This window comes from Coregonus clupeaformis, chromosome 16, assembly GCF_020615455.1.
Source record: "Coregonus clupeaformis isolate EN_2021a chromosome 16, ASM2061545v1, whole genome shotgun sequence".
NCBI classification, from domain to species: Eukaryota; Metazoa; Chordata; class Actinopteri; order Salmoniformes; family Salmonidae; genus Coregonus; species Coregonus clupeaformis.
In genome coordinates this window covers 10,542,733-10,686,911 of record NC_059207.1, presented here as the reverse complement: position 1 = coordinate 10,686,911, position 144,179 = coordinate 10,542,733, and the positions used below count along the sequence as shown (strand labels likewise).

The 144,179-nt window shown below is 43.7% G+C and overlaps 3 protein-coding genes across 13 annotated transcripts; 1 reads left to right on the top strand and 2 right to left on the bottom strand.

Annotated features, from left to right (window-relative positions):
- Window positions 1–12,650: 12,650 nt before the first annotated feature.
- LOC121584416 (MAP kinase-activated protein kinase 5) lies at window positions 12,651–41,103 on the bottom strand. Of its 2 annotated transcripts, none has more exons than XM_041900278.2 (15): window positions 41,023–41,103; window positions 38,748–38,821; window positions 35,512–35,587; window positions 32,105–32,202; window positions 24,773–24,881; window positions 24,470–24,559; window positions 24,135–24,230; window positions 23,951–24,031; window positions 22,184–22,371; window positions 21,878–21,998; window positions 21,241–21,371; window positions 17,386–17,501; window positions 17,153–17,257; window positions 16,746–16,810; window positions 12,651–14,360 (listed from the first exon to the last, which is right to left on the bottom strand). In XM_041900278.2, the coding sequence occupies exons 1-15, from the start codon at window positions 41,056–41,058 to the stop codon at window positions 14,298–14,300; spliced, it is 1,449 nt and encodes a 482-aa protein (XP_041756212.2). In that variant the 5' UTR covers window positions 41,059–41,103; the 3' UTR covers window positions 12,651–14,297. The 2 variants fall into 2 exon arrangements, with proteins under 2 accessions (XP_041756212.2, XP_041756213.2); XM_041900279.2 differs by having other exon boundaries at window positions 17,386–17,498.
- Window positions 41,104–41,337: 234 nt separating this feature from the next.
- LOC121584414 (ataxin-2) lies at window positions 41,338–70,701 on the top strand. 9 transcript variants are annotated; one of them, XM_041900273.2, is made up of 24 exons: window positions 41,338–41,419; window positions 50,518–50,551; window positions 50,843–50,902; window positions 51,433–51,504; window positions 52,054–52,204; window positions 53,021–53,035; window positions 56,686–56,816; window positions 57,436–57,527; window positions 57,682–57,870; window positions 58,131–58,297; window positions 60,001–60,192; window positions 60,769–60,948; window positions 64,004–64,168; window positions 64,353–64,460; window positions 64,574–64,644; window positions 64,766–65,055; window positions 65,262–65,328; window positions 65,475–65,621; window positions 67,733–67,805; window positions 68,292–68,470; window positions 68,644–68,770; window positions 69,091–69,485; window positions 69,604–69,778; window positions 70,077–70,701. In XM_041900273.2, exons 3-24 carry the CDS (start codon window positions 50,870–50,872, stop codon window positions 70,103–70,105), a joined length of 3,048 nt encoding a protein of 1,015 aa, XP_041756207.2. In that variant the 5' UTR covers window positions 41,338–41,419; window positions 50,518–50,551; window positions 50,843–50,869; the 3' UTR covers window positions 70,106–70,701. The 9 variants fall into 9 exon arrangements, with proteins under 9 accessions (XP_041756207.2, XP_041756204.2, XP_041756203.2 ...); XM_041900270.2 differs by lacking the exon at window positions 41,338–41,419 and adding an exon at window positions 48,398–48,980 and having other exon boundaries at window positions 67,733–67,799; XM_041900269.2 differs by lacking the exon at window positions 41,338–41,419 and adding an exon at window positions 48,398–48,980.
- Window positions 70,702–80,021: 9,320 nt separating this feature from the next.
- sh2b3 (SH2B adaptor protein 3) lies at window positions 80,022–143,045 on the bottom strand. 2 transcript variants are annotated; one of them, XM_041900268.2, is made up of 8 exons: window positions 142,972–143,045; window positions 126,998–128,028; window positions 90,944–91,045; window positions 90,612–90,706; window positions 85,453–85,544; window positions 84,935–85,149; window positions 84,579–84,750; window positions 80,022–81,128 (listed from the first exon to the last, which is right to left on the bottom strand). In XM_041900268.2, exons 2-8 carry the CDS (start codon window positions 127,973–127,975, stop codon window positions 80,806–80,808), a joined length of 1,977 nt encoding a protein of 658 aa, XP_041756202.2. In that variant the 5' UTR covers window positions 127,976–128,028; window positions 142,972–143,045; the 3' UTR covers window positions 80,022–80,805. The 2 variants fall into 2 exon arrangements, with proteins under 2 accessions (XP_041756202.2, XP_041756201.2); XM_041900267.2 differs by having other exon boundaries at window positions 142,831–143,032.
- Between the last annotated feature and the right edge of the window lie 1,134 nt (window positions 143,046–144,179).

The window sequence follows — 144,179 nt, the reverse complement described above, 5'->3', positions numbered from 1 at the left end:
GTTGTACTACATACGGAAAGTATTCAGACCCCTTGACTTTTTCCACATTTTGTTACATCAGACCCTTTACTCAGTACTTTGTTGAAGCACCTTTGGCAGCGATTACTGCCTCAAAGTCTTATTGGGTATGACGCTACAAGCTTGGCACACCTGTATTTGGGGAGTTTCTCCCATTCTTCTCTGCAGATCCTCTCAAGCTCTGTCAGGTTGGATGGGGAGCGTCGCTGCACAGCTATTTTCAGGTCACTCCAGCAATGTTAGATCGGGTTCAAGTCCGTGCCACTCAAGGACATTCACTCCTGCGTTGTCTTGGCTGTGTGCTTAGGGTTGTTGTCCTGTTGGAAGTTGAACCTTCACCCCAGTCTGAAGTCTTGAGCACTCTGGAGCAGGTTTTCATCAAGTATTTCTGTACTTTGCTCTGTTCATCTTTCCCTCGATCCTGACTAGTCTCTCAGTCCCTGCCACTGCAAAACATTACATTTACATTTTACATTTTAGTCATTTAGCAGACGCTCTTATCAAGAGCGACTTACAGTTAGTGAGTGCATACATTTTTATACTGGCCCCCCGTGGGAAACTAACCCACAACCCTGGCGTTGCAAGCACCATGCTCTACCAACTGAGCTACAGGGGACTACGGCATGATGCTACCACCACCATGCTTTACCGTAGGGATAGTGCCAAGTTTCCTCCAGACTTGACGCCTGGCATTCAGCCCAAAGAGTTCAATCTTGGTTTCATCAGACCAGAGAATCTTGTTTCTCATGGTCTGAGAGTCCTTTAGGTATTTCTGTTTTAATTTTTTATAAATTTGCAAAGATTTCTAAAACCTGTTTTCGCTTTGTCATTATGGGGTATTGTGTGTAGATTGATGAGGAAAAATGTTGATTTAATCAATTTCAGAACAAGGCTGTAACATAACAAAATGTAGAAAAGGTCAAGGGGTCTGAAAACTTTCCCGAATGCACTGTATCAGTGAAAAGTGTTCCATGACTCTGAGTGCCATAGAGCAGTAGGAGGTCGAAGGGAATTGTGATGCTCTGGCATGTCTGTTTGTGAGTGCTTACCAAGCTCTCCATACACAAATGGGAGTTATCCTAATAGGTCATGACTGGTAGTTAAGGCCATAGAAATAGAATGAATAGAACGGACTTGGAACCTCTAACCCTGGCAATTTGACTGGTAAACGCATGGGTACACTCGCAATGGCTGCCTGGTATTGTGATGCAATAATTTCCATGGTAATGTAGAATGTTCATTCAAATTATGCTAATTGATGTTGCTCATGCAATTGAATATATTTTTTGTAATGTCAGTTGAGTTGATTCAACAAATCACAGCACAGATTGATGGGTACACTTCCTGCTTTGCTCCTATGGGTACACTCGCAATGGCCACCAGTCCACCCATTATGCCATCATTGGGAGGCCCATTCTATTCATTCTATTTCTATGGTTAAGGCATTCTGTGGTGAAGATTATCCAGTTAGGTATTACAGTTTAGTTTCTGTTAGTTTTCAGACCTGATTTGCTAGTTTTTATTTAGTTTTAGTTGTATAAAAATATTTATATTTCGTTTTTATATTATTTTGTGTTAGGGGCAGAAAGCATGTGTTGGAGACATTTGTGTTGCATAGTTTTTTGGGGGATGTCTTCTTGCAACTGTGGGGCAGTAATATATAATGTTTATTTATTTTTATTTAACCTTTATTTAACCAGGTAAGCCAGTTGAGAACAAGTTCTCATTTACAACTGCGACCTGGCCAAGATAAAGCAAAGCAGTGCGATAAAAACAACACAGAGTTACATATGGGGTAAAAAACATAAAGTCAAAAATACCACAGAAAATATATATACAGTGTGTGCAAATGTAGCAAGTTATGGAGGTAAGGCAATAAATAGGCTATAGTGCAAAATAATTACAATAGTATTAACACTGGAATGATAGATGTGCAAGAGATGATGTGCAAATAGAGATACTGGGGGCAAAAGAGCAAAATAAATAACAATATAGGGATGAGGTAGTTGGGTGGGCTAATTTCAGATGGGCTGTGTACAGGTGCAGTGATCGGTAAGGTGCTCTGACAACTGATGCTTAAAGTTAGTGAGGGAGATAAGAGTCTCCAGCTTCAGAGATTTTTGCAGTTCGTTCCAGTCATTGGCAGCAGAGAACTGGAAGGAATGGCGGCCAAAGGAGGTGTTGGCTTTGGGAATGACCAGTGAGATATACCTGCTGGAGCGCAGACTACGGGTGGGTGCTGCTATGGTGACCAATGAGCTAAGATAAGGCGGGGATTTGCCTAGCAGTGATTTATAGATGGCCTGGAGCCAGTGGGTTTGACGACGAACATGTAGTGAGGACCAGCCAACAAGAGCGTACAGGTCACAGTGGTGGGTAGCGTATGGGGCTTTGGAGACAAAACGGATGGCACTGTGATAGACTACATCCAATTTGCTGAGTAGAGTGTTGGAGGCTATTTTGTAAATGACATCGCCGAAGTCAAGGATCGGTAGGATAGTCAGTTTTACGAGGGCATGTTTGGCAGCATGAGTGAAGGAGGCTTTGTTGCGAAATAGGAAGCCGATTCTAGATTTAACTTTGGATTGGAGATTCTTTATGTGAGTCTGGAAGGAGAGTTTACAGTCTAACCAGACACCTAGGTATTTGTAGTTGTCCACATACTCTAGGTCAGACCCGTCAAGAGTGGTGATTCTAGTCGGGTGGGCGGGTGCCAGCAGCGTTCGATTGAAAAGCCATGCATTTAGTTTTACTAGTGTTTAAGAGCAGTTGGAGGCTACTGAAGGAGTGTTGTATGGCATTGAAGCTCGTTTGGAGGTTTGTTAACACAGTGTCCAATGAAGGGCCAGATGTATACAAAATGGTGTCGTCTGCGTAGAGGTGGATCTGAGAGTCACCAGCAGCAAGAGCGACATCATTGATATACACGGAGAAAAGTGTCGGCCCAAGAATTGAACCCTGTGGCACCCCCATAGAGACTGCCATAGGTCCAGACAACAGGCCCTCCGATTTGACACACTGAACTCTATCTGAGAAGTAGTTGGTGAACCAGGCGAGGCAGTCATTTGAGAAACCAAGGCTATTTAGTCTGCCAATAAGAATGCGGTGGTTGACAGAGTCGAAAGCCTTGGCCAGGTCGATGAAGACGGCTGCACAGTACTGTCTATTATCAATCGCGGTTATAATATCGTTTAGGACCTTGAGCGTGGCTGAAGTGCACCCATGACCAGCTCGGAAACCGGATTGCATAGCGGAGAAGGTACGGTGGTATTCGAAATGGTCGGTGATCTGTTTGTTAACTTGGCTTTCAAATACTTTCGAAAGGCAGGGCAGGATGGATATAGGTCTGTAGCAGTTTGGATCTAGAGTGTCACCCCCCTTTGAAGAGGGGGATGACCGCGGCAGCTTTCCAATCTCTGGGGATCTCAGACGTTATGAAAGAGAGGTTGAACAGACTAGTAATAGGGGTTGCGACAATTTCGTGGCTAGTTTTAGAAAGAAAGGGTCCAGATTGTCTAGCCCAGCTGATTTGTAGGGGTCCAGATTTTGCAGCTCTTTCAAAACGTCAGCTGTCTGAATTTGTGTGAAGGAGAAGCGGGGGGGCATGGGCAAGTTTCAGCGGAGGGTGCAGAGTTGGTGGCCGGGGTAGTGGTAGCCAGATGGAAAGCATGGCCAGCTGTAGCAAAATGCTTGTTGAAATTCTCGATTATTGTAGATTTATCGGTGTTGATAGTGTTTCCTAGCCTCAGTGCAGTGGGCAACTGGGAGGAAGTGCTCTTATTCTCCATGGACTTTACAGTGTCCATGGATTTGTCAGGTCATAGGTTAGGTTTAAATGATTAAGTCAATCTCAATGTGACTTGGATTTAAAAGGAATAGCGCTAAGACTGGTGCAAAAAATATGGTGGAAGCCAGGAAACTTTATCTTGTGTACGTTTACTCCAATCCAATGCTTTTTAAGTTTAGTAGTACATGTAAGAAGAATTAAGTTAGCTACCTAACCGATTTTTCCCTATTCCCTATTAGTGATCAATGATTATCTATATACTGACAAGATACTGGACTGACCGCTCTAACAATGGGAATAAATGTCTGCAAAGGCGATGAGGAGGCGGGATCCGGCGGGGGCAGATACGTGTGAACAACAGGCACAATGCTGATAAAAAATTGTTTTTCTCAAAGTTACCGGAATGTCACATGCTTCCACTTATATCAGTACATTCATAACAACCTAAACATTATGGCTATTTGATCAAATAAGCCTCACGTATCAAATTAGCAATACAATGTTGTGTTGACCAAATACAACACTAATTGACCTCCATACAAAAATCCCCACTTCCTCTGCTCCTCATTGAATTTTCGCGCTGACAGATTTTGGGGCAGAGTCGAGCCTCTCCCTTCGCCTGTTCCTCTCTGTAGTGATTCACAAGCTAGGCATATTTACCTGGCTGCATTTATCCACTAACTTCAGTAGCTTGAACACCCCCCAAAAGCTTGAAACCTTCATTAAAAACCCCATCTGATTTTTGCCCAAAGTTTAAAAAAAGTAAAATAACATTCATGATGGTTTTTATTTTAGTTCGTTTTGGAGTCCAAGATTAATAGTTACAGTGTAGTTTTCATTTTTCAAACGGGTTTGTTCATTATTTTATTTCAGTTTACTAAATTGTTTTTTCATTAGTTTTGGTTTCAGTTTTATTTTACTATAATAACCTTGCTGTGTAGATTGTATTTTCAACCAGCAACTCAAATCAAATTTTTTGTCACATGCGTTGAACGGCACCTCCTTACCTTCAGGCTCTGATCAGACCCTACACCCAAACGAGGGCACTACGTTCATCCACCTCTGGCCTGCTAGCTCCCCTACCTCTACAGAAGCACAGTTCCCGCTCAGCCCAGTCAAAGCTATTAGCTGCTCTGGCACCCCAATGGTGGAACAAGCTCCTCCACGATGCCAGGACAGCGGAGTCACTGACCACCTTCCGGAGACACTTGAAACCCTACCTCTTTAAGGAATACCTGGAATAGTATAAAGCAATCCTTCTACCCTCCCCCTCCCTCCCCCCCATAAAAAATCAAATAAAAAGGTGGTTGTCCCACTGGCTATCATAAATTGAATGCACCAATTTGTAAGTCGCTCTGGATAAGAGCGTCTGCTAAATGACTTAAATGTAAATGTGTAGACCTTACAGTGATATGCTTACTTACAAGCCCTTAACCAACAATGCAGTTAAGAAAAATAAGTGTTAAGTAAAAAAATAGATAAGTAAAAAATTAAAAGAATGAAAGAGCAGCAGTAAAATAACACTATCAATTAAAATATAATTTTGCAGTGTTAGTTTCATCAGTTGTGGTACAATAGGATACAAAACACAGGAAAAACAGACTTGAGTGCATTGGGCCTTTAATATAATTAGAAATGGCAATGGGTACATCAGGAATGGCCATGGCCTTGCAGTTTGTGTATATACACATCGAGAAAGACAAATACACACAAAGCAATCTTGTTTGTCCATTTTACTTTAACCTGCACACAAACTTCGGATTAAAAACCCAAAAGATGCACAATATGAGTTTTCCCAAGGCAGTTGCTAGCAATGCGCTAAGAAATAGTGACTTCAGCAATTGCTTGATAACCACTCATGGTTCTATTCTATCCCTGCTCCAGATTCACATGTAGTTAGTTCAACTGCTCCTGAATGTTCTATTTTCTCCAGAGATCTGTATATCATGACGAGATGCTCATGTCTCCGACCTAACAATGGGAGTCGTTGGCGGGAAGGCAGGCGATACATTTAGGTCCAAATTAAACCCATAGAAACGCTTTGGGCTTATTTTACATAGATTTTTTGGCGAGAGTGAAACCTCTCGCTTCGCCTCTTCCGCTCTGTTTTCTCTCAAGAGGTAGAAGAGTTTATACTTTACAGTCAACAGTGCCCTCCAGTGGTGGACAGAGCACTGTTTTTTGTCATAGTTTCAGTGGCGCAGTAGCCTACAATTAAGTCGAAATCTCAATTCATCTTGAAGAACTGGAAGATATGAAACATTCATAAACCCTCTTCACTGGCTTGGGACGCATTGACTGACCAAATAATGATTGTGTCTAACCAGGTTTCCATCCAACCTTTGTATGCGAGCTATTTTTATTTTTATTTTTGACAGGCCTGATGGAAACAAATATTTTCGGTAGACGTTCTAAATGTCAACACAACTAAATACGCTAGACCAGGTGGGATCTTTTTGTTGGTAAAATGAATTCTGCAATACATTTCGGTGGAAACGCTTTTATGCGCAAATATTTATATAATAACCATCATATCGGAGTACATTTGGAGCACGTGATGACATGTGTGGTCTTCCCACTACGCCTCGTCGGGAAAGCATGCAGTGGATTAGGCTACAGATGAAATAAATTATGTACTTCACAGGGTGGTGAAAGTGCAAGGTGATAAACTTGATGCTCCTTTCCAATACATATCATCGATGATTGGCAGCCGTTTGACAATTAAAAATAATCTTGCTCTTTTGTCCATAATAATGTAATTAGGCTATACGTGCGCTTGCACGTACCAATACCAGAGTGGGCACACTCCCTCTATAACGCATTTTTTTTTTTTGCGAGAAAACCATCAGTAGTGTTGAAAATGCGATGGAAACCCATTTAACCTTTTGCGATGGAAACCCATTTTTTATTCTGTGCGTGGGAATTTAACCGCAAAAAGTATTTTGTCCTCTACGTCATCACGCACAGCGTTTTATCTGCAACAAGTCAATTTGATGGAAACATCGCTGGAGGGAAAATGGGTCTATAGTTTTTATGAGGATTTTAGAATATTCGCATGAAATTCTGTTGCCAATTGGATGGAAACATAGCTACTGACGTTAATGTAACCATGCATTTATCAGCTGTGTTCGGTTTTGATACTTGAAGTTGATATTCATAAAAAGGAATTCCCCTCGACCACGCCCACAAATTGGGGAAAACAAACATTCTTTCCCACGGACCCCCGTAAAAGAGCAAACTTCGTCGGCGATTTTTAGTTATACAGAAATAACAAAACATGCTGCTGTGTTGTTCAACTGAGTGTACAAAACATGAACACCTGGTCTTTCCATGACAGACAGACCAGGTGAATGCTGTTATCCCTTATTGATGTCACTTGCTAACTCCACTTCAAAGCAGTGTAGATGAATGGGAGGAGACAGGTTAAAGAAGGATTTTTAAACCTTGAGATAATTGAGACATGGATTGTGTATGTGTGCCATTCAGAGGGTGAATGGGTGCAACTCAATATTAGGAAGGTGTTCTTAATGTTTTGTCTCAAAGCTACACTGATTGAAGTGGATTTAACAGGTGACATCAATAAGGGATCATAGCTTTCACCTGGATTCACCTGGTCAGTCTATGTCATGGAAAGTGTTTGTACAATCCGTGTATGTGATCGTATACAAATCTAGGCAAGGCTTGATATTATGTTTTTAGTCTAATATCTGTTTGGGCTTCTTGCAGTCTACAAATTTGTAATTATGTTTCGGCCCCTTGACCATCCGCTCAAGAAAATATTGTTTTAAAAATCGGCCTGTGGCTGAATCTAGTTGATGATCCCAAATACTGACTGGGACTATAGATTTACTTTGCTGAGCGTCAAGCACCGGTAGCCTAAATGTACTTTTAGCCTACTTTTTAAGATTTTATATTCTGAATAATCAAAACCACTAACATGGTGAATTTTAAGTGACTTACATTTGGCCATACACCACGGGAAAATAAAGGTTGTAATGACTAGCTACCTATTTGGCTCATCCTGACCATTGGTAGCTCATCTCATAGGCCTCCTCCAAAATAGAATTGAGCAGTCAGTCCATCTCCCAAGCACTGAGATGAAGCTGACAGATAATTAATTTAGCCTAAAACTAAACTTAGGTTCCACATGTACAGTGTTGCATGGACATCTAAAGGTAATTAACATGGGCATTTGGTGTAGAGGCATGAGTTTATTCATTTTGATTGTATAGGGTAATTGCCACATGGGTATTAGTTTAGGTATAGACCTACTAAGCCAGCGTTACTGTAGATCTAGTAGGGAAGACCTACTGGGGAATTGAAGCCACTGTGCCTCCATCTTGGCATTCCCCCACCATTGTAAAAAATATTTTTCAAGCTATAGAAATGCATTTATTAAATGTCTACACTCGTTTTTGGCAAGTTTATTCTATTACAGACACCTTAAAATCCTTAAGAGCCTATTGCCGCACCCATGCGTCAATCTAAGTAACATTTTTTTTAAATCCCCATCAAAATCTATCAGTTTAAGATAGAGATACCAGGTTTTTTGCATTGGCTGCATCTCAATCCACAGCGTTGAAGTCGGTAACGCAAATGTGCCAACTTCTGTCTGTAGCGTCTTAACTGTTTGATCTACAAACTAATATGACCCCACTATGGAAAGGGGAGACTCTCACACACACCATGGTGTAAATTATGTCTGAGTGTTGGAGTGTGCCCCTTGTTATCTGTAAATAAATAAAAACTACAAAATTATGCCATCTGGTGTGCTTTATAAGGAATTTGAAATTATTTATACTTTTACTTTTGATACTTAAGTATATTTAAAACCAAATACTTAGACTTTTACTCAAGTAGTATTTTACTGGGTGACTTTCACTTTTACTTGAGTCATTTTATATTAAGGTATCATTACTTTTACTCAAGTATGACAATTTGGCACTTTTCCCACCACTGGCATTCGGAAAGTATTCAGACCCCTTCCCTTTTTCCATTTTTTTTTTACATTACAGCCTTATTCTAAAATGTATTCAATGTTTTTCCTCATCAATCTACACAATGACAAAGCGAAAACAGGTTTTTAGAAATGTTTGCAAATTTATTAAAAATAAAAAAACAGACCCTTTGCTATGAGACTCGAAATTGACCTCCGGTGCATCCTGTTTTCATTGATCATCCTTGAGATGTTTCTACAACTTGATTGGAGTCCACCTGTGGTAAATTCAATTGATTGGACATGATTTGGAAAGGCACACACCTGTCTATATAAAGCTCCCACAGTTGACAGTGCATGTCAGAGCAAAAACCAAGCCATGAGGTCGAAGGAATTGTCCGTTGAGCTCCGAAACAAGATTGTGTTGAGGCACAGATCTGGGGAAGGGTACCAAAACATTTCTGCAGCATTGAAGGTCCCCAAGAACACAGTGGCCTACATCATTCTTAAATGGAAGAAGTTTGGAACCACCAAGACTCTTCCTAAAGCTGGCCGCCCGGCCAAACTGAGCAATCGGGGGAGAAGGGCCTTGGTCAGGGAGGTGACTAAGAGCCCGATGGTCACTCTGACAGAGCTCCAGAGTTCCTGTGGAGATGGGAGAACCTTCCAGAAGGACAACCATCTCTGCAGCACCACCAAATCAGGCCTTTATGGTAGTGTGGCCAGACGGAAACCACTCCTCATTAAAAGGCACATGACAGCCCACTTGGAGTTTGCCAAAAAGCACCTAAAAGGACTCTGACCATGAGAAACAACATTCTCTGGTCTGATGAAACCAAGATTAAACTATTTGGCCTGAATGCCAAGCGTCACGTCTGGAGGAAACCTGGCACCATCCCTACGGTGAAGCATGGTGGTGGCAGCATCATGCTGTGAGTATATTTTTCAGCAGCAGGGACTGGGAGACTAGTCAGGATCGAGGGAAAGATGAACGGAGCAAAGTACAGAGAGATCCTTGATGAAAACCTGCTCCAGAGCGCTCAGGACCTTAGACTGGGGCGAAGGTTCAACTTCCAACAGGACAATGACCTTAAGCACGCAGCCAAGACAACGCAGGAGTGGCTTCGGGACAATGTCCTTGAGTGGCCCAGCCAGAGCCCGGACTTGAACCCGATCGAACATCTCTGTAGAGACCTAAAAATAGCTGTGCAGCGACGCTTCCCATCCAACCTGACAGAGCTTGAGAGGATCTGCAGAGAAGAATGGGAGAAACTCCCCAAATACAGGTGTGCCAAGCTTGTAGCGTCATACCCAAGAAGACTCGAGGCTGTAATCGCTGCCAAAGATGCTTCAACAAAGTACTGAGTAAAGGGTCTGAATACTTATGCAAATGTGATCTGGTTTTTTTTGCAAACATTTCTAAAAACCTGTTTTTGCTTTGTCATTATGGGGTATTGTGTGTAGATTGATAAGGGAAAAAACTGTATTTTAGATTCATTGACTATATTGAGTAAGTGTATACTGTACTGGCTACGGCGTCTCAAAATGGACAAACAGTGCAAAGGTCTTAAGGGAGTATGCAATGCACACTCGTTCGGTTCGGCTAGTCGAGTATATCTCTGAGCCCCTCTCTGCACCTGGCATCCACCAAATGTTGCACTATGTTCCCCCCACAATTACAGCACTTAACCTTCACATTGCTCCCACATACACTGTAATTATGTGCCCCTCCACACTTATCACATATTTTCCTTCCTTTACATTGAACAGCTACATGTCCCATTCTTTGGCATTTAAAACACCACAATGGGCATGGGACAAATTCTCTGACATTGAAACTAAGGAATCCTATCTGTACTTTTCCAGGCAAAACCTTCTCAAACCTCAGCAGCACTGATAGGCTTTCACTTTGACCTGCTTTCCTACTGATCAACCTTTTGGCCTCAATCACTCTTCCTCCCTTCACATTGTCTTTAATATCATCTATGGACAGGGGCGCAACTTTGGTTTTAGAAGTGGGGGGACATAATACTTTTTTTATATTATTTTTTATCCAGTTGGATAAACACTCCAAACAGCCTACCCGACCGCTCAGAGGCGTCCGCATGGTCCTAAAGCACACCGTGGCCTTTAAAAAAAAAAAAATCACATTCCAATGATAAAACTTGGGGGGACAAAAATGCCATTTCAGAATGTGGTGAGGACATGTCCCCCCCGACCCCAGGGAAAGTTGCGCCCCTTTCTATGGACATAGATATTGGGACCCCAGTGATGACTCCCCTCAATCTAGCATAAACACCAAGAACATGGCTTTTCATCTTCTTCCCATTAAACTATTCCATTTTCAGAATCTTCTCTTGCTGAGCCTGGCTACCACAAAATATTAACAATTACCATTTCCAATGAACCAAGCTAATTTGACTCCACCTACCTCTTTCTCTATAGCATTAGTTAGTCGGATAGGGCGTAAATGAGGCCCTGTGGTCTCATCAAACACCATCACCACTTTCCACTCCAACACATTACTTGTTTCCTACCTTGGCCCTCTAAGCTTTTACTAAACGCTCCACTGCTTTCTGTATCATGATCTCTCTTCTTGTCTTTCCACTACCGACCATTCCGGTCCTTGGCCCTCATCCTCCTGCTCCATACCATCACAACTGACACCCATATTGTTCGCATTCCAGCACAGTTGTTGCTTCAACTTATTCTCCATTTCGTCCGCACCACTGGTGGAAAAAGTACCCAAATTGTCATACTTGAGTAAATGACTCAAGTAAAAGTCACCCAGTAAAATGCTACTTGAGTAAAAGTCTAAAAGTATTTGGTTTTAAATATACTTAAGTATCAAATGTAATTGCTAAAATATACTGAAGTATCAAAAGTTAAAATCATTTCAAATTCCATAAGCAAACCAGACGGCACAATTTATTTATTTATTTTTATTTACAGATAGCCAGGGGCACACTCAAACACTGACATCATTTACAAAATGAAGCATGTGTGTTTAGTGAGTCCGCCAGATCAGCGGCAGTAGGGATGACCAGGAATGTTCTCTTGATAAGTGCGTGAATTGGACCTAACCAAAAATCTCCTTAATAGAACTTTTCTTAAAAAGAGGCTATAAGCCACTAGGCCATATCATTTGGCTTCATATCTATTTATTTAAACTGGAGTATTTCAAGTGTGTGTGTGTGTCTAACCATTCTGCTGTACATGCGGATAGGGATCAGTAGGTGGCATGATGTGGTGAGCACATAATGGGAGCCTACATTGAGAGAATCACAGAAGGATTGATGGAAAACGTGAGACGCGGTATACACTGCACGTAGTAGAGCAAATAATTGCCCCTCTTGTCAACAGTTTATTATTTACACAGCAAATTGTCCATTACAAAACAACCCAATGTTTGCCCATTCATCTCCATTAGGAATGGTAATATTAGCCGACAATGAGCTGAAAGAACACGAGCAGTGGAGCGCGATTAAATGGCAGCGTTGGTAATTAGTGTTGGGCATGCACCAAGGATTGACTAATTGTCTGTATTAGCGTTCTACCTACTCCAGAGAGTCATTAACAATGTAGATCAGGGAGAAATGATCTGCCGCTCCCCTCATCTCTGTGAAGAGTGCCTCGCTAATGACAGACATGTGGATAGTTTCCTGCAGAGTGCTACCACCGACACAGTAGGCTGTGTGTGGAAATCAAACAGAATACACATCAGAAATGGTTAGAGAAACAGCCATCGCAGAGCAAGACATGAGCCTTGATGTGTGACAAATGTGGACTAACAATATTTTAAGTGGGTTGTTGAGGTCGTGATTAAAACGGATGTGTTGCGCGCTGCTCTGAAATGATGAACGCATATATGCACTATAGCAACACCGAGACATGAATAACACACGCTTCTTACTGTTGCAAAGAATTCATTTAATACAAATAGTCAACATGTTCATGACATTCCCAAGAGGGCAGAGGACAAAATAAGGAAAATCTGAATACCGATTGAGGTACGGGTCCTACATGATGGAGTCAGCAGGTAGCCTAGAGGTTAAGAGAGGTTGGGCTAGTAACCGAAAGGTTGCTAGTTCGAATCCCCGAGTCGACATGGTGAAAAATCTGTTCTGCCCTTGAGCAAGGTAGTTAAACCCCACCACCCCCCACAACAGCACCTCCCTGGACGCCCAACGTGGCAGCCCCCCCCTGGACCTCTCCAATTCAGAGGGGTTGGGTTAATAGCAGAAGTCATGTTTCGGTTGGACCTTGTGTGCAATTGATGATAAAAATACATTTATGTATGTACATAGGAGACAACCGGAGAAAACGTCGAACAGAGAAGGCAGGATTAGTAATAAATAGCACACGCAAGGTTTTGAAGTGGCCAAAAGTAGGGCACTATATAGGGTGCCATTTGAGATGCAGACATGGCTACAGGTCAACATGTATAGGTGCTGCCTGGATCTATTGCAGATATGGACTTAGGATCATGTGTACTAGGAACTATTTCAACAGTCTCTGACAAGGCATGCTCTCCAGCTACCTAATAGGAGCTATTCAAGTTCTCACTTCCAGGTGACTATATGCTCATGTACAAAATGTAAATGAAAGGAGAATTGTACCTTTTCTCAATCTCACTATTGATCTTCTTCTCAAGCAGCGGAGAATATAAAAGCAGTCTAGACATCAGGGCCTGTATTCATAAAGCGTAGGAGGGCTGATCAGGATCAGATTAGACATCAGGGCCTGTATTCATAAAGCGTAGGAGGGCTGATCAGGATCAGATTAGACATCAGGGCCTGTATTCATAAAGCGTAGGAGGGCTGATCAGGATCAGATTAGACATCAGGGCCTGTATTCATAAAGCGTAGGAGGGCTGATCAGGATCAGATTAGACATCAGGGCCTGTATTCATAAAGTGTAGGAGGGCTGATCAGGATCGGATTAGCCTATCAGATTATAATGAAAGATTATAAGGGCAGAGGAAACTGATGCTTTATGAATACAGGCCCTGATCTTGTGTGGTGAAGACACTTTGTATCATTGGGTATTTTCACACGAAGATGAGCAAGTGTTATTTCTATTGTGGTTGTGATTATGGATGCATTGTTATCCTGAGTTAGGAGGCTATGCATTGCCATGAAACAGTTAACAGCCATGACACGTTCAAGTTGCAGCAGTTTGGGGGACAACTTCAGCATTGATTCATGATAGGCCTCCAAACAGACAGACACAGGCGTGCAGTCATTGCTTTGACCAAATAAGAATTTAGGAAAACAGTCTTACAATGGGAAAAGATGCATTTACATTTCACCAACCCTTGCTCAATACACTTGAATGTGAGAGGACATGCTATCTTGGACAAACAGTGAGTCGATGCATTCATCACATCGATTTAGAAGAAAATCTAAACAATTAGGAAATAAATGTTATTCGCCTCATGTGCAAGCAAGGCTAATAAGGCTTTAGTCCATGGTAAGGTTAGAATGTAGTATACATTTGAGAATGTTTAAATAAGAAAACATATAATTTCATAAATACAAATAATCAAGTACTGTATTAGAGAACCTGCATTGCCTCTTTTTTGATCAGTCTTGTTTGGTGATCTCTAAGCTCTGGACTCTTTACCACAGGAAGAAACAGGGAGGGTCCATGTTAGTCATAAATAATACTTTACATACATACATATACATATTATAGAACATGTACAGTACCAGTCAAAAGTTTGGACACACCTACTCATTCCAGGGTTTTTCTTTGTTTTTACTATTTTCTACATTGTAGAATAATAGTGAAGACATCAGAACTATGAAATAACACATGGAATCATGTAGTAACCAAAAAAAAGTGTTAAACAAATCAAAATATATTTTAGATTATTCAAATAGCCACCCTTTGCCTTTGACAGCTTTGCACACTCTTGGCATTCTCTCAACCAGCTGCATGAGGTAGTCACCTGGAATGCATTCCATTAACAGGTGTGCCTTATTAAAAGTTAATTTGTGGAATTTCTTTCCATCTTAATGCATTTGAGCCAATCAGTTGTGTTGTGACAAGGTAGGGGGGGTTATACAGAAGATAGCCCTATTTGGTAAAAGACCAAGTCCATATTATGGAAAGAACAGCTCAAATAAGCAAAGAGAAATGACAGTCCATCATAATTTTAAGACATGAAGGACAGTCAATACGGAACATTAAGAACTTTTAAAGTTTCTTCAAGTGCAGTCGCAAAAAACAACAAGCGCTATGAAACTGGCTCTCATGAGGACCGCCACAGGAATGGAAGACCTAGAGTTACCTCTGCTGCAGAGGATAAGTTCATTAGAGTTACCAGCCTCAGAAATTGCAGCCCAAATAAATGCTTCACAGAGTTCAAGTAACAGACAATTGCTGCAAAGAAACCACTACTAAAGGACACCAATAAGAAGAAGTGGAAATCTGTCCTTTGGTCTGGAGTCCAAATGTGAGATTTTTGGTTCAAACCGCCGTGTCTTTGTGAGACGCGGTGCGGGTGAACGGATGATCTCCGCATGTGTTGTTCCCACTGTGAAGCATGGAGGAGGAGGTGTGATGGTGCTTTGCTGGTGACACTCTCTGTGATTCATTTAGAATTGAAGGCACACTTAACCAGCATGGCTACCACAGCATTCTGTAGCGATACGCCATCCCATCTGGTTTGGGCTTAGTGGGACTATCATTTGTTTTTCAACAGGACAATGACCCAACACACCTCCAGACTGAGTAAGGGCTATTTGACCAAGAAGGAGAGTGATAAATGCTCCATCAGATGACCTCCACAATGTCCCGACCTCAACCCAATTGAGATGGTTTGGGATGAGTCGGACAGCAGAGTTAAGGAAAAGCAGCCAACAAGTGCTCAGCATATGTGGGAACTCCTTCAAGACTGTTGGAAAAGCATTCAAGGTGAAGCTGGTTGAGAGTGCCAAGAGTGTGCAAAGCTGTCATCAAGGCAAAGGGTGGCTACTTTGAAGAATCTCAAATATAAAATATATTTTGATTTGTGTAACACTTTTTTGGTTACTACAGGATTCCATATGTGTTATTTCATAGTTTTGATGTCTTCACTATTATTTTACAATGTAGAAAATAGTCAAAATAAAGAAAAACCCTAGAATGAGTAGGTGTGTCCAAACTTTTGACTGGTACTATATATGTATGCATATGAATGTAAATACAACATATGTACAAATTATGCACATGCCCTAAATGACTATTGCACTTTATGTAATAAAGTTGACTGTTGCTGATATCCAGTAGATTGAATAGCTTGTTTCGATATTTTCTCAGTGATTGGAGAGCAGAGCAGCTTTAAAGTTACAACCGCAGTAATCTCAGTGAATCATTGGGAGCTAAACAAGAGCCCCCTGCCCACAGGAGACTATCACCGAGGGCCCAACTCCCTACCCCTCTCTGGGACACTAACCACCCACCCAGTGGGTGGAGAAACGGAGCTTAGACCTAGTTCCTCGGTCTGCTTTAGAGCCTCTATTGTTCAACTGACAGACTCAAACGTCTGGCTTCATGGTCAAAAATAAGGATTTCTTTGTTAAATAAATACAGTTCTTAGCTTTGTTAAAAAATGTAAAGAAATAAGAATCAAATGAAATAAAAACAAGTGAGATTAAAACACATCACTGTGGACATCCTGGTCAAGCAGCTTGGAAACATTCCCTCCCAGTTGGTACAGACAAAAAATAAATATCTAGATCTTTCTTTCTTTTTTGCAAAAACTAAAATATATATAAGGATTGTATGTTCTTTGCAGTTGTTCATAAAAAAAACAGTATAGTACCAACAAGTCCTCTTTTGAATATCTACAGTCGTACAATAGTCTTGCAAGTGAGTTCATGAAAAAATGCTATCGTTTTAGCATGTCAATTCGCATAAAAATGCCTCTTTACAGTCATTGGCTAAAAACTGTTATAATAAACAATACAAAAGGAAAGACAGCACTTGCTACTGACAGTCTTGTAAATGTGTCTTTACCTCTATGGCCTGTTTCACTATTTCAGCCAACTTCAAGCGATCCACTTTGTCAGTAAAGGCCCGTCCTACAATGAAGACCAAATAATTAAATGTTGGCCAAAACCAGATTTAAAATGAAAATGCCACCCTTTTTCAATCAAATTCATAATCTCCAACACCACCACAACATGTGAAAAACGGAGGGTTTCTATGTGTTGTAGTTATAAAATAATAATAATAATAATGTTTCCGATGACATAATCCGGAGACAGATTTTAACCAACTATGAGCAAGCAAAGGTTACTAACTGATGAATTTGAATTTCCCTTTAATTAGGGGATTTTCCCCACAGTAATTAGTGTTGATGTATGTGCTAGCTGCCATTGCTCTGCATTGAATGCTGTATTTATACAGTATGTTATGCCTACCGTCCCAGCTGAGGCCCTGCAGCCCGTCTCGCAGTAGTTTGCAGTCCCGGTTGAAACGCCACGCCTCATGCATCACCTCATTCAGCTTCTCATCCTCATTCTCTCCTGACACACACAACCAAACACACACAGTTACACCATGCCCACTGTGTGCCTGCATGTATGCCTGTTAAATGGGAGTTGTACATCTGTGTTGGTTGATGTGAAGTGTGTGTGTTTGTGTGTGGACTGACCAGCCTGTGGGAGGATACACTGAGCGATGACGTCTCGTAGTTTCTCCAGGGCCACGTTGGAGTCCTCGCCGCCGTTCTCTGGGTCGTGGATGAAGAAGCCGTCACTCTGCTTGCTGCTGTAGCACACACACAGGAGATACATACAGTTGAAGTCGGAAGTTTACATACACTTAGGTTGGAGTCATTAAAACTAGTTTTTCAACCACTCCACAAATTTCTTGTTAACAAACTATAGTTTTGGCAAGTCGGTTAGGACATCTACTTTGTGCATGACAAGTAATTTTTCCTACAATTGTTTACAGAGATTATTTCACTTATAATTCACTGTATCACAATTCCAATGGGTCAGAAGTTTACATGTGTTGACTGTGCCTTTAAACAGCTTGGAAAATTCCAGAAAATGATGTCATGGCTTTAGAAGCTTCTGATAGGCTAATTGACATCATTTGAGTCAATTGGAGGTGTACCTGTGGATGTATTTCAAGGCCTACCTTCAAACTCAGTGCCTCTTTGCTTGACATCATGGGAAAATCAAAAGAAATCAGCCAAGAACAAAAACATTGTAGACCTCCACAAGTATGGTTCATCCTTGGGAGCAATTTCCAAACGCCTGAAGGTACCACGTTCATCTGTACAAACAATAGTACTCAAGTATAAACACCATGGGACCACGCAGCCGTCATACCGCTCAGGAAGGAGACATGTTCTGTCTCCTAGAGATTAACGTACTTTGGTGCGAAAAGTGCAAATCAATCCCAGAACAACTGCAAAGCACCTTGTGAAGATGCTGGAGGAAACAGGTACAAAAGTTCCTATATCCACAGTAAAACAAGTCCTATATCGACATAACCTGAAAGGCCGCTCAGCAAGGAAGAAGCCACTGCTCCAAAACCGCCTTTAAAAAACCCAGAGTACGGGTTTGCAACTGCAGATGGGACAAAGATCGTACTTTTTGGAGAAATGTCCTCTGGTCTGATGAAACAAAAATAGAACCGTTTAGCCATAATGACCATTGCTATGTTTGGAGGAAAAAGGGGGTCGCTTGCAAGCCGAAGAACACCATCCCAACCGTGAAGCACGGGGGTGGCAGCATCATGCTGTGGGGGTGCTTGGCTGCAGGAGGGACTGGTGCACTTCACAAAATAGATGGCGTCATGAGGAAGGAAAATTATGTGGATATATTGAAGCAACATCTCAAGACATCAGTCAGGAAGTTAAAGCTTGGTCGCAAATGGGTCTTCCAAATGGACAATGACCCCAAGCATACTTCCAAAGTTGTGGCAAAATGGCTTAAGGACAACAAAGTCAAGGTATTGGAGTGGCCATCACAAAGCCCTGACCTCAATCCTATAGAAAATGTGTGGGCAGAACTGAAAAAGCGTGTGCGAGCAAGGAGGCCTACAAACCTGACTCAGTTACACCAGCTCTGTCAGGAGGAATGGGCCAAAATTCACCCAACTTATTGTGGGAAGCTTGTGGAAGGCTACCCGAAATGTTTGACCCAAGTTAAACAATGTAAAGGCAATGCTACCAAATACTAATTGAGTGTATGTAAACTTCTGACCCACTGGGAATAAATCATTCTCTCTACTATTATTCTGACATTTCACATTCTTAAAATAAAGTGGTGATCCTAACTGACCTAAGACAGGGCATTTTTACTAGGATTAAATGTCAGGAATTGTGAAAAACTGAGTTTAAATGTATTTGGCTATGGTGTATGTAAACTTCCGACTTCAACTGTATAACAGACACCAACCCACAGGTGATACATTTACCAGACACCAACCCACACACACAGGAGATACATATACCAGACACCAACCCACACACACAGGAGATACATATACCAGACACCAACCCACACACACAGGAGATACATATACAGCGAGGGGAAAAAATATTTGAACCCCTGCTGATTTTGTACGTTTGCCCACTGACAAAGAAATGATCAGTCTATAATTTTAATGGTAGGTTTATTTGAACAGTTAGAGACAGAATAACAACAAAAAAATCCAGAAAAATGCATGTCAAAAATTTTATAAATTGATTTGCATTTTAATGAGGGAAATAAGTATTTGACCCCCTCTCAATCAGAAAGATTTCTGGCTCCCAGGTGTCTTTTATACAGGTAACAAACTGAGATTAGGAGCACACTCTTAATGGGAGTGCTCCTAATCTCAGCTTGTTACCTGTATAAAAGACACCTGTCCACAGAAGCAATCAATCAATCAGATTCCAAACTCTCCACCATGGCCAAGACCAAAGAGCTCTCCAAGGATATCAAGGACAAGATTGTAGACCTACACAAGGCTGTAATGGGCTACAAGACCATCGCCAAGCAGCTTGGTGAGAAGGTGACAACAGTTGGTGCGATTATTCGCAAATGGAAGAAACACAAAATAACTGTAAATCTCCCTCGGCCTGGGGCTCCATGCAAGATCTCACCTCGTGGAGTTGCAATGATCATGAGAACGGTGAGGAATCAGCCCAGAACTACACGGGAGGATCTTGTCAATGATCTCAAGGCAGCTAGGACCATAGTCACCAAGAAAACAATTGGTAACACACTACGCCGTGAAGGACTGAAATCCTGCAGCGCCCGCAAGGTCCCCCTGCTCAAGAAAGCACATATACATGCCCGTCTGAAGTTTGCCAATGAACATCTGAATGATTCAGAGGAGAACTGGGTGAAAGTCTTGTGGTCAGATGAGACCAAAATGGAGCACTTTGACTCAACTCGCCGTGTTTGGAGGAGGAGGAATGCTGCCTATGACCCCAAGAACACCATCCCCACCGTCAAACATGGAGGTGGAAACATTATGCTTTGGGGGTGTTTTTCTGCTAAGGGGACAGGACAACTTCACCGCATCAAAGGGACGATGGACGGGGCCATGTACCATCAAATCTTGGGTGAGAACCTCCTTCCCTCAGCCAGGGCATTGAAAATGGGTCGTGGATGGGTATTCCAGCATGACAATGACCCAAAACACACAGCCAAGGCAACAAAGGAGTGGCTCAAGAAGAAGCACATTAAGGTCCTGGAGTGGCCTAGCCAGTCTCCAGACCTTAATCCCATAGAAAATCTGGGGAGGAAGCTGAAGGTTCGAGTTGCCAAACGTCAGCCTCGAAACCTTAATGACTCGGAGAAGATCTGCAAAGAGGAGTGGGACAAAATCCATCCTGAGATGTGTGCAAACCTGGTGGCCAACTACAAGAAACATCTGACCTCTGATTGCCAACAAGGGTTTTGCCACCAAGTACTAAGTCATGTTTTGCAGAGGGGTCAAATACTTATTTCCCTCATTAAAATGCAAATCAATTTATAACATTTTTGACATGCGTTATTCTGGATTTTTTTGTTGTTATTCTGTCGCTCACTGTTCAAATAAACCTACCATTAAAATCATAGACTGATCATTTCTTTGTCTGTGGGCAAACGTACAAAATCAGCAGGGGATCAAATACTTTTTCCCCCCCTCACTGTACATATATCACACCCCAACACACACAGAAGATACATATACCAGACACCAACACAGGAAAAACAATAACCAGACACCAACACACACAGGACACACAGACACCAACACACAAAGGAGATACATAGACCAGACACCAACACACAGGAGAAACATATACCAGACACCAACACACAGGAGAAACATATACCAGACACCAACACACAGGAGAAACATATACCAGACACCAACACACATTCGGTTTAGCAGTGCTGTTCTCAGCAGAAAGTCCCTCTCCACTATAGAGCTATAGAGGTGACAGCCAGACAATGTAAAGCAGATTCTAACCAACTACAAAATAGAGAGACCGAGACATTTAACAAGACAGACAGACCCTAGGAGCTTCCTTTTCCTCAGGATGGGGTTATTGACGGAGTTGAGTGGCTTGAGGCTGACGGTAAGGTCCTGTATCCTCATGTTAGCCAACTGTTCAGCATGGGCCTGCTGGATCCCTGCTACCACCGCCTGGCAGAGGGAGGGAGAGAGGGAAGGAGGAAGGGTCACATGGCAAAATGTTACACCCTGAACATTGCTATTAAAGGGTTACCTCAGGATTTTGGCAATGATCCTACTACTTCCCCAGAGTCAGATGAACTTGTGGACACCATTTTAATGTCTGCGTCCAGTATGAACAAAGTTAGAGGTAGTTTCGCGAGTCAATGCTAACTAGTGTTAGCGCAATGACTCGAAGTCTATGGTATCTGCTAGCGCTAGTTAGCAATTGCGCTAGTTAGCAACTTCCTTCAAACTGCACGCAGAGACAAAAATGGTATCCACGAGTTCATCTGACTCTGGGGAAGTAGATAAAGGGCCTCATTGCTAAAATCCTGAAGTATCCCTTTAAGGCAGCAAAGGTTTTGTCTGCAGTCCTGTAGTAAGTATGACTGGGTCTATCTAAAGCGCTTTGAGACTGACGGAAAAGAAAGTATTACATAAATGCTATCCATCCCAGTCTATCCATCCAGGCCCACCTTGTCCATCATCATCTGGGCGGAGGGCAGCACGTTGTCCAGCGCCTCTGTGCAGTTCAGCCAGGGGTGCTCCAGAACCCCCTCGATGGTCAGCCTCTCCTCAGGCTTCACCTTCAGCAGCCTACAGAGGGAGGGAGTAATGTTAGTGAAACAGATTCTTCTAACAATCCTCACTCAATCCAAAAGAATACAGCATGACTAAAGCACCGGTTTGGCAGTCCAAATTGATTTTGCCTGACAAACATCACTCGTGAACCATGCCATCGTGTTAGCACACACACAGTAAGGCCTGCTGTAGGGACGTACTTGCGGACAATGTCCTTGGCCATCTCAGAGATCTGGCTCCATTCGTCTTCGGGGAAGTCGAAGCTGGCAGTCATGATCTTCTTGCGCATGTCCTTGGGGATGGTGCGGCTGTGGTGCTTGGAGTAGAAGGGAGGGTAGCCACACAGCATCACGTAGATGATCACCCCAATGGACCACAGGTCACAGCTCTGCACGCACAGCAAGGGACAGTGAACGAGCCAGGTCATAGGGAGGGAGAGGGAGAGAAAGGATAGGAGTTAGTGCGACACAACCCTACAAACACAGATGTCCTTAGTGGAAATATGTTGCATAATGTGGAAAGATGCTGGCAAGATATTTTTGGCAATCCATGGAATGGGGGGGTAGTAGTGGGTCTCCTTGTTATAATCTACACACAATACCCCATAATGTCAAAGCCAAAACAGGTTTTTAGAAATCTTTGCAAATGTATATATATATATATAAAAAAAAGGAAATATCTTATTTACATAAGTATTCAGACTCGTTGCTATGCGACTTGTAATTGAGCTCAGATGCATCCTGTTTCCATCGATCATCCTTGAGATGTTTCTACAACTTGGAGTCCACCTGTGGTAAATTCAATTAATTGGACATGATTTGGAAAGGCGCATACACCTGTCTATATAAGGTCCCACAGTTGACAGTGCATGTCAGAGCAAAAACCAAGCCATGAGGTCGAAGGAATTATCCGTAGAGCTCCGAGACAGGATTGTGTCGAGGCACAGATCTGGGGAAGGGTACCAAAACATTTCTGCAGCATTGAACGTCCCCAAGAACACAGTGGCCTCCATCATTCTTAAATGGAAGACGTTTGGAACCATCAAGACCATTCCTAGAGCTGGCCACCCGGCCAATCTGAGCAATCAGGGAAGAAGGGCCTTGGTCTGGGAGGTGACTAAGAACCCAATGGCCACTCTGACAGAGCTCCAGAGTTCCTCTGTGGAGATGGGAGAACCTTCCAGAAGGACAACCATCTCTGCAGCACTCCACCAATCAGGCCTTTATGGTAGAGTGGCCAGATGGAAGCCACTCCTCAGTAAAAGGCACATGACAGCCCACTTGGAGTTTAACCCAAGGCACCTAAAGGACTCTCAGACCATGATAAAACAAGATTCTCTGGTCTGATGAAACCAAGACTGAACTCTTTGGCCTGAATGCCAAGCGTGACGTCTGGAGGAAACCTGGCAACATCCCTACGGTGAAGCATGGTGGTGGCAGCATCATGCTGTGGGGATGTTTTTTAGTGGCAGGGACTGGGAGACTAGTCAAGAGCGAGGGAATGATGAACGGTACAAGGTACAGAGAGATCCTTGATGAAAACCTGCTCAGGACCTCAGACTGGGGCGAAGGTTCACCTTCCAACAGGACAACGACCCTTAGCACACAGCCAAGAAAATGCAGGAGTGGCTTCGGGACAAGTCTCTGAATGTCCTTGAGTGACCCAGCCAGAGCCCGGACTTGAACCCGGTCAAACATCTCTGGAGACACCTGAAAATAGCTGTGCAGCCTGACAGAGCTTGAGGGGATCTGCAGAGAAGAATGGGAGAAACTCCCCAAATACAGGTGTGCCAAGCTTGTAGCGTCATACCCAAGAAGACTCGAGGCTGTAATCGCTGCCAAAGGTGCGTCAACAAAGTACTGAGTAAAGGGTCTGAATACTTATGCAAATGTGATATTTTCAGGTTTCTTTAAAAATTAATTTGCTAAAATGTGTGTGTGTGTGTGTGTGGGGGGGTAGTGGCTCACCTTGTTATAAGTGTAGGGGGTGGGTGAGGTAGGTATTATTCCAGACTTTTCCTTCTGGTGTCGCCTTTGAGCCTCAAGTACCTAGAGTGAGAGGAGAAGAAGACTGATTGAACTATTTCATCAAAAATGTCTATAGAACACTCCCCAACCTGCTTTCAGATCTGAGGAGAGCACCCATCCTTACCTGAGGTGCAACGTAGTAAGGTGTGAACTGTGGGGTCATCAAGTCCCCCTGGTCGATTTTGGCAAATCCAAAATCGCACAACTTCACCGGTGCATCCTTGAACGAGATAACAGACCAGAAAGAGGGATGAGCACATGATCAATCTCAAATAGGAATTTTCGTAGCAGGTTAAGGGATTCTCCTCTTGCAACATGCTCATTTCAGCCTATTACTAGACACCTGTAGTAAGAGCAGTGTGTGAGAGTGTGTGTGTGTGTGTATGTGAGAGTGTGTGTGTGTGTGTGTGTGTGTGCAGGTCCGTGTGTGTGCTTCAGTCAGCCCATCCATTTCCTCACCAGGGAGTTATCCTTGAAGAGCAGGTTCTCTGGTTTCAGGTCTCGGTGTGCAATATTCAGTGAGTGACAGTGTTCCAGCGCCCGGCCGATCTGACGGATGATAAAAGAAAACACAGACAGAGAGGCTCAACTACATCAGAAAGTAATGTTATTAAAGTATGTGTTCATTAGGAAACCTGGGAGGAGGAGCAGCAATCTGGAGGAATTTGCCCTGTTTGAAACTAGTTCAGTATGTACTGTAGGGAATATGGTGCCATTTGGGATGCAGCACTTGTGTTTTCACTAGGCAGGCAGAAGGTGTACCTGTTTAGTGACCTGGCTGGCCATCTTCTCTGTGAAGTGTTTGTGCTGACTGATCCTGTGGAACAGCTCGCCTCCCTCCATCATCTCCATGACGATCAGCAACCTCGCTCTGACACAGAGGGAAAGACCAAAAGAGATGTAGACAAGAAAGGAATGATTGAGGTAAACAGTTTTCATCTACTCAAATCCGGGGTAAAGCTTTAGTTTGTTTGTTACATTAGTTAGTAGTATTTTATTAGGATCCCCAATTAGCTGCTGCCAAGGCAGCGGCTCCTCTTCCTGGGGCCCCACAGGAAACAAAACACAAATACATAAAAAACATAACACTACGTAAAACAATACTTCTGTGCCACTAGAGATCCTGGTTCGAGTCCAGGCTCTGTCGCAGCCGGCCGCGACCGGGAGACCCATGGGGCGGCGCACAATTGGCCCAGCGTCATCCAGGTTAGGGGAGGGTTTGGCCGGCAGGGATGTTCTTGTCCCATCGCGCACCAGCGACTCCTGTGGCGGGCCGGGCACAGTGCACGCTGACACGGTCGCCAGGTGTACGATGTTTCCTCCAACACATTGGTACGGCTGGCTTCCGGGTTAAGGGGGCATTGTGTCAAGAAGCAGTGCCGCTCGGTTGGGTTGTGTTTCGGAGGACACACGGCTCTCAACCTTCGCCTCTCCCGTGTCCGTACGGGAGTTGCAGCGATGGGACAATTGGATACCACGTAATTGGGGAGATAAAGGGGTAATTTTTTAAAACTAAAACATACATGCATACAAAAATATAGAAATACGTGTAATACATTTTAAAAAATACAATACTTAATGCAAAATACAATACATAAATGTCTGTCTCTGCACAGTCTCCGTCGTGCCGTAAGGTGTTCCTTTATCTGGTTTTTGAATCCGTTTTTATTGCTAGCTTGAGTTACCTGGGGTGGCAGAGAGTTCCATGTAGTCAGGGCTCTATTTAATACTGTGCGTTTTCCAACCTCTGTTCTGGACCTGGGGACTGTGAAGAGACCTCTGGTTGCATGTCTTGTGTGGTATCGATTAGTGTCCGAACTGTGTGCCAACTGCTTGAACAGACAGTTCGGTACCTTCAACACAACACCTCGCACGAAGACCAATAGCGATGCAGTCAATCTCTCCTCAACTTTGAGCCAGGAGAGATTGACATGCATGTCATTGACATTGGCCCTCCGTGTACATCCAAGTGCAATATGTCGGTCCTTCGTTGCCGCACATGACCACACAACTGGGCAGTAGTCCAGGTGAGACAAAACTAGGGTCTGTAGGTCCTGTCTGGTTGATTGGGATGTCAAGAAAGCAAAGCAACGCCATATCATGGACAGACCTCTTCCCATTTTAGCAACCATTGAGTCTATCTATATGTTTTGAACATGACAGCTTGCCATCAGGGGTTGCACCCAGCAGTTTAATCTCCTCAACTTGCTCAAATCGCCACATCATTCAATAATAGGTCTAGATGAGGTTTAGGGATAGCTGGACTAGTGCTCGTCTTCCATTATTTGGTCCAATATGCATGAATAAGGCTCAGCGTTTGTGATTGGTATGTCATGCCTATTTTTGCAAATTTTGTCAACAATAAAATGTATTAAAGTGGTTGGCAATAAAGGGTTTTGTCATGAACAAGCCAAGTTCGCATAGAATTTCATTTAAGGTACTCCAGAGATGTTTTACCATCACTCTTTATATCATTGTGTTCCATAATTTAGTTTATTTTTGTTTAGTTACGTGTTCTCAATTTACTGTATGTTTGCCAATTTGCTGTGTTGTCAGACATTTGCTATACCCTTTGCCTCATCCCCTCAGCCATACAGTTTTTCAATTAATTATCTATCATGGGGATTTGGCACTTCTAACAAGTTTCTTGATGGGCGCACGCCTATCAGCAACCGGAAGAAGCAATTTCATAAATGCTTCAAGTGCGGCATCAGGTTGTACCCAATTTTAGGTCCAGTCTTTGGAACTTTGGTTTTTCTAGATATGGCTATTATATTCTGATCATTACATCCGATGGGTGTGGATACTGCTTTAGAGCAGATTTCTGCAGCATTAGTAAAGACGTGGTCATTACACGTGGATGATTTAGTTTATTTTCGGTTTGTAAATACCCTGGTAGGTTGACTGATAACCGATGCCTGCAATCTGGTTCAGGTTACAGCTTGAAGCTTCTTTTTGAGTGGAGAGCTTGATGACAACCAGTCAATACTTAGGTCACCCAGAAAACATACCTCTGTTGATATCACATTCATTAAATCAAGCATTTCACAATCAGTCCAAATACTGACTTTTAGCACTCAGTGGTCTATAGCAACTTCCTTTGAGAATAGGCTTTAGGTGAGGCAGATGAACCTGTAGCCATATTACTTCCACATCATCTCTCAGCCTAACAGGAATAGAGCCCCACAGTGGAGGTGTCATAATACCCATAAAACCAAGCGGTCAAACAGGGAAATGGTTCCAATCTTTTTTCCGCAATTCATTTTTCCCATAGGGGATTTTAGAAACACTTAAAATAAGGGCTGTGTTTCGTATAGGCTTACCCTGGCATGACATTTTGATAACCATGTAAATCTCTCTCAGACAAGGTGACATCAATATAGTTGGCTATATTTACTCTCAGATTTTAAAAAAATACTAGTTTTATGGGTATTATGCTCATACAGTGGTACTCTGACTCTGTACCTACAGACACACACTACCAGTCAAAAGTTGACACCTACTCATTCCAGGGTTTTTCTTTATTTTTAATATTTTCTACATTGTAGAATAATAGTGAAGACATCAGAACTATGAAATAACACATATGGAATCATGTAGTGACAAAAAAAGTGTTACACAAATCAAAATATATTTTATATTTGAGATTGTTCAAATAGCCACCCTTTGCCTTGATGACAGCTTTGCACACTCTTGGCATTCTCTCAACCAGCTTCACCTGGAATACTTTTCCAACAGTCTTGAAGGAGTTCCCACATATGCTGAGCACTTGTTGGCTGCTTTTCCTTCACTCTGCCGTCCAACTCATCCCAAACCATCTCAATTGGGTTGAGGTCGGGGGATTGTGGAGGCCAGGTCATCTGATGCAGCACTCCATCACTCTCCTTTTTGGTCAAATAGCCCTTACACAGCCTGGAGGTGTGTTGGGTCATTGTCCTGTTGAAAAACAAATAATAGTCCCACTAAGCCCAAACCAGATGGGATGGCGTATCGCTGCAGAATGCAGTGGTAGCCATGCTGGTTAAGTGTGCCTTGAATTCTAAATAAATCACAAACAGTGTCACCAGCAAAGCACCCCCAAACCATAACACCTCCTCCTCCATGCTTTACGGTGGGAACTACACATGCAGAGATCATCCGTTCACCCACACCGCGTCTCACAAAGACACGGCGGTTGGAACCAAAAATCTCAAATTTGGACTCCAGACCAAAAGGACAAATTTCCACCGGTCTAATGTCCATTGCTAGTGTTTCTTGGCCCAAGCAGGTCTCTTCTTATTGGGGTCCTTTAGTAGTGGTTTCTTTGCAGCAATTCGACCATGAAGGCCTGATTCACACAGTCCCCTCGGAACAGTTGATGTTGAGATGTGTCTGTTACTTGAACTCTGAAGCATTTATTTGGACTGTAATTTCTGAGGCTGGTAACTCTAATGAACTTATCCTCTGCGGCAGAGGTAACTCTCGATCTTCCATTCCTGTGGTGGTTCTCATGAGAGCCAGTTTCATCATAGCGCTTGGTTTTTGCGACTGCACTTGAAGAAACTTTAAAAGTTCTTAATGTTCCGTATTGACTGACCTTCAAGTCTTAAAGTAATGATGGACTGTTGTTTCTCTTTGATTATTTATTTGAGCTGTTCTTGCCATATTATGGACTTGGTCTTTTACCAAATAGGGCTATCTTCTGTATACCACCATTACTTGTCACAACACAACTGATTGGCTCAAATGCATTAAGAAGTAAAGAAATTTAACAAATTAACTTTTAAGAAGGCACACCTGTTAATTGAAATGCATTCCAGGTGACTACCGAATGAAGCTAGTTGAGAGAATGCCAAGACTATGCAAAGCTGTCAAGGCAAATGGTGGCTATTTGAAGAATCTGAAATATAAAATAGTTTGATTTGTTTAACACTTTTTTGGTTACTACATGATTCCATGTGTTATTTCATAGTTTTGATGTCTTCACTGTTATTCAACAATGTAAAAAAAAAAGTAATAATAAAGAAAAACCCTTGAATGAGTAGGTGTGTCCAAAGACTTTTGACTAGTAGTGTACATACAGTGGCTTGCAAAAGTATTCACCCCCCTTGGCATTTTTCCTATTTTGTTGCCTTACAACCTGGAATTAAAATTGATTTTTGGGGGGTTTGTATCATTTGATTTACACAACATGCCTACCACTTTGAAGATGCAAAATATTTTTTTATTGTGAAACAAACAAGAAATAAAGACAAAAAACGGAACTTGAGCGTGCATAACTATTCACCCCCCCCAAAGTCAATACTTTGTAGAGCCACCTTTTGCAGCAATTACAGCTGCAAGTCTCTTGGGGTGTCTATAAGCTTGGCACATCTAGCCACTGGGATTTTTGCCCATTCTTCAAGGCAAAACTGCTCCAGCTCCTTCAAGTTGGATGGGTTCCGCTGGTGTATAGCAATCTTTCAGTCATACCACAGATTCTCAATTGGATTGAGGTCTGGGCTTTGACTTGGCTATTCCAAGACATTTAAACATTTCCCCTTAAACCACTCAAGTGTTGCTTTAGCAGTATGCTTAGTGTCATTGTCCTGCTGGAAGGTGAATCTCCGTCCCAGTCTCAAATCTCTGGAAGACTGAAACAGGTTTCCCTCAAGAATTTACATTTAACATTTAAGTCATTTAGCAGACGCTCTTATCCAGAGCGACTTACAAATTGGTGCATTCAACTTAGGATAGCCAGTGGGACAAGCACATCTTGATCACAGTAAGTACACTTATTCAAACAAGCAGCTGTGAGCAAAGTCAGTGCAATCAGGGACAACTACATATCGATCACAATTTCCCTGTATTTAGCACCATCCATCATTCCTTCAATTCTGACCAGTTACCCAGTCCCTGCCGATGAAAAACATCCCTACAGCATGATGCTGCCACCACCACCACTTTATTTAACTAATTATGTGACTTCTGAAGGTAATTGGTTGCACCAGATCTTATTTAGGGGCTTCATAGCAAAGGGGGTGAATACATATGCACGCACCACTTCTCCGTTATTTATTTTTTAGAACTTTTTTAAAACAAGTTATTTTTTTCATTTCACTTCACTAAATTTGGACTATTTTGTGTATGTCCATTACATGAAATCCAAATAAAAATCTATTTAAATTACAGGTTGTAATGCAACAAAATAGGAAAAACGCCAAGGGGGATGAATATATAGACAGTGGGGAGAACAAGTATTTGATACACTGCCGATTTTGCAGGTTTTCCTACTTACAAAGTATGTAGAGGTCTGTAATTTTTATCATAGGTACACTTCAACTGTGAGAGACGGAATCTAAAACAAAAATCCAGAAAATCACATTGTATGATTTATGTAATTAATTTGCATTTTATTGCATGACATAAGTATTTGATCACCTACCAACCAGTAAGAATTCCGGCTCTCACAGACCTGTTAGTTTTTCTTTAAGAAGCCCTCCTGTTCACCACTCATTACCTGTATTAACTGCACCCGTTTGAACTCTTTACCTGTATAAAAGACACCTGTCCACACACTCAATCAAACAGACTCCAACCTCTCTACAATGGCCAAGACCAGAGAGCTGTGTAAGGACATCAGGGATACAATTGTAGACCTGCACAAGGCTGGGATGGGCTACAGGACAATAGGCAAGCAGCTTGGTGAGAAGGCAACAACTGTTGGCGCAATTATTAGAAAATGGAAGAAGTTCAAGATGACAGTCAATCACCCTCAGTCTGGGGCTCCATGCAAGATCTCACCTCGTGGGGCATCAATGATCATGAGGAAGGTGAGGGATCAGCCCAGAACTACATGGCAGGACCTGGTCAATGACCTGAAGAGAGCTGGGACCACAGTCTCAAAGAAAACCATTAGTAACACACTACACCATCATGGATAAAAATCCTGCAGCGCACGCAAGGTCCCCCTGCTCAAGCCAGCGCATGTCCAGGCCCGTCTGAAGTTTAACAATGACCATCTGGATGATCCAGAGGAGGAATGGGAGAAGGTCATGTGGTCTGATGAGAAAAATAGAGCTTTTTGGTCTAAACTCCACTCGCCATGTTTGGAGGAAGAAGAAGGATGAGTACAACCCCAAGAACACCATCCCAACCGTGAAGCATGGAGGTGGAAACATCATTCTTTGGGGATGCTTTTCTGCAAAGGGGACAGGACGACTGCACCGTATTGAGGGGAGGATGGATGGGGCCATGTATCGCGAGATCTTGGCCAACAACCTCCTTCCCTCAGTAAGAGCATTGAAGATGGGTCGTGGCTGGGTCTTCCAGCATGACAATGACCCGAAACACACAGCCAGGGCAACTAAGGAGTGGCTCCGTAAGAGGCATCTCAAGGTCCTGGAGTGGCCTAGCCAGTCTCCAGACCTGAACCCAATAAAAAAATCTTTGGAGGGAGCTGAAAGTCCGTATTGCCCAGCGACAGCCCCGAAACCTGAAGGATCTGGAGAAGGTCTGTATGGAGGAGTGGGCCAAAATCCCTGCTGCAGTGTGTGCAAACCTGGTCAAGACCTACAGGAAACGTATGATCTCTGTAATTGCAAACAAAGGTTTCTGTACCAAATATTAAGTTCTGCTTTTCTGATGTATCAAATACTTATGTCATGCAATAAAATGCAAATTAATTACTTAAAAATCATACAATGTGATTTTCTGGATTTCTGTTTTAGATTCCGTCTCTCACAGTTGAAGTGTACCTATGATAAAAATTACAGACCTCTACATGCTTTGTAAGTAGGAAAACCAGCACAATCTGCAGTGTATCAAATACTTGTTCTCCCCACTGTATATAATAGCCATGGGGTTGGCTTGAAATGGTATACATACAGTACAAGATCGCTTAGAACTGTGCCATTTGGTCTATGCCTCGAACAAGGATGTGGATTAATAAGGGTTGACTGTTGCGGGCAAGAACTGATATCCCATCACTTTTTTAGTACCTAAAAAAAGTACACTAGGTGCATAAGCATTAATATGTGTTAATACTGTATGTAGCAATATGACAGTGGCATTCACATGTTTCTAAGTGATCCCGTCAATGACGTGTTGTATGTGCTGGTACTTGCTCCTCCTCACCTTGGAGTGGATTCGTGAGGAAACTGCACACTGTTGGCGTACACCTCCATAATCTGCACGATGTTGGGTTGTGTGGCACACATCATGTGAAGCCGCACCTAAATCATCACGGACAGAACAAAGAGTTAAAACATGCCTGGTGACACTGACCATGTCTGGCTAGGCAGAGGCAGACCGTCTTGTCTTTAACGATTGATACACACAAACAGTGCAGATAACCAATCGGCAAAACTACAGAGACATACTTTTATTTTTCAGTGTTCCTTGCAGAAACAAACAGGCCTTGAGAGCTGATAAGGGCATGTTGCACTGATGGGACACTGTGCTGCTGTGGGGGGCTGCTCCTTTGGACTGCACATCACACAGCTGAACAACTGCAGGTAGCCGAGTGGCAGTGTTGGGGAAGCTACTCTGAAAATATAGTTTACCAAGCTACCATTTACTTCACACTGGAAGAAGTTAAGCTACCCTTAAACATATTTTACTTAATTAAGTTACTTTGGAAAAGTAGTTCACTAAAATTATCATAACTAAAATCGGATATGTCAGACTGCAAATTGCAAGAACAGTTCACTCTGGAGTCAGATGTTAACAAAATGTGTAATTTAGTCTATTAAAACACAACAACTATGTTTAAAGTAGGGATGGGCGGTATTCAGATTTTCATATAGTCATACCATTTCTGTACCATACCGGGGTATACGGTATTATCGAATGTAAGGGGCGCTTAATTTTTTTAAAATACATCTAATGACATTTTGTAATGGGGGACGGAGAGTGGGGTGGGACGACGACGCACAAAACAGGGATCTTGATCCAGGAGAGGATTGAATGTCTCTGCTGTAACCAAGAATCTTGACATCTAGCCACTTGGCTAGCAAGTTAGCAAACCAAATGCATAGCTGGAGCCCTGAGCTGGATTTAAATGTACACATGCTAGATTTCATATAGTTCTACCCCTGCAGCGGTGTCCCCTACCCCAAAAATACCCAGGTATTTCGAAATACCCTGGTATACGGTATATCGCCCAAGCCTAGTTTCAAGTGAGAATTAGGCCGGTCTGATGGAGGAAAACAAAGTATATTCTTGCCTACTTCACCCATATTTTATTTTTGCAAAAAGAGTAGTGTGTAGTTCCAGTAGTTAGCTACACCACTACATGGCAAATAAGTAATTAACTACTGAAAACACTACCAACATTTGAATTTAGTTAAACTACCACCAAGCTACAGCAGAATTTAATTCAATGACTAGCTGAACCACATGCAGTTCACTACTCTGCCAAGGTGCTTTATCTAATAGTAAGTAGTGGGCTGGGTGGCTGAGTGACTTTCCAATTGAGTGCAAGGGAGCAGAATGTTCTTTTTTTTCTCTTTTTTTTTTAACTACACTGTGTGCACAATTATTAGGCAAGTTGTATGTTTGAGGATTAATTTTATTATTGAACAACTACAGTGCTCTCGGTCAATCCAAAATGTTAATAAACCTCAAACTTGAATATCTAAGAAAGTAAAAGTGAGGTTTTGGCTTTCTTTGGAGAATATCTGTGTGCACAATTATTGGGCAACTATTTGTGTGCAGAATTATTATGCAACTAAATGAAAAACGAAAAGTTCCCCATCTCACCTGTTTATTTTCATCTGTTAAAGTGAGAATAACAAACAAACTCAAACTTATAAATAAACATTTGACATTACAACAAAAAATATCAGTGACCAATATAGCCACCCTTCTTTTCAATAACAGTCATAAGCCTTCCATCCATGGAGTCTGTCAGTTCCTTGATCTGTTGACTACCAACTTTTTGTGCAGCAGCAACCATAGCCTCCCAGACACTGGTCAGAGAGGTGTACTGTTTTCCTTCCCCGTAAATCGACCGTTTAAGAAGGGACCACAAGTTCTCAATAGGGTTTAGGTCAGGTGAGGAAGGGGGCCATGTCATTATTCTTTCATCTTTAAGGCCTTTACTGGCTAGCCACGCAGCGGAGTACTTCGATGCATGCGATGGAGCATTGTCCTGCATAAAAATCATGGTCTTCTTGAAAGATGCAGACTTCTTCCTGTACCACTGCTTGAGGAAAGTGTCTTCTAAAAACTGGCAGTAGGTTTGGGAGTTGAGTTTGAGTCCATCTTCAACCCGAAAAGGTCCAACTAGCTCATCTTTAATAATACCAGCCCATACCAGTACCCCACCTCCACCTTGCTGGCGTCTGAGTCGAAGTGGAGCTCCGTGCCCGTTACTGATCCAGCCACGTGCCCATCCATCTGGTCCGTCAAGAGTCACTCATCTCATCAGTCCATAAAACCTTTGAAAAATCTGTCTTCAGATATTTCTTGGCCCAGTCTTGACGTTTCAACTTGTGTCTTGTTCAGTGGTGGTCAGAATTCAGCCTTCCTTACCTTGGCCATGTCTCTGAGCACTGAACACCATGTACTTCTGGGCACTCCAGGTAGTTTGCTGTTCTGGAATATGACAGCACTGGAGGATAATGGGTTCCTGGTAGCTTCACGTTTGATTCTTCTCAAATCTTTGGCAGTTAATTTGCGTCTTTTTTTCTCAACACAGTTCTTGTGACCATGTTGACTATTTGCAACAAAACATTTGATGGTTCTGTGATCACGCCCCAATATCTTAGCAATTTCAAGAGTGCTGCATCCCTCTGAAATACTTTTTACAATTTTTCACTTTTCAGTCAGTTAAAATCTCTCTTTTTGCCTGAGGAAAAGAAGCTGCCTAATAATTATACACACCTTGACATAGGGTGTTGATTTCCTTAGGCCACACCCTCCCTCATTACACAAATACACATCACCTGATATGCTTAAATCCAATAAGCATTCCAGTTTATACAGCTTGGAGTTAAGAAATATGCATAATAATGATGATATGGTCAAAATACTGACTTGCCTAATAATTGTGCACACAGTGTAGTTGAATGGCCATTTTTACCATGTATGCACCTGCAACTTACCATGTGAGAAATTATACAGTAAACAATCATTTTTAATAACTTAGTCAAGGCCATTTTTTACTTTGAAGTGAAAAATCTTAATTTCAGTTTCAATTATTATTTTTGGTCCTGTACAGTTGTAAAATGTAATGTATTATTTTTAAAGAAATTGTGTTTCATGCAAGGGTGCCAATATATTTGACTGCATATTATGTCCTAAATGAAACCGTATTCCCTATATAGTGCACTATATTTGAGCAGAGCCCTATGGATCCTGGTCGAAATCAGTGCACTTTATAGGGAATAGGACGCCATTTGGGACGTACACAAAGACAACACAGCAGACTCAACACTGACAAAACAGACCAAACACAAGACACATAAAGTGCAGATGACACACAGACAAGGACGACACGAACAAAAGACAATCAGAAAACCAAAACAATGGTTCAAAACCTCATTTCGGGCCTTGGGACGATCAATGAGGATCTTCAAGGCCAATCGTTCCTGAGTCGACTTCTTAACACAAACTCTATGGAGAGGAAGAGAAATATGTAAAGAAGAAAATCAGACAATATAACAATAGTGAGCCAGCTTTTCATGGCGCTAATTAGGGCTGCACATTGCATCTAATTTTAATATCGCAAGAGGCGGCAAAAAAAAACATTCAACCAACACTTTGGTTCCTACCCTGTCACAACTTTTACTGTACCTGGCTTTTTCATTAGTTGTCATGCCAAACACCACCAATCATAGAATTGGAATACACACTTTATTTCTATGATTCGAACACAGTTCACCCAAGTGTTTTGATCTAAAATCAAAAGTAATATTGCAATTGCAAGATTGAGAAAACTATCATAAAAACATTTTTTTTAATTCACCATTACATAATTTGCCCATATCGTGCAGCCCAAGAGCTAATTAGTGATGGAGGATTTTTTTTTTTTTATCGATCGTTACATATCGGGATATAATTTGACGATATATCATATCGTTTTGACAATCTCGTATTAAAATCCTGCATTTTTCCTTCATAGCTTGTTCTCCATCTTGTTCTTAAATTAGAGCGCCAATTTCTTTTCACCACTTTTATTTCCATGACTGATCCAAACTCATTTTCCCATGGCTCTCTCGTCCCTCTGCAGCAGCAATATGTTTAGAACAACACATCACAGTATCGAATCGCAATACATATCGTATCAGCACCGATGTACCGTGATAATATCGTATTGTGAGGTCCCTGGCAATTCCCAGCCCTAGAGCTAATGCTGGTCCACACCGTTATTAGGTTAACTAAGAGTAGGCTTAATACCAGTACCAGCCTCTCACTGAGGACACAAACATTCAATCCAAACCATAACCTCTGCTCCTAAACTCAGATTACACTAAGAATAAAACCTAGCCTATCCTGGAGGAACATTCTGCTCGACCAAAGTTCAACAGGGGGAGTGAAATTCCTGAAGCATCAGAAAGAGTATGAGGGGAACAAGGAAGGAGAGAGCAAAGATATAGGCCAGTAATGCCTACAGCATCTAGCTATAGATAGGCCAAGAAATCAGCCTAGACAGAAAGCAACGAGTCTCCATTCTGAATCAATGAGTAAAGTGGTGCGGCATGCAGTGGAATGGAAGAGCTTGTGTTCGCTGTGTGTCAGAAGACCATGAGGAACGGTGAGCCGCTAAGGACTTACAGCTCAGGCACACCAGGACTGTTTGCTGGCAGAGAGTACTTAGCACCTCTGAACGTAAATCTGCAAACAGAGTGCGCACCAATTTTACATGTAGAATCGCATGAAAATTGTCCCTAAAACATACACGCTGAATGTTCGGCAGACGAACACTAGATCCACATTACGTACGATGTGTGCGAGCCTTAAGACTATGACAAATGCTAACCTTAACCCAGGACTTTGAACTCTGTTGGAGTCTGAGTCACATATCAGCTGTTCCAGGTGTTTCAGAGAGAAGGCCAAATCATATCAACAAGGCCTATCGTCCAGATAACAATTGACTCTCAGCAAGAACTGAGGGGTGTACTATGAAGCTGGAGGAGTTAGCAAGCTAACTTTGGTCAATTCTATGTTCAACTCGGGATAACAGTAGACACGAAGGTGGTTCACCTTTTAGCCAGGTACATTTCTATGGCAACGCCATCAGCTCTAACCTACTCCAGGGCAGGCTAGCTCCACTTTATCCTGAATGAAGTTTTTCAGCAGCAAGTTGAGGACCAATCAAATTACATTCCCTCACTCTCCGGACCATATTTGAGGAGGATGACTGATTAAATGTTTTATTAAATCAAAATGTTAGTGTTAAAAATAATAATATTGAAATATATATCACTAGTGATTGGGGGGCGGTGGGTGGGGGTAAATCAATAGTTCCATATCAAGATATTCTTTGACGCTATATCGCAATATAATTTTTTGCAATAATATTTTTGCGCTAGCCGGCTGTACCTGCACCAAAACGCCAGTATTTTTCCTTCATAGTTTGTTCTCCATATTCTTTTTAAATAGTGAGCCAATTATTATTCAGGACTTTTATTTCCATGACTGATCAAAAGTCGTTCTCTCATGGCTCTCTCGTCCCTCTGCAGCAGACATACAGTATGGTGGAGTAATAGGTTTGGGAAAAAACCGCAATGCATATAGAATCGTGAAAATCACAATACATTTCGTAACGGCACCTAAGTATGGTGATATCGTATTGTGAGGTCCCTGGCAATTCCCAGCCCAATACATCACACTACACATTAAGTAATGACAGGATGCATTTGAAACGTCACACGTGGTAAAACTTTACTTTTGTATGTCTTAATAGGATTATTTCATCCATAGGAGTGGAGAAAAAGGGGCGTGTGCATTGATAAGCACACCAAGACTACATTAACAATATGATTAATAAAATAATAACGGCATTTGTAGTAGCCTATATCCCACCATAGCCCGCTGAATTTGCAAGATAACCTTTCTTTCATTTTCAGCAAAAATGAAAGTGTGACAGTGACTCGCCCATGGATTGCAGTTTCAGCATTGTCTCAATGAAGAGTTTGGCGTTCGACTACCCACATTCAACACGAACGCGCAGTTACAAGCTGGCTCGAGTTAACAGCGGGTGCATGCTAAATACCCACATTCGTAACATGGATGAAGCCTGAGGTGAAATTTGAAGCCAACTGAAGCTGGCTAGCTTTAGAAAATCCTGAAAATATCTAGCTAGCGTCGTAGTATACCCCTCTGATCCGCGCAGCCTGGCCAAAGATGAATCAGGAAAGTGTAAGGCAGCCTTTGAGGTGAAGGTAATTCAACGCAAGTCTAATTCCCTAAGCATGAGAATGTTGGAACAACCCTCCATAGCTGACGAGGTGAATCCCAAACACATTGACACTAATGCCCTATCCAGAGACGACCCGGTCAGTGTGGTAATGTGTCAATGGGTTGAGAGGCTGCTGGTGCTGCCAGGGCAGGCGCCACTGTAAACACACTGAGTAATACCACCTTTAACAGGTGTGAGTGACACCACCTTCTCCAATCCAGTGTAAGAGCACTGGACTCCTCTGGAGGACAACTCTTGAACCTCATCTGGGTTTATGCAATAATATTTATGGATCTCCTACATTGCACAAATGCTACGGCTACGGCAAAGGGAACCCTTCAATAGGGCAACCTATGCGAGAACAATGTTCACCTAACAGGTCCACTGATCCCAGCCCCGAGCTTCTGTGTCCAGTTGATGTTGTACTCCTCCAAGATTGAGGTTTCCTAAGAGAGGAGGACAAAATCAAGAATGCATCTGGGTCAATTACATGTACCTTTAAAATGATAAATAGCTGTAAGTAGAAATAAGTATTTTTTTCCTTTCAAGTCCTCCAACCACTCCTGCATCTGGGAACATTTCACACAGAAAACATGTGTAGGCAGCAGCATCCCTGTTCACAGTTAATATTGTCCAATTCCTCTCTTTTGCTAAGTCAAGCTCCTGTTGTGTATACACTCGCTGGCCATTATCGTAATGCATACCAATTACTCAGAGGCTTTTCTTGGACCAGAGATGACCCCTATCCAGTACCTCTGGGCTCTGCTCCAACCATTTTTATCCTATGACTAGCAAGGGCGTATTTGGCAAGTAGCTAGGAAGAGTTGTTTACAAAAACTCTAAATGCTTATCGTGAACTCCTTATTTGCCACTTAAAACATTTCCTTTTTCTGTTCACTCTAGTGGGCCATTCTGGCCTTTGGAGCTTTTTGCCCCAGGCGGTGTTCCAATTCTCAGCGCTAGGCTATTCCAAAAAGCCAGCACCTCTCGTCGTCACTAGTAAACATTTGTAGCATTTCTACAATTTCTCTTAAAATCAGATTTTAAACCTAACCTTAAATTACACTGCTAACCTTATGCCTAACCTTAAATTAACACCAAAATGCACATTTTTGTTTTCATGAATTTTTACGATATAGACAATTTTGACTTTGTGGCTGTGCCATCTTGTGGAAACCGATCCCCCCCCCGGGCCTCCTCCCATCCTTAGCACATTCTGAACCAGCTGTGTGAGCAGCAGGGGACACTTGGATCACATTTTATGTTTAATATGGATGCCCACTGACACACTAAGAGTAGCAGCCAAGAGCAGGAGAGACAAGGCCAGGCATCTGAGGGGTCGATTAGAGGTCCAGACTGAGAGGCTGGCTGGATAAAATGTAAGACAGACCTGGAGAGAGGGGAAAGGGTTCACAAGGAGGTATCTATCCTTAATACATAGGAGTGTTTCCTGCTAAAAGCATCTAGTACGCTAATTATAGTCTTGAATACCCTACTCACTTGAGCTTCAGGGTGCTTGGAAGTTAGTTACACCTGATTCTGACCATGACACACCATGACTAGAGGTTGAATGTTTATTCATCTATAAAAGTAAATAGAGCCAACTATATTGATAAGTCACCTTGTCCGTCATGCCAGGGTAAGCCTATATGAAACACAGCCCTTATTTTAAGTGTTTCTAAAATCCCTTTGGGGAAAAATGTAAGTGGAAAAACGATTGGAACCATTTCCCTGTTTGACCGCTAGGTTATGGGTATTATGCCACTGCCATAGAGTTCAGTTTACTTGGGGGCACTAAATTGTGTTGAGGGGAAAACAAAACCAGGCTGTTTCATGTAACTAATACACATGGAAAGTGAACTCTGTTCACAACGTTGACGTCAGTAAACTGCTCGCCCACACGACGCCATACACATGGTCTGCGGTTGTGAGGCTGATTGGACGTACTGCCAGTTTCTCTAAAACGACGTTGGAGGCAGCTTATGGTAGAGAAATGAACATTTAATTCTCTGGACACAGCTCTGGTGGTCATTCCTGCAGTCAGCATGGCAATTGCACGCTCCCTCAAAACTTGAGACATCTGTGGCATTGTGTTGTGTGACAAAACTGCACATTTTAGAGTGACCTTTTATTGTCCCCAGCACAAGGTGCACCTGTGTAATTATGCTGTTTAATCAGCTTATTGATATACCACACCTGTCAGGTGGATGGATTATATTGGCAAATGAGAAATGCTCACTAACAGGGATGTAAACAAATTTGTGCACAACATTTGAGAGAAAAAAGCTTTTTGTGCATATGGAAAATTTCTGAGATCTTATTTCAGCTCATGAAACATGGGACCAACACTTTACATGTTGCGTTTATATCTTTGTTCAGTGTTGTTGAACTACATGTACTTCACTACTCCCAACACTGCTAAAATACTACAGTAACGTACCAAGAGGAACAAAATGTGTTTGCACTAGATCTAAGCAACTGACTTGTCTATGAAATACAATCGGACATTTATCACATTTACGTCATTTAGCAGACGCTCTTATCCAGAGCGACTTACAGTTAGTAACACTTATTTCAATGCATTATTATAACATTAGCAGAACATCCAGCATGCAAAAAGTTGCTCTGTATTAAAATGCAACCTTACCTTGATGGATTTGTCTGCGTTGTTATCCTCCGACATGATGTTCCACTGTGATAGAAGAGTCCTAACTTTTGTTTTGGGAGTTCTTTCAGTTTACAATCAAAACAAAGGGGGTTGACCTTTGACAGCTATTGTCAATGTTAAATAGCTAACGTTTTCCCTACCGGGTACAAGCTACTGGTGACAGGCCATGGTTGACGCTTGATATTCGGCCAAAAAGCCACAGTTGAATGCGTTTACTTCGGTAACCCGACTTGAAGACATCCAGCCGGGGCGAGATGCCTCATTCCAGCTCGTTTCACAAACTACAGTCCCTCCAACTTCTTCCGATCGTCTTGACTTGGCTGTGGCGACCATGTAGAGCGACAAAGTCCCAACGGGTTGTCTGAAAAGTCGAAAGGTGAACGGGCTCCAATAGGCAAACTCACCGCTTTTGGTAGGACGCTGAGTGGGGGACAAAGAGTGGTGTATTTTTAGCCATTGAGGGATATGATTGAGCACTTGGCTAGCTAGCTAGGAAGATAGCTACAGGACACGCATCAAGCACCGGTCAAATGAGCGGCTACTAGCTAATGTGGCTCTTCGTCACGGGTTTCGTTGTGTTGTAAAAGCCTGCAAACTTGCTAAATAAAAAGTCAAAACAAACGTTGTTGAGAGACCAGGGGTTTCGGGTGAAAATAAAGCGGCGGGGAGGAGAAAAAGGTACACCGAGTACCAAAACTCGTCGACGCTTGCTTAGCTAGCAAAATAACTAGCTAAAAGAGCCTGCTAGCTAGCAACCCAACCATCATTTAAAAAGTAAATAGCCCTCCAGGTTAGATATCGTTAAACACAATAGATGATAGATATTTTTTTTTTTTTGCCGACCAGTTTGTGACTTAAATACATCGAGTGCTAACTAAACAAGAACGGTGTATAACGAAAGCCTGATGAAAATGATACACATTTTAAGACATTGCAATTCCAAATATTTCAGGAATGTCACCACTACAACTTTCAATATGAAAGTCAAGTATAATAGTTGCATTGAGTCCGGTTCACTTGTAATCCATTTCCCGTCGTTATTATTAAATTGGGCAGGAAAAGCCAGCCATTTATTGGGCCTTGGGGTCCTTTTTGCTCAATGCGGGCACAAAGCAAAGAGGAAGAGGCCAAGCGAGAGGTTTTACTCCTCCCAAAATCTGTCCACGAAATGAGGAATTTGTGTATATTAACAAAAAATATATTGCTAATTTGCTTCGTGGAGATTTATTGATCGAATAGAAGTTTCGTAATGGTTAAGTTGTTACGAATGCACTGTTATAAGTGGACACACGTGGCATTTCGGCAACTTGTGCCTGTTTTCATAGAGTACTCATCATGGATATAACCCTAACTGGACATTGCCATTAAGGGCTTCCACCATTTTAAAGTAGTCAATTGGGTGTGGATTTCTATGAGTTGGGAGCAATCAGCCAATGAAGAAGAAGATGGACTACTTTAAAATTGAGATAGCCTCAATGGCGCTGCCCATGCTGTCATAGACACTATAATGTAGTCCCGTGTAGCTCAGTTGGTAGAGCATGGCGCATGCAACGCCAGGGTTGTGGGTTCGATTCCCACGGGGGACCAGTATGAAAATGTATGTACTCACTAACTGTAAGTCGCTCTGGATAAGAGCGTCTGCTAAATGACTAAAATGTAAATAAAGATGAGTACTCTTATCTATCTCTATGTCACGTTTACACGTGTATCTGCCCTCTCATTGGCTAGAATGGTCCCACCTGATCTCACCTGCCTTCCGTCTTTGAGGACATGTATTTCCATTGTTAGAGCTGTCACTTGACTATCTTGTCAATATAATAGACAATCTTTGCACAAATATACACCGCATGACCAAAAGTATGTGGACATTGCTCGTTGAACATCTCATTCCTAAATCATGGGCATTAATATGGAGTTGGTCCCCATTTCGCTGCTATAACAGCCTCCACTTCTGGGAAGGCTTTCCACTAGATGTTGGAACATTGCAGCGGGGACTTGCTTTCATTCAGCCACAAGAGCATCAGTGAGGTCGGGCACTGATGTTGGGCGATAAGGCCTGGCTCGCAGTTCTTCCACACCGATCTCGACAAACCATTTCTGTATGGACCTCGCTTTGTTGTCATGCTGAAACAGGAAAGGGCCTTCCCCAAACTGTTAACACAAAGTTGGAAGCATAGAATCGTCTAGAATGTAATTGTACGCTGTAACATTAAGATTTCCCTTCACTGGAACTAAGGGGCCTAGTCCGAACCATCAAAAACAGCCCCAGACCATTATTCCTCCTCCACCAAACTTTACAGTTGGCACTATGCATTCGGGACTATGTATCCGGGCAGGTAGCGTTCTCCTGGCATCCGCAAAAACCCAGATTCGTCCGTCGGACTGCCAGATGGTGAAGCATGATTCATCACTCCAGAGAACGCGTTTCCCCTGCTCCAGAGTCCAATGATGGCGAGCTTTACACCACTCTAGCCGACAATTGCCTTTGCTCATGGTGATCTTATGCATGTGTGCGGCTGCTCGGTCATGGAAACCCATTTCATGAAGCTCCCTACGAACAGTTATTGTACTGACGTTGCTTCCAGAGGCAGTTTGGAGCTCGGTAGTGAGTGTTGCAACTGAGGACAGACGATTTTTACGCACTACGCACTTCAGCAAACAACGGTCCCGTTCTGTGAGCTTGTGTGGCCTACCACTTCGCGGCTAAGCCGTTGTTGCTCCTAGATGTTTCTACTTCACAATAACAGCGCTTACAGTTGACCGGGGCAGCTCTAGCAGGGCAGAAATTTGAAGAACTAACTTGTTGGAATGGTGGCATCCTATGAGGGTGCCACGTTGAAAGTCACTGAGCGCTTCAGTAAGGCCTTTCTACTGCCAATATTTGTTTATGGAGATTGCATGGCTGTGTGCTCGATTTTATACACCTGTCAGCAACAGGTGTGGCTGAAATAGCCGAATTCACAAATTTGAAGGGGTGTCCACATACTTTTGTATATATAGTGTATTTTTAAAGCAAGAGGGTCAACCAGAGACGGAAGAGGAAGCGAGACACCCCACTCCCTAACGCACTGGTGTCTATGGGAGAGTCACCCATTAAGCAGACCAGAAGTTACACATTTTTTCATTGGTAAATGACCTGAGTGAACTATCTTCATATATCCACCATCTTTGGGTAAACTATTGCATTATTTCCGTCTGCCGGAAAGTAGTTGAATGTTTAGTTGTTTAGTCAAATTTCAGCTTGAATGTTGGCTGCATGTATGGAGAATACTGTAGCCAATGGCAACAGTGCAACTTACTTTGTGGGATTCAAACCTGAGTCTTCCAGCCAGCCCTGGGCAAACTCGCTAACCACTGCTCCAATACTAGGATTAAATCACTTGGGGGAGATCCCAAAAGCAAGGGTTGTTACTCGATATACTATCCCCTCCCTTTCGGGAGAGCATGTCCCTACCAAGACCCTCACATACACACCTCTCAGATGGTCTCAAGGGCACCATCCCACTTTTGACACCAACGTAGCAAATGGGAGCAGTGCAAGCTCCCTTGTGACATTTTGTGACATGTTGTTTGTTCTAAACAGCATGTTTTCTCACAACGGTGTGCACCTAGCACTTTCATAGACGCTAACTACCTTTAGCGCCTATTGACGATAGTATCTTCTGGCTGGGGGAGTTTTGTTAAGAGCCCCGACGCTTGCTCTAAAAGTTAACATGCATTGCTTGTGTTACGGTTTTGGAAACAATAAGGAATATATCTTTCATATCAGCGAGAAATAGAAAAAAAAGGTTAAATTACTACACTTTTAGAATGTAAATGGTAGACGGACCCCACAAACATGTTGTCACTAAAAACTACTGTCGGCTGCAACTGTGTTAAAACCAGTTAAATCAGTGTACAGTAATTGTATATTTTGCATTTGTGAAATTATTTTGATGTGATATGAAAGTAGAAGGCTTTATGTTTCTAGAACTGTACAGCAATTGAGAATCGATTCACATTTAGATATAGTATTTGACCATTTTGGCTGCCAGTGCCAATTTTCTTCTAAACAGAACATGTACAGTGAGGGAAAAAAGTATTTGATCCCCTGCTGATTTTGTACGTTTGCCCATTGACAAATAAATGATCAGTCTATAATTTTAATGGTAGGTTTATTTGAACAGTGAGAGACAGAATAACAAACAAAAAATCCAGAAAAACGCATGTCAAAAATGTTATAAATTGATTTGCATTTTAATGAGGGAAATAAGTATTTGACCCCCTCTCAATCAGAAAGATTTCTGGCTCCCAGGTGTCTTTTATACAGGTAACGAGCTGAGATTAGGAGCACACTCTTAAAGGGAGTGCTCCTAATCTCAGCTTGTTACCTGTATAAAAGACACCTGTCCACAGAAGCAATCAATCAATCAGATTCCAAACTCTCCACCATGGCCAAGACCAAAGAGCTCTCCAAGGATGTCAGGGACAAGATTGTAGACGTACACAAGGCTGGAATGGGCTACAAGACCATCGCCAAGCAGCTTGGTGAGAAGGTGACAACAGTTGGTGCGATTATTCGCAAATGGAAGAAACACAAAATAACTGTCAATCACCCTCTGCCTGGGGCTCCATGCAAGATCTCACCTCGTGGAGTTGCATTGATCATGAGAATGGTGAGGAATTAGCCCAGAACTACACAGGAGGATCTTGTTAATGATCTCAAGGCAGCTGGGACCATAGTCACCAAGAAAACAATTGATAACACACTACGCCGTGAAGGACTGAAATCCTGCAGCGCCCGCAAGGTCCCCCTGCTCAAGAAAGCACATATACAGGGCCGTCTGAAGTTTGCCAATTAACATCTGAATGATTCAGAGGAGAACTGGGTGAAAGTGTTGTGGTCAGATGAGACCAAAATCGAGCTCTTTGGCATCAACTCAACTCGCCGTGTTTGGAGGAGGAGGAATGCTGCCTATGACCCCAAGAACACCCCATCCCCACTGTCAAACATGGAGGTGGAAACATTATGCTTTGGGGGTGTTTTTCTGCTAAGGGGACAGGACAACTTCACCGCATCAAAGGGACGATGGACAGGGCCATGTACCGTCAAATCTTGGGTGAGAACCTCCTTCCCTCCGCCAGGGCATTGAAAATGGGTCGTGGATGGGTATTCCAGCATGACAATGACCCAAAACACACGGCCAAGGAAACAAAGGAGTGGCTCAAGAAGAAGCACATTAAGGTCCTGGAGTGGCCTAGCCAGTTTCCAGACCTTAATCCCATAGAAAATCTGTGGAGGGAGTTGAAGGTTCGAGTTGCCAAACATCAGCCTCGAAACCATAATGACTTGGAGAAGATCTGCAAAGAGGAGTGGAAAAAAATCCCTCCTGAGATGTGTGCAAACCTGTTGGCCAACTACAAGAAACGTCTGACCTCTGTGATTGCCAACAAGGGTTTTGCCACCAAATACTAAGTCATGTTTTGCAGAGGGGTCAAATACTTATTTCCCTCATTAAAATGCAAATCAATTTATAACATTTTTGACATGCGTTTTTCTGGATTTTTTTGTTGTTATTCTGTCTCTCACTGTTAAAATAAACCTACCATTCAAATTATAGACTGATCATGTCTTTGTCAGTGGGCAAACGTACAAAATCAGCAGGGGATCAAATACTTTTTTCCCTCACTGTAAGTCCCTAGACTATAAGAAGTAACATTAGGCTCCTTTAGTCCATTATTGGGCTAGTGCGAAACATTCTTCAACAGTTTTCAAAGTATGTTTGCTTGGTGAGTATGGCAGGGTGTGACCTGATCAATAAGGGTGTGACCTGATAAATATGGGTGGGACCTGATCAATATCGGTGTGACCTGATCAATATGGGTGTGACCATTTTAAATAGTGAAACTGGTGCAGCAGCACTCCACACACAATTACTGTCCGAGCCACCATAATCATAACCATAAACATATAATTGTTCGTTCAGATCTATAAATGTTGCACTTTGTGCCTTCCTGAACGTGACCCTGGTCTCCCAACCCATAGGCAAACTCAGAGGTTGAGTTCCTGCCCAACAAGATGTGCAGGCATTGCATTGCATCAACCAGTGGTTACAACTACGTCATCGACTGTGCAGTCTGGCATCAGATTGCTATATCATATGATGTGGTTAGCTGATATGTTAAATACCTATCCAGGCATTGTAAGATATGGCATTCATCTACAATGTAGTCAGACCAGAACTCGACCAAAAACCATCGCTCCAATAGGGTAGATCTTAACGAGCATTCCTAGGCAACAGTTGTTACAATACTATTAATCAATTTCTTATCTCATGATGCCACACAAATTAGGCAAGCATAATATGATTTTGCTCATGTGCCAAGGTGTGCCCCTTTCTGTCCAATTAAGTATTTTTTTGAAAATATAGCTATGTCCATTTAGAGGACCCCGTTTGACAACAACAACAAAAAACCTGAGGCAAAAGTTCTATATAGGCTCTTTAATCTGTGTCAGTGAAACTGTCACTAAATGATTTGGAGATTATCTGTAGTCAGATTACAAAAAAAATAGATCAAATATATTGGTAAAATCTATTTATTTTACATGTGAGAGATACAAATGGTCCCTATACCAAGCTATAGAAATATAAATACTGCTACTTCCCTACCAATAAGCAGTTATGCTCCGTTTGAAATTGATAGATTTCAGGAATCTGCCCTGGGACAGCACTGTTCTGGGATTCTGGCACTACCACATTCGATCAAACAGAGGTCCAACTCCAATCATCATCTCATTGATTTATGCATAAAAAGAGTGAAAGTGGAACCAAAGAGTTTAGATGTAAAGTGTATATATATATATTTTTTACCTTTTCACCAAGATGGATGTTTTTTTCATATAAATAAATAATACAATTTACCATTGCTTACAGCTAGCTGCTACACTGCCATCTATCTCACTTTCACCTCACAACTTCTCAACCCATAGAGATACAATTATATCTCTGACTGTGGTTCAACCCACTGACAGTCAATACTAAATGGAAATTGAAAGATTTATTGATGCAATTTTTTAATTATTCAAGATGTAGCTGTATATATTTAACACGAACGTAGTTGTTTATTTTATGAATGAGTGTCATCATGATCAAAGATATTCTAGCACCCGCCTCACGTGGATGCCATGGTACCGCCAAATCTTTGGTATGGCTGCGGATGATCTCTTGACTTCCTGTAAATAGTGCAATTTGTAGGTCTTATATCTCCGAAAAAGATACTTGACAGTTAGACTGTGACTGACTGTCAGTCACTCAGTTGGGTTTATCATTATTATTTTATTCGAAACATGAACATTTTAAGGTTGTCAAAAGATAAGGGACAGTTTATTTAGGTGGGATCATAGCGTGACGGATATCGGTATATCCCTCCGCTGTTTTGTCTTCTTTCAAGACTGGTTTTGGTCTTTTCGCTGTTCGCAACGAAGAGAGAACCCGACATAGCTGAAAATCTCGTTTGAGAGAATATAAATACATTATTAGAATCGAAAAACAAATTGACAGGAGCTTTAATTCACACATTTATTGCAAGTATAATCGGCGCATATTGTATTTTTTTTAAGAGCGTTAGTTTTCTGTTTTAATAAGCATTAACTTACACAGCAAGCTAAGTTAGCTAGCTAGCTAACTTTTCATAGGTTTTGAATCACATGCGCGAGTAGCTGAGCTACGTTATCAAGTAGACGTTCGTTTTTTTTTTAAATAGCTAGCTATCTCTAAATATTATCCAGTCGTCATTTGGTTGCAGTGTATATTATTTTTGAGATTTTAGGAATACACCACACACGTCGTTTATGGGATCATCATGTCAATGAAGCAGGCCGGTGGTAATCGCAAACCCGGCAGTGGTGCTGGCTCCTCTGGTGCCGGGGGAAGTGGCGGACGACAGAATTTGGGCAGGTCGGTGATTTATTCAGTCGACATTTTAACTAACAAATATTATCATTATGATGCCAACGTTCTGAAATTATCATTCGCTAACTACGCTCTTAATTACAGAAGTTGACATTTCCACGATAAGTGTCAAAACGTGTGTGGTGTTGGCCTGACTGCTAAACTAACCATACGTCGTTGGTGGTGGGGCAAGTTTCAGGCCAGCTAGTTAGCAAATTGGTCCATACTATTCGGGATCCTTGTGATGTCCCTACCCTAACCGTAACCCTTACTGTAACCTTTTTACATTTCAACGGGTAAGGGACGTCTCAAGGATCCCGGATAGCACGGACCCTAGCAAATTAGGCCTAAGAATGATGCTGGACACGGTCTCGTAGTACTGAATGTTCGAGCAGTAATGCGGTACTTAGCTAGCTAGCTAGTTTTCGTTTGGTAGTTCCATCTCTGTTTATGTTAGTAGTTAGTATTGAGAGCATAGCTAGCTAGCAGTGGTTTGTATCATGTGCCACTGACTTTGATGGATTATCCTGTCAAGAGGATGCATAAGCAACTAGAAATCAAACGTGTAGCTAGCTAGATATACCTTCTTCACTAGAATTAGCTAGGTTACTACTCTGTTAACTAGTTAACGCTTTCTATCGTTAATTCATTTAATTAATGCCATCATTGCATCAGCGTCAAATGGATAAGTCAGTATAGTAAAGGTGGGCAGGACGTCACCACTCAGCGTTTTGCCTTTAATTCTTGTTGCGAGATGGAAGTTATGACACTGACGATTGCAAGTCAATATTGCCAAACTAGTTTGTTACCTTCTTGTTTTGAAGTCACTGAGTCACAGCAACAATGTTGCAATCATTTTAAAGTTGTACGTGTGTGCAAGTCTGTAAAAGAAAATGGGGTTTGTGGTGAAGATATAATTTAGAGACCGACGGGCTTTCAACCTTGACGTTTTAGTTGCTGCATGTGTAAAATTGTGCCCTTGAAACATGACTTCTGTAAGTACTACCGTTAACTTGATGGGCTGTATTTCAGCAACATTTCAGTCTATTGATAGCAAACTATTTGAAGGTAGGGACAGTACGTACTAGCGTTACATATGTGTTTTTTGTCTAACAACAATAGTCATATTCCACACGTCGGAATCCTGAGCCATGCATTATAGACATTAAAACCAGCCATGCAGATATAAACTCTGTCATCATATGGGCCAGGGGGGCAAACTGAAATTATTTCAATAATGTATTTCCTAATCCAGAAGTAAATTATTGTGTGGGGAAAGTGAAGTATCCACTGCACAGCTAGTGAAAATATCTAGCCGGTCATATTTCTAGTGAAATTTACCCATATGATTCTTTATCGCTACAGGGCATGCGAGGTAAAACTCATTAAAGATGCTTAGTGTTTATTTGACTGTGGAAAGACTCATCATATACTGCATTTATATATTTCGTTTGCTTCACAGAATCAGCAATGAGTAGGTGTTATTGCTGTCATTTTGAGGATTGTAATGCTGATATTGACTATGATTTTTTTTGTCTTTAAGGGGAAGGCTTAGTGTCAAAGGACCTTCAGCAGCGGTAAGTTAATGGTTTCATTATTTATCATTGTTTGATTTAGATTTTTCAGTCCCATTATTTGAATTAGGCTTGTGATGTTGGCAGCTAATTATGTTTTGTGTCACTATCTAGGCTATCATATCTACTATTGTTTTTTTTTTATTTATGGGAGAAAACCTCCAGAATACTGGTACACAGTTGTCTGTTTGTCACAGGCTTCTTTGTCCACAATATTTTAACTTTTTATTTGATGGCGTTATTTTGCCATGGGCTCTCAGGTTTGAATTGCATTATCAATATTTTGTCTTTCAGGTTGTCTGTAATGGTGTATATGCAAACATGAGGATGGTCCATGTCTTGACATCAGTAGTGGTATGTGCCCACCTCCTGTTATTATCCTTAGTTCCCTGATCACTTGATGCATTAAGGCTTGCAACAGCAATTTGTTTTTGAATTGAAACTAATTGAGAACTGATCTCTAGACTGAGGTAGCAGAGCAAGGTACTGTGTATGTTGGTTGTGTCCCCACTCCCCAAAGCAGGGGAAATACTGGACAAAGCTTTTTTTGGTTAACGTCACTGGAAAGCTGATGACGGCACACTACAAAGAGCTGTCGACTTGTTGAAGCATATCAAGCAAGCAACTGTGACCTGTACCTCATGTTGTTTTCCCAAAAACCTTCACTTGTGATAATTAAGCCATGTGTGATTGACAGATTATGTTTTAATTAAGAGGCATATGTTTTTAGGAGTGAACTCTTTGTTTAAATGTGTTGTTCAGTCTGCCAATGGAGATACTTCCTAGCAGCAAGTCAATGGTCTTAGTTGAGTGAAACATAACCGCACAACTCGTGTGTATGACGATGATGACTGAGTGAAATATTTTTTCCCCCTCATTTGCAGGGAACCAATTGTGAACTGAAAGTAAAAAGTGGAATCGTTTATGACGGAGTGTTTAAAACATACAGCCCAGAGGTAAGGACAAGGATCATGTAAAGCAATGTCAAAGCCACGTTTTTCCGATTGGGTGACAATAAGTAAATTAATTGTTGTGGCTAGAGCTGTGTTGTATGACCTGGTCGTTTGTAGCTCAGTTGGTAGAGCATGGTGCTTGTAGCTCCAGGGTAGTGGGTTCGATTCCCAGGACCACCCATATGTAAAATGTAAGCACGCATGACTGTACGTTGCTTTTGGTAAAAGCGTCTGCTAAATTATTATTATTATATTACCTGAGGCCCAGCATATTCAATCTTCCTTGGTAACATAATAGGAGGGTTACACAAAAAAGTGTGCCTTGCATGCAACATACGGTTCAAGTTTAACAGCCTTGTTGTCCATTTATTTAAGGTAAATGCATTGCATGGCTCAGTTAATGACGCAGTGTTCATAATCTCACATCGCACACATAAAACCCAAATAAATATAAAATAGAACCATGTATTCCCATCAGGGAGTAGGCTAACCTAAGCGTTTACAGCAAGAGTTGATGGAGCTCTCTACTTCACCACTCTTTGTCCCCCCCAGTGTGACCTGGTTCTGGATGCGGCCCACAGAAAGAGTCCTGGGTCCAGCGTAGGCCTGCGACAGGAAGACCTCGTGGAGAGCATCATCTTCAAGGCTTCCGACGTGGTGGTGGTGCATTTCAGAGACGTGGACTTCAATTTTGCCAGAAAAGGTACAGCCTACTGTTAAATATAGGTTAAATAAAAATGCAATCAAATACTGTCAAGACCTATACACTCCAGATTGTAACTGGCCCCTTAAAGACATAGCTACACCTACTAAGTTTACTTTAGTTGGCTGGATGCACAAGTAAATGCTTATTTATTGGCCAATACAAAGATTGCCCATCCCTCCTATGTGAATTGTTGTCATGTCATAGAAGCAGAGCCAAGGACTAGATCATGTGCTTGAATGCTCCCTCTGTGGCCAGTCATTGAGTAATAATGTGAAATATTGATTGCTCCGAATGTCTCCCAGGCACTGCAGGGGTACTCAATAAGGCTGAGTAAATCCAATACATCTATATTCCCTCTAAACCTGTCAGGACCCATACGCTCCACAGTGAGCTACAATAGACTTTCTAGGAGTTAGTATTGTAATCAAATCAACTAGTGAAGTGGCACTGTGTGAAGTAGAGATGGGTTAGATCAGGGCTTCCCCACAGCCAATCCTGAAGCATCCCTGGGTGTCCAGGTTCTTGTTGTAGCCAACCCAGTTTCTAGCTGACAAATAGGGAAGGCCATGTGTAAAATGCATACAGTATCTCCAAAATGTCATTGCCATATATTGCACTGGGCTAAGTCTCAGGTAGTGCATCGGCAACCCATTTGTGTTGTAGAGGAAAGAAATGTAGCTGTGTGGTTGGCATGGAAACATAAATATATACACAGTGGTGCTTCAGGAAAGAGGTTGGGAACCCCAGAGTTAGGCTACCTGTCTTCTCTCAACTGACTCTCTCTTCCATGTGTTTCTCTTCAAATGGGTGTAGTCTCTACTGACACAGGTAATATACTGTTTTCTGCTCTTGCACTTTTTTTTTTTTGGTTGACACATACACATGTTGATTTTGATGGTAAGGGACTAAACAGTAAGACCTCAAAATATTTGAGGAAATTCAGTGTAAGGGTCCTCTGTAGAGCATGGCTCTTGCAACGGCCAGGAGAGTGGGTTCGATTCCCAGGACCACCCATACACAATGTTCCCTCTAAGCTGCGCGCAGCTCCCCGGGACTGCCGCACAGAAGAAATATCAGCCCGCGCAGAGAAGCACAAGATTGAACGTCACTCAACTTTCTAGAGTTTTAGTTAACACTATCAACATTTCCCTTTACTGTGGGAATTGTGATCGAATCAATGCAATATTAGCCGCTTTCAATGCAACATACCGAAACACAACAAACTATGTGAGACTTGGTATGCAAAACTAACTATGCAAGAGATTTTGTTGTAGGCAGAACACATCGGAGTAGGATTCTATTGCATTGACACGCACGACTCAGCCTGTACTCTACACAGACCGTTGCGGCATAACCAATCGGAGCTGCAGTAGGCCTATATGCAAATAGACCATTGCTATATGGATCTGTGCAATTCACTTTGAACTGGACTGTGTTTACAGCATGAGCGGTCATGAGTAGATGTGCTTGTTTTGAGATCAAAGCGAGGGCTGCATGTCGCCACGTGTGCACATTTGTTCATATCCTTTGCTAGTTAGTGAGGTATTACCCCAGTTATAGATCATTTGTAGTCAGAAATGGAGTGATTGCTTCCTACAAGAGCACAACACGTGTACATTTCTAGACATCTTTGAAAAGCAAGTTGGCTGAAGAGCATTTTTTTTTTGTCTTAAAGGGGCAGTGTTGTACACTGCTCAAAAAAATAAAGGGAACACTTAAATAACACAATGTAACTCCAAGTCAATCACACTTCTGTGAAATCAAACTGTCCACTTAGGAAGCAACACTGATTGACAATACATTTCACATGCTGTTGTGCAAATGGAATAGACAACAGGTGGAAATTATAGGCAATTAGCAAGACACCCCCAATAAAGGACTGGTTTTGCAGGTGGTGACCACAGACCACTTCTCAGTTCCTATGCTTCCTGGCTGATGTTTTGGTCACTTTTGAATGCTGGCGGTGCTTTCACTCTAGTGGTAGCATGAGACGGAGTCTACAACCCACACAAGTGGCTCAGGTAGTGCAGCTCATCCAGGATGGCACATCAATGCGAGCTGTGGCAAGAAGGTTTGCTGTGTCTGTCAGCATAGTGTCCAGAGCATGGAGGCGCTACCAGGAGACAGGCCAGTACATCAGGAGACATGAAGGAGGCCGTAGGAGGGCAACAACCCAGCAGCAGGACTGCTACCTCCGCCTTTGTGCAAGGAGGAGCAGGAGGAGCACTGCCAGAGCCCTGCAAAATGACCTCCAGCAGGCCACAAAATGTGCATGTGTCTGCTCAAACGGTCAGAAACAGACTCCATGAGGGTGGTATGAGGGCCCGACATCCACAGGTGGGGGTTGTGGTTACAGCCCAACACCGTGCAGGACGTTTGGCATTTGCCAGAGAACACCAAGATTGGCAAATTCACCACTGGCGCCCTGTGCTCTTCACAGATGAAAGCAGGTTCACACTGAGCACATGTGACAGATGTGACAGAGTCTGGAGACGCCGTGGAGAACGTTCTGCTGCCTGCAACATCCTCCAGCATGACCGGTTTGGCGGTGGGTCAGTCATGGTGTGGGGTGGCATTTCTTTGGGGAGCCGCACAGCCCTCATGTGCTCGCCAGAGGTAGCCTGACTGCCATTAGGTACCGAGATGAGATCCTCAGACCCCTTGTGAGACCATATGCTGGTGCGGTTGGCCCTGGGTTCCTCCTAATGCAAGACAATGCTAGACCTCATGTGGCTGGAGTGTGTCAGCAGTTCCTGCAAGAGGAAGGCATTGATGCTATGGACTGGCCCGCCCGTTCCCCAGACCTGAATCCAATTGAGCACACCTGGGACATCATGTCTCGCTCCATCCACCAACGCCACGTTGCACCACGGACTGTCCAGGAGTTGGCGGATGCTTTAGTCCAGGTCTGGGAGGAGATCCCTCAGGAGACCATCCACCACCTCATCAGGAGCATGCCCAGGCGTTGTAGGGAGGTCATACAGGCACGTGGAGGCCACACACACTACTGAGCCTCATTTTGGCTTGTTTTAAGGACATTACATCAAAGTTGGATCAGCCTGTAGTGTGGTTTTCCACTTTAAATTTGAGGGTGACTCCAAATCCAGACCTCCATGGGTTGATACATTTGATTTCCATTGATAATTTTTGTGATTTTGTTGTCCGCACATTCAACTATGGAAAGAAAAAAGTATTTAATAAGATTATTTCATTCATTCAGATCTAGGATGTGTTATTTTAGTGTTCCCTTAATTTTTTTGAGCAGTGTATTTTGAGACGTCTTGAATAAGCTAAGTAGCCAATAGGCAGAGGGCAGCATCATTTGTCTGATTCTCTATAATAATGGTATGGGAACAATAATGCATTTTATTTTGTAAAGTGGTTTCTTGCATCAAACAACACATTTTCAGTCAACTTGTCTGAAGGACAAGTGGATAAGCAGGTTAATGTCAAGCTCTGCATGTTTTTTTCAAAAGTCTCATGGAATGTAGGCCTACATTGAACACCACACATTGGCTTCTACTGTAGGCTGAATGATAGAACAGCTATTTCAATGTTAAAATGTTATGGGATGCATTCTCTCCACTCTGGTAGGCCTACATTATGATCAAATAGCCACAGTAGCCTACTTGAACACTGTCTGAAACTAACTCACAGTTCACAGTAAACTCGCACTGGAAGTTGCACAGAATTTTCACAACATTCAAGTTTGCGCTCTGCAGACCTGAAATGTGTCAATTTTTTAAAAACTAAGTTTCTTTGGATAAAAGCGTCTGCTAGATGGCATATATTATAAGGGTCAATCCTCATATAGGGCTTGTTTCAACCAGACCCCTTGTCAGAAGCATGTATTTTAATGGAGGACCCATCCAAATGTCTTGATTCTCTAAAGAGCTTTATTGTCTAAGAAAAGCGAGAGGGGTGATTTCAGAAACTAAGTGATGTGGTTGAATCTATTGAATAAATGCAACTGAAACACATAAGTAATTACACAGCTCTGCAACACAAAGATTATGTATTGTGCTGAAATGACATTCTCATCTGATCTCACGTATAAAAAGGACTTGTGCAGTCTCAAATATTCCTTTTTATAATTAAATAGATTCTGCCTGATCACATTTCCAGGCAGGCCAGAAGTCATATTTTTCATGTTATGACTGCAATCTAAGTGCATGTTATTTATATATATATATTTGCTTACCATAATGATTTCTGTACTCATTCTCCCTAATGTCAACCCTATGATTCTGCTACTTCTGTGTTGTGACTGTCTCTAATGGTTAGCCTGACATGATCACTGCCAAAGCAAAGAGTGCACCTGGCTCTTAGAACGTCAGGTCATGTGCTGTGTCTGTGTTACCTCGACACCTGCACAGTCAACATTTACCTGTGCGTGTGCCTGCTCTCGTGTCTGTGTGACCCCCACAGTGTTTGCATGCATGTCTGCTAAATATTAATGTGTGTGTTATAATGTGTAGATAACTTCACGGACACTGCAGTGGGCGGCAGAATCAACGGGGAACACAAGGAGAAGGACCTGGAGCCGTGGGATGGAGGGTGGCAGCAGCACGTGGTCTCAGGAAGCCTGGAGTCTCTGGACACAGACGTGGTATTGCTTTCAATTTAGTGCTCTGCATGGACTGTATCTGCTGCTGTGGGTGAAGTTGCCCCTAGATGCTGATCTGGGAATCAATTTGGTATTTTACACACTAATGGTTAAAGGGATACTTTGGGATTTTGGCAATGAGGTCCTTTGTCTACTTCCCCAGAGTTAGATGAACTCCTTATGTCTGTGTCGAGTATGAAGGAAATTTGAGGTAGTTTTGCCAGCCAATGCTAACTAGCGTTAGCGCAATGACTGGAAGTCTATGGTAGCATCTGACTCTGGGGAAGTAGATCAATCCTGAAGTTTCCCTTTAAGGTTAGGATTGAGGGAGGGGAAGCTGATCCTAGATCTGGAGCTAGGCAAAACTTCACCCGGAGCATCTGCTGCTCTTCCACTCAGTTTATATAATCTGACCAAAAACCTCTCTCTCTCTCTCTCGCTCTCGCTCTCTGCTCTCTGCTTCTCTCGCTCTCTGCTTCTCTCGCTCTCTGCCTCTCTCTCGCTCTCTGCCTCTCTCTCGCTCTCTGCCTCTCTCTCGCTCTCTGCCTCTCTCTCGCTCGCTCTCTCTCGCTCTCTGCCTCTCTCTCGCTCTCTGCCTCTCTCTCTCTTTCTTTCTCTCTAGTCAAATGGCTGGGACCCGAGTGACATGTTCAAGTACAACGAAGAGCAGTATGGCATCAAGTCGACCTACGACAGCAGCCTGTCCACCTACACGTAAGTAGCTCCCACCTCTCTTCCTACAGGCACGGCCAGGTTTATCAAGGAGGAACTCTCCTCAGCCACTACCAATGTGTAGCACCCACCTTGCTTTGGGGACAGGGATGTGTGTGTGTCTAAGGTTTGCCCTATGCTGTGCTCCACCATGCAGGGTTGCCCTGGAGCGGGATAACTCTGAGGAGTTTCTGAAGCGGGAGGCGCGGGCAGCCCAACTGGCGGAGGAGATCGAGGCCAGCTCCACCTACAAGTCCCGCGTGGCCCTGGAGAATGAGGAGCGCAGCGAGGAGGAGAAGTACACCGCTGTGGTGCGCGGAGAGAGGGAGCAGCACACACTCAACAGGTGGGTCTCTGAGGGGATGATTAGTTGATGCTAGCGTCGATAAATCGAATGTTCGTCTGTCACTCACATCCATGTTCAGCTGCGACTCGCCTCTCTCATCACGCATGGCCAACATACGGGCATACTGCAGTGTCTTCATGCTCTCGTTCAATTGTGGACATTGCAGAGGCAGGCTGTTTGCAGGATTCCAATTCAAACGTCTGGTTTGACATTGTGGTAGTTGCATTCGTATTTAACTTGTTCTCCTGATCTCTCCATAGAGAAAACAAGTACATTCCCCCGGGTCAGAGGAACAGAGAGGGGATGTCTTGGGGAGCGGGTCGTCAGAACTCCCCCAGGTTGGCCCAGAGCAGCAGCGGGCCTCCCCGGCCAGGTCTCCACGACTACAGCCCCAGCTCTGGAGCCGACCAGCGGGTTGTCAACGGCGGTAAGGACCCCCGGCACCCTGGTTCATCCTGGAGCATGGAACAATATCAAATCAAATTGTATTTGTCACATGCCCTATTCATACGGGACTAGTATTACTAGAGAACGTTGGTTATGTAATTATTACCCCAGAATGTCTGTTATTCCAGAGAACAATTCGTACGGGATTAGTGTTTTCCAAACTGCCCGCTGTAATTCTTATGACTGAAGGCTGGAGTTTTTTTTTTTCTAGGCGTGAAGATATTTCAAGAAGTCCAGGCGACAACAGGCTACACTGATAACTTGAGTTTGGTTTCTAAACCATACTAAACGATCTTTGGTATAGTGTCACCATAATATTTGAATTGAGGAAGTGTGATCATAAGGATTAGGATATTTCACGTCCTAAATGACCCCAGCCTTCAGGTGGGAGCTAAACAATGCACTTGCACTTGAGATGCGTTTTAAGGCTATGGATGAGAAAGTGAACTTGTCATTTCAAAACGTTTAGGTCCGTTGTATGCTGCTTTGCCATCTATTAACAGCAAGGGTTGCATTAAATAGGCTATATGTTTTATTACTGATGCATTTGGCAATATTCAATTCATACACACAACATATAAAGAAAAGCAATCACTGTGGAAGTTGATAAATGTAGGCCATTCATATATATCTTATGCGCAGCACTTAGTTCAAATTATCCAATCAGTTATTGTTTTCTTGCTCAAACCGCGAGCAACACCTGTCAAACTCTGACATTTCTCTGAATACACAGCGGTGTCGATTCGCACGGGACTAGTATTATCAGAGGACCTTGGAGTTCGCCAAAAAACTGTAGGATATTCTGGCTGGAATTGTTACTGTCCTGCCATGTCAGATTCGGACGGGACTAAAATGACGGTGTTTTGTGCTTGTGCACATAATTCCATTACCCAACTTCCCCCCAGTAAAACTAGGGCTTAACAGTGAAACGCTTACACTGCACAATGACTGAATGAGAAGGCACTATTGTCAAACCCAGAGGATGTCTCCGTGTCAGATCACCCTAAATGGGTTGTTACAGGCATCCTGTAGAGATCCGTTGTGTGGACATCGCTTTGGCTGTTTTTTATCCTGAATTGACCCAATCCCTAGTTTTGTTTTCAACCTCCTTCTTTTTAGTTAAGCTGTATGCTCATGGAGTAGTTTTGTATTGTAACTTCCAACTGGTCTTTAGACTACAACTGTAGGATCACCTGTAGGATTTGTTAGTCTGACACAGATTAAGGCTATGCCTAGTCCTGGATTATCTCCATGGATTGTGTTTTTTAGTCCAGGCCAATGTTTGAAACTGGCCGTAGTGAGTTTGGGCTTGAGTTTCAGACACTAGTACTCTGTAAGGATCATGTAATCATTCTCATCCCCAAAACATCATTGCGTGTTTCTCTCTCTACATTAACAATTTGAATGTCAATTCAGTTTAATTTCCTGAGTTGTCATCTTGTTCTGCGTCTTAACTTTCTTTTACCCTTTTCAAGTTTATTCTTCACTATGCTGTTTATATCCCTCTCAAGCTGCTGACCCCCTCTCCTCCTCCTGCCTTTCTTTGAATCACCCTCCTTTTCCTCGTGTACCCATTCCTCCTCTTTACCCCTCTCACCTTATTATTAGTCCTCTTTCTGTCCTTGCTCCCTCTTGTTTCCCCTTATTTCTCCTCCTCTGTTCATTCTCATTTGTCCTTATCAGGTGCCACCTCCTGCCCATCGCCCTCCTCCCGCTACCAGTCAGGCCCCTCCCCTCTCCCACCCAGGGCGGCCACGCCCACCCGGCCTCCCTCCAGACCCCCCTCGCGGCCCTCCCGGCCCCCGTCTCACCCCTCTGCTCACGGCTCTTCAGCTCCCATCTCCACTATGCCCAGTAGACGCATGTCCTCCGAAGGTAGCTACCTCCCTCGTAACAGAGTGGTGAACACACAGAGCCAAGTGCACCGCTGGGCTCGCTGTGCTGCTGATGTCTCACTAATGTCCTGCTACAAGACGCTGCTTTTGAATTGAGTAGCAGCTTTGGACTTTCTTCGTTGCCCTACCTCCACTTTCCTCCTCTCTCTCGCTCCTGCTCTCTCGATCTCTCTCTTTTCTCCCCACCCCCTCTCTCTCTCTCGCGCTCCTCAACTTGCACACATTGCATTGTGGTGTGTATTGTGTGGTGTTGGTCACTCTCTCCAGTAACACTCCCATGGTGTTGCATTGAAACCAGGAGGCACTGGTCAAAGGCTTGTCACAGACTTGAGTGCCTATGTCCACTGGGTGCATGGATGTATATTGGTGAAGGAAAGATGGTGTATGTATTCATGCCGTTTTTCATCGACATTCCTCAATCATTTTGTAGTGTCTTCTGTGGTAAGTAGCTGTTAGTGTAGTCCACCTAGCAGCATCTAGTTTGTGGTACTAGTGGCTGATAACAGTCCCTACCTGGGCTCCTTCTAGATAAATGATGTGATCTCTCTCCCTCCAGGCCCTCCCAGGATGTCCCCAAAGACACAGCGTACCCCCCGCACCCACAGAGTTCCCCCCGGGAGTAGAGTTCCCCCGGGAGGTGACTTCATGTCCCATAATGCTCCAGGAGAGGTACCGGTGCCCCCGGCTACCCGCAGCAGCTCATCTGGTGGCACATGGTCTTCGGTGGTCAGCGGAGGTAAGAAACTCCAATCTGTCCTGCAGGACTGGGATGGAAATGACACCTGGCAAAATAGCTTGGATTGTTACTCAAATAGCCACTGTGTGGTCGTATTACATAGACAGATGGTATGCCTAGGGTTGTGGTGGTCATAAAATTGTCAGCCGTTAATTGTCACGCAAATGACTGCCGGTCTCAAGGCAACATGTTTAGCATCTCAGCTTCCATGCATAAAAGCTCCTGATGCGCGCCTTTGGAACATCCACATTTTATAAATTAATTTAATATAGCCTACATCGTCACAATAACATGAATTATTTAGTTGTGATAGGCCTATTAAACCTGGGAATGTCTTTGAAATCAAAACATAAGGGTTGCATGATGAGACTGTTGATGATTTGGAAACATACGCAAAAAAACGTCATGCCCTCTCATCCTTCCCTCGGAGAGACAATTGCTTTGCTGATCTGCTTGTGTGACTAGCAAGTTAGGGGATATCTAATCAATGGAAGATGGCATTAAAATGACAGAATTAAAAGTGAAATGAGAAAGGTTACAATGACTAAAAGCCAACAGGTAGGCTGCTATTTAGGCTATAATCTGAATGGAGTTGTGATGTGGAGGCTAAATGTAGGATGGTGAGAAGCAAAGTAACGTTATGGCTAGCCTCAATTGGCCAAGTTGGCTATCTTCTCTCGGTTTGATGTTATCGGATTGGATGATAACTAGCAAGAAGTTAGTTTAGGGCGAGATAACAGTAGTTACGGTCTCCCTCCGTGCCAGTCTCCTGAGTCCCGTGTCTTACTCGCACATTCCCCCACACACCGCGCGGCAGGTAGCCTAGCTGTTAAGAGCGTTGGGCCAGTAACCGAAAGGTCGCTGGTTCGAATCCTCGAGCCGGCAAGGTAGACAAATCTGCCGTTCTGCCCTTGAGCAAGGCAATTAACCCCCGACAACAACTGCTCCCCAGGCATCGATGACGTCGATTTAAAGGAAAGGTTCACCCATTTTTTGAATGTTATTTTGTTTTTGTGCATCTGAGTGATGTTCTATCGATATCCTGGGTCATTTCATGTTTTCATGTGTATCTGCGTTATTGGGGTTCAAGCAGGCAGAAATCCTGCCGGTTTGACGTAGCACCAGGATAAAGTCGCTCTCACTACACTAGAAGTTAATAGGAATATGACTTTTAGATTGTGAAAACGTCTATCATGCATGTCAGATTTCAATACGATGTCATAACTCTGATGCCTTCTCTCGAGTGAGCCATTGATCATATTTTTTGCAATATTCCTACCTCGAGAAATGTGTAATTTAATGGAGGGCATTGCACATTTTTCCTATGTGTCTGCCTCTTTAGTCCAGGGTGCATTGCATGGTGCTGTTGCCAGAGATATTATAGAAAGGAGATAGGAATCCAATGAAGGAATGTATAACACCCACCCAGCAGACTGTCAACTAATTGTGTTCACGTTGTCATGCAGCGTCACGCGGTTGCTAAGCTAATTGTCACGCAATCCCTTAATATAATATATAATATGCCATTTAGCAGACGCTTTTATCCAAAGCGACTTACAGTCCCTTCTCAAAGTCAGTGTATATGTCAAAGAACGTGCCTATTTTCCTCGAAGGTACGTAATTCACGATTCCAAAGCTATATGATACTACAGATAGCACGATAATTATCTCACATCTTGTAAAAGATTTGTAATGTTGTACTTCTTGATGAAATTCGTGCTTATGTTGGGTTTTTGAGCTAGCGCCCAATAGACTCCCATTCATTCCTTGAAGGAGAATGCTCCTTGCCCCTGAATTGCCCAGAATGCACTGCGCGGTCCATTGATGTAGCATGGGCAACATTTCCCCATCTCCTCAAAAGTATATCTGCTATTGCGAATGTTAGACTCCACTCTGAGGCACATTGATCTGCAGGTTGAACATGGTAAGAGTGCAGTTTGTTTAGGCAATTTTAAAGCTAACTAGCTACGTTATATGCTGATATTGTCTTTGGTATTAATGTGTGTAGCTACGTTTGCTAGCTAGCTAGCCAGCCAGCCCATAGAGAGAGCAATGCATTGTGGGATTTTGTAGTTGACTTGAGCTGCAACAGATTTCAACAATGATTTTCCATGTTGCTACCAACCTTATAACGCCAAAATGAAAAATGTGTTCACCAAAAATAAAGGAATTAGTGGTTTGGGGTGGATTTTTCCTTTAAGGCAGCCCCTGCACCTCTCTGATTCAGAGGGGTTGGGTTAAATGCGTGAGACACATTTCGGTTGAATGCATTCAGTTGTGCAACTGACTAGGTATCCCCCTTTCCTTTCCTTAATATCCCTGTGCCTCACATTTTAGAGCTGCGTTGATGCTGCAGTCCTTTAGAGTGGTCTGCTGATACTAGGGGGGCTCTCCCTGACCTTGCTCAAGGGCAGAACGGCAGATCTTGCCGGCTCGGGGATTCAAACCAGCGACCTTTCGCTTACTGGCCCAACACTCGCTCTGTGATTTTCTCTTTGACTCTCCCTTTCTGTAATGGTTCCGGTTTAATAAAATAGCAAAACAATTGGCTTTTCTGCTGGTTCCCTCATTCGCATTGGACCGGTTGTCCTTTAGATTCTTTCGGGCTTTAAAAATGTATTTATGCATATTGGGTCCGGGGCTTTCTCGTGTCTATTTCGGAACGGGAGCTCTAACTCTCATCACAATTGTCCTCATCATTCAGATTATTCAAATTAAATTGTGAAGTGTTAGAGGGGCAATGGAGCGCTGAGTACAAGGCCATTAGAGGGGTGGTAGGCTACCCATCAGGGCCATTCATTTGCACAGTTTTGGATGGGATTACCATGACCAACGGTTACAGGGAATTTGACTGCGGTTATGACTGGTGACTGCCGGTGTGGTGGTAATACAGTCACCGCGACAGCCCTAGGTAGACCAAAGACACATTTCCATTCTGTGTAAACTTAATGGACAATAGAATGTTCTCATCTTAGCTGTGAAGCCTATGTAGTGTAAGGGATGTAGCTCTTTGGGACTTGTGTAGGTTAACGGTGTTTGTTGCTCTCGTCTGTAGCACACAGACCTCGCTCCCCTCGGCAGAACAGCATGGGCGGGGCCTCCCCTGGTCCCTCGCCCCAGACTGGGTCCGCTTCCGTGGAACCTGTTACCACGCCAATGTCAGCTTCCTCACCCGCTGCTGCTAGCCCCGCCCCCAATATGGCTGCCACCTCAGTAGAGGGTAAGTCTGTTTGCCACCAACATCCATACTCCTATTTTTTTTTCTGGCTGTATGCTCTGAAGCAGCGTCAAACTTAAGAATCTGTCACTTTTTCATATTAAAAGCAGGCAATAGAGCACCGTCTGAAACAAGGCACTTGACGATACAAATGACTTCTTTCCCCTTCTTTCTTCCCTTAATATAGTGAAAGATTCTCGGATCCAGGAGACGAGACAGAACTCTCCTACGGCCAACAAGGAGAACGTGAAACCCCTGGAGAGCTCCCCTAGTATCAGCAGACCACTCTCTAAAGGTCTGCAGCATGGATGCAGCTCACATTTTAGGCGGATTCAATTGTATTGTCTCAAATGCAACTACATTTCTGTATTGGTGAAATGATCGATGTCTCTCACTCTCTCTCTGTAGGACCCCCCTCCATGGCACCAGACCACAGAAAACAAATAGACAACTTAAAGAAATTTAGTGTAGATTTTAGGGTAAGTTAGGTGTCCTCACTGTCATGCATTTATGTAAGTCACAGAAATTGTCAAAGTATCTTCGTGTTAGTACAGCCATCTAAAACTCTGTCATCTCGTTCTCGCTCGGTCTCTCTCACAGTTGCAGTCCAGCTCTAACCCAGACCCACAGTTTCAGCAGATGATGACTAAGCCTCCGCGGGACGCAGGAGAGAAGTCCAAGGAGCTTCCTCTGGACAAGGGGTCGGAGGAGGGCCCAGTGGTCCCCGCCGGGGGCAACAAGCCAGACAGCCCTGGCACACCATCCTCTACCCTCTGTCCCGCCCCGGAGCAGAACAGGGGGCCTGACGTGACCTCGCAGGGCGTCCAGACGTCTGCACCCACCTTCAGCGGAGGAGCCAAGCTTGAAGACAAGGAAGAGGATGATCCAGAGTGAGTGTCATGGCCATGCATCTGTTCCATTTGAGTTGGTGTTTGAGAGTTGGTGTTTGGGCCTTTTTGAGGGCAGTTACAAATGAAGGAGTGCAGCTTTAAACAACAGCCGACCTGAGAAAAATTGATCATCCTGGAACTCTAGCGTTGCAGAATAAATGATTTTCTGTCTTATGTTAATGTGTTCTTTTTTTTGCGCTCCGCAGTCAAATCAGAAAGTCGACTCTCAATCCTAATGCCCACGAGTTCAAACCCAGGGTCTACACTCCTCAGGTCAGTTTGACTCCCCTCATAGGCTACCTCATCTGTTTCTGCTATTTGACATCTCTGCTTGAGACCAATATTCCTTTTGAAGACGTAAAGACTTTGTTTGTAATTGAGAAGACCTTGTAATAAAGTTTGTGTGTGCGGATGTGCAGCCCAAGCCGGCCACCACCCCGACCCCCCCTCGGCCCCAAGGCCAGCCCAGCCCCTCCATCATGGTGCAGCAGCCTCAACAGGTCTACAGCCAGACGGTCTGCTTCCCCCAGATGTACCCTCTGACCCCTGTCAGCCCTGGAGTCCAGGTGAGACCACACCCCTGCATGCCCCCACAACTCTGGCAACTCAGAAGAATAATACTTGTGGAAGCTGAGACATCCCCATGAAATTATATAATTGGTGTATGATTGGCATGCAGAGTTGCTAAGCAGCATGGAAGATGGTCCTAAACTATTTAGTTGACCCTCCTTTCACCTCATCCCTCACTTATCTCCTGCGCTCTGTCTCTCTCTGTGTGTGTGGTACAACAAGAAGGAACACAGGGTTTTTTCTGCGTAGGAAAGCCTTGGGCGGGCTGACTAAGTGTTTTTTTTCGGGCCACTTATGTCCAAACAGTGTAAAAAAAATAAAAAATACAGGAAAACGTTTTCAATGTAAACTTAAACAACTAAAACCAGATATAAAGTACAGTATGTAGAAACAATAATGGACCTCCTATATATATTTAAAAAATAAGTCTGACAGTCGGGGAGAAATTCCCCAAATGATGCATTCAGGAGTATCTTTGTCATGGCATCGGGCCCACATTGATTTTGTTACGTTTGAGTCACTCAAATACCATAAGCCATGGCAAGATGTGTAGACTGCAGTAAATTAGCTATATAACAGCTACATTTTGTCATTGCGGCCAATGGGACCAGTGACACGCCCACGCCCACCACCTAAGCTCCATTTTTGACCCAGAAAAAACCCTGGAATGTATCATTCTCAACCAAAGGAATCACCTTTTGGTCTTTTGCTTCACTACTATCAGTGTTTTGTAGTTTGGGGGTATTTGTGATCCATCTGTCCTTGGATATGCAGTTGTGGCATGCACATGTTAGAGGACCCCTCTTCTTACTATGGCCTGACTGGTCACTGTTGCACCATTCCACAGCTGTTTACTCACTGTCTAAAGTCACCTAGAGTAGCCTACTGCTTCTTTGTATTGGTTTGTGACATTTCGGGAGACTTCAGGTGGGTTTGAGTCGAGCTTGAATTGTTTTTTTTCTGAGTATCTTCTCTTTAAACATTTTTTAAAAAATTACTTCGGTGTACAGTAGCATTGTCTTGATGCTAGTACTGTTTTGGTATAGGCCAGTTGGTAGTAATGTAGATTGTGAGACTAGTGAATCCGTTGTGAACGATGTAATTGTGTGATGGAGATCTCTGAAGTCTGTACTTGCGCAGTCTCCAAAAGCACAATCTGCCAAATAGTGATTTATTGTAATAAAATCTATTTTGGTCTTGAAGTTGCTATAGGAAGTTGTTGGTGATCCAACAGTCACTTGAGAGAGAAACATTTCTAGTTAAAGACTAAAGAATGGTGGTTTTTGTTTTTTTCTCCTTTTCCTCTCCATTAGAAAAGCGTTATCTGGAAGGTTTGTGCATTTCTTAAGCTTTCTACTCTTTTCTTCCCTTTGATGTTCTGCTTGCTTGAAATTGTCCCATCAGATGTTGGTTTGCCAATTTCTTATTGCAGTTGTTTCCAGTTGTCATCATGAACAGGACGTGACCATCTTTGTTTTAACAGCTTTCTTAGCTTGCTTTTGTTCATTTTTGCCAACTAATGAAGGATCTCCCTGCCCTAGTATTTTTTACCTTGACATAAGACTGTCTTCATTCTTAGTTTACAAACTCTGAAGAAATGTAGAGCAATTCTTGTCTTTGTATGTGAGCAAATGTTGCTATTTGATTAGCCTGCATTAATAATTTTCAGATGAGTGTAGAATACGAAGTGCATGGTTCATAGTCATCCTGGTTAATAGGGGGGGGGGGGCTATTTTTACATTTTAGTCATTTAGCAGACGCTCTTATCCAGAGCGACTTACATTTAGTGAGTGCATACATTTTTCATACTGGCCCCCCGTGGGAATCGAACCCACAACCCTGGCGTTGCAAGCTCCATGCTCTACCAACTGAGCTACAGGAGTCCTATGTTGGAGCCCAGTGTGGACAGACAAGTGTATGCATGTGACCTCTGGTACGAGACCAGCCAACTTTCCTCTCTTCAAGTCCACAAGGCATGCTGTGAACAAGGGGAGTGGATGAGGGGGTAGAAGTTGAAAGGGTAGGGGTCAAGAGGGGCTGAGAAATCAATGGAAGGTATTATGTATCAGTGAGTTAAACCTGGTGTTCTTCTGATCTTCTCTGCCAGTCTCCAGCCATGTACCACGTCCAGATGCCTCATATGACGGTGAGCCAGTCCAAGCCCTACAGACCAGGTAAAGGTGAGACTGCTCACTGGCAATGCTGTCTCTGTCCCATGTCTTCCCAGTCTTCATCAATAGCACAGTACAGCAGCCAAACTAACAGCCAAACCTGCTTCTTGGTAGAAGTCAGACATGCTGCCTGCACGCATGGAGACAAAGCTGTCTGGCAAACTCATAGTAAAGAGAATAAGACCACCTCATGACTTTGTGCAGCTAATTTGTTTTGTAGTCGTAACAGCTGGCATGCATCGGGTGATGGCAGTGCTTAATGCGTAGAGCATTTGATGGCGTTGTCTAGTCTGCTGGAGAGCCAAACAGCAACTCTGACTTACAGTGCTGCTGTGCTTTTGGAAATCAACATTTCATAAGGTGCATGCCATCATAGATGGATTTAGCACTGTAGACATTTTATTTTAAAAGGCTGCCCACCCAGATATCTCTCCTGTTATTCTGGATCTTATGTTCTGAACGGTTGTTGTTGTTGTATGCCACTGGCTGCTGCAGTACCCAACATGCCCCAGCAGAGGTCAGACCAGCACCACCCCCAGGGCACGCCCACCATGATGCACCCGGCCGCAGGGCCGCCCATCGTGGCCCAGAGCCCTGCCTACTCAGCCCAGTACTTCACCTGCAGCCCACAGCAGTTTACCAGCCAGCAACTGATGCCCCACTACCAGTCACAGGTAACAATCTGTCAAAATAACAACTCTACTCACTTCTATGGACCATGGAAAGAAAACCCTAAAGCTTGGCAGGGCTTGTAGAAGGTATTCCAATACTACTCCAATGAGCGCATGAATGCCTTAAAATCACACATACACACAAGTGCAGGCAGTGAGTGTTCCTTGTCCCCCAGGCCCAGCATGTGTTCAGCCCGGTGATCCAGGGTCAGACCAGGATGATGGCCCCTCCCACCCACGGCCATCCTGGCCAGCTGGTCTCCTCCACCACCCAGTATGGTGAACAGACTCACACCATGTACGGTAAGAGACCCCCCTGTGTGTGTCACACTCGATTGTCAGACCATATTTCTACTCTTCCCACTATCTGGTTGTGTGTCTGTGCCTCATCTCAGCACCCATAACCACATCAGCTACTCTATTTTGGTTCTGGGACTGGTTGTAGAGAGATCTGTAATAGGTTTGCATAGCCACTCTAATTCCATGTAAAAGCATAAATGATGTGCAATTGTGCAATAAACGTTAGATTATTTTATTTTGGCAAAGCAAACTGTTCTGTTGTCGGTCTCTGTATATTCTGTCTGGTCCATGACAATAACCCAGTCTTTGTTTTGGGGTTCCAGTGTCACAAGGCCCAATGCCGCAGCAGTACGCCCACCCCAACGCCACCCTGCACCCCCAGCCCTCGGCCACCCCCACAGGCCAGTCCCAGCAGGGCGTGCAGCACAGTGGCAACCACCCGGCCCCCAGCCCGGTCCAGCAGCACCAGGCCCTGCACATGGGCAACCAGCCCCAGCAGCAGATGTACCAGGCCCTGGCCCCGACCCCACCCTCCATGACCCCGGGGCCCAACCCCCAGTCCCCCCAGGGCAACTTCTCCTCAGCCCAGCAGGCCGTCTACCTCCACCCCCAGCAGATGCAGCACGGCTACAACCCCTCCCACATGGCCCACATGCAGCAGGTGAGCTCCACCTTCAGAAGCCCTTCCCTTCACCCTGAGTACATACTATATGAGCAGGTTAGTGGTCCCAGGAACAAAAACACAAATCACTTTAATGGAATCAGTCAGTAACAGTTGTATGCATCTCTTTCTACTAATGTTCTTTCTTTCTCTGTCTTGGTCTCTTCCTCCTCAGGCCCATATCCAGTCTGGGATGGTCCCCTCCCACCATGGCAACCCTGGCCACCCTCAGATGATGCTTATGGCCACGCAGCAGCAAGGTGGCCCCCAGCCCCAACTCCCCCAGAACGCCCTCAACCCCATCCCAGTGTCCTCCACTACGCACTTCTCTTACTTGGCACACCCCCAAGGTACGTCCCTACGTCACCCCATCCCTACATGCCTCAGGGGCAGGACTCCTCCAATCACCTGACCGAGGTCTTTACTGCTTGTTTAACTAAACACTACAGTACAAGTCTTAAGTTGGGGCAAACGGGTTGTTCATCGTATCAATGTTTGATTCCATTTTCCCAGCCTTGTTGCTAATTATCAATTTGGCTTAAAACTGAAATGAATGAATGTAATAAGTGCTGACATACAACTGGATGTAATCAAACCACGACCGGCCAATTTCAATGATTTGCTCCATTTTGTGTTTTGTCCCTGCAGTGCAACAACACCATCAACAGCAGCTGTAGAGGGTGCTGTGGAGAACATGGACCCCTCTACCACCCTCGCTCTCTAAGAGTCTTCACACAAAGAGAAGAAGCCACACAGCTCTCATCATGCTACATGTGCTTTCCTCTCCCAGTCAGAAAGTTCAACAGGTTGTTGCAGTGGACAGAGGTTTTATTGGTTTAGAGTTCTGCTAATAACAGAAAGGACTCCTCACACTTCCCCACACACACCTTAAACACACCTGCAGAGGGTCCCTAAGTGAAACTTGATTCGGCTTGCCAATTGAGAACGTAAAAAAAGAACTGGAACTTGCATTTTGTCTGCACCTTGATATGAAAATTCTTCCAACTTGGACAGTATTAACGTGACTGTTTAATTGCTGCTACTATTGCTGCGTTCAAGACTTCAGAACAGGTTCTAACTAAACTAAAACAAATTAAAATCTTCCTGTAATTAATAACAAGTTTGGCCTAAAGAACAGAAGTATAATTTATGAATTAAGATGGCTAAGGTGATCCCACTTCTCACCTGACCATTATGTAACTTAAGTTAAAATACATTTTACTTTGTAGATAATATAAATTAAAAAAATTAGGAAATAAAAGTTTTAAACTGGGTAACTGTCTGCGTTTATTTTGCTTTCTGTGTAATCACATTTTTTATTTTGTCATTTTGATAACTTTTTGTAAAGTTATGAAATTAGCAGTGAATGCGTTAAATTGGTCCACATGCAAGGTCATCGACAGGATTAGAACCTGTGACCTGGTCCCTATCCCGGTGATTTTAGAGGGCAGTATAATTATGATTGAAATGGTTTGACCATCCAGATCAGTTTACACGTGATGTCTTTTTAGAAAGGGTATCTGCAAGATTAGAACCTGTGACCTTCAGATCTCTAAATGCCTAGGCCACTGCACCTGCAGGGGGGGGGGACCACGTTTTTTTGCACAGATATAAAGCTCTTCAGTCAACTAATCACATTTAAAATCTGTTGGTTAAGGTTGGAAAACAAACGGCACATTGGGATTTGAACTGACAAGTGGATTGCGACAAGGTTAACACCCTCTAACCTACCTCCATATGAGCCTCGTCTTTATTGACTCAGCTGTATGCTCCACCCCCTGACCTGTCACTAAGCTCTGCCCACTGAGTGGTAAGGCTGAAGCAACCGACTATAGACGAAAGTCGTGGCAGGTGGATCTGCAACAGCCGAACACTGTCGTAGTTTTCCAACAGCAAGGCTCAGATCAACATAAGCCATTGTTTTTAAGTGTTTCTTTGTCGAAATAAACGTCTCCAACCCCCATATCACACACAAACTGAAACGTGTGTGTGTGTGTAGGCTACATGAAACAATCAATTGGTAGTCCTCAAATATCACAATTTGTTCATAAATCAAATTTGATTTGCCACATGCGCCGAATACAACAGGTGTAGACATTACAGTGAAATGCTTACTTACAAGCCCTTAACCAACAATGCAGTTTAAGAAAAAAATTAAAATAGCAAATAATTAAAGAGCAGTAGTAAAATAAAATAACAGTAGGGAGGTTATATACAGGGGGTACCAGTACAGAGTCAATGTGCGTGGGCACCGGTTAGTCGAGGTAATATGTACATGTGGGTAGTGTTAAAGTGACTATGCATAGATAATAAACGAGTAGCAGCAGCGTAAAAGAGGGGGTGGGGGGGCAATGCAAATAGTCCGGGTAGCCATGATTAGCTGTTCAGGAGTCTTATGGCTTGGGGGTAGAAGCTGTTAAGAAGCCTTTTGGACCTAGACTTGGCGCTCCGGTACCACTTGCCGTGCGGTAGCAGAGAGAACAGTCTATGACTAGGGTGGCTGGAGTCTTTGATAATTTGGAGGGCCTTCCTCTGACACCGCCTGGTATAGAGGTCCTGGATGGCAGGAAGCTTGGCCCCAGTGATGTACTGGGCTGTACGCACTACCCTCTGTAGTGCCTTGCGGTCAGAGGCCGAGCAGTTGCCATACCAGGCAGTGATGCAACCAGTCAGGATGCTCTCGATAGTGCAGCTGTAGAACATTTTGAGAAACGTCTTTGGTCATGTTCATGTGTGTCAAAACAAAATCACCTGATTGGTTGACAATAGAACCTCCCAAAATGGAGGCAATGAAGAGCAACTGCAGAAATATGCAGTCGACTGCATGATCTTTGATCACGCGGATCATTGTTTGTGTAAAGTTCATGCAGTCGACATGTAGGTGCAAATCGGACAATTTTTATCCCCATAATGCAACACACTTTGAAATGCGGTGATTAACTTGACAAAAGTGATCCGCTTGAACGTGCCCAGTGAGTCTTAACTGGCTCTATACCGGTTTCAGAATGTGGATGGGATCAGTACATATGTTCGCACCAGGTATTGCTCAAGAAACAAATGTTTCACAGGTCCCTTATGATTATTCTTGGTTCACCCCCTTACTGACACCCTTTAATGGCCCAGTACTATTTTAACCCCTAGCACCCCCTGTCCACAGATCTGAACGGACTAAACAGGTGAAAGCATTATAGGGCTATGTGGTGGAGCCATACCATTCTGTGTATACAGTACTTACCTAATCATTTCAGGGCACACTGGTAGACTTGTCAAAGTGATATTTGTAGATAAACATGAAACCACGAGGGAGGTGTAGAGCTTTTTCACAGTCACAAATGTGTTGCAGGTAGATTTTTTTGGTTAGCTTTATTTTCCAAAAGTAAAATATACAGTTTATATAAATGTAGAATGCTTATAACTGAGGGAAATGTAACAATTGATCAAAGATCAACAGATGGAAAGCTTTGGTGTGGTTTACTTAGCTAATTGGGGAGAATGGAATGTTTACAGTGCCAATACATAAATAGAATCAACAGTATTGAGAAGACATACATTCATCAGTTGAACTAAAACGAACAATGTCAGCCAAGGCGTGGCTGAGGGGCCAAAATAAATGCATGCAAGCAAATGTTCTAATACCTGAGCACAGGAGGTTGGTGCCACTTTAATTGGGGAGGTCGTGCTCGTGGTAATGGCTGGAGTGGCATTGGGGGAATGATATCAAACATGGTTTCTATGTGTTTGATGCCAATCCATTTGCACCGTTCCAGCCATTATTATGAGCTGTCCTCCCTTTATTAGCCTCCACTGTACCTGAGGTACAAGGTAAAACGAACCTGATACGTGCAGACAGACGGGAGTTGAAGAGTGAGCAACCCAAGTCTGCAGTAATGGAATGCACTCTTAAGCTTGCCATAACACTGATGTAAGTAGTGGTGATCTTCGTTGCTGGACGCCAAGTATGAATTGTTTTGGTGTGTTTCTCCAATATGATGGATTGCAAAGACTATGTACAGGTTAAGCTATAATATAAAGCGTTGTTCAATGTGCCATAAGCTAAATCAATGGAAATATCTCAAGTTATTGCACTAAATTCTAACACATCACGCCCTGAGGTTCAAAGGGGTAAAGCAACAGCCGCTTTCAGGCATCGCACAGTCTCTCTCTCGCTACAGGTCAGAGAGGGACTGATAAGTCAATGATACCGTTTATATCCTTTAGCAGAACAGACGTGTGGGATTGGGGTTTGGGTTTCGTTTAAACTTAAGCGCAGGAGACCAACCGTACTTTGCCACAATTGTCTATCCTTCCCCACCCCCCACCTAAACACTTGACAATATCAGTTTCAATATTGGAAGACACCTGATTAAAAATCATTGTAAAAGTCCTTGATAGATTTTTAGCTGGATTATGCAATGAAAATAAAATCTCCTTTCATGGCAAGTTGATTTCCTGATCATGTATAAGGAAATCAACCTGCCTTTGTACATTTCTTAAATCAGAAAACCCTTCTGTGATAACAAACATTACCATAAATACTGCATGACTTCGAGGTTGATGATGAGTCGATGACTAAAGTTTACCTTCTAAGTTAGTGTTTAGCAAGGGAAAGAAGACATACAGAAAAGTGATGGGTATTGGCATGTTAAGAGAAGAATTTTCACAATGTGTTTAATTAATAAACAAAAAATGTACACCAGAACGGTTGCTTACACGGAATGTGGTGTTAAGGCGCCGCGCACACAAGGGTTCTTAGCAAGAAGTGAGTGCTGTCTTTTTCCTGACGTTTTCTTTGGTGAGGTTAGTCTCTTTCTAGAGCTCGATGATTAAGAAGCCATAGAAGACAAACATTCAAATGTAGCATTTGCAAACATTTTACTTGCAAAAAAACAAATGCCTTCAGAAAGGACCAGGATCAGTTATCCTTTACTTCCTACTCCAGCTTTGTCCTGGTAGAGATGGAGAGCATATCATGTTAAGATGAGGGAAGAAGGTAACACTATGAAGGTAAGGACCTTTCTGTTTAACGCTGATAGGAAACTAACATGCTAATCTTTGGCCCTGTACACATTCAGGTTTTACAACTGATGTACAACACGTGTACAATGGCTTGTGATACAACTGTGATTTCTTTTACACAAGGATTGTGGAGACACTGCACGATGGTTGTGTAAACCTTTTTGGGCAGACAAACTGTCGTATCATCAAAATATCAGTTGTATCACGACCATTGTGTGAAATGTTTTGTACATCAGCTGTAGAACTTGAGTGTGTATGGGGCCTGAGTCGAGGCTGTGGAGAGGACCACCGACCCTAGACTAGGTTGTGTCTCATGTGTCCCCTCCCAACCCCTTTCTTTAGGGGGTCAACATCTCTTGAGGTTTAGCACCAACGCATACCCCAACAGTGAGCCTCTTCCAAACCTACGTGGAACGTGGAAGGCTCATCTAGGGCTGTGGCGGTCATTACATAAATAACTGCCGGACTCACGGTAATTGACCGTTACACCATCACAATAAATCCATTATTTATTTTAGACAGTTCCAAAGAAACATGATATGAAGAAAATGTAGTCTATTTCAGAAGAACAGAATAGCATACTCTTGAGTTGTCCTTATGTTAGGCCCTGATCAGGCTATGCCATATGGCTGTGGGCTACACTAGTTTATTTAGCAGACAAGATTTGCTTAGAATTCCGTGGCATTACTTTATAGTATGAAGAATACAACTGAACATAGCTGAATAAAATAGAAAGGATATTTTCTCAATGATTTCTGAGGGAGTGCGCACATGCGGCTATTCTGTGTTGAGCGGTTCACAAAGAAACAGGTCCTCCTATATGCTTAATTTAGAGTTTTTTTATGCAACTTTAGTTGTGATACAATCATTGGGCTATACAGTGGGGGAAAAAAGTATTAATCAGCCACCAATTGTGCCACTTAAAAAGATGAGAGGCCTGTAATTTTCATCATAGGTACAATTATGACAGACAAAATGAGAAAAAAACTATCCAGAAAATCACATTGTAGGATTTTTAATGAATTTATTTGCAAATTATGGTGGAAAATAAGTATTTGGTCAATAACAAAAGTTTCTCAATACTTTGTTTTATACCCTTTGTTGGCAATGACACAGGTCAAACGTTTTCTGTAAGTCTTCACAAGGTTTTCACACACTGTTGCTGGTATTTTGGCCCATTCCTCCATGCAGATCTCCTCTAGAGCAGTGATGTTTTGGGGCTGTCGCTGGGCAACACAGACTTTCAACTCCCTCCAAAGATTTTCTATAGGGTTGCGATCTGAAGACTGGCTCGGCCACTCCAGGACCTTGAAATGCTTCTTACGAAGCCACTCCTTCGTTGCCCGGGCGGTGTGTTTGGGATCATTGTCATGCTGAAAGACCCAGCCACGTTTCATCTTCAATGCCCTTGCTGATGGAAGGAGGTTTTCACTCAATCTCACGATACATGGCCCCATTCATTCTTTCCTTTACACGGATCAGTCGTCCTGGTCCCTTTGCAGAAAAACATATGATGTTCTTTGGATGCAACTCAGCATTCTTTGTCCTCCAAACACGACGAGTTGAGTTTTTACCAAAAAGTTATATTTTGGTTTCATCTGACCATATGACATTCTCCCAATCCTCTTCTGGATCATCCAAATGCACTCTAGCAAACTTCAGACGGGCCTGGACATGTACTGGCTTAAGCAGGGGGACACGTCTTTCACTGCAGGATTTGAGTCCCTGGCGGCGTAGTGTGTTACTGATGGTAGGCTTTGTTACTTTGGTCCCAGCTCTCTGCAGGTCATTCACTAGGTCCCCCTGTGTGGTTCTGGGATTTTTGCTCACCGTTCTTGTGATCATTTTGACCCCACAGGGTGAGATCTTGCGTGGAGCCCCAGATCGAGGGAGATTATCAGTGGTCTTGTATGTCTTCCATTTCCTAATAATAGCTCCCACAGTTGATTTCTTCAAACCAAGCTGCTTACCTATTGCAGATTCAGTCTTCCCAGCCTGGTGCAGGTCTACAATTTTGTTTCTGGTGTCCTTTGACAGCTCTTTGGTCTTGGCCATAGTGGAGTTTGGAGTGTGACTGTTTGAGGTTGTGGACAGGTGTATTTTATACTGATAAGTTCAAACAGGTGCCATTAATACAGGTAACGAGTGGAGGACAGAGGAGCCTCTTAAAGAAGAAGTTACAGGTCTGTGAGAGCCAGAAATCTTGCTTGTTTGTTATTTACCAAATACTTATTTTCCACCATAATTTGCAAATAAATTCATAAAAAATCCTACAATGTGATAATCTGGAAAATAAAATCTCAATTTGTCTGTCATAGTTGACGTGTACCTATGATGGAAATTACAGGCCTCATCTTTTTAAGTGGGAGAACTTGCACAATTGGTGGCTGACTAAATACTTTTTTTCTCCACTGTATGTTTTGATTTGTAATACATTCTAAGGCTGCATGATGCGACTAATGATGATTAGAAAAAAGTTGCATGAAAGGCATGAGCTCTGCTTTGTTTCTTGTGCAGGCTGCACACACTTCATTAGTCTCTCATTCACAATTTGACAAGCACTTGATAATATTCTCACCCATCAGACTATTCTCAATTTAATATGGTCTTTACATATAGCCTACTAATATATGTGTGGAATAATCTTTTATTAGAATGGCCCACAAAAAAAAAAGTCATCCGTAGCCTGCACTCGAATAGCATATGGAGGTTACGTTTTAATATGCGTCCATAAGTCTAGGGGAAGCTATTGAAAGTAAATTGAATTAAATTGCCAAAATTATATTGCCTAATTAGCCTACTCCGGTCTATACAGAAATAAATAAAAGCATTCAAAATAGGCTACTAAAGCATGATTTTGCCACAGAGGATAGGCCTACTTAGCTTATATAAAATAAAAATACAGTTGTGGATTGTTTTAAATCGCATTGTCTATAGTTGGAAGGAAAGGCAGTGCGCAATTTGGGCAGATTATTGTTGAGTTGCGACTGTTTGTGAAAAGTAGAGAAGCCAATACAGGCATATCGCAATATTTCAAAATACAATTGCGGGAAAACATCGTTTGGAAAGCAAATGGTTAATGCTGTAAAGAGTAGACATTTACATTACATTTACGTCATTTAGCAGACGCTCTTATCCAGAGCGACTTACAAATAGACAATGAAAGGACTAATCTGTCTTTTAGTTATCAAAATTCTCAACTTAATTGAGTGAACATTGTTGGTTCAGTGCTACTTAACCTCTACGGGATTGGTGTCCCGTATACGGGACGGTTGAGCTAACGTGCGCTAATTTGATTAGCATGACTGTTGTAAGTAACAGCAAACTTTCCAGGACATGTCTTATATGGGCAGAAAGCTTAAATTATTGTTAATCTAACTGCACTGTCCAATTTACAGTAGCTATTATAGTGAAAAAATACCATGCTATTGTTTGAGGAGAGTGTACAACAACAAAAAACTTATCACGGCAACTAGTTTGATACATTCACCTCTGAAGGTAAATAATGTACTTACATTCAGTAATCTTGCTCTGATTTGTCATCCTAATGGTCCCAGAGATAAAATGTAGCATAGTTTTGTTTGATAAAATCAATTTTTATATTTCAATGTATGAACTGGGTTCTACAGTTTGAACCCGCTGTCTCTGGCTCCACACCCACCTAGATGTGTGAAAGTTAGTGTATAAGCTAATGATCCATCATGTAGGACATTCCTGGGAGTTTGTAAACTGACATTTTGTATTACCATATCATTTTTGCATATTCTCTATAGTTATGTACTTGAAAATGTATCAATTGACCAATTCGGCACATTTGGGCAGACTTGATACAAAATAGTCCAGTATTGCAATGCTTCACAGGATCAATCTGAAACTTTGCACACAGACTGCTAAATCTAAATTGCGCCTAAACTGCAATATTATACTGTGGCCTTTCTCTTGCATGTCAATGATGAAAAAAATATATGTATGTTTTTGTTTTATCTTTTACCAGATCTAATGTGTTATATTCTCCTATATTAATTTCACATTTCCACAAACTTCAAAGTGTTTACTTTCAAATGGTATCAAGAATGTGCATATCCTTGCTTCAGGTCCTGATCTACAGGCAGTTAGATTTGGGTATGTCATTTTAGGTGACAGTTGGAAAAAAAGGGTCCGATCCTTAAGAGGTTAAAAGTTTGTCCAAAAACGATAATTTCCCCCTCCAGTATAGATGGACATCATAATATATTTGTGTCTCCCCTTGTAGGCCTATTATATGGACAATGTCGTTTTTAATTGATATTTTTGTCACTGTCAGCTGAGTAGGCTACTCTTTAATTTGTCCTATTAAAAAAATATTCTGCTAATGTCTCCAGCTATATATAAAGTGTAGTAGAATTACATGAAATGTGTTTATAAAAAGGCCACATTTTTCCCCATGCAAAGAAAGAAACGTATCTGATATAGCCCAGGCCTACGCTAAGCGCTCAGCCATGCATGCATTGAACAGTCTTTTTTTGCGAACAGTGATTGAGTTATATTATTAGCGTAAATTATGACTATCCAATCTACTAATCACATTACGAATAGTAGGCCATCTTACATAAGTCTGCAAATGCCATTATGCATGTAATGCTTTATTATAAAAGGTGCATTTTTATGGTGAAATTTACAAAAATCACACAACACTCAGATGTATGAACATTATGTTTGGTGTTTGGGATTCTGTGTGTTTATATATATATATTGATGACTATTTTTCAATGTTACTTTTGATGTATGTAAAGCGGAATAATGTGCTTAATTTTAAGGTTATTTGGCCAGTATAGTTGTGATACAAACCTTATCAAAACATATAGGCCGGGCTAGGCTACATGACATGTGCGACTATGATTACAAAAAGTCTAAAAGGGATGCGCTGTTTCTTGCCTCACTGTACTCCCTGGGCATCATTCACAAGTGATAGGCTAATATTGTCACCCATCAGACTCTTCTTAATTTAATCTGGTCTTTACATATAATAAATGTGTGAAATTAGTTTTGATTTACACTGGACCATTATCATGTACCTGTCTCGAAACAGGGGCAGGGGAAAAAAATACACTTAAATAGAGAATGGAGGACACTCTTCCCGTGGTTCATTTTCATGCCAGCCAGGTAGGCTATACTCCTGTTTTAAAGAGAAGCAATGTGCTTAATATCAGGAAAGTTGAGAAATAAATATAGTAGGCCTAGCCTATAGAAAGCTGATGGGATCCTCCTCTTTTTAATACAGACCATCAAAACACTGTTTTCTCACGCAATTGCATAGCCTATAAAAATGTTGCACAACATGAGTTCATGGGTTCTCAAGAAGTGTTTGATTTGCGATTACATTTGCATTGATGTCAGAGTGATTAGAGGAACAATAGAGAGCTGAGTACCAGGCAGTTAGCAAGTTTGGTAGGCTACTAATGACCAGCAGCAGCACCAGAGCGTAGTTTTGGAGAAGCCTAGTTACCGTGACTAAACGGTCACATGGAATTTGACTGGTCATGACTCGTGACCGCCAGTGTGGCGGTAATATGTGTCACCGTAACAGCCCTAGGGTCATCACAGTTAAGCTTTTTTTTATTTCTTTTTCAACACCATCTTTTCTACAAAAATAGTCTGCGTACTAAAATACACAGTGTTTTAAAAGTACACTGTGTATACAATGTGTGCATTTGAAATACACTAATACACAGGGTATCAAAGAACATTACAATACACTATAAAATGGAGTGTGTTTGTGTGTGGAGGGGAGGGAGTGTTGCCTAATGCTTCACCCCTATAGAAGGGGGAGGGAGAGGGAGTGTTGCCTAATGCTTCACCCCTATGGAAGGGGGAGGGAGAGGGAGTGAGGGAAGACCTTCCACACCAGCGCCACTCCCATGTAGCAACATCCCTTAGAACAACCACAACAGCCGCTTCATAAAATGAGAATAATCATAGAACAGACACTTTCCTAAAAATACATTCATAATGGACACTCGGGTCGGAACTCTGACACCCACCCCACGAGACAGACCTCCATTCTGGCATACACGTTCACTCATGAGTCCGTCCTGCGCTCGCTTGGAGTCTCAGAGCCACCACTGGGTCGGCTGTGACCAGGAGTCTGCCAGTTAGAGGAACATGTACTGGTTGTTGATGGCCCGCTTGCGGCCACTGTCTGGCTCCAGTTAGAGGAACATGTACTGGTTGTCGATGGCCCGCTTACGGCCACTGTCTGGCTCCAGTTAGAGGAACATGTACTGGTTGTCGATGGCCCTCTTGCGGCCACTGTGTCTGGCTCCAGTTAGAGGAACATGTACTGGTTGTCGATGGCCCGCTTGCGGCCACTGTCTGGCTCCAGTTAGAGGAACATGTACTGGTTGTCGATGGCCCTCTTGCGGCCTCTGTCTGGCTCCAGTTCGTAGTCGGAGTCCCGTTGAGTGAGGAGGGGTGGGTGGGGGTTGGGGTGACGCAGCAGGGGTCTGCGGCCCACCGACTCGCTCCGACGCAAGGGACCCGAGGTGGGAAGGTCTGGGAAGGGCGCAGTGCGTGGGAGAGGGTGCCTGGGTTGGGGCAGGGGGTCTGGGGAGGGGGCTGCTGAGGGGAGCGGGCTGTGGGCCAGGCTGGGCTCGGAGCTCCAGCGGTGCAGGGAGAAGGGAACCAGGACAGCTGCTGAAATCTGACCTGAAAGAGGGCGAGGGGACACAATGACATTAGAGTATTTATGCTGACATAAATAAAGGCTTTGACTTGTAACATCCTTTTTGTGCCGATTCCCATATCCTATCCTGTATATTCCCATAGTTGTAGCTGTATTAATAACAATTAAAGTAAAATACTGTCTATTTTTCAAATACGTTTTTTTGTGTGCAAAATGTTAATATCTTTATGTAAAGTGTTAGCACATCACCATAACGCGACACCAACTCCATCAGTTTGCATGTCAACACCACGGCTGTAGGTCTGATGACCAACAACAAGGAGTCAGCCTATAGGGAGGAGGTAAGTCAAATGGCATTGTGGTGCCAGGACAACAACCTCTCCCTCAACGTCAGCAAAACAAAAGGAGCTGATTGTCGACTTCCGGAAGCAGAGGAGGGAACATGCTCCGAGGACTTGACATGGACCACCAACACCACCACTCTTGTCAAGAGGGCACACGTTATTGGAGCATAACAACAGGCTCAGAGACAGTTTCTTTCTACAAGCCATCAGACTGCTGAACACTTGAACTGGACTGACCACCTGCACCTTAGCACACATGCACTCACACACACACACACACACACACACACACACACACACACACAGGTCAGCTGTTTGTTCACGCTCCCGCAATTACTAATAACCTGTCCGCAACCGCCCGACTATATGTGAAAATCTGAGGACCGCACCCGACCCTAACCCGCTAATACAGAAAATGCTGTAGGCTACATTCAAAGACAACAGAACTATTTTTTGACGGGGTGTAGGATAGTTTTTTTTGCCTGATTTAGATACACTATATATACACAAAAGTATGTGGACACCCCTTCAAAAATTAGTGGATTCGGCTATTTCAGCCAAACCTGTTGCTGACAGGTGTATAAAATCAAGCACACAGCCATGCAATCTCCATAAACAAACATTGCCAGTAGAATGGCCTTACTGAAGAGCTCAGTGACTTTCAACGTGGCTCTGTCATAAGATGCCACCTTTCCAACAAGTCAGTTTCTCACATTTCTGCTCTGCTAGAGCTGCCCCGGTCAACTGTAAGTGCTGTTATTGTGAAGCGGAGAGGTCTAGGAGCAACAACGGCTCAACCGCGAAGTGGTAGGCCACACAAGCTCACAGAACAGGACTGCAGAGTGCTGAAGCGCGTAGCGTGTAAAAATAGTTTGTCCTCGGTTGCAACACTCACTACCGAGTTCCAAACTGCCTCTGGAAGCAACGTCAGCACAATAACTGTTCATCGGGAGCTTCATGAAATGGGTTTCCATGGCCTAGCAGCTGCACACAAGCTTAAGATCACCACGCGCAATGCCAAGCGTCGACTGGAGTGGTGTAAAGCTCGCAGCCATTGGACTCTGGAGTAGTGGAAATGCGTTCTCTGGAGTGATGAATCACGCTTCACCCTCTGGCAGTCCGACGGACGAATGTAGGTTTGGCGGATGCCAGGAGAAGGCTACCTGCCCCAATGCATAGTGCCAACTGTAAAGTTTGGTGGAGGAGGAATAATGGTCTGGGGCTGTTTTAAATGGTACGTACTAGGCCCCTTAGTTCCAGTGAAGGGAAATCTTAACACTACACATACAATGACGATTCTGTGCTTCCAACTTTTTAGTTTTTTTCACCTTTATTTAACCAGGTAAGCCAGTTGAGAACAAGTTCTCATTTACAACTGCGACCTGGCCAAGATAAAGCAAAGCAGTGTGATAAAAACAACAACACAGAGTTACATATGGGGTAAACAAAACGTACAGTCAATAACACAATAGAAAATCTATATACAGTGTGTGCAAATGTAGTAATATATGGAGGTAAAGCAATAAATAGGCCATAGTGCAAAATAATTACTATTTAGTATTAACACTGGAATGATAGATGATGTTAGAGATGATGTGCAAATAGAGATAATGGGGTGCAAATGAGCAAAATAAATGGGTATGGGTGGGCTAATTTCAGATGGGCTGTGTACAGGTGCAGTGATCAGTAAGCTGCTCTGACAACTGATGCTTAAAGTTAGTGAGGGAGATAAGAGTCTCCAGCTTCAGAGATTTTTGCAGTTCGTTCCAGTCATTGGCAGCAGAGAACTGGAAGGTGTTGGCTTTGGGGATGACCAGTGAGATATACCTGCTGTAGCGCAGACTACGGGTGGGTGTTGCTATGGTGGCAACAGTTTGGGGAAGGCCCTTTCCTGTTTTGCATGACAATGCACAAAGCGAGGTCCATACAGAAATGGTTTGTCGAGATCGGTGTGGAAGAAATTGACTGGCCTGCACAGAGCCCTGACCTCAACCCCATTGAACACCTTTGGAATGAATTGAAACGCCGACTGCGAGCCAGGCCTAATCGCCCAACATCAGTGCCCGACCTCACTAATGCTTGTGGCTGAATGGAAGCAAGTCCCTGCAGCAATGTTCTAACATCTAGTGTAAAGCCTTTTCAGAAGAGTGGAGGCTGTTATAGCAGCAAAGGGGGGACCAACTCCATATTAATGCCCATGATTTTGGAATGACATGTTCGCCAAGCAGGTGTCCACATACTTTTGGTCATGTGGTGTATATAGCAACACCTCCATTTGCATTCCTATCTTTCCTGTACATGCTATAACCATGTATAGCTACTACTGCATCAAAAGGAATTATCTACGTGTGTTTCAGAGATGGCCAGAATATGAATGTTTTCTGATGTTAATAAGTTGGACATTTCATGAACCATGTTTCTGATTATAATTTCCAACATTTTGGTAGTCTATTTGTTATGCATGACATTATTCTGGGTTTATTTAGTCTCCTAGGGCAACAAGTAATGACAGAAGAGAAGCTGCATGTATCTAATTATAGACAAGTTGACTAACAAATAGTCTACCAAAATGTCACAAATAAGCAGAAACAGGCCTATCTAAAAAAGCCTCAAATTTGGACTTTATCACATATAATCGAGCAGTTGCGGATGGGTTATTGTCCTCTGTAGCTCAGCTGGTAGAGCACGGCGCTTGTAACGCCAAGGTAGTGGGTTCGATCCCCGGGACCACCCATACACAAAAACAATTATGCACGCATGACTGTAAGTCGCTTTGGATAAAAGCGTCTGCTAAATGGCATATTATTATTATATTATTTTATTAGTAATTGCGGATGGGTTATTAGTAATTGCGGATGGGTTATTAGTAATTGCGGATGGGTTATTAGTAATTGCGGGTGGTGCGGGTGAACAAGCAGCTGACCCACGCACCACTAACAACTAATAAAACTTGAAACTAGCAGTAGCCCCAAGTTAAAAAGTATTTAGCTAGTCATCAACATCTCTGTTATATGTATGTATGTATGTATGTATGTATGTATGTGTGTGTGTGTGTGTGTGTGTGTGTGTGTGTGTGTGTGTGTGTGTGTGTGTTTTAGTGGAGGTCAGGGGTCAGTAACGAAGACTCACCTTGTGTGGTGGAGTTGGCCACCACGAAGCTGGACAGGGTGACGTCGCAGGCGGCGACACACTCCAGGGGTATGGGGTAGAGGCGGAAGTGACTGAGCATGTCCATGACGGAGGGGAAACGCAGGTGCTGCACCCTACACTGACCACACTCTGTTAGAGACAGACGCAGGTGCTGCAGAGAGGGAGACCGAGAGAGAGAATAAGTCTTCTTTCAATTTTACAAGGATCACTACATGGACACTAACAACAATGACCAAGATGATGGTGCTTCTATTCAGACATCTTTATAGAGAACATTATATCAAAAACTAAAAAGGTATTATTCTAGAACCTGTCTGTGTGTGTCTCTGCCCCACCTTGGCCTTGCCCTGGTAGTTGAAGGTGAGGACGTAGTCTCCGCGGCGGGTCTCACTCTGCCTCACCAGGAAGACTCCGTGGCCCTCCAGGCCCGAGTTCTGGACCAGGTGGGCCGCCTTGACCCGCGAGATTGGGCCGTGGAACCAGGGGTACAAACACAGGAAGTGGTCAGTCTTATGGTACACCTGCTCCGAGAGGGCAAAGGTTGCAGAGCCTAGAGGGGGGACGACAAGCAAGGCGTAAGAATAGAATGTAATAACATGGTCATTTAGCAGACATTTTGATCCACAATTAGCTAATTACCGCTATGTTCACCCATGCAGGAATCACACCCACAACTCCTCAAACTGTTACAAGCACCATGCTCTGATTCTAAGCAACTGAGACAATCGTAACCACTACAGCATAATTTCAAACATCAAGATACAATAGAATCCTGAGATATTCACACACTTCCTTGTTGTGAAACGACACGCATGGGAAAGAAGGTCCGCCCCTTCCTGACCCTGACACCCACCCTGACTCCCTGACTCGGAGCTCCCTCTCCGGTTGGCCGTCGCAGCATTGTCCATAGGGTAGGTTAGGCGTTCCAAATCTCCGCTTCCAGACCTGTGGACAAACAGTACCTTTAGTTAGCAGCAGCCAATCCACAGTGGGCTGAAACGTTAGCCCAGTCTCCTAGGAATGACACTGCCATCAACTGACTTGATTAGACAACTCCAACCTCTATGTGTGAACTGCTCTTTAATGATTCTGCATTATTCACAAGGAAGTCAAATATAAAAATCCAACCTATTTAGATCACACTAGTATAATATTACAATAATACACAAATGGGTTTATTTAATTGTGTGAACCACAGAGGGGAGAAAGGAAGTGGGAGGACTGGGGGCCATCGAGTCTACAGGAAGCAGCAGGATGGAGGCACACAAAAGCGTTGGGGCTCGGTCAGGAAGCGTGTCTTGTTAAGTCTTGAGAACGCCAAATGTTATTGTACATGAATCCCGCACCCCAAGCAACACCACACACAAGCACGCACACACACACACACACACACACACACACGTACACTTTGGTAGCCAGGTTGAGAAGGAAGACAGATCAAATCCTGCTTAAAATGCTGACTACAGTTCTGAGAACTTCGAATAACAGGAAGACAAGCCTTCTCCTCTCTCTGTGAGTGTGAGTGAGTAAGACAGAGAGAGACAGACAGAGACACAGAGAGAGAGAGAGATGGAGTTCCCTTCTCATACGTATTAACATTGAGTCCTCTCAGTGGCTAGTTTATTAGATACACCACCCGTTCACGAAAATGCAAGCAGACAGGCATCCAGGCATTCAGTTACTGTTCGATTGAATGTTAGAATGGGCAAAACGAGTGACCTAAGTGACTTTGAGCGTGGTATGATCGTCGGTGCCAGGCACGCCGGTTCCAGTATCTCAGAAACGGCTGGCCTCCTTTCATACGCAATAGTGTCTAGGGTTTACCGAGAATGGTGCGACAAACAAAAAGCATCCAGTCAGCGGCAGTCCTGTGGGCAAAAACAGCTAGTTGATGAGGTCGAAGGAGAATGGCAAGAATCGTGCAAGTTAACAGACGTGCCATAATAACAGCGCAGTACAACAGTGGAGTGCAGAACGGCATCTCAGAATGCACAGACCATCACACCGGGTTCCACTCTTATCAGCTAAAAAGAAGAAGAAGCCGCTCCAGTGGGCACGCAATCACCAACACTGAACAATTAAGGAGTGGAAAAACATTGCCTGGTCCAAAGAATCCCGGATCCTGTTGCGTCATGCGAATGGCAGAGTCAGGATTTGGGATAAGCAGCATGAGTCCATGGCCCCATCCTGCCTGGTGTCAACGGTACAGGCTGGTGGAGGTGGTGTAATGGTGTGGAGAAAGTTTTCCTGGCACACGTTAGGTCCCTTGATACTAATTGAGCAACGTTTCCATGCCTCAAAGAATTCAGGTTGTTCTGGAGGCAAAGTGGGGTCTGACCTGGTACTAGATGGGTGTACCTAATAAACTGGCCGTGGTGCATATAAATATACACTGAACAAAAATATAAACGCAACATGCAATAATTTAAAATATTTTAATAAGGAAAATCAGTCAATTGAAATAAATTCATTAGGCCCTAATCTATGGATTTCATATGACTGGGAATACAAATATGCATCTGTTTGTCACAGATACCTTTAGGGTCATGGATATAAAACCAGTCAGTATCTGGTGTGACCACCAGTTTCAGTCTTATCATGCTGAAACATGAGGTGATGGCGGCGGATGACTGGCACGACAATGGGCCTCAGGATCTCGTCACGGTATCTCTGTGCATTCAAATTGCCATCGATAAAATGCAATTGTGTTGGTTGTCAGTAGCTTATGCCTGCCCATACCATAACCCCACCATGGGGCACTCCGTTCACAACGTTGATATCAGCAAACCGCTCGCCCACACGATGCTATACACGCTGTCTGCCATCTGCCCGGTACAGTTGAAACCAGGATTCATCCGTGAAGAGTACACTTCTCCAGTGTGCCAGTGGCCATCGAAGGTGTGCATTTGCCCACTGAAGTCAGTTACGACGCCGATCTGCAGTCAGGTCAAGACCCTGGTGAAGACGACGAGCACGCAGACGAGCTTCTATGAGATGGTTTTTGACAGTTTGTGCAGAAATTCTTCGGTTGTGCAAACCCACAGTCTGGGTGGCTGGTCTCAGACGATCCTGCAGATGAAGAAGCCGGAAGTGGAGATCAGTGTGCTGGTGTGGTTACACGTGGTCTGCGGTTGTGAGGCCGGTTGGACGTACTGCTAAATTCTCTAAAATGACGTTGGAGGCGGCTTATGGTAGAGAAATTAACATTACATTCTCTGGCAACAGCTCTGTTGAACATTCCTGCAGTCAAAACTTGAGACATCTGTTGTGACAAAACTGCAAATTTTAGAGTGGCCTTTTATTGTCTCTGGCACAAGGTGCACCTGTGTAATGATCATGCTGTTTAATCAACTTCATGATATGCCACACCTGTCATGTAGATGGATTGTCTTGGCAAAGGAGAAATGCTCACTAGCAGGGATGTAAACAAATTTGTGCACACAATTTGAGAGAAATAAGCTTTTTGTGCCTATGGAAAATTTCTGGGATCTTTTTTTTCAGCTTGTGAAACATGGGACCAACACTTTACATTGCGTTTATATTTTTGTTCAGTGTATATACAGTGCCTATAGAAAGTCTACACCCCCTTGAACTTTTTTCAAAAAATGTTGTGTTACAAAGTCGGATTGAAATAGATTTAATAGTAATTTGTCATTGATCTACACCAAATACTAAATGTTTTACAAATTAAATAACTAAAATACAAGCCTAAATTAGTTCAGAATTAACATTTTGCTTAACAAATCACATAATAAGTTATATGGACTCACGTTGTGTGAAATAATAAGGGTTGACGTGATTTTAGAACACCTACATTTACGTCATTTAGCAGACGCTCTTATCCAGAGCCACTTACAAATTGGTGCATTCACCTTATAGCCAGTGGGATAACCACTTTACAATATGTTATTTATTTTTAATTTTTTTGGGGGTGGGGTAAGGGGGGGTAGAAGGATTACTTTATCCTATCCCAGGTATTCCTTAAAAAGGTGGGGTTTCAAGTGTCTCCGGAAGGTGGTGAGTGACTCCGCTGTCCTGGCGTCGTGAGGGAGCTTGTTCCACCATTGGGGTGCCAGAGCAGCGAACAGTTTTGACTGGGCTGAGCGGGAACTGTGCTTCCGCAGAGGTAGGGGGGCCAGCAGACTACCCATTCCTTTGTCCCCCATACATACATCATCTGTAAGGTTCCATTAGTCAAGAACTGAATTTCAAGCACAGATTCTAGTACAAACACCAGGGAGCTTTTCGAAAGCCTCATAAAGAAGGGCAGTGATTGGTAGATGGGTAACAATAACAAATCAGACATTGAATATATCTTTAAGCATGGTCAAGTTAATAATTATGCTGTGAATGATGTATTAAACCACCCAGACAATGCAAAGATACAGTCGTCCTTCTGAACTGAGCTGCAGGACAGGAAGGAAACTGCTTACGGATGTCACCATGAGGCCATTGGTGATTTTACAACAGCTACAATGGCTGTGATGGGAGAAAACTGAGGATGGATCAACAACATTGTAGTGACTCCACAATAAATACCAAAATTACAGAGTGAAAATAATAAAATAAACAAAAGTATTCCAAACCAGTATTTTTTTATTTTATTTAAAACATGCATCTTGTATGCAGGCACTAAAGTAATACTGGGGAAAAAATATATAGCAAAGGAATATACTTTTTGGCCTAAATGCTAAGCCTTATGTTTGGATGCACAACACTTCACTGAGTAACTGCCTCATTATTTTCAAGCATGGTGGTGGCCGCATCATTGTATGGGTATGGTTGACATCAGCAAAGACGGGAGTTTTGGCAAAATCCTAGAGGAAAACCTGCTTCAGTCTGCTTTACACCAGACACTGGGAGAGGAATTCACCTTTCAGCAGGACAATAACCTAAAACACAAAGCCAAATCTACACTGGAGTTGCTTACCAAGAAGACAGTGAATGTTCCTGAGCAGGTAAGTTACAGTTTTGACTTAAATCTGCTTGAAAATCTATGGCAAGACATGAAAATTGCTGTCTAACCCTGACCCCAACACCTTGACAGAGCTTGAAAAATTGTTTTAATAACAATGGGTAAATATTGCACAATCCAGGTGTGCAAAGCTCTTATGAGACTTACCCAAGAAGACTCACAGCTGTAATCACTGCCAAAGGTGTTTCTAACATGCACTGACTCAGGGGGGTGAATACTTATCTAATCAAGGTATACTTTTTCATTAATCTTTAAAAGATGTTAGAATTTTTCTTCCACTTTGACAGAGCATTTTGTGTAGATTGTTAATCCCACTTTGTAACACAATAAACTGAAGAAATCCAAGGGGGGTGTAGACTTTCTATAGACACTGTATATCTCGAAATCACACGAAAAATAGCTGCACACATGCGCAAACTAATGAATGTGCACACTCATACAATCTTGATTATAATCTTGTGTCCTGTAACTGCTAGATTTGGAACAGCATGATAACAGACATGTTGAAAGTGTGGCCATGCCATGGGTTGGTGCACGATTTTATCCTCCAAAACAGGAAATTACAGCCGTGTCAATGTCTCCAATAGCTCATCATTCCCAGAACACGTCAGCCATTTTATAGGGTATCTATTTTGAAGACAAATGTGGTATCCTATAGCAGTATGCTAACTACTAGATGTCAGTACTGCATGAGACTCAAATGTGTGTGTGTGTGTGTGTGTGTGTGTGTGTGTGGCCTTGGGACATGTGTGCTGCAGAGCTGAAAACGTGTTGGCCTGAGAACCAGAGTCTGGGGAGGGGAAGTGAGATGGAGAATCCAGACTTCTGCAGAAAGGTCCTGAAATCCCCCCACTGAGACTCACACCTCCCCCACGCTTCCTCTTTCACGGGGCTGCACCTGACACCGCTCCGCACGCACACGCACACGCACGCACACGGAATAAAGCTAGATGAAGAAAATGACTGACAGTAGATGGGGAGGAGAGTAGCATTTTAAACAGTGGTAACATTTAGGTTAGATGTGGCACGTCTCTCACCTGTTTTTTATCCATTCTTTAAGTTCTGTTGTCCAGGAGCTGACCTGTTGGTCATTGTCAGTCTCAAATATGAGACTACCTGGATAGTGATTAACCTGGGGAGGAGATAATACTGCTGGTAAAGGAGATTGTACACGCACACAGAAAGACGTGACAAACACACACTCAAGAACTGGAACAGACAGAAACTGAGGCAGGTCTGGCAGAGGGTGTGTGTGTGTGTGTGTGTGTGTGTGTGTGTGTGTGTGTGTGTGTGTGTGTGAGAGAGAAAAGGTGATGTGGAGAAAAGGACAAGAAATGAGGCAATAACAGGGGTCTCTCCTCTTCCTCACCTTTAGAACAAATGTGTTGGTGTTGTCAGGCATCTCCAGACAGTTGCAGCGGCGGATCTCCAGGATGTCTGAGCAACGGGCTGTCAGTTTAGGACTGGAGCCCTGGAGGAGACACACACACACACACACACACACACACACGTGTACACACACACAAACGCACACACACACACACAGAGAGAGAAACAGAGTCAGAAATCAAGCAGACATTGTTACAGCATGTCGTGTCCTAGACCCCTCAAACACCACTCTGTTCCACTAACACACCACCTCAAACACCACTCTGTTCCAGTAACACACCACCTCAAACACCACTCTGTTCCAGTAACACACCACCTCAAACACCACTCTGTTCCAGTAACACACCACCTCAAACACCACTCTGTTCCACTAACACACCACCTCAAACACCACTCTGTTCCAGTAACACACCACCTCAAACACCACTCTGTTCCAGTAACACACCACCTCAAACACCACTCTGTTCCAGTAACACACCACCTCAAACACCACCTCAAACACCACTCTGTTCCAGTAACACACCACCTCAAACACCACTCTGTTCCAGTAACACACCACCCCAAACACCACTCTGTTCCAGTAACACACCACCTCAAACACCACTCTGTTCCAGTAACACACCACCTCAAACACCACTCTGTTCCAGTAACACACCACCTCAAATACCACTCTGTTCCAGTAACACACCACCTCAAATACCACTCTGTTCCAGTAACACACCACCTCAAACACCACTCTGTTCCAGTAACACACCACCTCAAACACCACTCTGTTCCAGTAACACACCACCCCAAACACCACTCTGTTCCAGTAACACACCACCTCAAACACCACTCTGTTCCAGTAACACACCACCCCAAACACCACTCTGTTCCAGTAACACACCACCTCAAACACCACTCTGTTCCAGTAACACACCACCTCAAACACCACTCTGTTCCAGTAACACACCACCTCAAACACCACTCTGTTCCAGTAACACACCACCTCAAACACCACTCTGTTCCAGTAACACACCACCTCAAACACCACTCTGTTCCAGTAACACACCACCTCAAACACCACTCTGTTCCAGTAACACACCACCTCAAATACCACCATCCGCTTCGATGCAACTCCCTTTAAAACACCACGTCATACTAGTGTGTTTGTGCCGCATTAAGAGACGTTTCAAGATACAGTTTGCTTCTGCTTTACTTGAACATTTGACTGAGTGTTTGTGGTGAGGAGGGTTAATTTGCGTTGGGTTGGGGAGTACACATATCAGGTTGCATTCATTTGATCTATCGCTGTTTTGATGCTTTTCTTTCACTCTACAGCGCTCTCTGACAAGAACTCCAAAACTAGATGGAGAGGGGATCCAGATGGTGGAGGAACTAGTGGGAAACTCACAACTGATGGGACATGCAGGCTGTGTGTGTGTGTGTGTGTGTGTGTCTGTATTTCTCAGTGTCAGAGTGTCTAAAGTATGTGTTCCTGTGTGTATGAGTCTTTGCTGTTGAAAATCCAGCTTGGCTCTTTCCCTGGAGTATCCCTCAGTGGAACTCTCTGGGCTGAGCTCCAGGACTCCTTCCCTCCAGGCCAGGCCCAGTTCAGAATGGAGAGACCCAGAGAGGAAGGCTGCTCCTCAGGGAACACACTCACAGTCTCCAGCCCAGCACAGCTCAGAGGGATGAGGGGAGGCCAGTCATCAACAGCCCATGGGATGACAGGGCAAAGGTCACCTTTGAAAATGAATCTCCTCACTGTTTTTTCAGGAGAAATGGGCAGAAGGAAGGTGCTCGTCGTATGCTGATGATAGCTCTGCTGTTGTGTGTCATGTGTGAGCTGTTCCACATGCTGGCTGACGGGGTGAGTTGCAGCAAATGGAAAGGATATGAGCGAGACAGTATAAGACGGGGGAGAAAGGAGAGCGGGGGAGAGGAAAAAGACGGGTGGATTCCAGAGGGCTGAGGCGGATGAGTGTGACCCTATGTGACAGTGTGTGAGCGGAGGAATGTGCATGGTTACCATATTACCTATTTAGTGCACTACGTTTGACCAGAGGCCTATGGGCCCTGCTCAAAAGGAGTGCACTACTTAGGGAATAGGGTGCTATTAGGAACACAACCCCTGTTTATCCCAGACAGGTTGGGCACATCAAAAGATTCCTTTCCCCTCGTTTCCTGTCCTCATGAGTCTTAGTATGAATGAATCACATGGAGCCATTGTTCATCCCAACAGCTTTAGGGAGAAAATATCAGTATATGACTCAGTAGCTAGATTTCCATCCAAATGGCGACCGATTTTCATGCGAATATTCTAAAATCTGCATAAAGAAAATATGCACATTTTCCCACCAGTGGTGTTTTCACCAAACTGACTTGTGATAAAAATCACTGCGTTTTCGTGTACCGAATAAAAATTGAATGTTCAATGTGTTTCCATCGCATTTTCAACTCTACCGATAGTTTTGTCAAACTGTTGCATTAAATAGCAAATGTGCCTACTCTGGTCTTGGCACGTGCACTCTAGCCAACAGCTGGCAGATAGAGTGCGGTTTGGCTAGTCTACATGATGAGATTATTATGGATAAGAGCGAGAATATTTGTATTTGTCAAACGGCAGTCAAGCATCGATCATCATGTCACCAGAATAAGACCCTCGTTATTTATTGGAAAGGAGCATCAAGCTCATCACCTTGCCCTTTCACCACCCTGTGAAGTTCATCATAACTTATTTCATCTGTTGCCTAATCCACTGCATGCTTTCCCCACAAGACATAGTGGGAGGACCACACAACATGTCATCGCGTGCTCCAAATTTACTTCGATATACATTTACATTTTATCCAGAGCGACTTACAGTTAAGTGAGTGCATTCATAATTTTTTTTCATACTGGCCCCCCGTGGGAATCGAACCTACAACCCTGGCGTTGCAAACGCCATGCTCTACCAACCGAGCTACATCCCTGCCGGCCATTCCCTCCCCTACCATGGACGACACTGGGCCAATTGTGCGCCGCCCCATGGGTCTCCCGGTCGCGGCCGGCTATGACAGAGCCTGGATTCGAACCAGGATCTCTAGTGGCACAGCTAGCACTGCGATGCAGTGCCTTATACCACTGCGCCACTCGGGAGAGATATGATGGTTATATCAACATTTCCACTGACATTTCTTGCATTATTGATTTTACCGACAAAAAAAGATCCCACCATGTCGAACTAACAAATTATCTGTCAGCATAGAGTACCAAAACTTCCCATTTCCATTTTTATACAGTGCATTCAGGAAGTATTCAGACCCCTTCACTTTTTCCACATTTTGTTATGTTACAGCCTTATTCTAAAATGGATAAAATTATTTTTTCCCCTCAATCTACACACAATACCCCATAATGACAAAGCGAACACAGGTTTTTGGAAATTTTTGCAGATGTATTAAAAAAACAAACACATACCTTATTTACATAAGTATTCAGACTCTTTGCAATGAGACTCGAAATTGAGCTCAGGTGCATCCTGTTTCCATTGATCATCCTTGAGATGTTTCTACAACTTGATTGGAGTCCACCTGTGGTAAATTCAATTGATTGGACATGATTTGGAAAGGCATACACCTGTCTATACAAGGTCCCACAGTTGACCAAGCCATGAGGTTGAAGGAATTGTCCGTAGAGCTCCGAGACAGGATTGTGTCAAGGCACAGATCTGGGGAAGGGTACCAAAAAATGTCTGCAGCATTGAAGGTCCCCAAGAACACAGTGGCCTCCATCATTCAAATGGAAGAAGTTTGGAACCACCAAGACTCTTCCTAGAGCTGGCCGCCCGGCCAAATTGAGCAATCGGGGGATGAGGGCCATGGTCAGGGAGGTGACCAAGAACCCGATGGTCACTGACAGAGCTCCAGAGTTCTTCTGTGGAGATTGGAGAACCTTCCAGAATGACAGCCATCTCTGCAGCACTCCACCAATCAGGCCTTTATGGTAGAGTGGCCAGACGGAAGCCACTCCTCAATAAAAGGCACATGACAGCCCGCTTGGAGTTTGCCAAAAGGCACCTAAAAGGACTCTGACCATGAGAAACAAGATTATCTGGTCTGATGAAATCAAGATTGAACTCTTTGACCTGAATGTCAAGCATCACGTCTGGAGGAAACCAGGCACCGCTCATCACCTGGCCAATACTATACCTACGGTGAAGCATGGTGGTAGCAGCATCATGCTGTGGGGATGTTTTTCAGCGGCAGGGACTGGGAGACTAGTCAGGATCGAGGGAAAGTGATCCTTGATGAAAACCTACTCCAGACCGCTCAGGTCCTCAGACTGGGACGAAGGTTCACCTTCCAACAGGACAACAACCCTAAGCACACAGCCAAGACAACGAAGGAGTGGCTTGGGGACAAGTCTCTGAATGTCCTTGACCGGCCCAGCCAGAACACAGACTTTAACCCAATCGAACACCTCTGGAGAGATCTGAAAATAGCTGTACAGCGACGCTCCCCATCCAACCTGACAGAGCTTGAGAGGATCTGCAGAGAAGAATGGGAGAAACTCCCCAAATACAGGTGTGCCAAGCTTGTAGCGTCATACCCAAGAAGACTCGAGGCTGTAATCGCTGCCAAAGGTGCTTTAACAAAGTACTGAGTAAAGGGTCTGAATACTTATGTAAATGTAATATTTCAGTATTTTTTTGCAAATATTTCTAAAAACCTGTTTTTGCTTTGTCATTATGGGTTAGTGTGTGTAGATTGATGAAGGGGAAAAAACAATTTAATCCATTTCAGAATAAGGCTGTAACGTAACAAAATGTGGAAAAAGTGAAAGGGTCTGAATACTTTCCGAATGCACTGTATACTGTATGACTTTACTCGCAAAAACCTGTGGATGGAAACGTGGTTATGGAAGGAAGGAATCTCACTCTGTTTAGATTAATACCAGGTCTCTCTCCAGTTTGCTGCACCACCCACTGGCACTGCACTGACTCACTACAGACAGACAGCACTCCACTGGGCAGGCGGGTAGGGACACACACACACACACACACACACACACACACACAAACACAACAGCTATCATAAATTAGGCCTACACAAATATGATACACCCCAGCGCCTGTGTACTGACAAACACATGTGCCAGAGGTTCAGTACACACTCCATAGCTAGGCTATGTCAACTAAACCGAGCCTGTCAAACAAGTGGAACAGATTGGCAAATAAAGGTAGAGAGGGTCTAGCGAAAAGAAAAACTCCAACCTTTAATAGAAACAGGACACAGCATTAGACAGGCTACATGTGGCTGATGTATTAGGAGTTTGTGACAGGGACGCTTTGGGAGGGTGACACCATTGGTAGCCTGTGAGCACTTGAAAACGAAATGTTGGACAAATGCCATATTTGGTTAGCCGTCTGCTTCGAAATGCCGGACGCCATCTCCTCGACTGTATACACAACGCATCCAAATTGTTTGTCCCTTTTCGAGCTTGTTTAGAGCATTTTAGTGTACTTGATAAGGTATGCCCTGAGCCTCTGAAGCCACGAGTGAAAAGCAAATAGAACAGGGCGTAGCCGGTAAGAGATGCAACACAACACGAGAGTTTGATGTGAAGCAAAAATCACTGGGTGACAACAGCCGACAGCACATGTAGAGCTGGAGTCACATGCTACTCATTCAGCGCCCAAAGACATCTCATCTCACGTCAGAGATCAGCTGTTTACCAAAACAGTGGCGGGGTGGCCGCTTGCTGTTGTTTGAACTGCAGATGGCCCCTTTAAAGCTCAACATGATGCTGAGTGCACCACAGAGGGAATTTACAGAGGTCTGCTTGTGACACCCTCAGATTCCATTTCACTTCTCACTGGTCACTTTCAATCTTAGTCAGCCATTCACAACTGTGTTTCAGCTTCAGTCACACACACAGGCATAACATTTGATAATATGGTTGGAGAAAATGGACAATATAAGCCACAGATGTGTGGCAAAACAAATACAAACATTCACGGCTGACACTGTCCACCCTGGGCAGGACTCCCAGCATGCTTTGCGCCAACATTCCGCTGACCCTGGGGTTGTCGTCGTCATCATATTCGGTTGACAAAATCATAAGGCTATTCAGAATTAGTTTATAATGGTCCCTGTTCCACATCCACACATATATGAGCATAGACCAGGGTTAGGTCCAGGGTCTATGGTCTACCATAGGCCAGGGTTAGGGCCAGGGTTAGGTCCAGGGTCTATGGTCTACCATAGGCCAGGGTTAGGTCCAGGGTCTATGGTCTACCATAGGCCAGGGTTAGGGCCAGGGTTAGGTCCAGGGTCTATGGTCTACCATAGGCCAGGGTTAGGTCCAGGGTCTATGGTCTACCATAGGCCAGGGTTAGGGCCAGGGTTAGGTCCAGGGTCTATGGTCTACCATAGGCCAGGGTTAGGGCCAGGGTCTATGGTCTACCATAGGCCAGGGTTAGGGCCAGGGTCTATGGTCTACCATAGGCCAGGGTTAGGTCCAGGGTCTATGGTCTACCATAGGCCAGGGTTAGGGCCAGGGTCTATGGTCTACCATAGGCCAGGGTTAGGTCCAGGGTCTATGGTCTACCATAGGCCAGGGTTAGGTCCAGGGTCTATGGTCTACCATAGGCCAGGGTTAGGGCCAGGGTCTATGGTCTACCATAGGCCAGGGTTAGGTCCATGGTCTATGGTCTACCATAGGCCAGGGTTAGGTCCAGGGTCTATGGTCTACCATAGGCCAGGGTTAGGTCCAGGGTCTATGGTCTACCATAGGCCAGGGTTAGGTCCAGGGTCTATGGTCTACCATAGACCAGGGTTAGGTCCAGGGTCTATGGTCTACCATAGGCCAGGGTTAGGGCCAGGGTTAGGGCCAGGGTTAGGTCCAGGGTCTATGGTCTACCATAGGCCAGGGTTAGGTCCAGGGTCTATGGTCTACCATAGGCCAGGGTTAGGTCCAGGGTCTATGGTCTACCATAGACCAGGGTTAGGTCCAGGGTCTATGGTCTACCATGGGCCAGGGTTAGGGCCAGGGTTAGGGCCAGGGTTAGGGCCAGGGTCTATGGTCTACCATAGGCCAGGGTTCCCCAACTGGTGGCCCACGGGTGGTTTTATTGCCCCCCCCCCCACGTTTTCTGAGAATTATTTGAGTTAAAAAAATGTGGGTTGAATTTTCATTGTTGGACATAAGACTGTAAAATCACCAGGAACTCAGCGCCAAGTGATTAACATTTTGGCAATCTGTTCCCAAGTATTCCCACTCATAACAGAGACACGTGATTGTATACACAATTTTAAATGATTATGTTTGAGTCAAATATATCGGTTTGGGCTTCTTGCGGTCAATTTGCAATCTACAAATTATTTGTAATTATGTTCCGGTCCCCCCGACCAGCCGCTCAAGAAAAAAAATTGGCCCGTGGCTGAATCTAGTTGCTGATCCATGGCCTAGGCTATATGCTTGCTAATTTGACTTTACACCCAGGTTGACTCTGCATCTTTATGGTGAAGCAGGTTTATCAAACAACCCTGCAGTGGAACTGAAATCCTCAGATGTGTCACAGGAAAGAGAGAGTGCTGTTCTCTGTTGTAAGCAGTCTCTAAGGAGACCAGCGGCTAGAACGGTGATAATGCCATATGAACCAGATCTAGCTAGATATGACATCAGCAAGGATGTGGGGACAGCAGAGCTATGATTAAACTGAGAAATGACAGGTTTCTAGGAAACAGAGCAGCCAATAGGAAAGAGATGCCAACAGGCTGCATAGGCAACACAAACAGACAATATTCTATTCGGACTTCTGTGTCAAGTATCTTGCAATTTAATGATAATAATAGCTAGCCTATGCAGCTAAAAATATGACAGCCACTCTGGTCTGTAAGCCATTCCACTGAAGGTGTAACATCAGGAGAATGACAATGTCAATCAGTCTGACCTTTGGCCCTGCTCTTGGAAGTACAACCGCAGTTTCACCGAAACACTCGAGAAGCCCCTGCTACTGAGAAATGTATAAAGAGGTGAGAAAGTGAAAGAGAGTAGTGTTTCCTGTTACTGTCTAACATTGAGCCTTCGGTCTTGTGGTCCTCCTTAGAGACTGGGGCTAGGCCGAGAGCTTGTTTTAGGCCACAGCCATGATGGAGCCTCCCCCAACCCCCTCCCCATCAAATCTGTGTGTGTGCATATCTGTTACTTTCTCTGTGAGTGTCAGTTACTGTGTGTGTGTGTGTGTGTACATACAGTGCATTCGGAAAGTATTCAGACCCCTTCCCTTTATCCACATTTTGTTACGTTACAGCCTTATTCAAAAATGGATTAAAAAAACAAACAATACACACAATACCTCATACCTCATCATTTTGTATACATCTGGCCCTTCATTGGACACTGTGTTAACAAACCTCCAAACGAGCTTTAATGCCATACAACACTCCTTCAGTAGCCTCCAACTGCTCTTAAACACTAGTAAAACTAAATGCATGCTCTTCAATCGAACGCTGCTGGCACCCGCCCACCCGACTAGAATCACTACTCTCGACGGGTCTGACCTAGAGTATGTAGACAACTACAAATACCTAGGTGTCTGGTTAGACTGTAAACTCTCCTTCCAGACTCACATTAAGAATCTCCAATCCAAAGTTAAATCTAGAATCGGCTTCCTATTTCGCAACAAAGCCTCCTTCACTCATGCTGCCAAACATGCCCTCGTAAAACTGACTATCCTACCGATCCTTGACTTCGGCGATGTCATTTACAAAATAGCCTCCAACACTCTACTTAGCAAATTGGATGTAGTCTATCACAGTGCCATCCGTTTTGTCTTCAAAGCCCCATACACTACCCACCACTGTGACCTGTACGCTCTTGTTCGCTGGTCCTCACTACATGTTCGTCGTCAAACCCACTGGCTCCAGGCCATCTATAAATCACTGCTAGGCAAATCCCCGCCTTATCTTAGCTCATTGGTCACCATAGCAGCACCCACCCGTAGTCTGCGCTCCAGCAGGTATATCTCACTGGTCATCCCCAAAGCCAACACCTCCTTTGGCCGCCATTCCTTCCAGTTCTCTGCTGCCAATGACTGGAACGAATTGCAAATATCTCTGAAGCTGGAGACTCTTATCTCCCTCAATAACTTTAAGCATCAGTTGTCGGAGCACCTTACCGATCACTGCACCTGTACACAGCCCATCTGAAATTAGCCCACCCAACTACCTCATCCCTATATTGTTATTTATTTTGCTCTTTTGCACCCCAGTATCTCTATTTGCACATCATCTCTTGCACATCTATCATTCCAGTGTTAATACTAATTGTAATTATTTTGCACTATAGCCTATTTATTGCCTTACCTCCATAACTTGCTACATTTGCACACACTGTATATATATTTTCTGTTGTATTTTTTGACGTAATGTTTTTTTACCCCATATGTAACTCTGTGTTGTTGTTTTTATCGCACTGCTTTGCTTTATCTTGGCCAGGTCGCAGTTGTAAATGAGAACTTGTTCTCAACTGGCTTACCTGGTTAAATAAAGGTGAAATAAAAAAAATAAAAAAAATGACAAATTGAAAACAGGTTTTTTGAAATGTTTGCAAATTTATTACAAATAAAAAAAGAAATACCTTATTAAGTATTCAGACCCTTTGCTATGAGACTCAAAATTGAGCTCAGGTGCATCCTGTTTCCATTGATCATCCTTGAGATGTTTCTACAACTTGATTGGAGTCCACCTGTGGTAAATTCAATTGATTGGACATGATTTGGAAAGGCACACACTTGAGACAGTATTCACCCCCCTTGGCATTTTTCCTATTTTGTTGCCGTACAACCTGGAATTAAAATGGATTTTTTGGGGGTTAGTATCATTTGATTTACACAACATGCCTACCACTTTGAAGATGCAAAATAATTTTTTGTGTGAAACAAACAAGAAATAAGACAAAAAAACAGAAAACCTGAGCGTGCATAACTATTCACCCCCCCCAAAGTCAATACTTTGTAGAGCCACCTTTTGCAGCAATTACAGCTTTAAGTCTCTTGGGGTATGTCTCTATAAGCTTGGCAGATCTAGCCACTAGGATTTTTGCCCATTCTTCAAGGCAAAACTGCTCCAGCTCCTTCAAGTTGGATGGGTTCCGCTGGTGTACAGCAATCTTTCAGTCATACCACAGATTCTCAATTGGATTGAGGTCTGGGCTTTGACTAGGCCATTTCAAGACATTTAAATAATGTTTCCCCTTAAACCACTCGAGTTTTGCTTTAGCAGTATGCTTAGGGTCATTGTCCTGCTGGAAGGAGAACCTCCGTCCCAGTCTCAAATCTCTGGAAGACTGAAACAGGTTTCCCTCAAGAATTTCCCTGTATTTAGCGCCATCCATCATTCCTTCAATTCTGACCAGCTTCCCAGTCCCTGCCGATGAAAAACATCCCCACAGCATGATGCTGCCACCACCATGCTTCACTGTGGGAATGGTGTTCTCGGGGTGATGAGAGGTGTTGGGTTTGCGCCAGACATAGCGTTTTCCTTGATGGCCAAAAAGCTAAATTTTAGTCTCATCTGACCAGAGTACCTTCTTCCATATGTTTGGGGAGTCTCCCACATGCTTTTTGGCGAACACCAAACGTGTTTGCTTATTTTTTTATTGAAGCAATGGCTTTTTTCTGGCCACTCTTCCATAAAGCCCAGCTCTGTGGAGTGTACGGCTTAAAGTGGTCCTATGGACAGATACTCCAATCTCCGCTGTGAAGCTTTGCAGCTCCTTCAGGGTTATCTTTGGTTTCTTTGTTGCCTCTCTGATTAATGTCCTCCTTGCCTGGTCCGTGACTTTTGGTGGGCGACCCTCTCCTGGCAGGTTTGTTGTGGTGCCATATTCTTTCAATTTTTTAAATAATGGATTTAATGGTGCTCCGTGGGATGTTCAAAGTTTCTGATCTTTTTTTATAACCCAACCCTGATCTGTTTTACAGCCCTATAACTAATTTAACTAACTAACTATTATGTGTGTTTTTTCACATTATTTGTCATTTATTCTGTACATAATGTTTCTGCCATCGTCTCTTATAACCAAAAAGCGCTTCTGGATATCAGGACAGCGATTACTCACCTCGTATTGGACGAAGATTTTTCTTCAACGAGGCGGCCGCGAAGGATATCCTACAGACACCTGACAAGGCCCAAATCCCCGTCATTCGCAGGAGAAAGAGACGGAGATATCGTGGACGTAGGTCGGGGTGCCTCGTAAGGATCCGACAGCGAGCGAGTAAACTGCCTCTTCCATCAATCCTATTAGCCAATCTTCAATCATTGGAAAATAAATGAGATGACCTACGATTACGCTTATCCTACCAACGGGACATTAAAAAACTGTAATATCTTATGTTTCACCGAGTCGTGGCTGAACGACGACATGGACAACATACAACTAGCGGGCTACACGCTACATCGGCAGGATAGAACGGCTGACTCCGGTAAGACAAGGGGTGGCGGTCTGTGTATATTTGTAAACAACAGCTGGTGGACAACATCAAATACTAAGGATGTCTCGAGGTTTTCCTCTACAGCTTATCTTATGATGATAAAAAATGTTTTTGGTTTGTCATTATGGGGTATTGTGTATACAGTCGTGGTCAAAAGTTTTGAGAATGACAAGTATTGGTTTTCACAAAGTTTGTTGCTTCAATGTTTTTAGATATTTTTGTCAGATGTTACTATGGTATACTGAAGTATAATTACATGCATTCCATAAGTGTCAAAGGCTTTTATTGACAATTACATTAAGTTTATGCAAAGAGTCAATATTTGCAGTGTTGACCCTTCTTTTTCAAGACCTCTGCAATTCGCCCTGGCATGCTGTCAATTAACTTCTGGGCCACATAATCAATGCTTGGAGTTTGTCCGAATTTGTGGGGTTTTGTTTGTCCACCCGCCTCTTGAGGATTGACCACAAGTTCTCAATGGGATTAAGGTCTGGGGAGTTTCTTGGCCATGGACCCAATATTTCGATGTTTTGTTCCCCGAGCCACTTAGTTGCTTTATGGCAAGGTGCTCCATCATGCTGGAAAAGGCATTGTTCGTCACCAAACTGTTCTTGGATCGTTGGGAGAATTTGTTCTCGGAGGATGTTGGTACCATTCTTTATTCATGGCTGTGTTCTTAGGCAAAATTGTGAATGGTCTCAGGATGCTTTACTGTTGGCATGACACAGGACTGATGGTAGCGCTCACCTTGTCTTCTCCGGACAAGCTTTTTTCTGGATGCACCAAACAATCGGAAAGGGGATTCATCAGCGAAAATGACTTTACCCCAGTCCTCAGCAGTCCAATCCCTGTACCTTTTGCAGAATATCAGTCTGTCCTTGGCTTCCTCGCTGCCCTTCTTGACACGAGGCCATCCTCCAAAAGTCTTTGACTCACTGTGCGTGCAGATGCACTCACACCTGCCTGCTGCCATTCCTGAGCAAGCTCTGCACTGGTGGTGCCCCGATCCCGCAGCTGAATCAACTTTAGGAGACGGTCCTGGCACTTGCTGGACTTTCTTGGGCGCCCTGAAGCCTTCTTCACAACAATTTAACCTCTCTCCTTGTGGTTCTTGATGATCCGATAAATGGTTGATTTGGGTGCAATCTTACTAGCAGCAATATCCTTGCCTGTGAAGCCCTTTTTGTGCAAAGCAATAATGACAGCACGTGTTTCCTTGCAGGTAACCATGGTTAATTACCAATTTGTAAGTCGCTCTGGATAAGAGCGTCTGCTAAATGACGAAAATGTAAAATGTAAACGTTAACAGAGGAAGAACAATGATTTCAAGCACCACCCTCCTTTTAAAGCTTCCAGTCTGTTATTCTAACTCAATCAGCATGACAGAGTGATCTCCAGCCTTGTCCTCGTCAACACTCTCACCTGTGTTAACGAGAGAATCACTGACATGATGTCAGCTGGTCCTTTTGTGGCAGGGCTGAAATGCAGTGGAAATGTTTTTTGGGGATTAAGTTCATTTTCATGGCAAAGAGGGACTTTGCAATTCATCTGATCACTCTTCATAACATTCTGGAGTATATGCAAATTGCCATCATAAAAACTGAGGCAGCAGTGAAAATTAATATTTGTGTCATTCTCAAAACTTTTGACCACGATTGATGAGGGGAAAAAATAATTTAATCAAGGGGTCTGAATTCTTTCCGAATGCACTGTATGCATGTAAGTATGTGCATGTGTGCCTGCACATGCAAGTACAGAAGCAAACCATTGTAGCTAAGGAGGTCTGGTGAAGTGGGAGACAGAGAGTGAGACATTTGCTCTCCTCTGTCTTTGTCCACTGCTGGGCACAGAAAACAGCCAGCTCTGCAGTTTTGTCCTCAGACCCAACAGGCCAGGAGATGCAGCACAGAAAGGGTAGCCGGAGGGCCTCAGGGGCTTAGTGGGGGTGTCTGTCTGTCACTCTGTCCGTCTGCCTCTCACTCACTCACTCTGTCTGTCTGCCAGTCACTCCGTCCGTCTGTCTGCCTGCCTGCCTGCCTGCCTGCCTGCCAGTCACTCACTCATGTCTGTCTGTCTGCCAGTCACTCACTCGCTCACTCAGTCTGTTTGCCTGCCAGTCACTCGCTCACTCAGTCTGCCTGCCAGTCACTCACTCACTCCGCCTGCCAATTACTGTCTGTCAGTCTCTGTGTCTGCCTGCCAGTGTCTGCCTGCCAGTCCCTGTGTCTGCCTGCCAGTACTGTCTGTCTGTCTCTGTCTGTCTGTCTGCCTGCCCGCCCGCCAGTCACTATCTGTGTCTGTCTGTCTGCCTGCCTGCCAGTCACTGTCTGTGTCAGTCTGTCTGTCTGCCACTGTCTGTCTGCCAGTCACTGTCTGTCTGTTTGCCAGCCAGTCAGTGTCTGTCTGTCTGTCTGTCTGCCAGCCAGTCAGTGGCTGTCTGTCTGTCTGCCAGCCAGTCAGTGGCTGTCTGTCTGTCTGTCTGTCTGCCAGCCAGTCAGTGGCTGTCTGTCTGCCTGCCTGCCTGCCAGCCAGTCACTGTCTGTCTGCCTTCCTGCCAGTCACTGTCCGTCTGTCTGTCTGTCTGCCTGCCAGTCACCGTCTGTCTGTCTGTCTGTCTGTCTGTCTGCCAGTCACCGTCTGTGTCTGTCTGTCTGCCAGTCACCGTCTGTGTCTGTCTGTCTGCCAGTCACCGTCTGTGTCTGTCTGTCTGCCAGTCACCGTCTGTGTCTGTCTGTCTGCCAGTCACCGTCTGTGTCTGTCTGTCTGCCAGTCACCGTCTGTGTCTGTCTGTCTGCCAGTCACCGTCTGTGTCTGTCTGTCTGTCTGTCTGCCAGTCACCGTCTGTGTCTGTCTGTCTGTCTGCCTGCCAGTCACAGTCTGTGTCTGTCTGTCTGTCTGACTGTCTGACTGTCTGTCTGCCTGCCAGTCACAGTCTGTGTCTGTCTGTCTGTCTGTCTGTCTGCCAGTCACCGTCTGTGTCTGTCTGTCTGCCAGTCACCGTCTGTGTCTGTCTGTCTGTCTGTCTGTCTGCCTGCCAGTCACAGTCTGTGTCTGTCTGTCTGTCTGTCTGCCTGCCAGTCACCGCCTGTGTCTGTCTGTCTGCCTGACTGCCTGCCAGTCACCGTCTGCCTGCCTGACTGCCTGCCAGTCACCGTCTGCCTGCCTGACTGCCTGCCAGTCACCGTCTGCCTGCCTGACTGCCTGCCAGTCACCGTCTGCCTGCCTGACTGCCTGCCAGTCACCGTCTGCCTGCCTGCCAGTCACCGTCTGCCTGCCTGCCAGTCACAGTCTGCCTGCCTGCCAATCACCGTCTGTGTCTGTCTGCCTGCCAGTCACTGTGTCTGCCTGCCAGTCACTCTGCCAGCCAGTCACTGTCTGTCTATCTGTGTGCCTGCCAGTCACCGTCTGTGTCTGTCTGTGTGCCTGCCAGTCACCGTCTGTCTGTGTGCCTGCCAGTCACTGTATGTCTGTCTGTCTGGCAGCCAGTCTCCGTCTGCCAGTCACCCTCCGTCTGCCAGCCAGTCTCCGTCTGCCAGTCACCCTCCGTCTGTCTGTGTGCCTGCCAGTCACCGTCTGTCTGTCACCCTCCGTCTGTCTGTGTGCCTGCCAGTTACCGTCTGTCTGTCTGTCTGTCTGTGTGCCTGCCAGTCACTGTCTGTCTGTCTGTCTGTCTGTGTGCCTGCCAGTCACTGTCTGTCTGTCTGTCTGTCTGTCTGTGTGCCTGCCAGTCACTGTCTGTCTGTCTGTCTGTCTGTCTGTCTGCCAGTCAGTCACCGTCTGCCTGTCACCGTCTGTCTGCCTGTCTGTCGGCCTGCCAGTCACTATCTGTCTGTCAGTCTGCCAGCCAGCCTCCGTCTGCCAGCCAGCCTCCGTCTGCCAGCCAGCCTCCGTCTGCCAGCCAGCCTCCGTCTGCCAGTCACCCTCCGTCTGCCAGTCACCCTCCGTCTGTCTGTCTGTCTGTCTGTGTGCCTGCCAGTCACCGTCTGCCTGCCTGCCTGCCAGTCACCGTCTGCCTGCCTGCCAATCACTGTGTCTGCCTGCCAGTCACTCTGCCAGCCAGTCACTGTCTGTCTGTCTGTGTGCCTGCCAGTCACCGTCTGTGTCTGTCTGTCTGTCTGTCTGTCTGTCTGTCTGCCTGCCAGTCACAGTCTGTGTCTGTCTGTCTGTCTGTCTGCCTGCCAGTCACCGCCTGTGTCTGTCTGTCTGCCTGACTGCCTGCCAGTCACCGTCTGCCTGCCTGACTGCCTGCCAGTCACCGTCTGCCTGCCTGACTGCCTGCCAGTCACCGTCTGCCTGCCTGCCAGTCACCGTCTGCCTGCCTGCCAGTCACAGTCTGCCTGCCTGCCAATCACCGTCTGTGTCTGTCTGCCTGCCAGTCACTGTGTCTGCCTGCCAGTCACTCTGCCAGCCAGTCACTGTCTGTCTATCTGTGTGCCTGCCAGTCACCGTCTGTGTCTGTCTGTGTGCCTGCCAGTCACCGTCTGTCTGTGTGCCTGCCAGTCACTGTATGTCTGTCTGTCTGGCAGCCAGTCTCCGTCTGCCAGTCACCCTCCGTCTGCCAGCCAGTCTCCGTCTGCCAGTCACCCTCCGTCTGTCTGTGTGCCTGCCAGTCACCGTCTGTCTGTCACCCTCCGTCTGTCTGTGTGCCTGCCAGTCACCGTCTGTCTGTCTGTGTGCCTGCCAGTCACTGTCTGTCTGTCTGTCTGTCTGTCTGTGTGCCTGCCAGTCACTGTCTGTCTGTCTGTCTGTCTGTCTGTCTGTGTGCCTGCCAGTCACTGTCTGTCTGTCTGTCTGTCTGTCTGTCTGCCAGTCAGTCACCGTCTGCCTGTCACCGTCTGTCTGCCTGTCTGTCGGCCTGCCAGTCACTATCTGTCTGTCAGTCTGCCAGCCAGCCTCCGTCTGCCAGCCAGCCTCCGTCTGCCAGCCAGCCTCCGTCTGCCAGCCAGCCTCCGTCTGCCAGCCAGCCTCCGTCTGCCAGCCAGCCTCCGTCTGCCAGTCACCCTCCGTCTGCCAGTCACCCTCCGTCTGTCTGTCTGTCTGTCTGTGTGCCTGCCAGTCACCGTCTGCCTGCCTGCCTGCCAGTCACCGTCTGCCTGCCTGCCAATCACTGTGTCTGCCTGCCAGTCACTCTGCCAGCCAGTCACTGTCTGTCTGTCTGTGTGCCTGCCAGTCACCGTCTGTCTGTCTGTCTGTCTGTCTGTCTGTGTGCCTGCCAGTCACTGTCTGCCAGTCAGTCACCGTCTGCCTGTCTGCCAGTCACTGTCTGTCTGGCAGCCAGTCTCCGTCTGCCAGCCAGTCTCCGTCTGCCAGTCACCCTCCGTCTGCCAGCCAGTCTCCGTCTGCCAGCCAGTCTCCGTCTGCCAGTCACCCTCCGTCTGTCTGTGTGCCTGCCAGTCACCGTCTGTCTGTCTGTCTGTGTGCCTGCCAGTCACCGTCTGTCTGTCTGTCTGTGTGCCTGCCAGTCACTGTCTGTCTGTCTGTCTGTGTGCCTGCCAGTCACTGTCTGTCTGTCTGTCTGTCTGTCTGCCAGTCAGTCACCGTCTGTCTGCCAGTCAGTCACCGTCTGTCTGCCAGTCAGTCACCGTCTGTCTGCCAGTCAGTCACCGTCTGCCTGTCACCGTCTGTCTGCCTGTCTGTCAGCCTGCCAGTCACCATCTGTCTGTCAGTCAGCCAGCCAGCCTCCGTCTGCCAGCCAGTCTCCGTCTGCCAGTCACCCTCCGTCTGCCAGTCACCCTCCGTCTGCCAGTCACCGTCTGTCTGTCTGTGTGCCTGCCAGTCACCGTCTGTCTGTCTGTCTGTGTGCCTGCCAGTCACCGTCTGTCTGTCTGTCTGTGTGCCTGCCAGTCACTGTCTGTCTGTCTGTGTGCCTGCCAGTCACCGTCTGTCTGTCTGTCTGTCTGTGTGCCTGCCAGTCACTGTCTGTCTGTCTGTGTGCCTGCCAGTCACTGTCTGTCTGTCTGTCTGTCTGTCTGTCTGTCGGTCTGTCTGTCTGTGTGCCTGCCAGTCACCGTATGTCTGTCTGTCTGTCTGCCAGTCAGTCGCCGTCTGCCTGCCACTGCCTGTCTGCCTGTCTGTCGGCCTGCCAGTCACCGTCTGTCTGTCAGTCTGCCAGCCAGTCTCCGTCTGCCAGCCAGTCTCCGTCTGCCAGTCACCCTCCGTCTGCCAGTCACCCTCCGTCTGCCAGTCACCCTCCGTCTGCCAGTCACCTTCTATCTGCCACTCCGTCAGTCTGTCCGCCTGCCACTCCGCCTGCCTGTGACTCCTCCTGCCTGCCAGTCAGTCAGTCAGTCACTCTTTCTGTCCGTGTACACTGGCCTCGGCTCTGTGAAAAGCCATTCAGGCAGATCACGCATTCACACGGGTCCACTCATCCTGTTTACAGGCTGAAGACGGTGAACCACACAGCACCACGTCTCACACACACACACAGAGGGGGTTAGGGGGCCAGAGCAAAATGAAAAAAATAGAGAAAGAGAGAGGAGCAGGGGAAGGGGGAAGAATAGACAGGCAAAGAGAGGGAGAAAGGGAAGGAAAGGGGGTTAATGTGAGAGGAGAAAAGTGACAAAAATAGAAAATGACCAGAGAAGGAGAGAGAGAGAGAGAAGAGGAAAGAGGTTGCAGAGAGAAAGCGGTAGGCTAGATGAGAGACATAGCTCCCCTCAGGGGCTTTCCACAGGCAACTGAGCAAGGTCAGGTGCACTAGCACTGTGGTTACAGGTCCATCACAGAGAGATAAGCACTGTTGCCCACAACACAGAGGCGCATGCACACACACATACACACACACACACACACACTGGCATCAAAGCCAGTGAAAGGTTTAAAACAAACAAGCACTACTCTGCATGACTATGGTAACCACTTGACTTCCTATCGACTCTCTACTAGATTTTCTGTGTCACCTTGACACGTAGGCTGTTTGCTAACAGCAACTTTTTTCCATTTATTTTATGCACGTAAGAGATGGGATGGGCTACAGAACAAATAGGCATAACAAAAATAAAATAAACTAAACTGTATTTTGGGCTAAGTTCTTTCCCCTGTGATAACTCCTGAGTGGCACAGTGGTCTAAGGCACTGCATCGCAGTGCTAACTGTGCTACTAGAGATCCTGGTTCGAATCCAGGCTCTGTCGCAGCCGGCCGCGACCGGGAGACTCATGGGCGGCGCACAATTGGCCCAGCGTCGTCCAGGGTAGGGGAGGGAATGGCCGGCAGGGATGTAGCTCAGTTGATAGAGCATGGTGTTTGCAACGCCAGGGTTGTGGGTTCAATTCCCACGGGGGGCCAGTATAAAAATATGTATTCACTAACTGTAAGTCGCTCTGGATAAGAGCGTCTGCTAAATGACTAAAATGTAAAATGTAAATCAGAACTGAAAACTGGGAGCTCCTCTCAGCATCTTGTTGTTTTCAACTTGACTCTGGGTTCTTGGTCCTGAGGTCAGAAGGAGAATGGACTGATTTGGCCGTGTTAGGAAATGGTTTGGTCCTGAGGTCAGTGCAAGGAGAATGGACTGATTTGGCCGTGTTAGGAAATGGTTTAGCCTGAGACAAACTAAACAAAAGGAAAAGCTGCACTCACTAATAGTCTTTACTTTTTTTTCCTTTTTTTTTTGAAAGGCTGGTTAATGAAATGGAGGTGTTGTGGAAACAGCCTTCGTAAGTGTGAACTGCTGGATTGACCTCTGCTACTGAAAGACATTAACATGCAACGACTATTAGGTTACAGTGAGTGTGGGTTTTCCTTTTTCAGTCTGCCTTTTGAACCCTGCACCTAAAATACTAGCAGCTCCCAAAACACAACTCGGCGGCAAACTCCAGAAATAAACTTTCCCACTGAGCAAAATCCACCCCTCTAAAGAGGGGTGGATTTTTTTTTCTCCGAAATGCCGCAAAGTCAGCAGGGCAGAAATTTGATGAACTGACTTGTTGGAAAGCTGGCATCCTATGATGGTGCCACGTTGAAAGTAACTGAGCTCTTCAGTATGGCCATTCTACTGCCAATGTTTGTCTATGGAGATTGCATGGCTGTGTGCTCGAATTTATACACCTGTCAACAACGGGTGTGGCTGAAATAGCTGAATCCACTAATTTTAAGGGGTGTCCACATACTTTTGTATATATAGTGTACTTTATAAGCCACGTTGTTGGTAGGGACAGCATCCACTTTGAAAAGAAACGTTTTGCTGAAGCCCTCCTTCCATTGTTGATACCGTGTAAGTTCTCAAGTATGAAATGTGCCTCGCAGTAGATGCCCAATTCACCTGCCTCATTCTCACAAATGTATCCAATTTTCTTGAAAAGTGTTTCACTTACATGTCCATAGAGGCATTCACATTTGCATATCAAGTGTTGCTACACTTTGCTATCACACAAAGTTTGCCCATCTTGATTAATAAAAATGCTAGGGCCATACTACTAACCCACCATTTTTTTTTTTTACGAGTATATGAAGGGGTGAGCATAGATTTTTATTTCCTCACTGTGTGACACTGACTGCAGGGCATTTTGGGATTGTTTCCGAAGTTAGAGCTGATTTTGGAGAAAACCTCAAACTCAAACTTTTATAACAATATTACAGTATTATAAAAATGTATTTAAGAGTTGGTAATTTGGGAATGTTTTCTTGGGGTGCTCTAAGTTACTATTATATGCGTTCCTGGCACTGAGAAATAGCTGCTACATTTAAGTTTACATCTATTAGTGTAGTTTACATAATTCCGCCATTTCAAGGTTTGAAATTGCTTGGGGTTTTATGAGAAACACAACCTGGTAACAGAAACAGACAGTTTGATATTGAGACGAGGGTGACGAAAACTGAAACTACAGTGTCTAGTAATCTGATGCGGGATGATTATGTAGTGTGAAAACTGTACCAAAACCATGGCCAGTTTGCTTCCAGAAATTGGTTTCCATTCATCTTCGTTGCGGTAGAGGCAGATGTTCTGATTTCTATGTTCCAGTAAAAATATGCATTATCTTCACGGGTGATATTCTTTCACCAAGTAGTTTAGGCCTTTAGAATGATAATAGCATATCTTACAAAAGCATAAGGAAACTAGGCCTAGGAACAGCCCAATAATTTTATATTTATATGCAATTATCTATTAAAAGCAGAAAAACATTTTTCCAATAGGTAGCTTAATAGTGGAACGAATCCTACAATCTCAGGCAAAGAAAATGTTGAGGTCCTACACATTCCTAGTTCCATGACAGTACAGTGACTGGTTGCATAGCAACAGCCCAACCAAAGAGAAGACAGTACAACGTTGATTAGCTTTAACATTTATTAAATTGAACTAGGGAGTACTAAAGCAAGTCTTTTTGATCACTCATCAGGTTTCCTGTAACTGGAGAGGGCTAATTGAGTTACTGGTTTCACTGGAGAGGGCCACATGCTCAGATGCTTACTTGTGGTACACGGGGTGACTGAAATGAACACTGCATGTTGCTTTGTAAGTTTGAAATACACTCCGTGGCAACAAACAGATGGGCGATGAGGTTTGGTAATATAAAAAGTATTTTCCATTCCATTTTAATTCCATTCTGTCATGGGTTAACAAGAGAGAGATAATATATTGGAATATAAACAATAAGTAAAGTAAGGCTAAACCTGAATGTATCTGTATCACTGCAATACTGTTTAGGCTAAATTAGGCAATATTGCCTTTCAGATAATAAAAAAAAAAAAAAAAAAGGCCCAGTGTTTCCTGGAAAATATAATTAAAGATGCACTATGCAGAACTCACTTCGCCATTTCCTTGTTGCGTAAATTCTAATAGTTAGCCTAATTTCAGTTTGTGTGACAAAACAAGCAACTATAGTGTAGAGAATGATTGTACCATCTAAACCGCTGTGAAATATATATTTTCCATAACCCAAAATATTGTATTTTCAGCTGTTTGAAGCTGGTGTACAAAACCGAATGTAAAAAGACAGAGAAGCATAGAAATAGCGCACATAGAACAGATCTACCACTTCTTAGACTTGCTTTCAATGAGTGACAGATCTATAACTCACATTGCTAAGTGAATTTGGTCAGGTCGCCCAAAAAGTTACATATTACAGCTTAATTTATTTTTCAACATAAATAAAGAGAAGCAATTACAGTGAAAGCAACCATTTCTCACTTTTGGCTCCTCATCTCTTTATGCGTTACACACGCACAAACACGTGCATAGATCCAAGCAGGAACATTGCCAACAGTGAACAGTCACGCGCACACACACAGTGAAAACATGTGGTGAAGATTAAGTTGTAAAGTCACAAACACTGGCACCATCACACACACAAACAGCAAAAATGAGGGCCTGTTTACTGGAGAATGCATTACAAAGTGTGGGCAAGGTAACAGGAAACATCTAGTCCTGGATGAGAGACTTGTGTTCTAATCCATTGGCAACCTGGGCAGAACCTCAGCTGTGATTTCTGGTCTAGGGGCTACCTCCTAAAAATACCGCGGGCAGAGCCTTTTGTTAAAATGATCAAAATTCTACTCTGTCCTTTCAAGGTAGCTTCATGTTTCTACTTTTGGTAAGAGCTCTTTTTAACAAGGCTAACCCTACATTATAAAATTGATAATAGAAATGTATTTCTGTGAAATCTGACAGCAGATTATCTGCCCCGTTTATTGGCTTCACACACGCCATCTTTAAAAGTTAGGACTCTCCTGCTATGGAGCTTCTCATGCAAATAAATTAAATCAGCTAACACGCAGCTTCCTCTTTCTGCGAAGTGACCCGACTGGCGTTTCCATTGAAGTTCAGATACACATAGTCCTCAATTAAATGTTCCTATATTTGCAGGGGTGCTGCTATGCTATAGGCAGGCAGTGCATTGGGCATCACACACACACAGTGACCTCAGCTAAATCCAACTGTAGCCTTTAGTTGCTCTTTCATATATTTTCCAAAACATGAATTCAGACCAACACATGGAGAGAAATGTAGCCTATTAAATATGTTGTGGTACTGTAGTACATCTATTAAATATGTTGTGGTACTGTAGTACATCTATTAAATATGGTGTGGTACATCTATTAAATATGTTGTGGTACTGTAGTAAATCTATTAAATATGGTGTGGTACATCTATTAAATATGGTGTGGTACTGTAGTACATCTATTAAATATGGTGTGGTAGGTCATCTATTAAATATGTTGTGGTACTGTAGTACATCTATTAAATATGTTGTGGTACTGTAGTACATCTATTAAATATGGTGTGGTACATCTATTAAATATGGTGTGGTACTGTAGTACATCTATTAAATATGTTGTGGTACTGTAGTACATCTATTAAATATGTTGTGGTACTGTAGTACATCTATTAAATATGGTGTGGTACTGTAGTACATCTATTAAATATGTTGTGGTACTGTAGTACATCTATTAAATATGTTGTGGTACTGTAGTGCATCTATTAAATATGGTGTGGTACTGTAGTACATCTATTAAATATGGTGTGGTAGGTCATCTATTAAATATGTTGTGGTACTGTAGTACATCTATTAAATATGGTGTGGTACTGTAGTACATCTATTAAATATGGTGTGGTACATCTATTAAATATGGTGTGGTACTGTAGTACATCTATTAAATATGGTGTGGTACTGTAGTACATCTATTAAATATGGTGTGGTACTGTAGTACATCTATTAAATATGGTATGGTACTGTAGTACATCTATTAAATATGGTGTGGTAGGTCATCTATTAAATATGGTGTGGTACTGTAGTACATCTATTAAATATGGTGTGGTACTGTAGTACATCTATTAAATATGGTGTGGTAGTACATCTATTAAATATGGTGTGGTAGTACATCTATTAAATATGGTGTGGTACTGTAGTACATCTATTAAATATGGTGTGGTACTGTAGTACATCTATTAAATATGGTGTGGTAGGTCATCTATTAAATATGGTGTGGTACTGTAGTACATCTATTAAATATGGTGTGGTACTGTAGTACATCTATTAAATATGGTTTGGTACTGTAGTACATCTATTAAATATGGTGTGGTACTGTAGTACATCTATTAAATATGGTGTGGTACTGTAGTACATCTATTAAATATGGTGTGGTACTGTAGTACATCTATTAAATATGGTGTGGTACTGTAGTACATCTATTAAATATGGTGTGGTACTGTAGTACATCTATTAAATATGGTGTGGTAGGTCATTTATTAAATATGGTGTTGAAGTTAGTATATCGATTAAATATGAATGTTGTCACAATACCAACATTTGACTAATGATATGATACCAGACCAAGCATCACGATACCGTGTAGTATTGCGATACCACGGGGGGAAAATTCAGTGCACCAGCATGCTGTTCACCCTGTCCCCCGGACGCTTGTTCCCGTTTTCTAAAAGTTATGCACATGTGCTACACAAAAAACCTGTCACTGACATTCACACTTTTACTCAATACAACACATATTGAATTTAACTTCACACTGTATAACAGAATGCTGCATAGAATGGCTAATTTGCACATATTTGCAAAGGCCTACCTGTAATTTGACTGAAGGGTTGGGAGGAAGGAATATACATGCATAATGATATGCATGTCATTGTGGCAGTAAGGGGAAAACACTACATAATAATCTGAAACAAAGATAAATTACATAAATAATGATAGTAAAAATCTTGGAGCACCTTAAATGAAATTTTGGGCAAAAAGGCAAACTCCGCTCCACAATTCATTGAATCAGATGGCTAATTCATCACAAAACCCACTGATATTGCCAACTACTTTAATTATTTTTTCATTGACAAGATTAGCAAATTTAGGCATGGCATGCCAGCAAAAACGCTGACACTACACATCCAAGTATATCTGACCAAATTATAAAAGACAAGCATTGTAATTTTGAATTCCGTGAAGTAAGTGAGGAAGAGGTGAAAAAAGTATGTACACGGATGACTCAACACTATAAAAGTCAGATACCACAGCGACTACATAGAGCCATGCCTACATGGAACTCTATTCCACATCAGGTAACTCATGCCAGCAGTAAAATTAGATTTTAAAAAAACAGAAAAATACACCTTATGGAAAGTCAGATACCACAGCAACACTTAACAAAGAGCTGCAGTTAGTTTCAGAACAGGTGGCAAGAAATAAGTCCTAAATATTTATAAAACTAAAAGCATTGTATTTGGGACATATCATTCACTAAACCCTAAACCTTAACTAAATATTGTAATGAATAATGTGGAAATTGAGCAAGTTGAGGAGACTAAATTGCTTGGAGTAACCCTTGATCGTAAACTGTCATGGTCAAAAAATATTGGATACAACAGTGGCTAGGATGGGTGGGAAGTCTGTCTATAATAAAGCGCTGCTCTACCTTCTTAACAGCACTATCAACAAGGCAGGTCCTACAGGCCCTAGTTTTGTCGTACCTGGACTACTGTTCAGTCGTCAGGTGCCACAAAGAGAGACTTACGAAAATTGCAATTGGCTCAGAAAAGGGCAGCACGGCTGGCCCTTGGATATACACCGAGAGCTAACATTAATAACATGCATGTCAATCTCTCCTGGCTTAAAGTGGAGGAGAGATTGACTTCATCACTACTTGTATTTGTGAGAGGTATTGACATGTTGAATGCACGAGCTGTCTGTTTGAAGTACTGGCACACTGCTCGGACACCCATGCATACCCCACAAGACATGCCATGAGAGGTCTCTTCACAGTCCCCATGTCAAGAACAGACTATGGGAGGCGCACAGTACTACATAGAGCCATGCCTACATGGAACTCTATTCCACATCAGGTAACTCATGCCAGCAGTAAAATTAGATTTAAAAAAATACAGATAAAAATACACCTTATGGAACAGCGGGGACTGTGAAGTAACACAAACATAGACACATGCATAAAAACAAACGATAACAGTCTTGAAGGAGTTCCCATATAAGCCGAGCACTTGTTTGCTGCCTTTCCTTCACTCTGCGGTCCAACTCATCCCAAACCATCTCAATTGGGTTGAGGTCAGGTGATTGTGGAGGCCAGGTCATCTGATGCAGCACTCCATCACTCTCCTTGGTCAAATAGCCCTTACACAGCCTGGAGGTTTGTTTTGGGTCATTGTCCTGTTGAAAAACAAATTATAGTCCCACTAAGCCCAAACCAGATGGGATGGCGTATCGCTGCAGAATGCTGTGGTAGCCATGCTGGTTAAGTGTGCCTTGAATTCTAATTAAATCACTGAGTGTCACCAGCAAAGCACCCCCACACCATCACACCTCCTCCTCCATGCTTCACGGTGGAAACTACACATGCGGAGATCATTTGTTCAACTACTCTGCGTCTCTCTCAAAAAGACGGCGGTTGGAACCAAAAATCTCAAATTTGGACTCCAGACCAAAAGGACAAATTTCCACCGCTGAAATGTCCAATGCTCGTGTTTCTTGGCCCAAGCAAGTCTTTTTCTTATTGGTGTCATTTAGTAGTGGTTTCTTTGCAGCAATTCAACCATGAAGGCCTGATTCAAGCAGTCTCCTCTGAACAGTTGATGTTGAGATGTGTCTGTTACTTGAACTCTGTGAAGCATTTATTTGGGTTGCAATCTGAGGTGCAGTTAACTCTAATGAACTTATCCTCTGCAGCAGAGGTAACTCTGGGTCTTCCTTTCCTGTGGCGGTCCTCATGAGAGCCAGTTTCATCAAAGCGCTAGATGGATTTTGTGACTGCACTTGAAGAAACTTTCAAAGTTCTTGAAATGTTCCGGATTGACTGACCTTCATGTCTTAAAGTAATGATGGACTGTCGTTTCTCTTTCATTTTTTGAGCTGTTCTTGCCATAATATGGACTTGGTATTTTACCAAATAGGGCTATCTTCTGTATACCACCCATACATTGTCACAACACAACTGATTGGTTCAAACGCATTAAGAAGGAAAGAAATTCCACAAATTAACTTTTAACAAGGCACACCTGTTAATTGAAATGCATTCCAGGTGACTACCTCATGAAGCTGGTTTAGAGAATGCCAAGTGTGCAAAGCTGTCATCAAGGCAAAGGGTGGCTACTTTGAAGAATCTCAAATATAAAATATATTTCGATTTGTTTAGCACTTTTTTGGTTACTACATGATTCCATGTGTGTTATTTCATAGTTTTGATGTCTTCACTATTATTCTACAATGTAGAAAATAGTAAAAATAAAGAAAACCCCTGGAATGAGTAGGTGTATCCAAACTTTTGACTGGTACTGTATGTATGTATGTATTTATGTATGTATGTATGTATGTATACACACACACACACACACACACACACACAGGGAAAGTATTCAGACCCCTTTACTTTTTGCACATTTTGTTACATTACAGCCTTATTCTAAAATTGATTGAATTGTTTTTTCCCTCATCAATCTACACACAATACCCCATAATGAAAAAAGCAAAAACAGGTTTTTAGAAATGTTTGCAAATGTATTAAATAAAAAACAGAAATACCTTATTTACATAAGTATTAAGACCCTTTGCTATGAGACACGAAATTGAGCTCAGGTGCATCCTGATTCCATTGATCATCAGATGTTTCTACAACTTGATTGGAGTCCACCTGTGGTAAATTCAATTGATTGGACATGATTTGGAAAGGCACACCTGTCTATATAACGTCCCACAGTTGACAGTGCATGTCAGAGCAAAAACCAAGCCATGAGGTATAAGGAATTGTCCGTAGAACTGCGAGACAGGATTGTGTCAAGGCACAGATCTGGGGAAGGGTGCCAAAAAATGTCTGCAGCATTGAAGGTCCCCAAGAACACAGTGGCGTCTCTTCCTAGAGCTGGCCGCCCGGCCAAACTGAGCAATCGAGGGAGAAGGGCCTTGGTCAGGGAGGTGACCAAGAACCCGATGGTCATGCTGACAGAGCTCCAGAGTTCATCTGTGGAAATGGGAGAACCTTCCAGAAGGACAACCATCTCTGCAGCACTCCACCAATCAGCCTTTATGGTAGAGTGACCAGACGGAAGCCACTCCTCAGTAAAAGGCACGAAAGCCCGCTTGGAGTTTGCCAAAATGCACCTAAAGATTCTCTGGTCTGATGAAAACAAGATTTGGCCTGAATGCCAAGCGTCACGTCTGGAGGAAACCTGGCACCATCCCTAAGGTGAAGCATGGTGGTGGCAGCATCATGCTGTGGGGATGTTTTTCATCGGCAGGGACTGGGAGACTAGTCAGGATTGAGGGAAAGATGAATGGAGCAAAGTACAGAGAGATCCTTAAAGAAAACCTGCTCCAGAGCACTCAGGACCTCAGACTGGGGGCGAAGGTTCACCTTCCAACAACCCTAAGCACACAGCCAAGACAACGCAGGAGTGGCTTTGGGACAAGTCTCTGAATGTCCTTGAGTGGCCCAGCCAGAGCCCGGACTTGAACCCTACCGAACATCTCTGGAGAGACCTTAAAATAGCTGTGCAGCGACGCTCCCCATCCAACCTAACAGAGCTTGCGAGGATCTGCAGAGAAGAATGGGAGAAACTCCCCAAATACAGGTATGCCAAGCTTGTAGCGTCATACCCAAGATGACTCGAGGCTGTAATCACTGCCAAAGGTGCTTCAACAAAGTACTGAGTAAAGAGTCTGAATACTTATGTAAATGTGATATTTCATTTATTTATTTGCAAACATTTCTAAAAACCTGTTTTTGCGTTATGGGTTATTGTGTGTAGGAAAAAAAACCTATTTAAATCAATTTTAGAATAAGGCTGTAACGTAACAAAATGTGGAAAAAGTCAAGGGGTCTGAATACTTTCTGAATGCACTATATATGGAGACTGTTCAGTGCCAAAAATAAGGGGTTAAATACATAATGTTTCATGATCTTTCTTATATCTCTCAGATATAGGACAGACACTTCAGAACAAACTTCCTTTAGATTTTTTTGGGGGGACTATCTGTTGTTCCATGTAGTGAATCTGTTATTCAATGCATTTGTATGGGCTAATAGCAGTAAGGCCAAAAATAAAATGTTAATCAAATATTATCTTGAAAAAAATTGACACTTCAATGGGTCTTAAAATTCAAAATCAAATAGCAAAATTATTTTTGGTATAACATTCTTTGAACAATTCTTAGAATGCTTGTTTTTGGAAGAAGCTAACTACTTAAAGAAGCTAGATAGCTAACTAACTACTAAAGTAGCAAACCAAATACACAACTGCAGAGCATTTAGCACATTTTAGACAGTTAACTTAATAGTTATTAGATATTTAGCTGGCAAACATTTAGTTGTGAATTTCATACTATAATTAGATCATAGTGACTCTCTCGTCGTTGTGTGCTTGTAAACAAACACCACGTGACTGGGGACTACCGTAAGCTTCATAATAACGTGACAGGTGAAATGAAAAACGCAATGTTATTTTTCTCCTAACGTATTGCTCAAGTTGACTGAAGGTATTTAATTAAAAAGTAGGTACAAATATTCAAATCTATTAAAAAAACGTATAAGAAATAGTTTCAACGGTACTGACATTATTGAAAAACCATCCTGTGGCTTTTTCCAAATACCCAGGTATACGGTATACCGCCCAAGCCTGGTAGAAACCTACCAAAAAACTACTGGCCAACAACAAATTCAATCCCTTTTATACAACTTCCTGGACAAAATATTTCACTGCAATAGTGAAGGTGAAAACTTGGCAGTAGAAAGCCTAAACAGTATACAGTGGGGGAAAAATGTAGTATTTAGTCAGCCACCAATTGTGCAAGTTCTCCCACTTAAAAAGATGAGAGAGGCCTGTAATTTTCATCATAGGTACACGTCAACTATGACAGACAAAATGGAGAAAAAAAAATCCAGAAAATCACATTGTAGGATTTTTTATGAATTTATTTGCAAATTATGGTGGAAAATAAGTATTTGGTCAATAACAAAAGTTTCTCAATACTTTGTTATATACCCTTTGTTGGCAATGACACAGGTCAAACGTTTTCTGTAAGTCTTCACAAGGTTTTCACACACTGTTGCTGGTATTTTGGCCCATTCCTCCATGCAGATCTCCTCTAGAGCAATGATGTTTTGGGGCTGTCGCTGGGCAACACGGACTTTCAACTCCCTCCAAAGATTTTCTATGGGGTTGAGATCTGGAGACTGGCTAGGCCACTCCAGGACCTTGAAATGCTTCTTACGAAGCTACTCCTTCGTTTGTTTGGGATCATTGTCATGCTGAAAGACCCAGCCACGTTTCATCTTCAATGCCCTTGCTGATGGAAGGAGGTTTTCACTCAAAATCTCACGATACATGGCCCCATTCCTTCTTTCCTTTACACGGATCAGTCGTCCTGGTCCCTTTGCAGAAAAACAGCCCCAAAGCATGATGTTTCCACCCCCCATGCTTCACAGTAGGTATGGTGTTCTTTGGATGCAACTCAGTATTCTTTGTCCTCCAAACACGACGAGTTGAGTTTTTACCAAAAAGTTCTATTTTGGTTTCATCTGACCATATGACATTCTCCCAATCCTCTTCTGGATCATCCAAATGCACTCTAGCAAACTTCAGACGGGCCTGGACATGTACTGGCTTAAGCAGGGGGACACGTCTGGCACTGCAGGATTTGAGTCCCTGGCGGCGTAGTGTGTTACTGATGGTAGGCTTTGTTACTTTGGTCCCAGCTCTCTGCAGGTCATTCACTAGGTCCCCCCGTGTGAGACTCCTGAGTGGCGCAGTGGTCTAAGGCACTGCATCGCAGTGCTAACTGTGCCACTAGAGATCCTGGTTCGAATCCAGGCTCTGTCGCAGCCGGCCGTGACCGGGAGACTCATGGGCGGCGCACAATTGGCCCAGCGTCGTCCAGGGTAGGGGAGGGAATGGCCGGCAGGGATGTAGCTCAGTTGATAGAGCAACGGCAGGGTTGTGGGTTCGTTTCCCACGGGGGGCCAGTATAAAATAAAAAATATGTATTCATATATGTAAGTCGCTCTGGATAAGAGCGTCTGCTAAATGACTAAAATGTAAATGTAAATGTAAAATGTAAATGATTCCCACGGGGGGCCAGTATAAAAAAATATAAAAAAATGTATTCACTAACTGTAAGTCGCTCTGGATAAGAGCGTCTGCTAAATGACGTAAATGTAAATGTAAATGTGTGGTTCTGGGATTTTTGCTCACCGTTCTTGTGATCATTTTGACCCCACGGGGTGAGATCTTGCGTGGAGCCCCAGATCGAGGGAGATTATCAGTGGTCTTGTATGTCTTCCATTTCCTAATAATTGCTCCCACAGTTGATTTCTTCAAACCAAGCTGCTTACCTATTGCAGATTCAGTTTTCCCAGCCTGGTGCAGGTCTACAATTTTGTTTCTGGTGTCCTTTGACAGCTCTTTGGTCTTGGCCATAGTGGAGTTTGGAGTGTGACTGTTTGAGGTTGTGGACAGGTGTCTTTTATACTGATAACAAGTTCAAACAGGTGCCATTAATACAGGTAACGAGTGGAGGACAGAGGAGCCTCTTAAAGAAGAAGTTACAGGTCTGTGAGAGCCAGAAATCTTGCTTGTTTGTAGGTGACCAAATACTTATTTTCCACCATAATTTGCTAATAAATTCATAAAAAATCCTACAATGTGATTTTCTGGATTTTTTTTACTCAATTTGTCTGTCATAGTTGACGTGTACCTATGATGAAAATTACAGGCCTCTCTCATCTTTTTAAGTGGGAGAACTTTCACAATTGGTGGCGGACTATATACTTTTTTCCCCCACTGTATATGACCTTTCAGCTTCCCTATCAAATCTAAAAAAATTCAAGCAGACAACCTAAGAAAATTAACAATGACAAATGGTTTGATGAATGCAGAAACCTAAGAAAGAAATTGAGAAACCTATCCAACCATGAACACAGAGACCAAGAAAACCTGAGTCTATCCCTTCACTATGTTGAAACACTAAAACAGTACAGAAATACACTAAGGAAAAATAAGGAACAGCACATCAGAAACCAGCTCAGTGTAATTGAAGAATCCATAGAATCTAACCACTTCTGGGAAAATTGTAACACACTAAACAAACAACAACACGAAGAGTTATCTATTCAAAATGGAGATGCATGGATAAACCACTTCTCCAATCTTTTTGGTTCTATAACAAAGAATAAACCGCAAAAACATATACATGATTGATTACAAATCTTAGAATCAGCTATTAAAGACTACCAGAACCCACTGGATTCTCCAATTACATTGAATGAACTACAGGACAAAAATCAACAAACACCAAATTGAGACTCTGTATGCAGAATTCTACAAATATATCATCTGTGTACAACATAACATTTTTTATAATCATGCATGCAGAACAGAATTAGGACGATACCCGCTAATTATCAAAATCCAGAAAACAGCGGTTAAATTCTACAACCACCTAAAAGGAAGCGATTCCCAAACCTTCCATAACAAAGCAATCACCTACAGAGAGATGAACCTAGAGAAGCATCCCCTCAGCAAGCTGGTCCTGGGGCTCTGTTCACAAACACAATAAGACCCCACAGAGCCCCAGGACAGCAACACAATTAGATGCAACCAAATCATAAGACATCAAAAAGATAATTACTTGACACATTGGAAAGAACTAACCAGAAAACAGAGCAAACTGGAATGCCATTTGGCCCTACTCTACCACTATCTACAATATAAAATCCATGTGTATGTGTGTATAGCGCGTATGTTATCGTGTGTGTACGCATGTGTCTGTGCCTATGTTAGTGTTGCTTCACAGTCCCGCTGTTCCATAAGGTGTATTTTTATCTGTTCTTGCATGAGTTACCTGATGTGGAATAGAGTTCCATGTAGGCATGGCTCTATGTAGTACTGTGCACCTCCCATAGTCGGTTCTGGACTTGGGGACTGTGAAGAGACCTCTTGTGACATGTCTTGTGGGGTATGCATGGGTGTCCAGCCAGCTCGGTACATTCAGCTTGTCAACACCTCTTACAAAAACAAGTAGCGATGAAGTCAATCTCTCCTCCACTTTGAGCCAGGAGAGATTGACATGCATATTATTAAATGTTAACTCTCTGTGTACATCCAAGGGCCAGCCGTGCTGCCCTGTTCTAAACCAATTGCAATTTTCCTAAGTCCCTCTTTGTGGCACCTGACCACACGACTGAACAGTAGTCCAGGTGCGACAAAACTAGGGCCTGTAGGACCTGCCTTGTTGATAGTGCTGTTAAGAAGGTAGAGCAGCACTTTAGTATGGACAGACTTAGCTACTGTTGTATCAATATGTTTTGACAATGACAGTTTACAATCCAGGGTTACTCCAAGCAGTTTAGTCACCTCAACTTGCTCAATTTCCACATTATTCATTACAATATTTAGTTGAGGTATAGGGTTTAGTGAATGATTTGTCCCAAATACAATGCTTTTAGTTTTAGAAATATTTAGGACTTATTTCTTGCCACCCACTCAAACTAACTGCAGCTCTTTGTTAAGTGTTGCAGTCATTTCAGTCGCTGTTGTAGCTGATGTGTATAGTGTTGAGTCATCCGCATACACAGACACACTGGCTTTACTCAAAGCCAGTGGCATGTCATTAGTAAAGATTGAAAAAAGTAAGGGGCCTAGACAGCTGCCCTGGGGAATTCCTGATTCTACCTGGATTATGTTTGAGAGGCTTCCATTAAAGAACACCCTCTGTGTTCTGTTAGACAGGTAACTTTTTATCCACAATATAGCAGGGGGTGTAAAGCCATAACACATACGTTTTCACAACAACAGACTATGATTGATAATGTCAAAAGCCACACTAAAGTCTAACAAAACAGCCCCCACAATCTTTTTATGATACATTTCTCTCAGCCAATCATCAGTCATTTGTGTAAGTGCTGTGCTTGTTGAATGTCCTTCCCTGATCCAAAATTAAGGAAGCCTCTCCGCTATTGAGAGAGGCCTCCGTAGACATTCCTGGCTCTCAAGAGAAGACTGGCTATGTGCCCACAAAATGAGGTGGAAACTGAGCTGCACTTCCTAACCTCCTGCCAAATGTATGACCATATTAGAGACACATATTTCCCTCAGATTACACTGAAAAGGGCAACCAGTGAAGCACAAACATAATTGTAAATACAAATTATACTGAACAAAATTATAAAATCAACATGCAACAATTTCAAATATTTTACTGAGTTACAGTTCATAGAAGGAAATCAGTCAATTGAAATAAATTCATTAGGCCCCACAAAGGCTTTATCACAGACAGAAACACTCCTCAGCACCCCCACCCACCCCAGCACAAGGTGCACCTGTGTAATTATCATGCTGTTTAATCAGCTTCTTGATATGCCACACCTTTGAGGTGGATAAATTATCTTGGAAAATGATAAATGCTCACTAACAGGGATGTAAACAAATTTGTAAACAACATTTTAGAGAAATAAGCTTTTTGTGCATTTGAAACATTTCTGGGATCATTTATATCAGCTAATGAAACATGGGACCAACACCTCACATGTTGCATTTATATTTTTGTTCAGTTTATATTTATCTGTCTATTTACTTCCCCTTTCATACTTCAACTACTTGCACATTGTTACAACACTGTACATAGCCATAATATAACATTTGAAATGTCTATTATTTTTTTTACTTTGTGAGTGCTATGTTTACTGTTAATTTCTGATTGTTTATTTAACTTTTCTTTATTATCTATTCCAGTGTGAGAGAGAGAGCACGAGAGAGAGAGAGCACGAGAGAGAGAGAGCACGAGAGAGAGAGAGCACGAGAGAGAGAGAGTACGAGAGAGAGAGAGAGAGAGAGAGAGAAGAGAGAGAGAGCGAGAGAGCACGAGAGAGAGAGAGCACGAGAGAGAGAGAGAGAGAGAACGAGAGAGAGAGCACGAGAGAGAGAGAGAGCACGAGAGAGAGAGCACGAGAGAGCACGAGAGAGCGAGATCACGAGAGAGCGAGAGCACGAGAGAGAGCACGAGAGAGAGAGCACGAGAGAGAGCGCACGAGAGAGAGCGCACGAGAGAGAGAGAGAGCGAGCACGAGAGAGAGAGCACAAGAGAGAACGAGAGAAAGAGAGCACGAGAGAGCACGAGAGAAAGAGAGAGCACGAGAGAGAACGAGAGAGAGCACGAGAGAGAACGAGAGAGAGAGAGAGCACGAGAGAGAGAGAGAGAGAGAGAGAGAGCACGAGAGAGAGAGAGAACGAGAGAGAGAGAGAGCACGAGAGAGAGAGAGAACGAGAGAGAGAGAGCACGAGAGAGAGAGAGAACGAGAGAGAGAGCACGAGAAGTATACACTTCTGAGTGGTAAGATTGTAAGGTTCGGTGAGTGGTGTGATGATATCTTGAAAACTTTACTGCTGACATGGGCAATGTTTTGGGACCATATCAACAGTTGACTAATGAACAAAGTACTAAATGTTTTTTTTTGTAAAGTGATCCTTTAATGCTCATATAAATTTGTGAGGGCCTCTACAGTCTGAGGGAATGTCAATGTTTGTGTGCTGTGGTCTACAGCTACTCTTCCTTTTAAGGATATTCTCTGGCTTTGAACACTGCCAAGATTTCTCTGAAATAGTGCAAGGCCTCCACACACACACACTTCTGAGTGGAGACTTAATGGAGCTGCAGCATTACATCTCTCAATCAAACAATCTTTAGCAACAAAATGTGCACTTGGCTGTGTTAAAACACCAGATGTTCGCAGAGCTGCCTTCTAAATATACATTATTAGTACAGCCTTTTCAAAGCCTTGTGCTTAACCAAAAACTATTGGGCCTACATCCACGACTGGTTTACAAATGTCTGGTTTTAATGTTCTTTAAAGGTCGCTTGGTTTTCCAGCTCTGGCAATCTGACACAGGGTCAGCCTGCTATGTGTGGCTGGCTACTACACCAGGCTATGTAAAATGGTGTGTGTGAATCCAGCAGCCTGCCCACTCAATTCCCTCTCTGGGCTTGTGTGTTTGCCTGGCCAGCTATGGTTCTCTCCCTCCGTTCAGACGAGTACACCTCCAAACAGACGCAGTAACGCTTCTGCTCCGTAGCATGCAGATTATATTTCTGACAGTACAGAGGCTTGATATAGGCTACATTAAGAGCCTATCAGGCTTCTCCACAGACCTTGAGAAGTTACTAATGTTAACACTCAAAACAACAGGCCAACATGGTTACTGCTCAGAAAAGTAAACAGCGGCAGAGACAGGAAACAGTGTGGGAGGTCAGCTGAACTGAAACTTTCATGTCAAGCTTTCGATCATTCGCATTTGACAGCCAGTGTAGGTGGAGCAGCCTAAACAATGTTCATTTCTCACGCACCTCTCACCAAACAAGACAATCGTCACCAAACAAGACAATCGTCACCAAACAAGACAATCATCTGATAGGAATAATAGAAGTCCTTTGAAAATGGTACAGGATTTGGGTAGGGGACCTAACAGAGACAACCAAATCAGTGTTAGAAACGTCACTGCCAAATGATCAGCAATCATAAAGCAGCCATTGCCTACAGTAGGTGAAGCCCAGTTTGATAAAATAGAGCCAGATTAATTTAGTGGTAGTGGAGAGCCCAGTCCAGCAGCGTGGATCAGGGGGCTTTAGTGTACCTTGGGGGGGTCGTAGAGCTCCAGCTGGAACCTCTCTCCTGCCAGGCCCTCTCTGATCTTCCTCACCAGCAGGCGGCAGCGCTGCCATCGATGCTGTGTGTCCGAGATCGTGTCGTCAACCACCAGGTACTTCAGCTGGCCTTCCTTGCAGCTGCTCGCAGCCTGCGGCCTGCGCTTCACACTCTGCCTACTGCCAAACCTGCTAGTCAGCCGTTCTAGGAAGTGGGTCGCTGTCGACGGGATGGAGGCAGAGGGCGTGGCCTCGGGGGAGGGGTTCCCAGTCAGCGCTGACGATGATAAGGCCGTCACTTCCTCCAGAGCCCCACCCGTTCCCCTGTCCCCCGGCCTGCTGGGCTGCAGGTCCTGAAGGGGCGGCGGGCGCTTCTTAAAGAGACGCCACACGCTTTGCCTGATCTGGCTGACGGAGAAGTGTGTGACTTCAGCAGCAATGGGGAAGGAGGACGAGGTGGGGGTGTACCGTTCAGACGCAGGCCGCCGCTCCGACACAGACACCTCCTCCTGGCTGCGGCTCCGGATGGGAGCTCGAGCTCGTAGCACCGGGTTGGCTGCCGAGCATCGGAGGGGGTTCCCCTGCTCCCGGCTCCCTGTCACGGGCTCCGTCTTTGGGGCCAGCACGCCAGGCCGGCCCGCCTCTCGGTAGTCCAGTGCCCCGGAGAAGGAGGTGATGCGGAGCCGGCCCATCATGGGGGGAGGGGGGAGGGGGGGAGGGGCCGATGCAGGGATCTCTTTGGCCACCTCACTGTGGAAGTGCTGCTGGAACAGCTCACTGAACTGCTTGGAGAAGCTGTCCGGTGGGACGACATCGTGCTCTGGCCGCTCCCTGGCAAAGTTCCAGTAGTGGTTGGCTAGTTCTCGGGCCGCAGCAATGGCATGCAACTCGCAGAACTCCCTCCAGCTACGAGGCGCTGCAACCGAAGCTGTGGTCGTCGCCTGATGATGGATAGTGTTAACATTCATTGCAGTAACCAGCACAGCTGATAATCACTACAAATAAAATGTGTTGAGGGGGTCTGGGGAGGGAAGAGGGGAGATGTATATTATTAATAGTGGCCATTTGAATACATTCACTTACATTTGAGATACAACAATTGATACAGACCAAAGGTCTATTTAATCAAATGTAAAACCTTCTACTTTAACAGACACCAAAGAACAAAGTAGGGGAAAAGTACCATGCACGACACGCGGACATTCGGAGGAGATTTATCTACCATAAATCTCATTTAACCAAATCCAATTTGACTACAGGTTAAGTAACTGCAGCTCCCAATAATGATGTCATATGATTTATTGGGAGATAGGCCTAACACACTACGCCCTTTCATAAAGAAGATTCAGCTCAATCTGAAGATCTACCAAAGAGAGAAAAGGTTTCTGGAGAGAACAAATTACTATAGTAGCCTCAGTCATAAACTATAAAAGTATATGTCCTGAAGAAAATGTGTCTGCTTGCTTGTCTTGAAGTATTTATGGTTGTATCAAAGTAAGTCTATTTACCACTATGGCCATCGAAATGCATTGGACAATGCGAATACTGCTCTTGTAGAAACTGTTCGCCCCCAGCACCTTCGTTATGGTTTTTGTTTTGTTGACTAAATGGAGGTGAGCAGCGTGGTAAAGAAAAATTCTGTACATATTCTGCTGTTCTATCGCGCATGCCATGATGTCTGAGGGGGAAAAACAGTGTTGGTTATTTGCAGTAACTTCTTTGTTGTTGTAATATCCCAAACCGACGTGGCAGTTTCACTTTTTACGTTTACATTATTTATTTATTTGTATCGGTTCAAGCGCTGGAGCTTATGGAAGAAAGCAAACCATATTAACAGTACATGTAAGATTTTTGAGTGTTCTTGCTTTCAGCTAGCACACCAATAAGGGAAAAGTAGCCTACTAGACTACATTGAGAAGACTACTACCTCGTACCCCTGTACATTGGCTCGGTACTGGTACCCTGCGTATATAGCCAAGTTATCATTACTCGGTACTGGTACCCTGCGTATATAGCCAAGTTATCATTACTCAGTACCGGTACCCTGCGTATATAGCCAAGTTATCATTACTCGGTACTGGTACCCTGCGTATATAGCCAAGTTATCATTACTCGGTACTGGTACCCTGCGTATATAGCCAAGTTATAGTCATTGTGTATTTATCCTTTTTCCTCTCTGCATTGTTGGGATGGGCCCGTAAGTAAGTATTTCACTGTTAGTCTACACCTGTTGGTTACAAAGCATGTGACAAATACAATGTGATTTGATGACGCAAATAGGCCCAACTCTGATAAATGTCATTTGTCTTATGAATAATCAAATGTATTTGTCACATGCTTCGTAAACATGTGTAGACTAACAATTATATGCTTCCTTACCAGTAGACCATACTCTGCTGCAAAGTTGGAAAATTGTATGTAATGTGGAAATTATTGTTTAATACACCATGAAAGTACATAACTCCAGCACTGGGTTGTGTTGGTTTCTGAATAATGTGTAGTATTACAGAACCAAAACCGTCATGGTAAGGCTTTAAGAGATCTTCCTTGTTCCCTGTTCTGCTAAGCGCTAGAAACAACACTGATGCTTGTTACTGGGATGCCACATCTCTGATGCTCTCGCTCTTTGTTAGTGAGTGCTGAGGCAAGGAGCAGCATGGTGGGGGTAGAGGGGAGCAATAAAACCTGATTAGATTAAACCCAGATCACTTTTATACGCTTTACACAGGGAAACTGCCACATGAATGGAGCCAATATAGTAATGTGAGAGTGAATGAAGGGCAGATTGAGGAAGTTGGCTTCATCAGCATTTCTCAAATGGATGCTACAACTGGGGACTTCTCCTTATTCAAGAGGAGGGTCTCATGATGAGGCCTAATGTTGTCAATAAACACACTAGGCTGTTCTCTATAGCCTCTTCCTCCCTCGAGATAGAAGACCAACGCTGATGAAACTCAAAATAGATCCAGTGTAGTCTTTATTTTAAGCTGAAAATCAAATGTTCTGAGCTTGATTGTGATATTGTAATAGACCTAACGGTTTTATCCCAAAAAATCACTGTCCACAAAAAAAAAAATTCTAAATAATTGTGGACGTCTACTTCATAATTGCCAAGTGCTTTAAAAAACCAAAAAGGTCACACATGCTGTGCCAATGTTTTTCTCAAATGAGATGACTTACCATTGGATGGAGTGATAAAACCCCACCTTTCTCTTCTCACACACATCTTCAGTGAAATAAGGAAATGAAAGAACCGCTAGAAAGTGACTTAATGGGTCAATGGACTGATACATCCATCTTCCCTAAATGGAGACATTCAATGACCTTTTCAAAGACATCCCTGCACTAGTGTCTGTTTTTCAACATGTCTCTAAACGTCAAAAACCAACACAACCCAGTGCTGGAGTTATGTACTTTCATGGTGTATTAAACAATCATGTCCATACCATTTATCCAACTTTGCCGCAGAGTAGGGTCTACTAAAAGAGGAAGCAGGGTCGACCCGTTCTCAGAAACCACAGAATCAGGGGGAGTGGCCCCAGACCTGCATGGAAAACACAACGTGGTCTCTGGTTATCTCTGGACTGGCATCTATAACCTAAATTTGCCTGAGCACTGCAGCCCTATTTCTGTTTTGGCTCTCTAACAAACCCCATGTTTTTCATATCACGTATGGTGGACAGAGACGTCACAATATGTGTGTCAGAGGCGTTGGCAGCATCCAGAAATATTGCATCACCAACCATCAATGTCCCACTACCATTCCTCTCCGCCCCCAAAGCCCCTGTACGCATGCTCCCGCTGGGACTCCCACCCCTGCCGCTGGCCCCCAGATGGCTGTTTCTATCAGTGTAGCCAGCCCAGCCATGACTCAGCAGCCTCCAGCACGGCAAGACACACTTCCTCTCCTTCTTCACTGTGTGCCTGCCTCGCCCTAGGCGGTCTCTGTCCCCCTGTATTCCTTTCGGGCTCAGCCGTGTGCCCAGTGACACTGCCCTAACCCTCCAGTGACACTGCCCTAACCCTCCAGTGACACTGCCCTAACCCTCCAGTGACACTGCCCTAACCCTCCAGTGACACTGCCCTAACCCTCCAGTGTCACTGCCCTAACCCCCCCCCAAGCAGGGAACCAAGAGACGTGGATATGTAAAAGCCTCATGTGCTTTGGCCTGGCTCTCGGAGGGAGGGAGGGAGGGAGGGAACCCAGGTGGCAGACTCACTGAGACAAAAGAAAGCTCTAGCGACCAGTGCCACTAAGGCAGCAATCTCAGGAACAGGAAACCCTGCCCTGGCCTGGCAACCATCTCCAACACAAACTGTACCCTACAGTACCCTGGCCTGGAAACTGTGGGAGCTCCCATTCAGTTCACTACCCTGAGCCAGAGAGGAAGCTGAAACACAGAGCGGGTCTGTCAGCTGGCAGTCATACAGCAACGAGACGGGTCTGTCAGCTGGCAGTTATACAGCCATGAGACGGGTCTGTCAGCTGGCAGTTATACAGCCACGAGACGGGTCTGTCAGCTGGCAGTTATACAGCCACGAGACGGGTCTGTCAGCTGGCAGTTATACAGCCACGAGACGGGTCTGTCAGCTGGCGGTTATACAGCCACGAGACGGGTCTGTCAGCTGGCGGTTATACAGCCACGAGACGGGTCTGTCAGCTGGCAGTTATACAGCCACGAGACGGGTCTGTCAGCTGGCGGTTATACAGCCACGAGACGGGTCTGTCAGCTGGCAGTTATACAGTCACGAGACGGGTCTGTCAGCTGGCGGTTATACAGCAACGGGAGCATATTGGTGTAGGATGGGATGTGTAGGCTTAGGCTGTGTTCTGTTTTGTCCATGTGCAATAATAAATATATAATGAAAAAGCCTTTGTCCCCAGTTCTTCCAACAGGCTTACTCACAACAATACAAGCTCCACACAACACAATGTAGCTATTCTTATGACGCACTGAGATAACGCAAACAACTCAACATTTCCTGGATTTTTTAAATAGAGAATGAAGCAGCGAATGCCAAGCCAAATGCACGGAACAAGTAAAGATTTGCCCTGTGTCAGACAGTGAGGGTTGAGAGAAGGAACTGACGAAATGAATAGTTTACAGTACAGAAAAACAATAACTAGAAAAAGGACATTTCCTAAAGAAAATGTGTGCGCTTGCTTGTCTTGAAGTATTTATGGTTGTGAAAGTTGTTTTGGTAGCTTGTACTGTTATGGCGCTTAAGGTGCCAGCAATATGGCAAAAAGAAAAGGTGTGGCGAATAACAATAATGTAATAACACACTAATAAAAACATATGCAATAAAAGAAAGGAAATAATCTGCTCTACAGTCCAAAAGCAAATGTGTCATGCTTCAGGTAGCACGAGCACATCTAGTAGCTTAATGCAAAGGTTTTAATCTGGGAATGCAGAAGCAAATCTTGTGTGCGCTAGCTAGCTACTTTGTTTACTTTTATTGGCGGAAGTGGAAAAATCGGAACTAGTGAAAACACAGCAGATGTGAAAACACAGCAGATTTAGCCCCTCCCTACTACAGAACCATCTGGCCCAAGCAGCTACTTTCCAGTTCAATTCTCCACCTCCACTTCAAGCATCTCTTTATTCATCATAAAAACCCAACGTGCCATTTCTCTAGAGAAACCAAAATCATTCACGAGAGAAATCAAGTAAGAACTATATGGGACGCTAGGCTGAAGGGAGTTGTAGTTTTCAAATATTCAACCTAGTTCAGCGCAGAAACGTGATAATTAACTACAATGACCATAATGCATTACACCTCTTCTTTCCGGCTCGGACAGAGATGGATACACTTTTGCGCCTGCTACGTAGATACACACAGAACGCACGCAGCCCGCAAACCGCATGAGAGAGGAAAGTACACAACGACGAGAGGGACAGAGACAGTTCGTGAAAGTATGCCTTATCTACTTTGAAAAACTAGTAAAATGATTGTCAGACAGCTCTGCAGCATACTTAGGTAGGCTAGCTAAATAGGATGACTAAAGACAGTACAGTGCGGGGAGAACAGAGAGATAATGTTGTCTGGCTGGCTGACTGACTGCTACTGCCTGTGCAGAGATTAAATGATGACTTTGAAGGAATGAAAAACTAAGTCATCAAATAAAATTAAGGAAAATACACAACTGAAATATTGTATTATTTCATAGTAATTTCCTATTTTTCTATTGATGTCTACCCAATGTGAACCTGACAGTCGATGGAATATTTGTTTTGGCAATTGAATGTTCATTATTTTTGGCTTTGGAATTTCCATTAAAAAGCTATTAAAAATAATTTGAATGTAATTATTTCATAATGCATTTAATGTTTTTAAAAAGGTATCAAAAACCGTGATTATCTTTTAATAATCAAAATGAGGGGAGCATGAAAGAGGACACCTCCCACACCTCATCAAAGACACGCCCTGGGGCATGGATGGATGGAGACCATTGGAGTGGACTCAGCCCTGGGGCATGGATGGATGGAGAACATTGGAGTGGACTCAGCCCTGGGGCATGGATGGATGGAGACCATTGGAGTGGACTCAGCCCTGGGGCATGGATGGATGGAGACCATTGGAGTGGACTCAGCCCTGGGGCATGGATGGATGGAGACCATTGGAGTGGACTCAGCCCTGGGGCATGGATGGATGGAGACCATTGGAGTGGACTCAGCCCTGGGGCATGGATGGATGGAGACCATTGGAGTGGACTCAGCCCTGGGGCATGGATGGATGGAGACCATTGGAGTGGACTCAGCCCTGGGGCATGGATGGATGGAGACCATTGAAGTGGACTCAGCCCTGGGGCATGGATGGATGGAGACCATTGAAGTGGACTCAGCCCTGGGGCATGGATGGATGGAGACCATTGGAGTGGACTCAGCCCTGCCAGACAAACAAGTTACTCCACTCCTCATGCAAATTAAATCAGTCACTCACCAAGTAAGCTACATGGTCATATGCCAAGAAATAGGCCAAGAGCCAACTCTTATCAGAACTCAAACAGAGTAGTCAGCATACGTCAAACAACGGGTTCCCCATCCATCTGTCAGGCTACTGGTCCAAGGAACCACTATCTGCAAGAGCCGTAACATGGGGACAGGTGAAAATTAAAAGTGCTCAACTCAATAACAATGTATTCATTGCTGTGTGCAAAACGACCTCTGTCTGTGCTCTGTGAAGAGTGGGTCAAGTGAGCTCCACGTTCTCACCATGAACCAGCCTGAGCACTTTGTGAATAAGAGGCATCTGTTTTCATAGAGTCACTTACAGCAAATGATTGAGGTGTGAATCATGTACCGGCTCACCCCGGTCCCCGGCTTTGACTCTCACTCAGGGCCGTGCTCAGACCTTTTGGGGGTGGCATGTTCTCAAACTAAAAAGAGGACACCCCCCAAAAAAAGAGTCCTGAGCCGCGGTCACAGACTAGTTGAGCAATTCTTACAAGATGAGGGAAAAGCAGTAATCTGATGAGTAAAGTATTTTGCAAAACTATTTTGAACTGGAGTAAATGCTGCACTTACTAACAATGACCGACAATTCCAGTCAAAATAGAAAATGGTCAGAAATACTGTTGCCCAACTCCATTTGTTGCCACCATCATGTATCCCAGTGGTTTTCAAACGTTTTGACTCACGACCCCCAAAAAGGAATGGTACAAAACTTGCGACCCCCGGGCACGCACGTATGCACACGCAAAAATGCGCGAACATTCGCTGTGCAAATGTAGCCTGTTATTACAGCTATAAACGGTGATGCATTTACAAAATGCAAGCTAGGCTACAGAAATAAAACTGTTTTACACCTGCATTTGGAGTTGAAAGTCATTCATGTTAGCAACCAATATCAACTAGGGATACAGTGCCTTCTGAAAGTATTCATACCCCTTCACTTCTTACACATTTGGTTGTGTTACAGCCTGAATTCAAAATGGATTTAAATAATAATAATCTCACCCATCTACACATAACACCCCATAATGACAACGTGAAAACATGTTTGCAGAAATGTTTGCAAATGTATTGAAATACAGAAATATCTAATTTACGTAAGTATTCACACCCCTGAGTCAATACATGTTAGAATCACCTTTGGCAGCGATTACAACTCTGAGTCTTTCTGGATGAGTCTCTAAATGCTTTGTACACCTGGATTGTACAATACAATGAGAACACCTTCCTAATTTTGAGTTGCATCCCCCCCAATCTTTTGTCTTGCACATTCACCCACACAATCCACGTCTCAATTGTCTCAAGGCTTAAAAATCCTTCTTTAACCTGTCTCCTCCCCTTCATCTACACTGATTGAAGTAGATTTAACAAGTGACATCAATAAGGGATCCTAGCTTTCACCTGGTCAGCCTAAGTCATGAGAAGAGCATAGGCTCTTAATGTTTTGTACACAGTGTATTTGCACATTATTCTTTTTAAAATTCTTCGAGCTCTGTCAAGTTGGTTGTTGATCATTGCGAGACAGCCATTTTCAAGTCTTGCCATAGATTTTCAAGCCGATTTAAGTAACTAGGCCACTCAGGAGAATTCAATGTCATCTTGGTAAGCAACTGGTAAGCAAAGTATATTTGGCCTTGTGTTTTAGGTTATTGTCCAGCTGAATGGTTAATTTGACTCACTGTGTCTGTTGGATTGGACCAGGTTTTCCTCTAGGATTTTGCCTGTGCTTACCTCTATTCTGTTTCTTTTTATCCTAAACAACTCCTTAGTCCTTGCCGATGACAAGCATACCTATAACATGATGCAGCCACCACCATGCTTGAAAATATGAAGAGTGGTACTCAGTGATGTGTTCTGTTGGATTTGCCCCAAACATAAGGCTTTTGTATTCAGGAAATAGAGCTAATTTCTTTCCCACATTTTTTGCAGTTTTACTTTAGTGCCTAATTGCAAATAGGATGCATGTTTTGGAATATTTTTTTCATTCTGTAGAGGTTTCCTTCTTTTCACTCTGTAATGTAGGTTAGTATTGTGGTGTAACTACAAAGACTGCTTTTTTATTTTTACCCATCTACCAACAGGTGCCCTTATTTGTGAAGCATTGGAAAACCTCTCGTCTTTGTGGTTGAAATTCACTGCTCGACTGAGGGACCTTACAGATAATTGTATGTGTGGGGTACAGAGATGATGTAGTCATTCAAAAATCATGGTAAACATTATTAATGAACACAGAGTGATTCCATGGAACTTATGTGACTTGTTTAAGCAAATTTTTACTCCTGAACTTATTTAGGCTTGCCATAACAAAGGGGTTGAATACTTATTGACTCAAGACATTTTAGTGTTTCAATTTGTAAAAATATCTACAAACATAATTCCACTTTGACATTATGGGGCATTGTGTGTAGGCCAGTGACAAAAAATAAATACATCTTAATTTAATCCATTTTAAATGCAGGCTGTAACACAAGAAAATGTGGAAAAAGTCAAGGGTTGTGAATACTTTCTGAAGGCACTGTACGTCGTGTAATTTCTCTGGAGTCCAAAGGTTGCGGGATCATATGGAAAGCACGTTCTGTCTGCACTGCACCATGTCTATGGAGGGCAGCCAGCCGGGTAGTCCTGTTCTTCCTCACAAATATCATCCCATAATATTGAAGGCAGTGCGATGTTCCGGCTGCTTATCTATAGCCAGTAGCCACCCAAACTACGCCTATTAGAAAATGTAAACATGATCAATCAAATCGCCAGGTAGCGTATTGTTCTGGCTAAAATGAGTCAGTAGTAGATTGCTAAACTGTATTTTACATGGATGACAAATGTAGGCCTACTTGGTTTTTGGCAGGCAAAATTGGAGGAAATGAAACAAGTTCTTTCTTGTTACTAATCTGGATATGCGCGCCCGCCTTTGCGCACCAATGCTGGTCATTGGTCAACAATCAAGACTCGCAGCTTTTTGGTTCTGAAGCATAGATGAGAATTTAACGGCGATTTGCGGGCAGTGGGTTGAACAACAATGACAAAGAATGTATTTGAAAAATATATCATTTTGGGGGAAATTATACCACCACCGAAAAGGGCACTTTGGAGACTGGAAGGGCAAAGGGGCAGGTAGAGCCCTATCTGTGCACGTGCTTTCTCTCACTCCCCCTCACTGTCTGAGCTGTTTTTGAGGGTTCCTACTTCCGCTTCTCCACTCAACTGACTGTAGGCTGCTGACTCGTCTTCCTACCCCCTCACTACACACACACAATCTTTCAAGGATTCTGTCTTTAATCAATTTAAGTTTCTCATATTTTAAAAGCATGAACCCCCAAGCTCATTCACAACGAGTAGAGCCCCAACGCTCAAGTGAACCACGACTGCACTGCATGTAGCCTACACTGCCTACTTATAGGCCTACAATCAACATCCACTTACAAAAACAAACATTACTGTTTCCATAGAGACACAAAGACCCCCCCCCACCTCAACACATGGGTTCCTACACAGCACACACACACATCATAGTCTTCTCTCCTGCTATGCATGTGTACAGTAGTACATGCATGGTTCACATTCTCTAAGAGGGATATTAGACTTGGAGCCTCCTCTTATTGAGGCCTCAAGACACCACAAAGCAACCCTCCCTAGCTGTCTGTCAGTGAGGCCTCAAGACACCACAAAGCAACCCTCCCTAGCTGTCTGTCAGTGAGGCCTCAAGACTCCACAAAGCAACCCTCCCTAGCTGTCTGTCAGTGAGGCCTCAAGACTCCACAAAGCAACCCTCCCTAGCTGTCTGTCAGTGAGGCCTCATGACTCCACAAAGCAACCCTCCCTAGCTGTCTGTCAGTGAGGCCTCAAGACACCACAAAGCAACCCTCCCTAGCTGTCTGTCAGTGAGGCCTCAAGACTCCACAAAGCAACCCTCCCTAGCTGTCTGTCAGTGAGGCCTCAAGACTCCACAAAGCAACCCTCCCTAGCTGTCTGTCAGTGAGGCCTCAAGACTCCACAAAGCAACCCTCCCTAGCTGTCTGTCAGTGAGGCCTCAAGACTCCACAAAGCAACCCTCCCTAGCTGTCTGTCAGTGAGGCCTCAAGACTCCACAAAGCAACCCTCCCTAGCTGTCTGTCAGTGAGGCCTCAAGACTCCACAAAGCAACCCTCCCTAGCTGTCTGTCAGTGAGGCCTCATGACTCCACAAAGCAACCCTCCCTAGCTGTCTGTCAGTGAGCAGCACTCATCTCAAACACGCAGGGCTGGAGAGAGGGCTTGCATATCACCAACTCGCATCATAACACACTGTTCCCCTGTGGGAGGGGTCCAAACTTACTGTGAGGGTGTGGGGTTCTGCTTCTCTCTCTCTATGTCTCTTAACATTTGTTTCATGACCTTCAAGTTCCAGGAAGCAACATAAGGCTGTCCTTCTACCTCGAAGGAATGCTTACATTTAAACTAGCAATTGAGAACTGACTTAGGCCCTAATAAGTGTCAGCAAAGCATCTGAGGGGCCGGTCACTGGGGTCAGCAACGTCCTCGGCAGCGGCGCCTCTAGGCTGAGAAACACTGCTCTACATTTACATGACTATAGGGCTGGTGAGGGTCAGAGCTCTTGCACCAGTGAAATCTATGGAATTCTTGGAAACACTTAACGGAGCGGAAAGCATAGTTGGTGATAACATCTCTTAAAAAAAACAATGCTCTTAAAGTTTCAGAGTCGGCAAGGGCTTGAGATGTGAAAAGCACAAGGAATAGACAAGCCTACATGTAGGCCTGCAAGAAACAACCGTCTAATATCATGCAACTAGAACACATCCAAACCTGCACGCGTGGCAGGTTTAGAACATAGAGAAGGGAACATAGTGATGCAGTTCATTTTGCCCTTCAAGAGACTTTAAAGAAGTCCTTTCATCACTTCATCTCACCAGATGCACACCTCTACTTTGAAGAGAAAAACCTAGGATTTGTTTTGTGTATAAAACCTGTGTTCAGGCAGACGAGCACGCTCCGACACACACACACACCTCTTAGGCCTATAGCTTCGCTGAGATAATTACTGTTTTGATTTAAGTCTATAACAAAGGGATTGTGCAACTGCGCCAGCTTCCCCACTTGTTCCTCTATTCTGCATCCTGTAATCATGTGTACGACTGATGTTGCCATGTGAGTCACCCACAACAGAGCTCATCAGAACGCCATTTATTCTGCCGATTGAGCTTGTGTACACATTTCAAACATAGGCTATAGCAGAAAACTATTAGCCTATAAGCTCAGTAGTTTTAGGAATAGGTAAGAACAAAAATATTCCCAAACAAGTTTTTGTGAGCTGGTACCAAAATCCACAAATATGGACAAACTGTCAATGATGGTGACATAATTAAACGTTTTGCTACATTTTGCAAAGGTAGGCCTACGTATTGGTGTCACGTTCTCCTAAAACGGTGCACACCGCTCTTCAACTTTCTAGGCCTATTTGGTAAGTGTAGCATAGCCTGGAATATCGCTCAGAGTTTTACAAATTTGTTGTCGGAGTCATCTGAATTTGTCGGAATTGTCAGAATCCTTGGCCTTATGCAAAACGAATTTGAATGAATTCGTCAAGGATTGGATTAGTTTCAACCAATCTGAAGACCAAATATTTGTTGGTGCTGTTTGTGCCATCATTCTGTTACCAAACGTTGTATCTGCACTGTTCTTCGAGTAAATGTGTTTCTGTAAACATTTTCACTGGAAATTGTTAAAAGTAGTCCTTTTGCATACATTTTACATTTTAGCCATTTAGCAGACGCTCTTATCCAGAGCGACTTACATTTAGTGAGTGCATACATTTTTCATACTGGCCCCTCGTGGGAAACGAACCCACAACCCTGGCGTTGCAAGCGCCATGCTCTACCAACTGAGCTACAGGGGACCTAGAGTTGTATGGTTTGTTTAACTTTGCAATTATTGTTTTTTGTTTGCCATATATTTTAAAAGGGACAAATCTGAGTCTCAGCATCACTCTTAAAAAGGAATTGCCCTAATCCAAAGTGTAGCATTTTGGGGATTCCAGGCTAAGGATGGGTTTACACTCCACCAAGCATTATCCTTAGTAAACATCACAGACACTTGCATAATTACAAATTCTGCCATGCATCAAAATCTCTGTGCGGAGCCCTCCATGCAGTGTGCGGTGCAGTCAAAAGTGGTTTGCGGAGACTCTACGGAGTAGGCTACTTCTAGTGAAGTGCAAATCCAGCCTTAGCTCGCCCATAGTTTTTTGGGAGGACGCTGATAGCCAATGTAAGCCGGTCCATGGGATATTCAGTTTGGATTCCAAGCTCTCTGATCTTTGTGTGACCCCAAGCAGCAAGTGACATATTTTAAGAAATGGTGAAACGTGTGCAGTAGCACAGTAAACAACCACCCTCTGAGAAACCAAAGGACAAGTATAGGCTACTTTGTGCTGACAACTGCTCTATCCTCAGTAGACTATAGAGTTGCATAATGTTGCAAAAAGCTATGGGGGGCCCACATTCAGCAAGGCAACATTTTGTAGAGCGTTCAGATATGTACTAGAACACATGCATGCATGTCTGAAAAGTAAAAATCATGCCAGCTTTATAATTCCATGTCTATCTGCAATGTTCACTACGTTCAAACCATTTGAATGCAAACTAGGTGTTCAAAACACCACCGATTCCATATACTGAAAGATTTACTACATTTTTGAACTTAGCCCAAGGTCATTCAGTAGGCAAACGTTGCAGATATACAGTTGAAGTCGGAAGTTTACATACACCTTAGCCAAATACAATTCCTGACATTTAATCCTACTAAAAATTCCCTGTCTTAGGTCAGTTCGGATCACCACTTTATTTTAAGAAAGTGAAATGTCCGAATAATAGTAGAGAGAGAATTATTTATTTCAGCTTTTATTTATTTAATCACATTCCCAGTGGGTCAGAAGTTTACAAACACTCAATTAGTATTTGGTAGCATTGCCTTTAAATTGTTTAACTTGGGTCAAATGTTGTTTCGGGTAGCCTTCCACAAGCTTCCCACAATAAGTTGGGTGAATTTTGGCCCATTCCTCCTGACAGAGCTGGTGTAACTGAGTCAGGTTTGTAGGCCTCCTTGCTCGCACATGCTTTTTCAGTTCTGCCCACACATTTTCTATGGGATTGAGGTCAGGGATTTGTGATGGCCACTCCAATACATTGATGTCGTTGTCCTTAAGCCATTTTGCCACAACTTTGGAAGTATGCTTGGGGTCATTGTCCATTTGGAAGACCCATTTGCGACCATGCTTTAACTTCCTGACTGATGTCTTGAGATGTTGCTTCAATATATCCACATAATTTTCCTTCCTCATGATGCCATCTATTTTGTGAAGTGCACCAGTCCCTCCTGCAGCAAAGCACACCCACAGAATCATGCTGCCACCCCCTTGCTTCACGGTTGGTATGGTGTTCTTCGGCTTGCAAGCAGCCCCCTTTTTCCTCCAAACATAACGATGGTCATTATGGCCAAACAGTTCTATTTTTGTTTCATCAGACCAGAGGACATTTCTCCAAAAAGTACGATCTTTGTCCCATCTGCAGTTGCAAAACGTAGTCTGGCTTTTTTATGGCGGTTTTGGAGCAGTGGCTTCTTCCTTGCTGAGCGGCCTTTCAGGTTGTGTCGATATAGGACTAGTTTTACTGTGGATATAGATACTTTTGTACCTGTTTCCTCCAGCATCTTCACAAGGTCCTTTGCTGTTGTTCTGGGATTGATTTGCACTTTTCGCACCAAAGTACGTTCATCTCTAGGAGACAGAACGCGTCTCCTTCCTGAGCGGTATGACAGCTGCGTGGTACCATGGTGTTTATACTTGCGTACTATTGTTTGTACAGATGAACGTGGTACCTTCATACATTTGGACATTTCTCCCAAGGATGAACCAGACTTGTGGAGGTATACAAAAAAAAAATTCTGAGGTCTTGGCTGATTTCTTTTGATTTTCCCATGATGTCAAGCAAAGAGGCACTGAGTTTGAAGGTAGGCCTTGAAATACATCCACATGTACACCTCCAATTGACTCAAATGATGTCAATTAGCCTATCAGAAGCTTCTAAAGCCATGACATCCTTTTCTGGAATTTTCCAAGCTGTTTAAAAGGCACAGTCAACTTAATGTATGTAAACTTCTGACCCACTGGAATTGTGATACAGTGAATTATAAGTGAAATAATCTGTCTGTAAACAATTGTTGGAAAAATGACTTGTGTCATTCACAAGGTAGATGTCCAAACCAACTTGCCAAAACTATAGTTTGTTAACAATAAATTTGTGGAGTGGTTGAAAAACGAGTTTTAATGACTCCAACCTAAGTGTATGTAAACTTCCGACTTCAGCTGTACATTATTCCTTATTCAACATGTCAGAGAGGCATGTTAGTTCTACATAACACTATATGAACGTTACACAACGTTACCTTGCTGAATGTGTGGTGTGTTTGGTAGTGTGTGACAGTAAAAATAGTCATACATAACCATTCAGCAAGTTTAGCAGTTTTAACTAAATCCCGTTTGTGGTCTGACTTGGTTGTCTTTCTCAGAATAACGTTTTGCAAGAAACTACCTAAGGCAGTGGCAAGCCAGTAGTCACGTCAGGGATGGAGATGACGGCCCTTTAAATTTTATCCAGAAATGTACACATTTCTACAGTGGATAGTTATTAACAACTAAACACAATTGGAGTTCATGATAAAACTTCACCGAAATTAGCTACTATGTGTGGACAATTAATTGCAAGCAAGCTAGCTGATCTTTAACGACACTTATTCCAACGATTGGCGCTCTGTTTTGAGTACTTCGGAAACAAGACCAAATTTGACACAAGGCTCTTGACAATAGGCTATACTCACGTTCTCTGTTATCTTGGATGGGCACCCGTTGCACGACGACATTCCAAAAACGTGGACGTAGCATAACCCATATGCGTTGTGAAACATTTATAATAACTAAAACAAACTTCGGTACATAATACATATATACTTAGAATGTACCTGCAAGCCCGAAAACCCGTTGCTTTCTCTCTCATGTTGAATGCGTTTCCAGGAACGAAACTGACTGGTGTGAAGCCAGCAGCATTAGCGAGATCGTTTTCATCAGTTCCGGGTGACGTTTTAGAAAAACATTCACAATAAAAGTCCAGAAATAAAGCAAAGAAAAAAGTACGAACATGACAGCAGTGAAATCAAATTAATGATGACGTCAGAGGTCTTAACGATGAATTAAAGACACATTTCGGACAATATTATGAATTGTTAGATACTACTGCACTGTTGGAGCTAGGAACACAAGCATTTCGCTACAGCAGCAATATCTTCAGCTAAATATGTGTACGTGACCAATTCAATTTGATTTGATTTGATTGCAGGAAATGATGACTGACAGTGTTATGTAGCCTAAGTAAAATAATTATTTTACTATTGCATAATCAATATCTAACCTCAAAGAGAATCAAAATTATGTCTGTGTCAAGCCCATGGAAAAATTCAGGGCTGGATAATCTGGGGAAGACTTTGCAGTTTTAAAGCCAATTTCCTACAATTCTACACATTTTGCCATGGCCATGTCATTCACATGCTATCTGAGTGACTAAAACATTAGGACAAAATCAATGGGGGCCCCCTGGAGGTCAGGGACCCTGGGCACGCGGTCCTGCAGAAAACTCATAGCATGGCATAGGTTCGTTGATAGGGTATCACATTTCTAAACAAAACCTCTACCATCGACCTAAGGCACAGACATCTGAATTCAATAATATTCATGGATAGTCATGGCTCATCCTATATAACTACTGTTGTACACACCTTTTCTCTTCATATACTGTCCATACTGTCTATACACACCATTATATACTGTTTACATTCTGGACTCTGACATTGCTCGTTCTGATATTTCTTAATTTCTTTCTTTTGACTTTTTGGATTATGTGTGTACTATTGTTTTGTATTGCTAGGTATTACTGCACTGTTGGAGCTAGAAACACAAGCATTTCACTGCACCTGTGATAACGGTGGTCCTCTGTAGCTCAGCTGGTAGAGCACGGCGCTTGTAACGCCAGGGTAGTGGGTTCGATCCCCGGGACCACCCATACACAAAAATGTATGCACGCATGACTGTAAGTTGCTTTGGATAAAAGATAAAAGTGTCTGCTAAATGGCATATTATTATTATAACAACTGAAAATCTGTGTACGTGACCAATC

What these genes read in the sequence shown, in the direction of transcription:
- LOC121584416 (XM_041900278.2), bottom strand. Translation starts at nt 41,058, where the DNA reads ATGTCGGAGGATAACAACGCAGACAAATCCATCAAG. An exon ending in CCAGCCAGGTCACTAAACAG is followed by an intron (nt 24,560 to 24,772) that starts GTACACCTTCTG and finishes ATCATCCGTCAG; the next exon opens with ATCGGCCGGGCGCTGGAACA. An exon ending in GCCAAGGACATTGTCCGCAA is followed by an intron (nt 21,999 to 22,183) that starts GTACGTCCCTAC and finishes CTCCCTCTGTAG; the next exon opens with GCTGCTGAAGGTGAAGCCTG.
- LOC121584414 (XM_041900269.2), top strand. Translation starts at nt 48,886, where the DNA reads ATGTCAATGAAGCAGGCCGGTGGTAATCGCAAACCCGGCAGTGGTGCT. An exon ending in TAGACGCATGTCCTCCGAAG is followed by an intron (nt 60,193 to 60,768) that starts GTAGCTACCTCC and finishes CTCTCCCTCCAG; the next exon opens with GCCCTCCCAGGATGTCCCCA. An exon ending in AGTACATACTATATGAGCAG is followed by an intron (nt 69,486 to 69,603) that starts GTTAGTGGTCCC and finishes CTTCCTCCTCAG; the next exon opens with GCCCATATCCAGTCTGGGAT.
- sh2b3 (XM_041900268.2), bottom strand. Translation starts at nt 127,975, where the DNA reads ATGAATGTTAACACTATCCATCATCAGGCGACGACCACAGCTTCGGTT. An exon ending in CTCCGAGTCAGGGAGTCAGG is followed by an intron (nt 85,150 to 85,452) that starts GTGGGTGTCAGG and finishes TCCCCCCTCTAG; the next exon opens with GCTCTGCAACCTTTGCCCTC. An exon ending in GGCCAACTCCACCACACAAG is followed by an intron (nt 81,129 to 84,578) that starts GTGAGTCTTCGT and finishes GCCCTCTTTCAG; the next exon opens with GTCAGATTTCAGCAGCTGTC.